This window comes from Euwallacea fornicatus, chromosome 14 (genome assembly GCF_040115645.1).
Source record: "Euwallacea fornicatus isolate EFF26 chromosome 14, ASM4011564v1, whole genome shotgun sequence".
Taxonomy (NCBI): Eukaryota; Metazoa; Arthropoda; class Insecta; order Coleoptera; family Curculionidae; genus Euwallacea; species Euwallacea fornicatus.
Genome location: NC_089554.1, coordinates 205,310 through 348,330, shown reverse-complemented (window position 1 = coordinate 348,330; position 143,021 = coordinate 205,310). Strand labels below are relative to the sequence as shown.

The window sequence follows — 143,021 nt, the reverse complement described above, 5'->3', positions numbered from 1 at the left end:
GCCCGCAAAAAAATTTTATTTGTACTTGGAACTTCAGCATACCAAGTTTCAAGTTCAATCGGGAAATTTGTTCTACGCAAATACTAAATTTTACGATTTGTCAATTTTTTACGGATCTAGAATGTAAAGCCAAACAAAGATAATGCGATAAAAAATCAAATATGTATAAGGTAAAAAAGTTAAAACAGATATCTCTGTGTCTTCAATAATTAGCACATGCTTACGGAAGACCATTTATATTGATACTGTTGCGAACCCGACTTGCGGTTATATATATGATTACTTTTAGATTTTTAGGTGTTTTAGATTGTAAGATGATGCAGAACTTGAAATTTAAGTAAATTCACTTACCAAATACCGAAACTCAAGTATTTACCAAAGATTAGGCAATATCAGTTGTACTTCTTCAAAAATTATGTGACAGCGACATGAACAAAATAAACGACTATGTTATCTGAATAGAATTTGACATGCTTTCCTATTAATTATTTACGCGGATAATACTTGTTATTATGTTTATTTTTTTAATAGGGCTTCTTGCATTGACAGGTTTATAAAGGTTGGCAGTTGGTTTAAAGCAATAACAATTGCACTGGAGCCACACGAACAGCTACATCTTTGACAGTGACCCTGGATATTATCAAAATTGAATTAAAAAAGTTAAGTTGGCAATAGGTTCAAGCGCAAGCGCATTTGCATATTTTCCGGGCTGACAATTTTCCACGTATATTTGACCGTGCCACCACTATTTGAAATCTATTTGCTATATGTTTATACGAGGTCTCTCCTTAAAAGAAAATAAGGCTTATAACTAATGCGTCAGGGACGCGTTCACTAATGACACCCTCGGTGTCATAGCGATTTTAGGAGGTGAGCTTATTCATCGTTCGAACATGTGCCAAATAAAATGTCAATAAACCATTTTATATTTACAAACAATAAATGAAATTTTATGTTTCTCTGCGTTATCTCGGAAACCAAACGTTCGATTACATTTTCCATCACTGCTGGTGCAAAACTTGCACTGGCGCCTCTCCCATATACTCATACGTGGCCTCTTACCTCTTACTGGTGTCGGAGATTTATTGTTTGCATATTTCTAGGGTGCACCATATAATTAACGCTTTTAAGTGACACGAACATAGACAAATAGCCAAACACGTAACCGCGAAACAATGAATTGCTGGGAATTGCATCCGTCTATTGAGAATTTAAGACACTGTTATTTATGGTCTCCGGTTGTCTTTGCCATAATAAATAATTATCGTTGAGATTCGTGCCATAACTAACATTTATGTTTGATTTAGTAGGTACTGGTGACATAGTGCTGCCATTCGGGTTATTGACGGTTTAGTAATGACCTTTCTTTGAGGGAACCTACATCGTGATAGATCGGTAATTTTGAAGTTGCCATTACAAAATTAGCGCAGGATTAACGAATTAAATTTTCTATGACGGGATCCATCCGATCCTCACTCATCCTAATCAGTCATTTGCATAAGGGAGGAAAGCGTTCTTTTCGTTCCATGAATAATTTGATGTCCGGCGTGAGGCAGCACACATCAAAATTTGAAGGAGTATAAGACACTTTCCTCCTTCCGCCTTTCTTCCGTAACTAAAGTGATATTAGCGTTTTCCTCCCTTTTTCAGAAAATAACTGCTGTGTATTTATGATGCGTGCTGGGGGAAAATACTTTTCCTCTCTAGGCGACAAAAGTGTTGTTTTTTCTTTCAAACGAGGGAGGAAAGTGCTATTTTTCTACATCTAACTGAAGTGCTAATCCACTCAAAGAAAATACAGTGATTTTTAAATCCAAAATAAAAATACTGTTCTTTTTCGTTTTTCGCTATGCGAGCGACGGATATAAAGCTCTATAAAATCTGTGAAAGCTTGATTGGGATCAACATTGCCCAATGAAAATCTCCCAGAAGCACTGAAATCAAATCAGCAATCCACAAAATATTTTATATTGAAGTCATCCTAAAATTTTACCAGTTCTGTTTCCAGTAGTGGAATCTGTAGTCACGAGATCACAAAAATCTTGAGCTTTTACTCAATTTCGGCTGAAATCTGACAGAAACCCGAAAGGGGAGCTCATTAGGCTTACATGAAACAAAGCAATAAACATAAAGTGATGCGGTGGCACTGGTACCACAACACGAAAAAAAGCAAAAACCCTTAAATGTTTTAGTACCACTCGACTTTTTAAAGTGTTTAAGGATATTTATTGCCTCATCAAACAAGGCTGTTTAACCGTTTTATGGGCCCTTCAAAAAGGTGTGAAAATGACGAATGGTCCGACGTCGACCGGTCTCCAACATGGGGCTGGCCATAAAAGTTTTTTTATTATTAAGCACCCATGTAAAAGTAGGCGACTTTAAAGGGACCGGTACCATATAATATACAGGGTTGCTGGCGAGGTGTTGAGTTGCAGGCAAATAATTGCCTCGATGGTGGTAAAGGTTTGATAGACGTTTACCCTTGGTGGGCCGAGAAATAGAACCCTTTGATATATGTAAAAAAAATATATCTCAAAATCACTCAAAATGAGACGAAAGATGTCTATTACACATGCTGATTCACAAATAGTGTCCAAAAATTAAGCCTTATATTTTTTGTTGCGTTTTAGGCGGGGTGTTCCATATTAATAGTTCCTAGGATGCCTTGTTAAAAAGATAGAAGGTGATGAAATATAACGACATAATATGATGAATTTAGTTAACCATTTTCTGAGTATTAACTTGTGGAGTTAAAATCATGCATTTTTTTGGTCGTACAGCAGTATTTGATCTTGTACACTGAAGAGAATTTCCAAAGAAGTCAATTGAAATTTAGTAGATTTAAAATCGGATTTTAATTAAGGATTTAAATCTATGTGTAACTCATCTTTATAAACTTAAAATATTCAGTTATTATATATGGGAATTTAATGTGGATTATGGTGTATTTCCCCCATTCAGAGCATCTTTCTTTTATGTAAGTCTCAGAATATCGTCAACATTCGAACATTAAAAATTATTCGAGTTAAATTGGATTTATAGCTATAAGATTATTTTCGCCAGGAGACAGGCTATTCTCTGTATTATCGGCGATAGAGAGATAATTTTAATATTTTTTCTCTAGCCAAACTCGTCCATTTATCCGGCTTCTATTTTAGCCTTCAGAATAGTGTTCAGAAAACTCTAAAATCCTCAAACCATTTGGAGTCATTTAAATATCCCTCTAGTCAAATTCGTCCATTTATACAGCTTGCATTTGAGCCTCTCGGATAGCCTCCGGAAAGCTCTAAACTCCTAAAATTTTGCACAATTCAATATTTTCAATATCCACTTGGAAATCTGATAATCGCCAATCATTCAGGAAATGCTAAGTTATTGAAGATATTTTCCTCAAATAAAATGTTAAATGTATTAACCTCTATGGCAAAGACTGACCCATAAACATTGTCCAGATTATATCTTTCCAGTTTATATTTAGGCTCATTTCAATCAAGACAGTAATAAAACCCGAATAAATTTAACGACCCAGGCGATTTATTGACCTTATTCTAAAAATAATTTTAAAATGACAATTCGATGCATTATAACAATGGTGGCGTCTATTTGCTTTATTACCACCCGAGAGAAAGTTAAACTAAGTACGTTGTGATTAGATTAGTGTAATATTACACATGAACTAATTAGATAAGTGTAATTTGGGTAATTACTGAGCAAATATGTACATATATTGTGTAAGTTACCTAACGTTTATGTAAAGTTAAAAAAGAGGATTGTTGATAAGTTTAATGTCGAGGACACCGCATATTTTTCTTGAATCAAGTTGAGAGAAAATACAATTTTAGCACCGTCATCCTTCCTTAGAGTCTTATAAGAATATGCATGTAGCAGAAACAAAATAATTTCATTAAAAAATTATAAGTTAAAAGAGAGACATTGAATTCTAAACTCATATTTTGATAAATTTTTAAGTATTTATCGCTTCTTCAACATTCACATTCTTCAAATATAGCTCTACTGAGAATATTTCTTAGTTCTTCTACCGATAAGAAAACCACTACTGTGGGTCTATTCTATAATATTACACCGATCAAGTCATTGCGAAACGGATATACTTTCTTTAGTTGCAACCAGAAATATTTTATAGGGGGGTGTTAGGAAGTATAAAAGAAAAATAACCGACTTTAACAAGAAATTTTAAATTGCCCTTTGCATGCGAAGCCAAATTTAGCAAAAATTAATTATCGCCTTGGATCAACTGGTGGTTATCATTACAATTCCCTCTGGTTATAATTAAAAAAAATGTTTTTGTATTGAGAAAAATAAAAATCATGCCTTAACAAGTAGATGCTTTATTTCTCCGCCACAGTACTACTACTACTCTCGTATCGATATTTTCCGCTTCCCAGCGCGTGAGTTACGTCTCACCGCTCCTTTTTATAAATATCAACATGAACGTAACATTCTTCAAAACTATTAAAACTCTAATCTTAAATTAATAATCCATTAATATACAGTGACCGACAGAAGGTACGCGCCGAATGTAATTTTTTCAAATTTGAATTTATCAGAAAATCTTATTGTTGGTAAAAGTTTGGGCACTGCTGCAAATTCAAAACGCAGTTTAAAAAAATTATTATTAAAAATAATGATTTTTTTAATTGCACATTTTTAAATTAAAAAGCGATTGTTATTCAATGTTATTTGAATTAGTAATATATTAATTTGGCACAAAAATGAATTTTTATCCATTCTCTCCTCTACTCTACAACATATACTGCCATGACATATACAATCATAACCTTCAGGACAAAGACCACATAGACAAAGCGGCATACATTTTACAATACGCGGATGACATGGCGCTTATAGTACATGACAGAAACACCAAGAAGGCTGTAGAAAGACTCCAAACACTTACTAACCAAACAATGAAGTGGTTTTACGTATGGAGGCTGATGCCAAATGCTGGCAAGAACCAGCTTCTATTGTTAAATCACCGAATTAAATCAAACTCCCCAACAATAACAGCGGACGGACAAGTAACAGAACCAAAGAATGACGTAAAATACCTAAGAATGATACTCGACTCCAAACTGAAGTTCACTAAACATGTAAAGACCATGAGAACAGAAACAATCAAAAGGGCAAAGCATTTCAGGTCACTAACATACAAAGACAAAGGGATCAGCACAAAGACTGCAACAAAAATATACCAATCCATATGCAGACCACTCCTGGACTACGGACACATCCTAAGAGCAAACGCACCGGAAAAGACCATAAAACACATACAAACAACAGAACATATCGCCCTACGAACTATCACAAAAATAAGAAACCCCAAAAACCCATTACACAACCCATCTAACTAACTATTATACGAACGCACGCACATGACAAGATTAACGGAACGACTACAACACATCCAAACAAAATGGAAAAACAATCCTCACAATCTAGCACTACTGACCCCACTGTGCCTAACAAGACAAAATAGACAATCACGCTTCCATTCTCCCACAAACACCCTCTTAGAACACTTCCAAACATAAACCCTATCCTAACATCTTATTCCCTTACCCTCTGCATTAGTCCCGCTTACACAACACCTAGTATAAGAAAAATTCCAAATAGTGAGACCCTAAAATGAAATGTATACACTCAAAGGCAGAAAGACCAAAAGGTCGATAGCCTATTTCGGAAGAATTAAAAATTTTGTATATATGTATATATATAAATTAAATGAAAGATCGTTTTGAGTTTTAGTTTTAGAATGAATTTTTAATAATAAGTATGAATTTCTTTTGCTGCTAAAAAGGCTTGGCATTGTGATGACATTGATTCAACCAAGTTACCAAAGATGTTTTGGGAAATTCCATTCCATTCTTCAACTAGGACATTTCGAAGATCTGAAATTTTTTGAGGTGGTGAATTTCTATATGCAACACGTTTTTCCAAAGTATCCCAAGCATGTTCAATTGGATTTCCATCTGGAGAATTGGCAGGCCATACTATTGTCTCAATATTCATTTCATCCAACCAGTTGTTCACGATAGGAGCGCGATGTGAACCAGCATTGTTGTCCATAAATATGAATTAATTACCTATTGCTCTAGCATACAACATTATAATAGGTTGAAAAATTTCATTAAGATACCTGTTGGCGTTTAAGAGACTATTGTCAATGACATAGAGATCTGCATGTCTGCCAAGACTAATACCAGCCTATGCCATGATACTGCCACCTTCAAAGTGAGATTTTTTTCTGATAAACTGATAATTGTTTCGTGTTTCGCGTTCACACCAAATCAGAACACATCGATTATCAGGTTCTAAAACGAACCTAGACTCGTCACTGAAAAGTACCCGACCCCAGTCATTAGGGGTCCAATTTCGATGAGGTTCAGCCCATGCTCTTTTGTGTTCCACGGCCAGTGGAATACACATTAATGGTTTTCGGGTATATGATCTGACATTGTGGAGTCTATTTCTTATGGTTTGAGTGGACACAAAGCCTTCCGATACCACGGGCAAATTCACTTCTTAGAAGTGCTGCAGTGATTTCGCGATTTCTTCTCACGAGCAATTGGAGAAATCGGTCTTCCCTGGGTATTTTTTGATGATGGCCGACCTTGTCCTTGTCTTTTTCTAACATTTCTTGTTTCAAGAAATCGATTTCACAATCTCGAAACTACACTTTGGTAGATATTAAATGCTTGGGCACCATACAACTGTGTTCGTTCAGGTTCATGTAGCCCTATGGCTCACCATTCTTTAATTTCCATCAAATCATGTTGCTCATTCATCGTAGGAATAATAAAATAAAAAAACTGCACACCACTTATTCCTGAGTACAAAAATTGGACTAATACTGAAATAGCATTTAAATGCGGTTTTATACTCTTTATGCGAATTTAAGTTAAAACCTGTAAAATTGACAAAGACTTACCGTATCCATTATTTTCCTGTTTAGTCCTGTAAAATTATTATTATCCTAAAGGAAATAGGCGAAGAAAATTAAATAAAATAATAATATTCATAAATAACATAATATCCCCTATTTGCTTTGAGTAGTGTATTTTCTATACTGGTAGATCATAAAGAAGTCCAAAAGAGTGATTTGTCGAATGAAATTTTCATTGTTGAGCTTATCTTTTAATTTCAAATAAATTTTCGTAATACATGTTTCCTCTAAAATTAAAAACAAATATATTTTACTTGTAAGTCATTCTCATAATCTTTTAATCTCCCCTATATGGAACGAGACATACAAATTTTGTAAACTGCGTTTTGAGTTTGCAGGAATGCACTAATTTTCAGTAAGAATAAAATTTTCTGACAATAAAAAAAAATAAAAAACCCATATGGCGCGTACTTTATCCTGGAAACTGTGAATCAAATAATATCTCCTCACAACCAACAACCATATTGAGAATAATTTTAAACAATATTAATAACAATTGATATAATGCCTAGCTACTATGTTAACTGAGAATTTATTAGAAATTTTTTTATGAATTATATTAAAAAAATGTGCCCTTTCACATAAAATTATCAAAAACAGAGATTACCATTAGAAAGTTAAACAGTGACGTTATATGCTAAACAATGATTACATCGCCGTTAATATTACCCAACTAAAATAAGAATGTAGAACGTAGTGCAGCCTTTTACACGAGATTGCCAAAAACACCGGTTACCATTAAGAAATTTTAACGGTGACGTCATGGTTAGTACAACGGTGACGTCATGGTTAGTACAACGGTGACGTCATATCCAGTATTCTTCAACCAATGTGCAATTTTAAACTAAAGTCGACTTGTCCAAGTAGTTTTATTATATAAATTCCAGACCGAGACAATTCATTTATTTCACACTTTAAATACAGAGTGATCCAAACTTGGCGACTTGGGTCTGTTATGGGCAAACGAAAGCTGGAATCAAAAATTTAAACAAGGGTTTTTAAATGAGGTCCCTCATGATCATTTTCAGTTGGAAACTAGATTCTTCTAAAATGACGTCCGTGACGTCATCAACATTTTTTTCTCAGAAACATGCTTTTTTTCTATGCCAAGAAACTTTGTTATTCTAAACAATTTTTTTATATTACTTTCTTTTTCAAATTTACACTGTACCATTTTATAAATTTAATTTGTGAGTAAATATAATTTTTTTTATTTTATTTAAAAAATGATGTTTTAATCAAAGCTGGTAAATATTACATTTATCATATAATTTAATTTTAAGTTAAATACAAATAAGTAACTAGTAAAATTTCTATTTTAACTATAAACTTGTTTAATAATACGTTTTAAGAACGAACAAAAAACAAAATCAATATCACCACATATTGGGTGTATGATAATTCAAAGGTTTGGGTGTTATATTCCGTATTTTCTTCTTCACAACGTAGTTCGATTTATTTGCTATTAACGTAGTATACAGGGTGAGTCGGGAGGATCGTGCCAAACTTCAGGAGCGTGTTGTACATGAAAAATAAATGTAAAAAAACTCAAATGTTGTTTTCCGATTTTCGTTTGTTTACAAGTTATGGCGTAAATAAAATTAAAACATAAAATTTAAAAAAATTATAAATTTCATAAGAAATTCCATAAATTAACGTTTGGATATCATAGTAAATGTTCAAAAATATTGCCATTAACTTCTAAACATTTTCGGCTTCGTCTATGAAGAGCATTCGTTGCGCTCCTGATTGTTTCATGTCTTTCTTTAATGGCAGCTGCAGCATTTCTAATGAGTTGAATTAGTGCATCTTGAGTGTCCACTTTTACTCTGTACACTTCAGTTTTAAACCAACCCCACAAACAATAGTCTAGTGGTGTGAGGTCTGGAGACCTTGGAGGCCAACTAATAGGGCCACCACGACCAATCCAACGTATTAATTTATGGAATTTCTTATGAAACTTATAAATTTTTTAAATTTTATGTTTTAATGTTATTTACGCTATAACTTGTAAACAAACGAAAACCGGATAACAACATTTGAGTTTTTTTACATTTATTTTTCATGTACAACACGCTCCTGAAGTTTGGCACGATCCTCCCGACTCACCCTGTATAAAACGAAATTTTCAACTTAGTTTACGTTCAAATGCTAGATTTAAAAGTTCTGATTTTGGTATCATGGTTTTGATTATAAACAGAAAAAGGAAATAATGCTGATAATACAGTGTCCCAGAAGATATTTTAAATATTATTTCAAATCTAGATTTTACTAATCAAATTAACATTGTTTGGTTTTTGTTTAAACTTCTTTTGTTGAAGCTGTTTAGCAATTTCTGAATTAATTTTTAATGAAGTTGAAATTGACAAGTTAAAAGAAATCAACAGGTAGCGCCGAGATATAGAAATATATTGGAAGTGAACGTATATACACATGTGATGTCTCGTATCATAGAAATGACTTCTAAATTTATTTTATAAGAAATAACAAAATGGCAGTCTTAAAGTGGCATGTAAAGGAGACATTTAAAAAGTGTAATGAAACGATTGTTAGTGCAATCAGCATTGATGACAGTAATATATCTTGCAACCTATAATTATTTAAGAAATCGAGTGAGATAGAAAGCCCTGTTGTTCCAACTCGCTATGAAATCACACTTATTATTGTTCAGTTAATTACTTGAATGCAAAATTAAACACGACAAACTGATATGCCAGCATGTATTGTCATTCATAAATCTCATTTTAACAAAAGATTTGCGTTACGAACATAAATTATCATTTCACTAGTACGAGCATACCTACCTACATCTTTCATCGAGCTTTAGATAATAAATTGCCTAACAAAAGTATTTATAAATAATGTTTAATTACATGGTAATTTCGCGCTAAATTATATTTATCTCATCGATCAGACGATCATTGTTATTAGCTGCTTTAACCCATAGCTTTAACTGCATCTCAATGCATAAAATCCCACTTAATGGGGCAATAATCAGTAACACAGTAAATTACTTTAGATTTATTGTAAGTGATCTGGATGACATCACGGATTTTACTATTTCTGCCAACGGCTAAGAGTGTTCAACGATAAGATCTGTTTAAAGGCGAATGTATTTAGTCCTGCATGACTGATGATGATAGCAAACATAATTAATATTTCTTTATTTAAATCAGTAATACGAGCTGCCAATAAATGATTATTATAATGCCATTTAATGATAAGTTTATAGGACTAAGAGCTCTTTATATGTTTTTTTTTACTATATCCTGGTGGACAGCCAAAACAATAACAGGGAATAACAGGCTTTATTTATATTGTTATTATTCAATTAAATGCAAATTAAACCTTTTTGTGACGTCAAAACAGAATTTGTAAGAAAGCAGAATTTGCTACAAAAGACTTCGGACGTTTTCCTTTCGCATATGGTTCTGCTTATAGTTGACAGATGTCTAGTACGGGTACCCGAAACAGTACCGTTATATGGTCGGCGACAGTTACCTACTTCTAACATGTTACCAAATGCCACAGTAGAACAAGGACAGTACAAAATGTTGCAATATTGCCTTTTTGAGTTTGTACCATTGCGGCTGCCTGAATTAGTGTATTGCCAACTATAGCCAAACAGCTCTATCAGGTTTATAGGGGCGCAAATTAGAGGATTTCCAATGCAAGATCTGACAAAATGTGGATGCCCTCCCTAGTACAAAACAAATTTTATCATATTTGTTTCATGTAAATCTGATGATCAGATCATCAGGCCGAAACGGTAGATTACGCATTTAGATCTATTCTGTTCATAATTATAGAAACTTTCTATAATTATCTTTCTTTTCGCTATTTTTGATATACATGCATTTATCTTTTTCTCCGCAGTAACTTTGACGATTTTTTTTATAGTTCAGGTTAGTTCGGGTTATCGTCATATCAAAGTTGTTTCATAATTTTTCGTTATTTACATCCGAATTTGACGCAGAAGAGGATCATGCGAAGAGGTCATTTTAGAGGGAATGAAAAAACCAAAAAATTTCGTTGCGATTATGAATCATCTTTACATATCTCTGTGATCCCTTTACACGTCCATGATCTGGACAAAAACGTGTAATTCAATGTTTTTTATATTCTCATTTTGATTAATTCTAGAAAATCGTTTTTTAAGGGTGATTGCAAAGGGAAAAAACAAGAAAAATTGAAATTTTCTCAAGAGTTTCGACGAATTTTTGCGAAAAGTGTTAATGTATTAGGTACGTGAATAAGTTATCGCTGTTTTTTCGTGAACATGACTACTTTATGGAGAAAAATTGGAAAGGAACTCATCATTCAAAGTATTGTCCATCATGAGCCACCACTTTTTTCCATTTTTCTGGCAGCATACTAATTCCACGTTGGAAAAACGAAACGTTTTTTGAAGCTATCCAAGAATCAAGCCATTTTTTGGTATCTTCATAAGAATGAAAATGCTATTCAGCTAGGCCATGTGCCATGGATCGGCATAAGTGGTAGTCGGACGGAGTAATATCTGGTGAATACGTTGGGTGGGGTAGGATGTCCCATTTGAGCGTTTCCAAGCATGTTTCGACAGATTTTGCAACGTGTAGCCGAGCATTATCATGCTGTACAATCACTTTATCGTGTCTTTCCTCATATTGCGGCCGATTTTCCTTTAGTGCTTGGCTTAAATGCATCAATTGTAACCTCTAACGATCTTCCGTGATGGTTGATGTCGAAGCATGGTCGGGCTTACCCCACGATTTTTTAAATTCGGGATTATCGTAGTGTATCCACTTTTCATTGCTAGTCACGATACGATATAAGAAATCTTTTCTTTTCTGGCTTTTAAGCAGTTGTTCACATGCAAACCAACGTCGCTCGACGTTTTGCGGCTTCAATTCGTACGGTACCCAATTTCCTTCTTTTTGGATTATTCCTAATGCCTTTAAACGTTTGGAAATTGTTGTGTTATCAACTCCTAATGATTCTGCAAGTACAGCTTGTCTTTGACATGAATCTTCATCAAGTGAGACCTCCAATTCTTGGTCTTCAAACCGTTTCGGTGCGTCAGAGCGTGCTTTATCTTCAATATTAAAATCATTGTTTTTGAAGCGTCTAAATCAATCTCTGCATATCGTTTCTGACAAAGCATGGTCGCCGTAGGTCTCCACAAGAATTCTATGAGCTTCAACAGTAGTTTTTTTTTGCAAAAAGTAGTGCAATAAAATTCCTTGCAAATACACTTTTTTTGGTACAAAATTCGGCATTTTTGGAATTAAGAAAAAAGCATTGTTTACACTATGGCGAAGTAACAGACGCTGAAGTTCAACCTTACTGACAGTACTTCCTTGTAGATGCGTTATCATCTAAAAATAAAAACACCCAGTTTTGATAATGGCATCTGAGACGAAACAGCGAGAACTTATTGAAGTACCATATAATAGCCCTTCGGACTCTTATGAATTTATTTGTGATGTAATAAAAATCAATTATGGATATATGAGACTAATCAAGGTAAATTTTAAAATTAGTGACAACTCTACAGGGTGTTTCAAAGACAACGAGGCGTTATGAAGTGTACTTTTGAAAATAGGACCACCTGCTTCTTTTTAGCGTGATAGAATCCTCATTTAATCCTGTGGTAGTTTCTAGATTTTTTTTACTTTGGGAGGCAATGACTTTTTATAACAAATTTTAGATATTTGTAGTGCTTCATAAAAAAATTTATATTGAAGTTAGCTTAAGTCAGAGTTTAGCAATTTTAGGATGGATTCTCATGTAGGATCACCTTAGCGGGCACAAATACTCATTTAGTCAAAAATATATACAGAGTATTCATAATAACAACTTTAACTTTCATCTTTTCAACTTCAATTTTCATGATTTGTTTCAAATAAGATGGTATGTTTTTTATGATGTAAAATTAAAGAAAATTTTATTTTCTTCATTTTGGTACAAAATAATATTATAGTTATTTTAAATCATAATGAAATTTTTAATTTTTATTTTGGAAAAACCTGCATTCATGGCTAAGTGTTTCAGCATTTAGCATGCGTTGCCATGGTTTCGACATTTTGTTGTTTTAACTTTTGACCATTCTTTTACGGATTTCTGTTCCTTCGAAATCTGTTTATTTTAAAAGTGACCATCAAAATGACGTATACTTAACAAGGATTTATTAGTATAATTTATGTAATCCCATGTCATAAAAAACACACCATTCTATTTGCAAAAATCAACAAATCTGAAGTTCAACAAGGGAAAATTAAAGTTGCTATTGGCAACATCCTGTTAGTATTTTTGGCAAAATAAGTATTTGTTTCCTCTAAAGGGATTTTACATGGGCATCCATCCTAAAATTTTCAATATGTAAATTAAGCTAAATGCGATATTAATTTTTTTGTGAGTCACTGCACTGCATGGTAAAAAAAATCTAATAACTAACCCAGGATCAAAAGGAGAATCTATTACGTGAAAAAATGCAGATGGTCTTATTAAAAAAAAAATGACACTTCATGAAACTCCACTTTTTTGGGACTAATTTTAAAATTTACCTTCATTAGCCTCCTATATGTACATACAGGGTTCGCCATTACTCCGGCCTTGGTTCCTGGTGTCTTTGTATAAATATCAATATGAAATGTTTAGTACAGTACTAATTTATATCGGAAAGCTGCATGATTTAATAATATTTTTTTTAATACAGAGTGTTCCGTTTTCGCTGGGCAGCATAAAGTTATAATTTTTTAAATAGCAACCCATAATTTTTTTTGTGCCATTTGATGAAACCTTAATTTAGAAGGAAAATACTTTAAACATTTTTTAAATTGGTTGCGGCGTTGCCATATTAGAGAATTTTTTTTTTTAATGCGGCATCAAAAAAAAATTATCACAAAACTTGTGTTTTTTGAAATTTGTTGTTGTAAAGTAGTAAATGAAAGTTAGAGGTACTTAAAAACTTTAAAACATTTTTTTAATGCACAACTTTTTTTATATAAGAGCGCTAATTTGCAAATTTTACAAATTGCTGAAACTCGTTTTTTTTTAAATGGTACCGATGATTTTTTTCAAGTCTTTCTAATGTAGTTTTTAATTCTCTGTTAATTTCCAATAACATCTTTTCATCTAACATTTACAGTTTTGTAGATATTTACAAAATTTCAATCAAATTGCAACAGGCATTATTATAATCTAACAGATTTATTCTAGTAGGCTTTGTTTCTATTTAACAAAAGCATAAATTACTTATTTCATTTAGTTGTCATATTATCTGTCACTACCTTCTAATATGGCAACGCCGCAACCAATTTAAAAAATGTTTAATGTATTTTCCTTCTAAATTAAGATTTCATCAAATGACATTAAAAAAATTATGGGTGGTTATTTAAAAAATTATAACTTTATGCTGCCCAGCGAAAACGGAACACTCTGTATAAACTAAAATATTATTAAATTATGCAGCTTTCCGATATAAATTAGTACTGTACTAAATATTTCATGTTGATATTTATACATACAAAGACACCAGGAATCAAGGTCGGAGTAATGGCGAACCCTGTATATGTATATACAGGTTGTGCGGCAAGTCGGTACAATAATTTTAGGGGGTGATAAAAATAATTGTTTTACCTGAATACTTGATAATGTCATCAAATACAAATTCTTCCAAAATGATAGCTATCCAGCACATTTGCGTTTTTAGCAAATATCTTCATTTTTAATATCATTTTTAGTAGATAACGTTTTGGTGAATGCGCTGCTCGGGTACATAAAAAGTTAATTTCTCTCATTTTTAAAATGTTTCTTAAGAATCTTTTCAGCATGACTGAAAGATTATTGCCTCAGGAAGTTTTTAAGAAATTTAAATAAATCTTCACCTAAGCGTTTAAATTAAATCCATGTTTGAAATTGACTCTTCGCTTTATTACAAGCTCGGAAGATCATGTTTATTAGTTCTAAGTAGGTAACAAAGCCATTTTAGATTTTACCCTTTAAATAATTTAAACAATTATCTTTAGGCAATAAAAAAGTATAGTACATTTTTGTGATTAAAAGGCTTAGTGTTCTTCTACCCTCCAACAATTGTGAAAGAGCACGGTTAAATTAAAAAATATTAAAACTGAATTATCAGGAAAACTGTAGCACTTGATATATAGGTATATTTGGTTAAATCGATTCAGAATCACGTAATCTATCACCCCCTAAAATTATTGTATCGATTTGCCGAACACCCTGTATATACAGGGTAATTCATTGGGAATGGGACATAGCGAAACCTGAGATAGGGGACACCAAAATATGACGATTGGACGCAACATGCCTTATATCAATGTTCCGCGTTTCAGAATTACAGGGTGTTAAAAGTTAAAATTTTATTTTAATATTCCTTAATAACTTTTTGTGTTTTCATAGCATCAATACCAAAATCGGTGTACTTAGGTTTTGTAAGATGCCAAATACGGATTTTGATCTAATTTTTACGAAATTTCTAGAGGACGCTAGTTACAACCCACCGCTTCGATATATTTGGTCATATTTTTTTATGAGTGCAATTAAGGTCAAATTTTATTCAATTTATTTAAAACGCGTCTATTTTTACGCAAAAAAGGTATTCTTGTTCAATCCCGATATCTCTCTTTGTTTATGAGATTTTTACCTATAAACTAATTCGTGTCCTTCTATTTCAACTCGGTTTTATTAATGTTCAAATAAATATTTTGCCGCATTAATGCATTTTAGGATAAAAAGATCTTTGAGAAAAAGGTTAGTAAAGTGCATTGAGGTGGAAGGTGGTCATTTTTGAACATCTGCTTAAATAAAAATTATTTTTCAATTGCCAATGACTTTTCATTTCTTTAATGCGGCAAAATATTTATTTGAAAATTAATAAAACCGAGTTGAAATGGAAGGACACGAATTAGCTTATAGATAAAAATCTCGTAAACGAAGAGAGATATCAGGATCGACGCTTTTTCAATACATTCAATAAAATTTGACCTTAATTGCACTCATAAAAAATATGACCAAATATATCGAAGCGGTGGGTTGTAACTAGCGCCCTCTAGAAATTTCGTAAAAATTAGATCAAAATCCGTATTTGGCATCTTACGAAACCTAAATACACCAATTTTGATGATGATGCTATGAAAACACAAAAACTTATTAAGGAATTTTAACTTTTAACACCCTGTAACTCTGAAACGCGCAACATTGATATAAAGTATGTTGCGTCCAATCGTCATATTTTGGTGTCTCCTATCTCGGGTTTCGCCACCTCCCATTCCCAATGAATCACCCTGTATATATACATTGAATTTTTTTAAATGAAATTACAAATTAAATCATAGGAGTCAGAGGGTCTGTTAAATGTATACCCTGTATGTTTCCGTAATGAACCTATCTGCATGATTTGAGCGCAGAGGTGTAGCCTAAAGTGAGTTTTTGATTACGTTTACATATTAATTTATCATCGAACAGCGTCGTGCGATGGGATATTGGAAAAGGAAATAAGCTGGGAATATAAAAATCTCGCAATAATTCTAACGAATTTCTAGAAGCTTCTATATCTACCTAAGCCCCTAATTTTAACTCAGATTTATCCAGAACTGTCCTCTTAACGTATCGATACAAAATTTTATAATATTTTCTGTATTTAATAGAAGAACTTCTCCACACTTGAAAATAATTCAAGAATCTCTACATGGCTGTGAATTTAACGAGAATCGTGCTGAAGGCAATCAACAAAAGGCTTTTAAGAAGTGTGGGGCACTAGCATTATTTAAACCCAAGTTATGAATAGGTGACATAATTTTCAGGGAGCACGTTTCCGTGTCTAGATGCCAACTAACCCAGATTTAGTGTCGGTTTAATATTGCAGCACACCTGAGTGTATTAATCTTTTCAAGTGCAGAATTATCATATTTTACGAGTTAATTTTATGCGTTTGATATATTATCGCAAAGACTGAGCTACTGAAACACGTCGCGTTTGCCATCAATGTAGACGTTGTCGTGTTAATTAGCAACAATTAAAGAAAAAAATTACAAGCGAAATGCACATTCTCGCAATGATGTCATTCTTATTTATTGATAATTCATTTCAATATTCAGTAGGTATAATTGTATGCAATTGCATACGGTATATAGAGCAGTTAATATTAATTTAAGCCATCAATTTTTCACTGGGTGCATGATTGCTTTGCATTCGCTGTTCATAAATCAAACATTGACGCTTACCTGTAACCACACATTCATGAATAAAAATATCCTAATCTCAATCAAGTCAATTATGAATACTCTCATTGATGTGGCAGCTATAAATAATACTTTTAAATAATAAATTAATTTAATATTGTGAACCAATTCCAGCTGTTACACTTAAATCAAGGGTACAATAGAAGACATCCGGGAGTTCCATATTACTGATTAAGTGAATATTACAATGACAATGGACGAAATGGAAAACACCTGAGTCTATCGATTAATATGCGCATTATTGCGAAGATTCCTGTTTGTCGCAGATCTCATCCGGCTTGACATATCATTGGAATAAGATAACACGTAAAGTAATTCCGTATCTATCAAGATCTTAGTTAGGTACACTTTCTTCAAAAACTCATCATTCGCATGGCAGTTAGCCAAATGATTAAATTATTTTTATAATGAAATTAGGTTGAAATTATCAATGTGTATTGTACCATCATCGGCAAGTTAATTTCCATAGAGATGTTGAAACTAAGGCTACATGATTCAATCATTTCTGGGATACACGTAATCTACATTCTCGCTAAATTGATCATTTGGGAATATAAAGGGAATATCATCATTCCCTATTTGCAAATGCTAAGCAACGCAATTTGATTGAGTCGTGACGATAATTGATTAATAAATTCTAGGACTATCGAAGATTACAATTTCAAAATAACAAAATGTAAGTAATCCCTCCATAAATTTTAGAAAATTCTGCAAATATTTTAGGAACAATTTGAGAGTATTTGCAGATCAAAAAATGCCGCTTCTCTGGTATTTATTCTGAAACAACTTAAAAATCAATGAAAATTATTGCTTCGCGTACGAACCTATTATGAAAACTAAATAAGATGTTAGAAGAACTACATAACGAGCTCTATAAACCCGCTGTGTGGTTTATATCTATTTTTTAAAATGCTTTTGATGAAATTGCTTTCGAAGATTCGAGGCCCACAATGTAGTTATTCCAGGGTCAATATACAATCCGTATAATTGGCAATATCCCGAAAACGATAAGAGTTGCGGATTGGAGCTCGCCACCAATCGAATGAGGAGTGAAATCCGTTTAGTTTGTTTGATAATAAACTTGTGAAATAAATAGTCGAAACCAAAAAACAAAAAAGATTAATGAAAAATTACACTTTTCAAAACCACTCTCGTTTTATTGTCGCTTGGTGGCTTTTATTGGTATCTCTGAGCTTTTTTGATGAATTATCGTTTTTCCAACAATTAAAGTAATTGCAACAGGACTATTTAGTTTTTTTTATATTTGATGTATAAGAAAACTTAAAAGTTTCCACTTTTTGATGAAAGCTTGGCAAAAATAACATGTACGTCTATTAACCGACCCTATACAATAGTATGAGTTTTGGAAAGGTGATTTATAATATAGAATACCTTCTCAGTGTTGTATGAGACCTAGTATATGAACAGGTAAAAAATTCATCAATGCTTTGTTTATGTTAAGGGAATGATGATCTAGGGATCGATAGCCACACGAGAATAGAGAAGTTCGGGTCGAATTAAAAAGTGGTGCGAGATAGTTAGTGGTTTAATTATTTCTGTGTTAAGAGGGAAATAGATATAACATGAAGTAAGGGAAATGTTCTCTACTTGGCACTTCTGGCTAAGTACTAATCGTTATTCTTAAAGAAGAATAGTAATCCAAACCAAATAGGGCTTTTTTGTTTAAATATGTGTATTCAGCTTAATCCTTCATTTCACCTGTGCTGACTGCCGCTAAATCTACTTGAAAACTCAAATGTTTGTGAAATAAATGCACACATTGTTTTTTTTAGTCCTCACTTCCATCTCACCTTAAGCATCACCTCCAGTCGAGGATACTAGACGTCCGCAATCCTCTTCCTTAAAGATCTCAAAAATCAGAACTATCACGTAATAAGGACAAAACTCTGTATGTATATTTTTTTATTCTATTATAATGAACGCAGTAGCAAATTATATTTTCTTGATAATCACGAGGTAGCATTTCATAGAAAAGAGAATTAATTTGGAAGAAGTTTGACGAAAATTGATTGTTAATGACTTTTTTGAGGTACATTTACTTACGCGATTTCTCGATATTTTTATCACAATATATGTATTTTTCATTTTTTCAAAATGTTGAAAACCACTAATTGTGTATAAACGTCCTATGTCCATAGCATATTAATATTTTCTGTATGGAGTTTACAGGGTGAGTCTGCATCGCGTTTGTTGCTCTAGAGCTGAAGCACAATATTACCATACATGTTGTGTAAGAAGATTTGACTATAGGGAGTGTGCCAAATAAAATAAGTTATTTGAGAATTATGAAAACGGTAAGAGATACAAACTGACTTTAATTAGAAAAAATATATGCATTTTTGTGTTCGTCCAGAAATTAAAAAAAAAATTAAAGTATTGTTTAAGGGTTGTCAAAAAATGAACAAAAAACTGAAAACTCCGATTTTCTAAAATCATAAATTGCAAATAAACTGTATGAGTTAATTCTACGAAATTTAACAGTTCTCTATTACCGACAACTGCCAATGGAATGGCGGTTGCAGGATTTTTCCAGGACTTTTAGATCTCGAACAATTATATCCAATTTTGTTATTTCTCATGATCGCCAAACAAAGCACTTGTTTTATAATCTAATAAGGTGAAATGATGGTTTTGTTTATTTTTGTAAGTCCAAGGTCGCCTTTGTCATATAGATAGTTAAAAGGCATTATCATTTCCCATTGGATCCAACCAAAATCCAATGTAGCGTTCATAAGAAATAACCAAGACGGATATAATAGTTCGAAATCTAGAAGACCTGGAAAATTTCTGAGAAAGCCATTCGATTGGCAGTTTTCCATCAATCGGTAAATGTTGTATTAAAACGGTTTAGTTATAATTTAAGATTTTGGAAAATCACAGTTTTCAATTTGTTGTTGATATTTTGAAAACACATGTATGTGATTGCAATTTTAGAATATTTTCTCAATTGGCACAAAAGTGCACGTCTGTTTTCTAATTTGAGGCCCTTGTATCTTTTACTGTATGCATAATCCCCATAGAACTAATTTTATCTGGGCTACTCTGCATATACACTGGTGCTCAGAAAAACAGAGAACCTTGCCGCAAAAAAAGGGGAATGGTCACTTTTTAAAATTTTTCAGGAGAATCAAAAAACAAGAAAAAGTGGCATGTATTTTTTATTTTATTCAAAATAATTGAAAAACGGGGTGAGTTGGTTAAAAACTTTCACAGCAACTCAATCTTTAAACTTTCAAAGGGAGAATATCGTAATACATAACATCATAATATAATATGTAATTATTTAGAGCAGTTTTCTTCTTTATCCGTATTTAAACCATCTGAAATTTACAAAACAACAGCATCACTTTTTAAAGTGCCATAAAGTAACATGCCAGCTTTTGGTACATAATCTGCAGCCAGTTTCATCACATTTTGAATTTGGCATCCTTAAGAGGCGACGGCGCATTATAACACTTTTCCTCTTCGTTAAAGTTAACAGACATTTTTATATTTAATAAATATTACAAAAATAATAAAGAAATTTAATACTTCGGGAGAAGTCATCATAACTAACTCGTCAGTCATGACGACTCGTCCCGTTCTTGCGTCAAATTTGGGAAAGGAATGAGTCACATTTGCTTATAATTTCGTTGCCTATTGAGTATTAGTCTTGTTTTTTCATCCTCAACACTAAGATAAAGAAAAATCCTTCGTATCTTTTTTTAAACCAGAAGGACGTCGAATTTGTTAGGACACAGTGTGCTGGTGTCTAGTCCAATTTAAACTTTTACAAGCGTCATCCACACACGCCATTTTTATTTATAACGGCGAAACAAGTGTTCTCTTTACAATGATCTATCTTTTCTCAATAAATTGATGAATTAGGCCCAGCTTAATTAAAAGCACCCATCGAATGACTCACGTTTTCGTCCATCATAAACAATCCTTGTGTCTAGTTTCCCAGATGTTCAGTTTGGAGACTTGAAACAAACGAATTTTTTGCATCAAGTTGCATCATCACCATGTATAGAAAGTGTCTTAATTATTGCGACGTTGAGTGACAATTTTTAGAATCAAGTTTTCGATAGCAACACGGGACCAAAATATATGTTATCACATTCTAGAAAATGCTGGCAAAGCGGCGCCTACAATTACATAAACACCTCTATGAATAAATAAACAGATAATAGAGTGCAAAAAAATCGTTTAGGTTTCAGGCATTTCTATACCAAAATGAATTTGTTTGTGTTTGTCGGGTAAACGCCAGAGATCTCTTTGTTTATTATAATGTTGGGTTCTAGACAGAAGAGAAACAGTGTTCCCTTTTATTTTGTTTACGTCTTGATTGATGTGAAAAACTGGGTTATTGAGCCAATTTCTTCTTGTGAAACGGGGTTTATTGCATTTACTTTAAAGGCTTCCAGGTAGGCTGTAATATGTGGAGTCTGGGAGATAAAGACGAATAATGTCCAGCTTATTTTATCGCCAGATGATAAAAACACACATTTATGGCGTAGACAGACAGTAAATTGACAAATGTATCAGTAAACAATAATTGGTTGGAAAGCGTTACTTTTGCTATCTAGACTGTGAAAACCTTTTTTTTAACTTGTACAAATGCCTCACGCATCGCTAGCTAATAGGCAAGAATCCCAATAACGTGTGTTATTATCACAACGTTTTCATTTTGCAGGAACTCAGTCCTATTAAATAAAAATAATAAGACATATTTAACAAACTATTTAATAAGTTCTAATATAACCTCTGGTGACTTAAACATTGCCTGAATATACACATCGGAAAAGTCTAACTATATTTTTAAAAAATCATAAAACTGATAAAAAGTACAGCGGACTCGCTATAACGTGAATTATACGTAAAGGAAAATCTGCGTAACGTGAACAATGTAAAAATTTGTACACACCGCCGTCTAACATGAACAACTGCACTTTCAGTTGCGGAAACAACCACCCTTACCTTAGTAAAGCAATATTTTGCCATCGAGTATATTTCCAATACAATTTCGGGGAAATACCCAACAGAAGAAGATAGATTTTTTTATATAAAAAGAAACGTCTTGTCTTTATATCGTGCATTGAGTCTCCGAGGGCCATTCGTCATTAGTGAAGGGTATGTGTACATAAAAATATCGTTTAGAAAACCAAAGCGATTCAATAATTGAATTACGGACAAACGGTTACACATTTGGAAAAAAATATGGTTTTACTAAATCTACAATTTCTAAAATTAAACAGAAAAAAGATTATTCCTATGACAGTGAGGAATAGCTATGCATATCAGACCAGGTAAAAGGAAGACATTAAAAAGTTATGATTTCTCAAGAATGGGAAAGACATTGTAGAAGTAGTTTCATGGTTAGTGAAAGAAAAATTTTGTTATGAGTGATGAAATGACTAAGCGAAAAGCAAAGCTAATTCATTCCCAATCAGGGAGAATAATAAACTATTTACAGCCACTGATGGATGGTCACATTGCTGTAAAAAGCGTTTTGAAATTCGTTTTTTAAACATTTCGGGAGAAAAATTATCCTCTCGACTAGAACTTGTAGATCCATTTAAAAGCCAATTACAGAGCAAAATAAAAGAGGTTGACATTACATTAGAGCAGAGTTAGAATGTTCGTGAAACAAGCTTTATTGGAAGTCGTTACTAAACAAAACAGTTTTCTTGGGGGCAGGGAAAACTGGTGCTGGAAGAAAAACGGAAAAGCAACGAATAATATTTTTGGAATACACTAATGCTATTGGGACTCATAAAATAAAACCATCGGTTATTCGTAAAGCTGCCAAACATAAATCATTAAAAAATTTTAATTGTGCTCTCGACTATGAACGTTCAAAATTGACTTAGATAATTGCCACCATTTTCAAACCTTAATTTCACCATTCATTTGTACCTCAGATATGGTTAAATTTTTTCCATTTTAGATATCATTTCCAATTCCTCTTAAATTGCATAAAATTAGTCAGATATGTCCCTGAAAGATAAAGGTCTCTTTTTAAATGCTCTATTTTTACTGGATAACACGCCATCTCATCCACCTGAAGACGGACTAAAACGTGATGATGGGTTCATTCAAGCATTGTTCCCCCAAATATTACATCTCTAATACAACTAATAGACAAAAACGTTATACGATCAATTAAATTATACTGCAGGAATAGTTTTCTATCTACTGTAATAGAACGAAACATGAATGTTTCCGTCGTCTTAAAAAAATGACCATTAGAAACAGAGTTCTCGACTTCGTGGCAGTTTGGAATCACGTTAATCCAGAAACTATTAAAAAGTGTTAGAAGATTATTTTAGATAGAGTTCTTTCAAAGTGCTCTGATTACTAAGACGAAAATGTACCATTTGCAATTTTGAAATGCTAATGGGGTCACGAGAACTCTGTATCCAAATTACTTTCAATTTTGCGGTGAGTAGCATCACAGGTTGCTCTTTCTGGTTCTAAAATTGATCTTAATTCATGTTTTTTATTTAAAGGGAGTATTTGAAGAATTTTATGTATTAGAATGAGATTAATGTGTTAATAAATTTAGATATGACGATATTGAGGAATGTCCAAGTAATCAAGAGGCAGAACAAACTCCTGCTCTGTGCAATAAAATTTCATTGGATAGTGCTATAAACGCTTTAAATATAGTCACTCAGTGGGCAGAAGAGAGTGATGTTGACTTTACCAATCTACTTATTATAAAAATATTTAGCCATAACTCCATCATCTAAAAAATAAACCTCAGAAACAAACAAAAATATAGGATTTTTTGACATTATCGCGAATCTATTATATTTTCAATCATCTGTCCCACACTATATTAGTGGAAGTACTTACTTTGTATATGTATTTCTATTGATTGGAAAAATCTAAAAGTAAATAAACAATTTTCTTGCGAATATGAAAAAGTTAGGATTTTGTACTTTGCTAAATTATCAGGTTGATTCAATTTCATTTCTTCGATACTGGCTGGTTTTTAGCAGGGGCTTTGAAAACAACGTGTTTTACCATGAAACAACAGTATTTAATCTAGGATGTGATGAATTCAGCGGTAAACCTTCAATTTGGTTTGAGACAAGTTGACATAGCTGAGCGCGTGGGTGTTCGTCAAAGGGTCAAATCAGTCGATTATGATGGCGCTTTTGGGAAATTGGAACTCCGGTCGAATGACACCCAGAACGTGACCAAATCACAACTGAGGCTCAAGACCAATTTTTAGTTTTAACAGCCAGAAGGCAACCTACAATTACGGTACCTGAATTGGTTACAAATTTACAACGGGTGCACCACGTGACTATAGGCCGAGTTACTGTTAGAAATTGTCTGCACGAAACTATTCTTCATAATCGAAGACTACTGAAACATCCACGTCTTTCCAGAGGTAATCGTGCTGAAAATTAGAGTGGTGCCATGCATATTAAAATTAGAATGTAATTAATTGAACCACAATTTTGTTGACTGACGAATCCAGATTTAGGTATCGCCCAAAATCTCACGGAATAAGAGTGTGGAGATGATCTGGAAATCTTGAAAACTTACAAAATGTCCAGGAAATCCAGTCATATAGAGATGGTACAATAATGGTATGGAAAGGATAATGATTGACGGCAAAACTGATCTCATTTTTCTAAATCCTAACAGCTCGACAGTATATCGAGATCGTTCTTGATCTCATAGTCCAACCATTTGCCGACGCTGTTGACCAAAACTTTCCCATTTTGCACGATAATGCTCGTCCACATGGCTCTGGTGTTGCAGGCTGGTTGAACAACGAAGGAATTGTCGCATCGCCATGGCCAGCACAGTCCCCAGATCTGAATCCAATTGAGCATGTCTGGGACATGCTTCAAAGAAGAGTTTTACCAGATATGACCAGCATGCACAGTGCCTTTTGATTTCGGGAGCTATTGTCACAAGAATGGGGAAGGATACAACAAGCGAAAATCAACAAATATCATTTTGAGTATGGATGCCAAAATTTGTACTATAATTAATAACTGTGAAGGCAGCGCTTTTTATTAAACTTCATCTCTGTTGGTTGCTGAGAATGTATGGTGAAGTTAAGAGAAGGGAGTTTTGAGTTGTATTATATTTTACAACTTTGGGATTAATAAATATAACATAGAAATCTATCAACAAAAGCTTAGTTTTGTTGAATATTAAACAGTTTTTAACACCACAAATTTATAACTTTATTTCCTAATTAAATTCACAAGAAAATAAACAAGAACCAATAAATGTGTTATTTTGAAAAAAAGGTTTCAGCAAAATAACTTTTTTACTTAACTGTGTATAAAAAATATTTTTTCAGGTTGGTAGTTATTTATTAGCACATAGTAAGTTAAATACAAAAAGTTATTTTTCTAATAATTATTTTTGAAAACAAAGCATTTATTGTTTCTTGTTTATTTTTATATGATTTTTCTAGATTATATCACTTATTGATAGCAATGGAGTTTTGTTGATACTATCGCCGTTTGTCTGTTTCCATAGAAAAGTTCATCATATTCACATTATAAATTACAATTAAGGATACACCTCCTATGCATAATCTTATAAAACAAAATTACACAAAAACAATGTAACTTTCGTATAGGCAATTAAATGTGAACATAGGTTTTTTATCGATGTAGTTTCATAACACATCAAATTAATAGTAGGGTCCTATTAGAAATTTCTAATTTTTTACCATTTTTTGGTGTTTAAGGAGATTTATTTTTTAAACACACTATAGAAAGTGTTAAGCGAAGCTTGATGCCATATTAAAATACGGAACTTCTATTGTATTGAAACAAAAAAGACTTCCCAAATACCTTTCTATTTGTTAACAATTTGCAATTTTGCAAATATCTCTAACTGTCACTTTCAACATTCAATCGCGCATATCTTGAAAACTATTAATTCTAAGATTGCGAACGTGTTAATAAACTTGTATTAAAATTGAACGTAGAATCCAAAAATGCAATAATATATAGAGTGTTTCGTTAAAAAAAACAACATTTTTTGTTGTAACGTTTTTATTAGACCCTGTATAAATGAAAATATTTTTTAAATGTACCTTATAAGATTGTACATACAACTATAAAAATAATTTGCGGAAATAAGCTATAAATAAGACCATAGTGGTCTGTCGTGCGGTTAGTGGACAACTCTGTATATATTTTTAAAATATGTTTTGACCTCTACTTACTCTAAATAATGTCTTAAATCAATAATTAAACAGCTTTTATTAAATAAATAACCACATGAATAAAATGACTGCGTAAATGAACTTCAAAGCTTAAATGATACATACAAGTATTAAGCATATCATTCCCTAATAAAATTCATACATACACACAGCTAATTTAGTATTTAGTCGGTAAACCTTCCTTTAATATTACTTTTCATAGACGATTTGGAACCGAATCTACTTATTTTCGGGTTCAATCAAACGGATTTTTTTCTTATATTTCCATTAGCGCATCTTTTAGTTCTTCCTTGTTCGAAATCTTGCATTTTTTAATTTCTGTTTCTGCTTCGGCTCAAAGATTTTCTATCCCATTAACGTGTAGTAAATGGGGCGGGGTGTTAAACATTTGTTAAGTATGAATATTTAATTTTTCCATTTAAGGTTTCAAATTTTGTTTTAATATGTTCTTATACTTGTGTTTGTTCGTCAATTATTCTGCCAACGAATTAGAGCTTTTCTGTGCCAGCACTGGACATACACATCCACACTTTAGCCTTTAAATTTTGTTCTTTAAGCCCTTTCCCTGATTTTCTCCAAATATATCCACGCCCTTTCGGCCCACATAAATTAAATTTATTTTCATCAGTAAATGGAACTGTATTACAAAATATAAAATCTTTATTTAAGTGTTCTTTTGCAAATACTATTCTAATTCTATGATTTTTCCTACTAACGAATAGTTTTTTACTGGAAATTCGATCACGAATATTGTATTTTAGCAAAACTATTCTGATTAATTCCGAATTTACTTTCTTATTTAAATATTTCTTAACTTCCAGAACAAATTTTGGGACACTTTAATTTTGGATTTTCTTTTATTTGCCTTACAATCCATCTTCCTTCATCAGTGAATATATTTCTTGAATTTTTTTTCTTGCTCGCGATTCTGCCATCCTCCTTGTCTTTCTCTCTATATAATGTGTTAAACTGTCGTTGCACTTTTTTCAATTATTTCGGCCCTAACTCTACTTGATTTTCCTTCCTTACGATGGACAATAATTAACTTGTGTTCTTTTAGAGTTGTGTGCTTACCCATCATGGATATGTCGGAGAATTAGTAGCTTATAAGTTTTAGTATTATAATAGTAAAGTTAACAATAAGATAATGATGGACAAACCGAGAAAGGTATCTTGGTACGTCTAGTGGAATGAGGTTATTATTATCGCGGCTAGTAAATCGCCTAGTGTCGGGGAATCCCATATTTTGACTGGATATCTTTCGTGATTGAAGAAAAACGGAATGGGCGGTAGAGATGTAGAAAGGCAGAGGTGCGTTCGAGTGGTGGTAAACTTGTTAGTTTGTGTTCCTATATTTTGATAATATAATACAATTCTCAACTATGGACAATGTCCATAATACACTGAGTTCCAAAAAAAGTAGCTCATATATTTTTTTTGCCAAATTCGATGCTTTATAACTTGTACCCATTATTCCAATTCAATAATTCTTTCGATGCTTTATAGGATACTTTGTTGGCTATTAATGAAATTGGAAAAAACCGATTTTGTTTCTTTTTTCATGTAAGTTATTGAAAAAATTCAGAGTTATGGTCTTTTTTATCACCCTGCGCATAAATACAATACTTGTGTTAAAAACCTTTAAATGTTCTTGAAAAGTGCCTTTTTTAGCAAACATTCGGTTTTTGAATTTATTTTTTTACCTTTAAAATTGTTGAGATTACAGCATTTTCACTGGAACTTTGCGTTTAGCAAAAAATTGAATCCAAATCAATGTATTGTAAATATAAAAGGCACTAGTTCAACATGTTTACTGAAAAATTGTGTTGTGAAGAAGGGAAAATCATCAATTAAATCAACTCAGCAGCGGATATTACTACCTCTAACAAGTCTTAGAAATTCTAATCTTCTTCGAATACTTGAAATTAAATTTAGTACGACTTGTCTGGTTTGATGGTCCACTTTTCAACTAATGTATCACGCATTTCTTCTAGAATTGCTGGAAGCTTATCGCGGGAATGCACCCTGCGCCCTAATTCATCCAAAAGATTATCAATTGGGTTCATATCTGAACTTTGCGCAGGCCATTTGCAATGTGTTGATACCAGCAATTTCTGTGAAGTTTCGAACGATTTGTACTACATGCAGTTTGGCATTATCACGCATTAGTATAAAATTAGGACCAGCTAGCTTGGCATACGGATTCACACACTGCTGTAAGATGTCGTCAATGTAGGTGTGCGGTGACATTGATTGCCTAAAAGGCAAAACGTGAAGCGATGTACGTCTGTTCATCGAAATTCCGATTCCGATCTAGACCTTTGAATTGAATCTCCATTAAAATTCTGGCGCTCCATAAATAACTCTTGGTTGGATTTTTCTTCAAAGCTTCACCACACTCGCTTTCGGTGATCTGCTATATTGAGATAAAACTTTGAGTTATCCGTGAATAACACATGGGACCATTCTTGAATGTTCCATTCTCTACAGGTTGTAACGAAGTTTCTTCGCGCTCTGCGGTGCTCTGGAGATAAGTTAAGACCTTTTACAGACCTTCTTGTTTTAAGATTTATTTCCTGCAGTCGTCTACAAACAGTTTGTTTGATAACTGTGGTGCCTCGAACTTGTTAGAAGTTTTGTTGCGCCTCCACTCCAGTGCTAAATCGATTACGTAAAACCTGTGCCTCACAAAGCGATTGTCTTGGGGGGTTCTTTTTTGGGAGTGACCAGAACTAGCCCTTCGACCTGCGCTTCAAATTTCTTCCCACTTTTGGAGAGTTTTACGTGCTGTGGTAAAAGAAATTTCTACTGCAGAATGTCAAACATCGAGTATGGATGCAAATGTTTTTTTACAGGCTATTTGAATTCAGTACTGTATTAGTAAGAGTAAATTCTCTGTTAAATGCAGGGTTCCAGAAAAAATGGTGCGATTCCAACGATTTTAAAGGTAAAATTATGAGTTGAAAACAAAATTTTTGTCGAAAACGGCACTTTTCAAATACTTCTAAAGATTTTTAACATATGTACTGTATTCGTGCACAGAGTAGTTAAAAACAATGATAAGGAATATTAATCTAAATTTTTCCATTAACTTCCATGAAAGAAGAAACAAAATCCGTTTATTTTCTTTACATTAATAGCTAACGGGCTAGGGCATAAAGCGCCCAAAGAATCATTGAATTCGAATAACTGATATAAAAGTTATGAAGATTTAGAGATAAAGCTACACGCGAACATCTTAGCAGTGCAATTCGCAACATCCCAATTAATTAAACCTTATTTAGTTAAAATAAATAATTTATAATAATTATTCCCATTATAATTTAATTAGGAAATGTAAAGAACAACAATTACTTAGTGTTTCTTATTAATTCATCACTTCATATGTCTTCATAACTTAAGTTCATATTCATTAATTTGCAATAACTGCTAAATAAACTAAATTTTAAATATAAAACACTATAAATAAATCAAAATGACTATTTATACATTATGTACTTTTTTCTGCAGTGGAATAAGCTCTTAAAATCTGTATCATGTAAATTTTGCTGTTCATTTGCTTGCTCAATTTATTCATGTGGTTATTTATTTATTAAAAGCTGTTCAGTCGCTCATTTAACATATTATTCAGAATAAATAGAGGTCGAAGCATATTAAAGGATTATTTATAACTATTTCTTAAGTTGCAGATACAAATTTGTGAATGAAAATCTATCAACCTTTGAGGTGTGCCATTTTCATTTTTGAGCCACTCTAACTCTGATGACTTTATTAATTGCAAAAAACTATAATCTATTATTTGGAAATTCACATTTACAGTTATTTAGCCAGCTGCGTGTAATCGATTTAAGGTTACACATAACGTGTAAATAGCTTAATCAACAACTCACAGACAGACAATAATTACTTGCAATGAGCATTTTTTAATGCATTTAATGCAGTTTCGACTTATTTTAACATATTACGTGTCATAGCTGCTGGCACTTCGTTTTTCTGAAAACATAATTAATGTCAATCCGTTTTCATAAACACAATATTGTTGCACTTTATTGCCGCTAGAGTTGCGTTGCAATTTTTCCCGACATCTCAATTAGTGCCGCAACTGTGTTTTTCATTTCCAACTTTTCCCATTTCCGAAAACCTAAACAATTGCAACAACGAAGGCACTTTAACCCATTTGTTACGAAACGTTGTTTGCATTAATATTTAACCGTTGTGGTAAGAATTCGAAAAATTTTAATGGGAAGATATGTCTTGAGTCGGCAACAAATCAACAACGAAATCGCAATGTTTGGATAACAAACAAGAGATGTTTGAATTACTCATCAATCCGAGGTATTAAGTGCTTGCTGATGATTTGACTAATTATTTGTTCAATGGCCGCACTGTTTGATAAAATTGCTGGGGCTAAGCCATGGAAGTGGTCGGCGTTGGTAAATTTACATTGTGGAATCATAGAGAATTGTTAACATGTGAGCAAAAGATCGAAATTGAAAATGGTTTGACGTCAGTAAATGTGAGAAATGGTTTTTCCGCGTTCTTACATCCGGTATTAGCATTTGATGAATCAGGCCGGAATTTGAGGAGATAGATAAGTTTTAGACGACTCCTCGGTAGAGATGGATCTCAAAAGAAATTCACGTTTAGAAAAATGTTTTTTTATTTTTTATTTTATTACCTTGAATAGTTTTTAAAGCGTTGTGCCGGCATTGAGATTGAATGAAGGAAGAAAGGTAAATTACTTAAAAGACGCCATCATTGGATGTCTTGAATAATTGTAAAGTTCTTTTTCAATGCGGTTCATAATGAAACGTACAGGGTGGCCCTACGACGGCAATCTCAGAGGCGTAAATATTTCTATAGGTTGGAGGACTGATTTCCGTTATTTTTTAAACGCATGTCGGTTAAAAAAAATTATAAGTGAAGATAAATATCGTTGTATCTCACTGTTATGCTGTTTTCACCTTTACGTTAGATACACTAAGGTAATAGGTACCTGGTTTACAATTTTCAACATTTTATTTATGTATGTAAGTGTTGCTACCCCAGAAAGCATATTTTAGCAAGAAAATTATGGTATTCCACAGGGACATTTGACCCTAGAACCTTCGAAAATAACCATCAAGCAGAGCACCCTGCTAGGAACCACCGGAACCAATTTAGACAAGTCCTTCCTTGAATTTCTCTGAATTTCATACACTAAATCCCTCCTAGATTATCTGCGGTTCAAGATACCCAAAAACAGAGTTTCTTTCAAAACTTACACAGGATGATCCATCTGCTGATGAAAAGTTCTTGGAATTTCAGCATTTGAAATCAAAATGTGTAAAAATGCTCCCACCCGTCGAATTTTAATTCGAAAAAATAATATTTTGTTGTATCTTCAACCCTTCAAATTCAATTCCTAAATAGAAGTGCCAGTTACCTAGAAAATTTTTAACGGGAAGGTGTATCGAGTGGTACCTCATTTTGTAGGTAGTGGTGCCCTGATTATAACCTCCAAGTTTGAAGTCACTGCAATTATTGCCGCTGAAATAACAGCTTTTCAAAGTCTGTGGGGAAAAAGCTTTTAGTTAATAATTTATCACAATAGGAGCTGCGTATGTCAAAATGAGGGTAGGTGGACCTTTAAAAGTCGGATGTCACCGAATCGTTTTGTTGGAAATGAGTTTTACCTTTCAAATTTAAAAAGATACATTTCTTCATTTGTAATTTTTCTCTTAGGAAAAGTGTGTAAATGGACAACAGTGTTCAAATTACTTGTTTGATCAATTTATTAAAGGCGAAAAATTCCCTCTATTTACCCTCGTACAATAAAATAAGTTTTATTCAAGAGGTTGTCTTACGTTGCGTAATATTTCGGGTGCAATTTGGTGATTCAGGCTGAGGCCCATAAATTTTAGAGTTCAGATGACCCCATATAAAAAAAGTCTAATGAGGTCGAATCAGGAGAAGAAGTTATATTGAGTTGTCACCAAGGTCACCTCGTAGTGACATTAAACTACTAACTACTAATCTATCTATCATTACCTCTTTCCTAATAGGAGTCGAAGGTAAAAGGTGCAAATAAAATAAAAAATGTCGCCCTTAAATGAAATATCGACGGGCCCGAGAGTTTCTACACATTTTCATTTTAAATACTGAAAATCTAGGTGCAACGTTTTCGTTGGGCCACCCTGCACATGGCTCATTATTTACCTGGCGAACTAACAAAGATGATTATCAGTGAAATGTATGATGTCAAATAAAATGTCATTGATTTTGTGATTCAACACGCGTTGTAATTTTAATAACTGATACTTAACTGGGGTAAGTTTAGGGTAATTTTATGCAGTCCAGCAGCCGAAAATACCATATTATATCCCCCCATTGTGGTTAAGTACAGTGTTCGAACCCGAAAGTCAATTAAATGAATCCTGAAGTGTGTAGTGCTGAGTCACCCAACACATAAATACATTTCGTACTACTCGATTTTATAAAACTACACTAAACCTAGCTGATCTGTTCATAAATTAAATATGAAGCACGAAAAGACAATGCATCTTGAATTATAACATCAAAGATGACTATAAGTAAAACCACAATGGAGATGATGACGACACGATGACCGGCGTCTTAATTACCTCGCTAAGTAAATAATAAGTTAGAAACATGTCATTATTAACCTGTTATTCAAGTGACGGAGAAAAAATATGAGAAAATTTATTTCACAGTCATTCAACATACCCAATAATGGCGTCTCTTAAACCTGCTAATGAAAATAAATGGTTTAAAAATAATGGTCGAAAATTTCCTTACCATCTCCAGATTATCACTAGCATCGACGCTGCCTGTCTCGATAAACAAATTATAAAATCTCCCGACAGCGATGAAACACTTTTCACCTAGATATGTTTTATAATGGGCTATTTTTGAATTTTATTTATGAAACAAGATCGTGAAATTAACATAAAGTCCTAACAATTACTAGCGGATTTGAAAACTAGAGAAACTTATCCCATAAGCAAATTTAAACAAAACTCTAATCTTGTTCAAATAGAAATATCTCTAATTCGCAACCAACCTGGTGCTAAAACTTGTGGAACTTTAGCCATTACCGAAGTTCCCGGAGGTGGGTTCCCTATGGGGAAATCGGTTACGGCAATTTGTAAGTTCATTACAAAGTTTAAGCCATGATTGACATGTAATTGATTAACATGTTGGATGCCTAGTGGTCGGAAAATTGGAAATTGGACTGTCTGCCGTAAAAGCGTTTGAAGGGTAATAGGCACTTGAAAAAATAAAAATGATGGAAATTAGAGGAAATCTTCTAGAAAATTAATAGTCAATTTTCTTGAATTCGATACCTACTTAAATCTATATCAACACTGAACGTTTACACCATAAGGTGAATAATTAATTACTGCCACTTTACTGATAAATATTCCACGATATACACGCGATACATCAATTCACAATCGGAAATATGTCCAATAAATTTTGGCACAGAGCTCTGGCGCCTGCTAAAGTATCCACAATCCATAAAGTGATTGAGGTTGTTTAACTTATAAACTTTTCGATTAGACAATAAGTTTGATGCGCGATTGCGATCAGCAGATGCAACTCATATGGGGTTTCTCGTTGATTTTATGCGCATTTTATACTTGCCAAAATTTTAAAATTACATTCAATTTACGATGTTTAAAAATTTTTCCAGTCGGTCAGTTCGTTAATTGAAATATTTGTGAAATATTCTCCTTTGCCGCTTTTTGCCTTGTAGGTTGATTTATTATCTACTGTTTCTATAGATACATAAGTAAAATCGACCCGGTAGTACATGACTTTTCGCCAACTTGTCGGATTGCCCTTCAAAGAAGGGACTTGACAATTTTTTCTTTAGAAGACTTGTTCTATGGTCAAAACGTGACTATCCCTAAGAAATATTTTATAACGGCTTTAAATTATCGCATTATTTTATGGGTGGGTTTCAACCTTGCTCTGTAGTTTACAATCCTTTAGATCCTCAGAACTGTGATTGGATTCTTAATTCAGAGACATTTTAAATACCATTTTTTACATACAAATGCGTCACTTTTTTGGTAGTTCTGTTAATGTCATTTCCAGGGAAATCGGAATTACAGTCGTGGCAACTAATCTTGGAGTTTTAATTAGGGGAGTTAAGAGGATTAAAATTGTTCAATAAAAAGTTATTTTAAAGTCGACAAAACTCACCGGGGCCGTATTTAGGAAAAAAGTTCACAGATAAAATACCTTAAAACTAAAACTGTTATTTTGTAACTTGTAAAAACTGCAATTGAAAAGTGGTTTTAGGTACCGTAACTCGGCAAAAAAATTAATAAAGAATTTTCAAAATTTATAGTTTTTGAAAGTTACAGAAAAACTAAAAATAATTTTATAAACTGAGTTGTGGTGTGAAACTACTCCTTTGAATGCGCAAGTTTTCTCCCATTTAATTAAGTCTGGTTCTATTACCGTTTACGAGATCTCTATGCCAGATATCTTGGATACACTGTATTTGGTCGTTTCAAATTCATTCAACGTCGAACTCAAAGCCTGCTAAACTGCATGTGAAGGAACTTACAGTCGAGGGTAACGATATTTCAAAATATCTGTTTTCATTACTGAAGTGTTTCAGATAGCTCTACTAGTTCGGTTGGTTAAAACTTAACTTCAGTTTGAAAAATATTTTAGTAGTTAGTTGGTAACTGTCAACTATCTCTCCCTAACTGGACATTGAAGAAACCGGTTCTAAGTGACCAGAAAATAATGAGCCTTTATAGAGCAAGCAGTTTAACGATCCATAAAATTGTATCACAGTTATCCGTTATCGGTTTTCTTATGTAGTTTTACTTTTTATTTCTCACTTTCATAATTTATTACGACAAAAATTTTTTTTGACCACTTTTAAAACTCAAATTATTATTAAGCGTCTGTTTCCAAATCGATGATAGGTATTTTCCAGCAGAAAGTAATTGAAGGGAACTATAAAAAATGTGTTATAGACATTGTCACCAGTTTCTAATTAACTTTCTCTAATCATTTATAATATTCATATTCGAGAACTGCAATAAATGGGGTCAAAAAGGGCATAATGCTAATGCACCGGCTTAGCAGTTCCATTGCTGAAATTTGCTGTCTGTTTAACATTATTTTATGTTGCCTTGAAAATCAAGAAAATCTTGGTTAAGGTGTGAAACTAACTAATAAATCTTGTACTCTCATAATGATACTTCAATGCCATACCAAAATCACAGTAAATATGAAGGCTAAAGATTGCTTAAGAAGGTCTTGGAGATTGTTTCTAATTTAAGTTTTACTACTTTTTATAAACTCTTCTTTTAAAACAACGATGCAAAATTTGTTTAATTTTCACGAAGTTTTTAAGTCTGATTTGAACCTAATTTTAAAATTTCTTTTAAGTTAAAGAGATGTTTACAGCATTGTTTGAAAACAGCACGTAGCAAATTTGAAGTTAGCCTTGCGATCTCAGAAACTAAGAGATGTATAGTAGATTAATTTGGACAAAGTTGCATATTTACTCCCTCAATAAAATGCAGATTAGACATGAAAGTTTTCAGTGATTTTTGAGTTATGGAAAAAACTCACAATTTTGCAAAATAATGAAAAAAAATTAAATTTTGACCACCTTCGAGTAGACATGCAAAATCCATGTCAATGAATTGGTGAAATTAGATTCATATCTGACACTTCGACATATTAAGTAGCTTGCTCATATAGTAACTCCCGGGATCATCCAAGAAAAAGTCACTAACTTCGTTTCAGTAGGATGGAAAACCAATTTCAGACCTTCACAAATATGCGCGAAAAGTCTCTTTTGGTATATGACGCATATTTCTGGCAGTCTAGCGATATTTTACAGCTTTGTTGGAACAGTTCCAATGTTCAATTCACAGAGGAGAGACTCCAACTTAAAGTTTCATATAGACTTGAACATACGGTCGCACAGTGAATAATGCATCGAACCGAACGCCGAACAAAATACTCATTTAGAGGGTGCATGATGATCGTTTGCAAACATACAGGGTATGTAGCCCCGTTCAAATTTTTGTTTTGGATTGGTGTTCGGTTGGTTACATTATCCATTACGCGGGCAAATGCCCCACTCTCATTTAGGTTCGAATTTTTAAGCTTGTTCACGGGTAACTCAGTCTCCATGGAAATTATCTTGCACAAGACGTCTGAAAAATCGGACCTCAAATTAAATTTTTTTTTAATTATTTAGGGCGCTTCCGTATTAAAATAAAGCGAACAGTGCGTTAGTCGTCCTCCATCGCAACGAAATATTGAATGAGTTAGAGCAGCATTACTGTTAAGCAACCCATTGCCGTTACTCAATCTCGGAAAAATGTTTAAGTTTTCGGCAAGCGGCCAAATAAGCGTATAAATCAATTAAAACATAAATAAAGCTGCTAACAGTAATGTGCATCAATTAGAATTAATTAATTTATTTTGACATCAAATAGTGACCCAATTATGTTCCAGTATTGTCTAATCCAAATGCAAACAATCTAAACTCTGATTGTTGACATTTCCTTAATTATTTTTACACATATTTAAAAGTGCTAAATCAATTTAGATTGGCGCCTCTATTTACAACGCTGACGGCCGTGATAACTGCGAAAATCGAGGCTTATCGCATTCAAGCTCGTCTATTGGCCAGTCATTGGCTCTTATAATACATTAATGACCGTCTTAACGAGAGATAGTAACAGAAATTTTAATAATCCTAGAAGACCGAATCTTGTTACAGTTTTTTCCTCATTAGAAAATCGACCGATTTTCATGGCATCATAGCCTAGCGGAAAAAATGTGTTAAAAAATTCTACTTTTTCAAATTAACCGATTTTAATGCATTTTGATCAGACAGTACTCAAATATTTCAAAACTTCTGACATATTGAAATCCCCGAAGATATGAATTATCTGTTCGGAGTCCTCAGACCGTATCTCGATATTAAAATTGCAGAGATATGATGTGACGATCACAAACACTTCATTCTTCAGGGCACATGTCTCTTCAATATAATGGATTAGTTTCAAATGCATAGGAAATTTAGAAAATTCAAATTAATTATGAGTTTATGACATTTCAAGTGTTTGCCGGTTCCCGTTGGTTGCGGCGCCACAGGCATAGATTCAATTCTATGCAGATAAGATAGAAGCAAATATCACAAGGGACTTAATAAATTAAAAAAAAACCTCGCTACACAATTACTGTCAAGAGATTACCTAATTTTGATGCAAAATCTAATTGTTTCGAATTTATCAGCAATAAATCTTGAATATTCCTAGAAGTGGTGGCAGAAATGCGATTGTATTGTTACCTTTGCGGAATTAAATAATAAATACCTAAACGACGACGAACGCAAAATCGCTGGTATATTTTACGGCTACTGACGTTTTTCTGGGAATTAAAATTACCATTTAATATGACAACTAGCGTGATTGATTTCACACTTATCCCAACAATAATAAGCCCCATTTTAGCCCTAAATATCTTTAAAGGAAAATTCCGAAATGTTCATTTTGTTTTACATTTGCAACGCACATCAAATTTATGTGTTTGTTTATTAAACACCAAGAAGCAATCGTCGTAGTAAATATTATAGTAAGCTTATATTGGATTTTAATCATTGACCCCTAATTATCGTTGTCTCAAAAAGAATTATCTGGAATATGCCTTAGTAATAACCGTCATAGGATTAAATCCCAACTACGGCGAACACTAATGCAAATTGTGCAGGGTAGTCCAACTACGACTTTGTGTTGTCAAATGTTGTCAAAAGTTATACAGGGTAACCCAGAATGAGGGGGGTCAACGCTTAACCACATATTCCTTGGTCAAAAATATATCGATTGATGGTGATAAACTTATACCGGGTGTCCCACAAGTGTTTCATTATATTTCAGTGGGTAATAGTACATTGAAAAATAATATGACTCCCTATATAAACTATATTCCAATAATGCTTCATTAAGAAGATACAGGGTGTTAAACTTTACTCAAAAAATCTAACTTTTATTGATATATTCAAAACCGTTTGAGATATGTAAGTGAAATTTGGCATGTTTTGAGAGTTAATGTAGACGCATTTATTTATGCAAAAGGGCTATTTTTCGTTTCACCAGTGACGTGCGTACGGACACCTCTCAGCACATTTTTAAAGAAAAACATGGTGCGCCACTGCTTTTTATCAAAACAAAAATTATTTTTAGAAGTTTAATTTCATTTAGAAGAAAAATGCTCACTTGACTTTTTTTCGTCCGACGTATCGTTTGCCAGTAAAAAATTGAATACCGTCTATATGCACGATATTCTCTAAATGGTTTTAATAATATTAAGTTTGTTTTAAATATTATTTATTTGCTATAACATTATAGAAATTGTTCAAATTGGTGGCCATTTTGTTCAATACATAATTGAGCTCGCCTGTTCATTGATACTCTGATACGTTGAAATATTTCAGGTGTGTTTTTTTTTTAAGTAAAGTTTAACACCCTGTATCTTCTTAATGAAGCATTATTGGAATATGGTTTATATAGGGAGTCATATTATTTTTCAATGTACTATTACCCACTGAAATATAATGAAACACTTGTGGGACACCCTGTATACGAAATTGTCTCCTTCTGGAGATACAAGCTCTTAAAGAATCTTTTTTTTTTAAGTTTTGCAAATAAGTAGAAAATAACTAGATGGATTGCTTCGAAATTTGGTATATAATTTTTCTGCTTCTCAGAGCACATTCGACGGGACTTATTATGATAAAATCACCAGGGGTAGTGGTCAATAGCTACAAAGTCGAATGTTAAATACACCATAACTTTTTTATTCGTTCGTGCAGACGGTTGGTTTTTTTTATGACATTCCCGGTCAGTTACGCAACTTTTTTTATCTCTTATTAAATTTTGATTTGGAGCCTCTATTAGACAAAAAAAAAATAATGGAGGAAATAATGTCCCTCTTCAATGGCCACCTAGATTTCCAGATCTAACTCCGTGCGACTTTTCCATTTGAGGTACGCTAAAATCTCGTGTATATGCTGCTCCTATTCAAAATGAAAACCGTCTAAGAAATAAAATTTTGCAAGCAGATGATGGAATGCGCAATGACCTAATGATGGTGGGAAGATGAAAATTTAATTTTCTTCGACGCGTGAATCTCTGTATTTGAGAACGGGGTGGTCACGATGAGCAGTTATTAAATTAATTGCTTGTTGAAATGTATGCTTTTATTTCCTTCTGAAGGGTATGTATTGACTGACATAATCAGCAATTTTAATTTTTTTTCGTCTAATGGAGGCTCCAAATAAAAATTCTTTAAGAGATAAAAAAGTTGCGTAACTGACTGGGAATGTCATAAAAAAAACCAACCGTCTGCATGAACGAATAAAAAAGTTCTGGTGTATTTAACATTCGACCTTGTAGCAATTGACCACTACCCCTGGTGATTTTATCATAAGTCCCGTCGAATGTGCTCCGAGAAGCAGAAAGATTATACACCAAATTTCGAAGCAATCCATCTAGCTGTTTTCTACTTATTTTACAAAACTTAAAAAAAACAAATTGAGACTTTAAGAGCTTGTATCTCCAGAAGGAGACAATTTCATATATAAGTATTTCACCATGAATCGATATATTTTTGACCAAGGAATATGTGGTTAAGCGTTGACCCCCTCATTCTGGGACACCCTGTATAGAACAAAAAAAAAATAGCTACGATGTAAAATCTATATTTTTGTAACGAAACATTCGGTATTTTATTATTTTATTAGATGGATTTCCTTTTTCTATTTTAAAAAATTTACCGTTTTGTGATTTTACCTTAGTTATCTTTAGTCTATCGAATTAGTCGAGTTTCAAAAAGTATCGCGTGTCGAAGAAAGTAAAAACTTTGGTTTTTTGGTCTTACAGACGGTTCTTGTGGAATACAAATAATTTAATTACGTGAAAACAATTAGATATGAGGTCAGATCAACTTTTATTTGCAAAATCAGTAAAAGAAGCACATTTAATATAATAATAATATTCATAGGGCAAAATTATTTTTTTGAAAACATTCTTGAAGTCTACAGGTACATAAAATAGCTATTTTAATTATTTTTTTTTAAAATAAGAGAGTACCTAAATGAAAGGGGTGTTCAGTCTAAGTTGGAAGATTTTGTACTTAGGAGGGTTTTAACTGTGAGTCACAGGTATATTAATTCAAAGAATTTCCGTGCTGTTTGTCAATTCAAAATCATGCTTTATAAAAAAAACCAAATATTCACAATTTTTTTATAGGAATTTACCTTGAGACTTTGGAGGTCATCACATTTCTACCATAAAAAATCTACACGTTTTACAGTTGATGAGAATTCTTTTGTATGTCTCCTGACACAATTTAACAATTAGGATTCTTTTCGTTCGCTTTTTACCATTTTTGAAAAATTCAATCAGAAAGGTCTATCTATATCTTTTTCCGGGAAGTCTTTTGTACTCTTAATTATTTTTGTAGCAAGTGAATTACTGCTTTATAATGAACAAATGTATAGAGATTTATTTTAAATGAAGCGATTTTTCTGAATTTTTCTTAAAGTTCTTCGCTTAATACATTCGGAACACCTGGTTGTTCCAGGAACGAATAGTTGTACGCGATATTTTCAATTCATACCATTTCTATCATATGGTATCATGTAAAAGATGTTGCTACAGTGGCATGAACTGGAGACATGACCTATTGATTTTATGCCAATTATTGCCGTGGAATATAGTAGTATGATAAATAAGTGAATCAATTTTTTGCGCTAAAGAGATTTATTTTAAATAACAGTATTTATATAATAAGTAAATAATGCAAAGTTTTATGACACAAATTACTTTATGACCCAGCGAGCTTATGAGCGAGTCCATAAATGGACGTGTCGAATAAAACCTCATTAGGTACGCATTACATAAATACCTATTACTATAATATATGCAACGTTTTATGTCTGATTTCATGTTAATTTGCTAACAATTTAATTTAAAGTTAAAGCACATCTAAAATGTTTTCATCAGCTGTTAAAAAGTTTATGTTCGTCAATGTCACATCCACAGTAAATATGCTTATTACCTGTTTTATTCTACTAGGACTATAATGAATTAGCTTAAGGCCGCAAAAAAGAATCACAAAATCTCTTTTATGACAAAAATACGATTGGAAGTAGAAAAAGCATTCGACTACGATTCTTTCGTTAAGAAAATCTTAGAGTCGACGTAAACGCAAAGTTGATTGACTCAATTACCTAAAAGAACTGAAAGTAGCATTGTTTATATGCAGTTTTCAGCTATCAGGTAAATGAGACACTAATCTATGGGGGTGAAATTAAAAGTGGTGCCTTTACAAGACCCCTTTTCGGAGTCATATGCGCTGATTTCGTCGACACATGACGCATCTGTGCTCATGACATCACGTCATAGAGACATGAATGACCGCAGTTTTCGGGCAAAAAGTACTTTAAAGTTAATGTTAAAGAACTGTTATTTTCTCAATGGGAAAGTGAGAAAATTTAAGAAAAGTTTAAGGGTCAAAATTCCAGAGTGTATTCGATATCGTGGGATCTGGGCGGTTTTCGTTTCGTAACAGCAGCAACACCGTTCAAAAAGTTAAAATTCTCTGCTGTGTCATTACCTGAACCACCTCAACAATCAAGGATATTAAATACACCTCAAGAAATGCAATAACGACAAGAGAACTTATGTTTGGTTGCGATAGGAGGATCGAAAATGTGAGATAGTGCCGATACTGGGACACAAACTAATCTGACTGGTCTTATACGAGCCCGTAGCTTATTGTAGTCGCAATCATACTAATAATTATTTCAACACTGTGATAAACGTAGTACAAATATATCTTAATATTATTTGAAATTTGCTAAATTTCATCATTTCATTATTTAGATCCATCGCTAGCGAGTGTGATGCGTCAATCTAAACATTTGAAACGAATTTCGGTAATTTTTTTTTTTGAGGGGGCGCAACCTTGGGGAAAATAAATCTTCTCGGTAAGATATAGTGGAGCTCGTACTTCAACCTGTGTAAGATTTTTATCCACTAACAAACCCCGGATGCCTATGATTTTTTTTTTTCTTTAAGGAGCCACTATGGCGCTAAACCACTACATCTTATACTTCTAAGTGGTAGTTACTACAAGCGGCGCCATCTGCACGTATGTTATACGGATCAGAAACTGTGTTTAATACAAGTAGCGGAGATGCCTGGTGTAGAAACACGTTGACAAAGTATTGAATGTAAATAATTACATTTCCAGCTCTATTAATGGTTTAAAAACTAAAAAAATCCTTCGCTTATTCTACTGGAAACTGAAACTCATTTCTTTACTTTACTTTTACCTTTTTGGGATAATCAGCAGAACTTTGGCTACTATTGTCTATAGAACAACAGGAAAAGAAAAGGCTAGTCAAACTTAGAGGTATTACTTCAGCAAGTGGTTGCTAAAAGTGTCGCTATTCGTGATTGTAAGTATGTGTCCAACGTAATCCTTGGTGGCCGGCAGAGGTTCACAATAAGGAGTTTCAGCAACCAAGGGTGTCGAGGTTTTGACGTATTTAACAGCACTATTCTTCGAAAAGTCAGAGTCGTTGTTTAGGCATTCGCAAAATTTACATTGCTTCATCAGTGACATGATTCACACAAAATTCCAGATTCCTAATGTTCGAAATGACTTAACATGTCCTAGGTAATTACTTACATTTGGTGGCACCATCTGTATTTATAATGCACCTTGTATTAGACGGAGTCGCTGATCGGCACCACATACAGACGACGCCACCGATACCAACTACCTCGTAGGGCAATAACTCTGTCTTTGCCTTCATTTCCTTGTTTGTTTCGATGGGAATAATTGGAAATTTTGAGCAATTGCTAAGATTTCGCTTTGGAGGATGCAGTAAAACTGCGAAAACTAATATTTGAAATTGTAAACTTATGCTGATACAGTTGAAATTAAAACGAGACAAGAAAAAATAAGATTACTTTAAAGGAACCAAAGAAAAAAGGAAGGTGAAATAGACATCTGGAAAGCGGCACAAAAATGAAATGATAAAAATGAACTTAAAGAAAATCGGCAAGATTATTTCAGAGAATAAGAAACTTGGTTTGAAGGGAGAATATTGACATTGAGTGGTCGAAATCTAAAGAAAACGAATTTAGAGAAACTGAGGAAAATCTTACAAACTCAATGGAGACAATTTTTAAACTCATTTTACTTAAACTGAAGAAATTGAGAGAAGATTCCGAATTTTCCTCTAATTTTCCACGATTCCTCTCTCAATTCAATTTCTAAAAATAACGCAAAACAACTCATTCAGAAAGCCAGCATGGGATTAAAATAGGTTTTAATGCCATGGTGCAAGTACTAAGGAAGCTGATGAAGATATCAGGACACGACGTAATTCAAAATTGCAAAAATCTTTAAATGTATATTTTAATGAGTCAGTGTTCGTTGATGAATTATGATAGAACTAGAACCATTGCCACATTGACGATTTGTTTCCGTAAATTTCCATATATTTTCTACATACATATAACAATTTTAACTCTCTTGCACAACAGGTGCACTTGTTCCACTAGTGATCATGGGGATTATTTTATCAGTAAGTTTATAAATGTGATTCGGAGAAATACTAATGCAATCTCGTAATCTAGTAAATTCTGTAGCATAATTTATACTGGCCTTGCAAGGTCGTATCGAAGGACGGGATTCCCTGTAGACACACTGATTATTTATTTTCCTTGGTATAGTATTAGAAATAGTTATTTCCTTAGAGTTTCCCTTGTTTCGAATAATTGGTTTTAATTGTCGAGCAAGGCAAATTTCCCAAGAGGAATCCATTGAAGCCAATGTGATGATACACGAAATTAGATACTTAGACATAATAGTTCCACTTGAACCGAATAAACAGGCAATGAAGTCTTAGGTGAGTGTCTCCAGAGATAACGCATTTCAAATATTTTAGCAAATTATTACTGTCTCATAAGCTTTATCTGGCACTTTCTTGGAGATTCGCCTTATTTGTACCTGCTACAATAACATTATTGACCTAAAAATCAGTAATTTTTTTAAAATTTAGATTATTTTGGTTATTACTACTTGGAATCTTCCCAACACTGAATAACAAGTCTCTAAAAAAAACTTGAGACAATTATTATAGGTGACATTGTCTTATCAGTTATAAAGTAGCCTATAATGTAGTAATCTTCGATAAGATAAGGGCCTAGACTTAAAAACACTTTTGATATCAAGACTACTCTCTTTAACGTATCGTAGTTCGGTAGTCTTTTTTGGTGACGCTCATCCAAGGTGAAACCGAAGGTCCCTGATTATGGTGATCTTAAGTAGTGGTAATGGAAAGAGAACGGTTCGGTTCGGTAATCCACGGGCAAGCGTTTTCGGATTAGCTGGAAGATACGAATTGGCGGACTATCTTTTCGAGCAGAAGTGATCATTTAACTGGATAGTTTGCTCTACTAACCGAAAGTGCGTTTGACGACATTTTCCGCGGTGTTAGAGATAAACTGGATATCGCAGCTTAAGTTCGAGATACCAATTATAACCGGAAAAATGTGCCTGCTCAAATACTTTAAAGTAGTTTGCCTTTTGGTCATGTATTTGGCTGGGCAGGCTGCATTGGCTAAGAGTAAAGTATTGCCTCTTGTCGATGAGGATTTAGGCAGGAGTAAAACTGGAATTGCAGGTAGGGCATTCGGGGAATTGCTTCCAATTCTCTCCTGCAGATTTTGATCAACTTAAGGCGTGAAAAGAACTACATATGTAAAAGAATGCCTACAGATTTCGTGAAAGCAATGCGAACATTACTTTTGAATAAAACTCATCAGCTAACATTTTTATAATCATTAATAAATTGCTTGTTAAAGCCTCCAAATTTATTTTGCAAATAGAGAGATGTTCGAGTTTCTCGTGTCAGTGAGAATTTTTTTTAAGAATAGACAGAAAGTATGCGATCTCTGTTAAATTTTTCAACCTAAATGTAACGTTTTCCCATTCAAAACTTAAAAGGTGACCAAATAAAGGAAATAGTTTTCTTGATCCGTGTTATTTTGGTTTTCCGTTTTCCTAGTCTGTGCAATAATAATTTAGAGCTATAAAATATGTCAATATTTTTGGAAATATAGTTATGTCATTGCTTTGTAAAACTAAATTGAAAATAATTATGAAGTAAAATTGTTCGACCCAAAATGTGGTCAGCAAAGCCCGGCAAAACATATTTTCGGTCGCGCTTCCAAGCTTCGTCTACAACTCGTCCTGAAATCTATTTGGTTCGCTCTAATGCCGTACACTACTTTCCGGTCTTGTATCTAAATAATTATGTATTTTGTAGCATCTAGAAAATGCCTTTGATTATTCCATTGCTTAATTGCTTGCTTCGGCGCTTACGTGAATAAACTGTATCTAAGGTCTTCCTGATAATTATGTTCTAGTTACTTCTAGATTACCCCTCTTTTTTTGGAGTTTCCAATGTAAAAGTTCTAGCTAGTGACAGGTGTGAGTTGACGGAAACACACTAATCATAAATATGGCAAGCAAAATATTGCAAATGATCAAATATGGACTCCGAATCTTTAATTTGTTGGTTTTGGGAGTTTGCACTATTTCCTTCTCGATATTAATTTTACCATACATGCGGATATATCATTACAACAATCGATTTCACTTTAACCTTCCCTTCAAGTAATAAGGTTTTTAATCGTTGAGGTAGTTATTGAAGATAAATTTGGCTACGATTGATATTTTGTTAAATAGGGCACATTGAAACAAATATATTCCAGCAAGGTCCTAATTCTTAAATTCTTATGATCGCCTGTGAAATAAATGAATATGGGACAGTGATGCGACAGCTGAGCTTAGGCAGTAAAATGCGTGTGATAAAGTTTCTAAATATCCCAATGTAATACAGGGTGTTTCCTACGTACGGTACATAACTTCAGGAGCGTATTCTACAGGTAAAATAAAGGTAATTTTGTTATATAAACTATATCCTAAAAATACTTCGTTGCGGAAATACAGGGTGTGAAAATTTCTTTAACAAATTACAATTTTTACAATATTTCCGAAACTACTTAAGACATTTTAATGAAATTTTGCAGAGTTTAAGAGTTAGCAACGGTGCATATTTTACGCTAAAAATAGTGGCTGTTGTGCAACCAGTGGCGTGCGAGCAGGATAATTGCTGAATATTTTAAAGGAAAAATGTGGTACGCCACTATTCTTTTCCAATATTTTGTTCTTTTTTTTAATTATGTGTTCGATTTAGAAGAAAAAAAGGTCTCTTGACATTTTTTCGTAGGGCGCACCGTTTTCAAGTAAATAAATAAAAAATATTTGAGCTAAATTTTTTCATTCTTTTTTATTATTCTTAAGAGATGAAATACTAGTGTGAAGATATGAATTTTTTTGTTCCGTACTTGCCTATTTTATTAAAATTTCATTAAAATGTCTCAAGTAGTTTCGGAAATATTTAAAAAATTGTAATTTTTTAAATAAATTTTCACACCCTGTATTTCCGCAACGAAGCATTTTTGGGATATAGTTTATATGACAAAATTACCTTTATTTTAGCTGTAGAACACACTCCCGAAGTTATGTATCGTAGTTAGGAAACACCCTGTATAATGTATCTAAAACTCCTACTGCAATTTATCAAAAGAAATCAATAAGTATTGACGATTTAGTAGGTGATGTATTATATATATCGTGATGATTTACTATAGGTATATGAGTGGCTGCTATAATCTTACCTTACTCGTGTTAAGTTGATGAAAAACAGAAATCGAACATTCACAAAAGCACAAAAATATGGGTAAAAAAATGAAATAATAATAAAAGTGTTAGTTGCACGCATATAGCTGAAAATCGAATAATATACACTTCGTCATACTCAACATAGAAATTTGAACTCGAAAATAGAGCATTTAAGTTTCGTAAATTTGAGTAATTTAGGTATCGATATATTTAAGTTTGGCTTTCAAACTCCTGGTAATTTAGCTAATAAAATAACTTTCATGGAAACGTAGAAATTAATCAAAGCGCTTTACTGTTTCTATAGATATGAATTTGTTGGCCAAGTCCCTGAAGTTCGACAGTCTATACAGGGTTCATTTTTATGATTTGACATATTACTATGAATTTATTAGTGAAATTAGGAAAAAATTGTTTATATAAAAATTTTATATGTTGACGAATGTTTTTATAATGTGATGTTAGATAAAACAAATTAATATCAGAACTCGAAGAAATCAATCGAAGCTAAGTTTTTTTAAACGGAATCTCCAATATATTAATGCACATTTAGATTTCGCAAATTTTTTTCTATTCAAAAATATATAAAATGTCAAGATATCCTCTAATAATTTTCGATATATTTAAATTGTGAAGACGGGGGGAGGGGGCACCATTACAGTCCATTCACAGAGAGATCCGAGACAGCCACAAACGATGAGTTAAGATGGCCTAATCCTTAAAACAAAATAAAAGCTTCTCAACATTAATACCATATTGACCTATGATGAAAAATACTTTCTCAAACCAAAAAATTAATTAAAAGAAAAGAAATAACAATAATCATAAATATTCAACGTTAACACCATCATTGACTAGACATTTCATATAATCTGTGTTAAGTTTCAAAATCGTATTTGCAATAAAATTAGAATTCACATCATTTAGATTTTGTTTGCACTGTTCAATTTTATCTTTTATTTCATTTAAGCCTGCATTAGGATCGTTATCAACTTCACTATTCAAGTAGCCCCATAAACAACTATCCATCGGCTTAAGATCTGGACTCTTTGGAGGCCACAGAATACTTCTTCTTTCGCCTATCCACGCTTCATACCTATTGGTTAGATAATTTCTTACTTCTCCTATATATTGTGGAGGTGTTTCGTTGAGAGGACAGAGAAAGCTTAAGATGAAAACGAGCGTATTCGGCCCGCGCTACATTAAAATTTTTATTATTTTTGTAAATTAAGCGAAAAACTTCGAACTTTTGCTCTTCGGTAAATGCTACTTAAATAAGTTAATGTTACGTAAAAGTACCAAATAATACTTTGATTCCTTAGTTTTTTTTGTTTTTTTTTTCTAAATATTCACGGGTGCCTGTGATATGTTTGGTTTACCAGTGCGCCCTGTTTTCTCAATAATTTATTTAAATTTAATATTGAACGTTCTTTTTTGAAAAGATAAAAGTTGGCGGAATCCAAATATACAATAATATACAGAGTCTCTGGAAATTAGTTAGCATAAAAAAAAATTGGTGGATTATTTGGTCGAAAATAAGAAAACAATGTTCATAAAGATATGTCCCAAAACACCTTCCAAAGCAGTTACAGTTTTTTAAAGAAGCTAAAATCATCAAGTTTGAAATACGAAGGTAATTTAACACCTTGAAGAAGTGAATATATCTTGTATTGCAAAATGTCGATTAGGTGGCGTGCATTCGGGAGAATCGGAGGTGTTGGGAAAGATTTTGCTGTAACTTTTTTGGAGATAATTTTTTCAGTACCATAAAGACAAATCAAGTTTCACTCTACATTTCATGAAAAAGGTACTCTTGATTGTCATATCGCGAGTCAACGCAAGGAGTTAACGCGATTTGAAAATTTCGTATCCAATTTGATACCTAATAATTATGGTTTAAAACATTAATACATGAAATATTTACGATATTGAACAAACACTGAATATAAACGTTTAATAAAATCATTTATTTAAAAAAAATCGAATTTTACTCTCGACTATAATAGAGACTATAGAAGTTGTTGCTATTTCATTTGTTTTAATAAACTATTAAACGCCGAAAAATTCTATTTATTGTAGGTTAATTTGTTATAAGAAGTTGTTCGAAGAGTGTTTAGTCTTAATTAATTATAGATGGATTTTGAAATCGAAAATTAGCAGAAATTAATTTTATTTATGGTTTTTATAGCGGAAATGTTCGAAATGAGATGCGGGAATATCGATGAAGATATCAATAGAGAAGAGTGCCTAGAAAATTTTTGAACGATTTTATAGATGTTTGGTGGACAACGGATCTTTTCAACCATTTCGTAGACAGTGGCGTCCAATGAGAGAAGAAAATTGAGAACCTATTTTGACCCGAACTGAAAAATGTCCTCAAAGTAGCATTAACGCTAGCTAGAGAAACCAATATTCCTAAATCAACAGTAATATTTAATATGGCTAACATTACTATTATTAAATTGAGATAATAATTAATTTAATAATTTTACAATATTGTTTAAAAAATAGTTTTTACTACAGGGTGAAATTAAAATATTTTTTTTTTGCCTTTCAGATACTTGACATAGTAAAAATAAAAGATTTACATTCTTATCACTACCAAAAAGTGCAAGATTTCAGATTAACGAATTGTCCACTTTGACTACAATTTTCTTGCCGACTTCTACAAAATCAAAATTTGATTTCGAATATTTTATGGTCCAATAAGGCGATATTTAGAAAAAAACATTTAATATGTAAGATAGGCATCTTTGCGCTAATCAATATTCTCTAGTTGCCAGAAGAAGTAATTATAAACTTAATTTTTCTCTAAATCTATGAGCTGAACTAATTAACAATCGTCTTTTGGAACCACTAGAAATTCCTGTACACCTTAATTTTTTTTTTTTTTTTTTTTTTTTTTAAATCTATTTACAATCTGTACAAAAACAATAAGTAAATGCGCTGAAAGACGTTGGCAATGGTTGGATATAGTGTCTTGATTGGAACTTAACAATATAAGTTCCTCCCTGTACACCTTAATGCAGAACAATATTTGAATTTCTTGCAAAATCAATTAGAGCAACTTTTAAATGACATTTTCTTGGGATTGAGACATGGAATATATAGTTAGGTGCAGAACTGAGTCAATACTTAGAAAATTCGTATTAATGATAGCATAAACAAAATATCTAACAAGTATTCAAAGGAAGGCTTTTATTTTCAAAAAGTACATTAACATTAACATTAAAACCATACAAAACATTTGCCGAAAATGAATGGGGTTCATCAAATAATCCTAAATAACATTGATTCAGTTTTGCTTCACTAATATTAACATTGAACACTTTGGTCGACATTGACACTAATATTTGGTCCAGAGACCTTTAGCTTTTTTAACAGCTAGTAGACGTCTTGGTATGCTTTTTGTTAGTGTTTCACAGAAATCAAGTGAAATTTGGTCCCATACTTCTTCTATTCTCTCCCATAAAACTTTAAGTGAAGATGGTGGCGAATCGTAGTCGTTGACCAGATGATATTTCACGTAAGCCCATAGATTCTCAATGGGATTTAGGTCGGGACTTTGTGCCGGCCACTGCAAAACCTGAAATTTTTGGGTACCCAACCATTTCTTCACAGATTTTGCGGTATGCTTGGGGTCGTTGTCTTGTTGGAAAATTACTTTGCTAGTGGGATAAGGCATATTATTAACAGTATCTATTAGGTGATCATTTAAAATGGCTTTATAGATGTATTGGTTCATTATCCCATCTATTTTCTTCAATGGTCCAACCCCATATCTCGACATACAGCCCCAAGCTTTAATATTTCCTCCTCCATGTTTCACCGTCAGAATGAAATCTTTTAGTTTCATGGATTCTCCCTCTCGTTTCCAGCTCCAATGTCGACCATCTGTTGCATATCTGTTAACTTTAGTTTCATCAGACCAAATAACCTTCATCCAATCCTTCTCGGTCCATGCCTCATATCTTTTTACAAAATCTAGTCGTGCCCTAATATTCTTCTTAGAAAGTAGGGGTTCCTTCTTCTTCTCCACAGCAACAAATTTGGACTGATGTAAAGCTCGTTGGACTGTCCATTTGCTCACCGATTTCCCAGTATCCCCTCGCAGCAACACGACTGCTTTGGAGGCCGAAGAGGCTTCACCACTGCCCAAATATCTAATTACTCTTCTAGTATCTTGCGCAGACATCTTTTTTGGTTGGCCACTTTTATTTATTTTTAAGGAAATTTTGCACTTATTTTTTACCCTTTGTACTGTGGATTGACTTATATTTAATTGAAATGCGATTTCTCGTGTGGATCTTCCATCAATCAGTGATTTTTCAATTAATTTTCTTTGAAACTTTGAAATCGGCTTCATCGTTTAAAGATTTTGAATTATGATGTTTATTAACGGAGGATATGCTATTAAATTCCACCTGATTTCTGTGAAACACTAACAAAAAGCATGCCAAGACGTCTACTAGCTGTTAAAAAAGCTAAAGGTCTCTGAACCAAATATTAGTGTCAATGTCGACCAAAGTGTTCAATGTTAATATTAGTGGAGCAAAACTGAACCAATGTTATTTAGAATTATTTGATGTACCCCATTTATTTTCGGCAAATGTTTTGTATGGTTTTAATGTTAATGTACTTTTTGAAAATAAAAGCCTTCCTTTGAATACTTGTTAGATATTTTGTTTATGCTATCATTAATACGAATTTTCTAAGTATTGACTCAGTTCTGCACCTAACTGTATTATCAGTTTGATGAAGCTCCAACGTATTTAGCTCGAAATGTAAGAGACTATTTAAATAGACGTTTTGGAAATAGGTGGATTGGTAGGGGAGGATCTGTACTTTGGTTAGCCGGGTCCCCTGATTTGAATCCATTCGACAATGACTTTTGTGGCCACATAACCTGTATACTTTATTCAATAGAAATAAATTCGAAAGGGGAATTGTTACATAGAATATATTTAGCTGAAGAACAACTTAAGCAACATCGTTTCCAAGTTTAACAAGCAATACAAAATATCCGACGCAGTGCTCAACTATATATTTAAGAAAATTGAAATATTTTTGAAAATTTATTGAATTAACATGTAATATAGGTGATAATATAATAATGTCCAAAAGATTTAGAGCAAAACTAGACACATCACTTTCTTCATCATGTCAACTTACCTTAATGCTCCAAATTCGATGATTTTAATTGCTATCATTTTGCCCTTTTTGCAAAAAAATCTTTTTCACAGCTGCTTCTTTGACGAATTGTAGCTTTTATAGAAGGTATTTCTGGGAAAACGTTCATGACCATTATTTTCTTATTTTAGATCATATAATACATAATTCCTTATTGATCCAGTGATTTTCGGACACTCTGTATAGGAGACCTTATTTAGAAAAACATTCTTTAACTATTTTTTTTGGGTTTTTATGTTTATTTGTTTTTTTTTAACATCATATTATAAAAATATACGTTAATATATAAAAGTTTTATACAGGGTGTCTCTAAAAGGTCTGTACGAAATTCTACCACAGATTTCTGAGGTCAAAACATGACGATTTAACCCAATTTACCTTAGTCCAAAAGTGGACGGTTTTCGAAATACAGAGCGTCACAGTGAAAACAAAAAAAAAACAACAAAATTAATTTCTTGGTTGGTAATGCTGCTATCTACACAAAATGTCGTATCGGGCGGTTTTTGGGGATAAGAAATCAGAATCCGTTTACATTTTCGATGCACAATGTAGAGGGCGTTGTCAGCGCTCGATGAACCCTTTTTAAAAGGGTTTAATTTTTTCACCACCCGGTATAAAATTTATTTATGAATAAACTTGTGTTTTCCTACATTTTTTAAGGAAAAAATGTCTCTTGTTAAAAATCTCTACGAGGCTTCCTTCTTGAGATATTTGAAGCTTAAAGTTCGTTGCATGTCTTGAACAATAATTTTAATGTTCTACATATCTATTCTTACAGTTGGATGGAACTGAATTTCTTGCGTCGGATTAATCTTTGTATGCAAGTCAATGGTGGTCATTTCGAACATCTACTAAAAGTATAATTTTTTCGTGTTTATGTTTGGTATTTATATTTTCCAGTAATTTGTAACCTATTTTTAAGTTTTGATTTTTTTCCATCCAACTGTAAGAATAGATATGTAGTACATTAAAATTATCGTTCAAGACATGCAACGAACTTTAAGCTTCAAATATCTCAAGAAAGAAGCCTCGTAGAGATTTTTAACAAGAGACATTTTTTCCTTAAAAAATGTAGGAAAACACAAGTTTATTCATAAATAAATTTTATACCGGGTGATGAAAAAATTAAACCCTTTTAAAAAGGGTTCATCGAGCGCTGACAACGCCCTCTACATTGTGCATCGAAAATGTAAACGGATTCTGATTTCTTATCCCCAAAAACCGCCCGATACGACATTTTGTGTAGATAGCAGCATTACCAACCAAGAAATTAATTTTTTTGCCTTTTTTTGTTTTCACTTTGACGCCCTGTATTTCGAAAACCGTCCACTTTTCGACTAAGGTAAATTGGGTTAAATCGTCATGTTTTGACCTCAGAAATCTGTGGTAGAATTTTGTACAGACCTTTTAGAGACACCCAGTATAAGCATCTTTTTCCTTATTGTGACAGTACACTCGGAGTAACTTGTTAAATTATAAAAATTAACCCTGTCCATTAACGAAACAAAATAAGTAAATTTTATCATGAAATTGGAAATTTTCACTAGAGAAGATTAAAATTAGAAAATACATAAGCACGACAGAAAATGTGTGACAAATTAAAACAGAAAATGATACAAAATAAGAGGGAATCATATATTACAATTCATCTTATTGCATTTGCTCCAAAATAAACGACAAATTAAATATGTCGCGATTAGATAAATATGATTGTCAGTTAATGTCTGATTTGTCATTTCAACTGGATTGTATCTGCAATTCTATGCATATGGTTCAAATGTCCACTTTAGCTCAATTTATTAGTTTTGCATACGGTATAATGCCACTTTCGGGTTATAAATGCAAATGATTGAAAATAATTACAATCACGTTCATTTATTAAATACACCATCTAGTAATAATAGTTAGGCCTTGTAATTTTGGTAAAACAATGCTTGATGAAAAAATTTCATTATAACAGAATATCGAATGCTCAGAGTTTCAGTAAAAGGAACAACATTTATTAATTAAAAGATTAACAATGATTGACATCGCCTCGTACAGCAATACAAGCATGCAGTCTTCGCCGCATGCTTTGTAACAAATGATCAATATCCTCCTGGGGTATTTCATTCCATGCTACCTCAAAGTAGTGTAGTAGGTCATTCAAATTATTTGGAGGCCTCGGTAAAACTCGAAGACGGCAATTCATCATGCCCCAAAGATGTTCGATAGGTGATAGGTCCGGTGACCGTGCAAGCTAAGGCAAAATTTCTAATTGTACTTGATCCGAGTATAGTGTCCACGCGAAAAGTCTCACCCCGACTCTAACTCTTTAATATATTGAAACTGTATTTTATTACGAATTCAATTATATATATATATATATATATATATGTCACACTTCAAATCCTATAATTTTCAAAATATTTACATAAATTTACTCCCATGCAACATAGTTGCATGGCAATATTCTACAAATATCTCTTAGTCATCTTTGCAAACAATATGGCTGATGTGGTCAATAGTAGTCATTTGTGTTGTCATTATTATGGATTCTTTTAAAATTAAATTTAATAGCTTATTACGTTTATAATCACTATTTTCCATGAAAAATGATATATACTGAAGAAAAAATATGCTAATTTTGACACTTTACTTAAAATATGAGAAAAATGTTTCGAAAGGTATTTTTTTATATTTTTAATTTTCTAAACCCTATATGTATTTACTTTTCAGCCCAACAGGAGTACAAGTGCCGTTAAAAATTTAAATTGAAATTAAATTCAATCGAATACAATTACAATAAGAAGATTAAACTTATTTCTTTGTTTTTGTTATTATTTTACAGGTATTGGTCAAAGTTCATTCCACCATGTTTAACATAATCGATTTTGTTTTCCAAATTTTGTAGGCATTTCGTTATCATATTACTTCGATTGATGTGATTTTATTATACTTCACTGATTCTTCTTTTCATTATAATTATAGTAATAAGTATAATAATTATAAGATTTTAGGTATGATCTATATACATATATCGTTGAATTTCTAATAAAACGCAGAATTTAAATATGTAAAAAAAGTTATGCTTGGCTGTTCAAAAGACGCAATATTGGGATGGCCTACATTTATTAAACACTCTGTATAAAACTGCCGACCATCTTGGAAAATTATATGAACTTTCAAGCACTTTTTGGTTGAAAAAAATTCAATTTAAATATATTAAAAAGTTAGAGGGGAGGTGGGACTTTTGACGTGGACACCCTCTACCTTCTAGTAATAATTTCATATAAGACTATGCATTATCCTGTTGGAAAGTGCCATTTAGTAAAGTCTTTGAAGTCGTTGATTGTGAATTGAGGGGAGTTATTGTTTAAAAATCTTAGAAGGTCAGTAACAAAAAAGAACCATTGGCGTTCTTTCTTTTTTACTGAAACTCTGATCATTTGGTATTCTATTATAAAATATTATTTTACCAAAATTACAAGGCTTAATTATTTTTACTACTACGTGGTATATTTCTTATGAAACTAAGTATATTTTTGGCGAAAGTAAATTTTATTAAATTATAAACTGCATTTGTAATTCTAGGGACCAGAACCTACCTACCGACACTTTGATACCTACCCGGAGACATTAGTAACTAATTTCAGGTTGCAAATTTTAGTATACAATATTGCGGTTTCGTCTAGGTAAGATTTTCTATTGAAGTGTGTATTCTTGAGATCAGAGAGGTCATCTTATAAACATCATAGCCAAAAAGCGTCTAGTGGTTATTTATCATAAACAAACCGTCCAGATATTATGTAAAGCCCAAAAGATACAAAAGCGAAGCTAAGGTTTAAGCTTGTAAAAAATTTAGTGATGAACAATATTACTTGTAAGAGAACCTTTGGGTTTAACGAGCAAAATTGAGATGGATGGCAAATGGATGTCAGTAATCAAAATAAACTTCACTCAAAATTTTCTTACATTCTTAGAGTTATGTTAAAAAAAATTAATTAATTAAAAAGAACTTCAAAGTTCTTATGTTTAAGATGCAATCGGGATTTATTTCAACCTTATTCTTCATTGATATTCATATAGGCAAACTAAAGAAGTTAACAAGCACTAGAAATTTTTTAAATATTTACGCCATATACAGGGTGAGTCGGGAGGATCGTGCCAAACTTCAGGAGCGTGTTGTACATGAAAAATAAATGTAAAAAAACTCAAATGTTGTTATCTGAATTTCGTTTGTTTACAAGTTATAGCGTAAATAATTTTTTTTAACTAGGATTCTATTTACCATAAACGTACCTTTCCTGGACGTTGGATTGGTCGTGGTGGCCTTATTAGTTGGCCTCCAAGGTCTCCAGACCTCACACCACTAGACTATTGTTTGTGGGGTTGGTTTAAAACTGAAGTGTACAGAGTAAAAGTGGACACTCAAGATGCACTAATTCAACGTATTAGAAATGCTGCAGCTGCTATTAAAGAAAGACATGAAACAATCAGGAGCGCAACGAATGCTCTTCATAGACGAAGCCGAAAATGTTTAGAAGTTAATGGCAATATTTTTAAACATTTACTATGATATCCAAACGTTAATTTATGGAATTTCTTATGAAATTTATAAATTTTTAAAATTTTATGTTTTAATTTTATTTACGCTATAACTTGTAAACAAACGAAATTCAGATAACAACATTTGAGTTTTTTTACATTTATTTTTCATGTACAACACGCTCCTGAAGTTTGGTACGATCCTCCCGACTCACCCTCTATTTGGTATCGTTTCATAAATTCTATTCTAATGGTAAATATTTCAAGAGGCGTTAAATGTACTTTGTTTTTACCTTCCAAAAATGCTGAATAGAGAACTTGTTTAAAATTGTTCAAAATTGATATCCGTTTACTGTTTATTCTAATAGAGGAATAGTTCCAATTGGTTATGAACGTAAAATTTACTTTGCTCCACTTAATCGACTGTTCATATTGAGATAAGTAAAATTATAGAGTAAAAGGTTAATTAAATAAATTGCATTGATTTAGTTCGTCGTAATAAACTATTGGTTTCAACTATTCTGACAGCCATGTATGAAAGAATTATAACCTCTCATGACTCGAATGCAAGGAAGTTCAATCTTAATATGGACACAGCCACACCTGTTTCGACAGTACCTAAAGACCTAACCAACGCCTAAACCACCTCATAAGGTATATGTACATGACACTTATAATCTTCTGTAGTAAAAACCGTACAAAAATATTCTCCTTTATAGCGGTCCTGCCGGTGATCATGTAGATGTTGATGAATATTGATTGATGAAATTTACGTCAATGTCAATGCCATTCGGAATGTCACTGTGTAACCCAAGCTTGGTAATTGGATCCTAAGTACTTTGAGCTTCAATACATCTCATTCCAACTGGTTATGAATGATGGTAAAAAATGAATCAAAAGTGTGCACAGACTTCTCCGTGCTATAAGGTTTACATTTACCCGTGGAAATTTTAAAGTCAAATAATGGAGTTGCATATTAAATATTCTTTTTTACTTCGAAAGTGCGAGAAAGTGGCTTTACTACTCGAATTTGTGAGTTGAAAATAGCACGTTATCGCACATGTGCAGTTTCTTTAGACACTTAGGTTCATGACAGCTATAATGAAATACCAATGGGGACGGTGATGGTATTATGATTAGCTCTCTAGGAAAGCTATGAGCCGTATACAGGGCGTTTCAAAACTACAAGATCAAACTTCTAGGGATTGTTTAGTACAACAAGAAACATATGATGATAAATACAAGAACCCGTGTCCGCAAATGGCTCCCTAAGGCGCTACAGCCTTATGATCCTGTAAAACACTTGTGTGCAACAATGTTTTTAACAAATTTTAGGGCGTTTCATTTTAATTCATTTACACAAAATAACACCACAGTAATTGTTTAAAATGTCGTCCTTATACTTCATTACAGCTATTTAAACGATGTGTGCTGCGGTGATTCGAGTAGCCCTGTTCCTATTGGGGTTTCACAAACCAGTAACTTTACATGTCCCCACAGCAAGAAATATAAAAATATTAGATCGACTGACCTAAGAGGTCACGGAACTAGATCACCTCTGCCAATTCAATGTTGTCCGAACTGACGATCTAAATACTCACGGGCTTCAACAGAAAAGTGTGCAGATGCACCATCATGTTGCAACCACATTTGCTCTCCAACGTTTGGTGAGACGTTCAAGAAGTTCCGACTTCAAAACAAATAAAATAACTCAATAATATATATTTTTGCATATAATTGTCTCAAAGCATTATACGGCCGTAGTGCCTTAAGAAGACATTTACACACGCGGGTTCTCATACTCAAATGTCGTATATTGTTGCACCGAACTATCCCTAGAAGTATGATTCCACAATTCTAAATCACTCTGTACATACACGTCTCATTATGAACCTGTTATTCAACAGTGTTCGAAAAATCGGCGAGAAAACGTATTTCCCAGTTATTCAGTGCAGAGATGTCGCTTAGAAACTAGATGTGTAAAAAAATTGTGTCTATTACGCTTCTACGACGTTAACTGACCAGTTTTGGACGTCCAAGATATACCATCCGGCTATCCAAATGCTTCCTGATCGGTGAGAAGACTAAACGCTTATGAGTATAGATACGTGTAAATCTGCATAAAATAATACACATTATACCTAATCAAGGATTAAAGTTTAATATGAATTCTCTTAATTAAATATGAATAATTCAAACGCACAAAAATTTCAGTATAGGTCAATGAATTATAGCTAATAAAAACTACTAATTTTCAAAAATAAACATTTTAAAATGATTAAGTATAGGTAATTTCAAGCAAAAATCAAGATATTTCTAATTATCGACCCAATGATGCCTAAAAACAGAAATCAATGAAATAATTAGTTACCTAGGGAGTGTGGAGAGTGATAATTTACCACACGTTGATTGCGGTTCCACTTCGCATCGTTAAGTCAAGAATCGAGTGCGGTAAGGTACCGACTACTTTCACGTCGTTGAATACGCACACGTGCGTTAAAAAAATTCATAGCAGGCACTTCAATGATCATGGTTCGACATTACCCATAGAAAATTTTGATACCTTTTCATTATTTTACTCTTTACGCGGTCAACATTTTTAGTATACATTTGCTATTTTCAGCTAGGAACCGTGATTTATAAAGCAACTTCACCACATCCTCCTGAGCAATAGTTATTTTTCTAACGAGTGCGGAAAGTGACTCCCGATGCATGAACGACACGATGCGGAATTGAGGCAAACAGTTAAGTGCAAGAAAAACACTTTTCGCAAGAGTTAAGGAATTCTTTTCTACTAAATAGAATAGTGTGACCTTAGGTATTTTGATTGATGAGCAGATGTCACAGTCACTTTCAGGTAATCACTGCGAGGATGTAACTGTCAATGTCGCTTTTGAGGGAGAGTACAGCTGTTTGGGCATGCGCAAAAGTACGCTTTCCCGCTAGCGAAACGAGTGAATAAACTAAGTTATGCAATGAATGAGTAATTATTTGAAGAAAACTAATAATTGCTATAATCTAAGTAGTGATAGTTAACAAATGCACGTTCACCCCTGCAGGTCTGTTTTGACCAAGCATTGTAGGTAACCAAGTGGAGACTAGAGAAAGTGCACGTTGCATGTTCAAGTCGGCCGAAAATGAACACAATAAAAAACTAATCCCTCTTCGCTCAATGAAACCAATGAGAGCCGTACCTCTCCCGAGACGTGACCGTTGATTGGTCAAAAAGAGGAGCTGGTAAAGAATTATCCTTCGTCCTGTCCTAAGGATTAAATAAGCGGCGAAACCGTCCGGAAAAGCAGAGTAGGGGACCCCTACATAGCACCACGTTCGACTTTCTTCGCGAGCAGTTTCGCTAGCGCTTGCTTGGCGTTTATAACAAACGTCAGAGTTGTCATCACACCTTACATAAATAGTTTTTGACCGGCACATACGAGGCGATGTTTCGCGCATAAATTCAAATCCGCAACTATACCGAGAAAAAGTGACGAAGTGGTGAATTTTAATTTTTTTTTGGTGACGAGAAGAGAAATGGCTCTGTTCAAGTACTTTCTGGGATTCTTGGTGGTGGCTCAATTTTCCGGGATTGCCCTGGCCAGGAATAAAGCCCCGCTCATTGAAGATGACGTCAAAACCAGAGTCAAATCCGCCGGTATGTCGTTATTCTACTATAATAAACAAATGCATTTCATCTATAGTGTATTTTTAAATGGGAGGTGTGTCCGCATCGTAAGCACTACTTGCCGCCGCTCCAAAAACTGCATCACATTGTCACCAACCATTGCGATCAACCGATCTTACATAAGTCTACGAATATCGGATTAAAAACGATGATTTTGGAGTTTTTAACCAAAAAGTTCACTTCCTCGTTTAAAGCACTTTAATGCTTGCGTATGTGGGTTGATCGGTAAACACCAATTTCAAACATTAATTAAGCCATTAAGCCCGACTTAAATCGACTTTAAATATTTAATTATCCAAACAAGGGGCGTCAAACAAAATTTATTTTCATTAAGAATATGTTAATTACTGGCCGATGATATTGTTATACAGCACATGGGTTAAAACGACCACAGGCAAATAAGCTGAAAATTTCAATGATTATTTAGTCTTTGGTGACAGGGTCCTGAATTTATTTCGCATTTTTAGATATCCGAATAATTTGGAATGAGAATATTTGTTGATGCCAAAAGCATTTTTTTACATAAGTCGAAGTGCAAGCTAAAATTATTTTTATGTTCAAACATGGTGGTTTATTTTGTTGTTTTTGCTTTTACTCCTAGGCAGACCCGAAAGAAAACTTTAAACCACAGAATTATCTTTGATTTTATCTATTTTCGTTAATATCAAAGTCTCAGTTCTTTTCGCTTAGGTGTATTACCCGAATTTCGGCCCAAAAGACATCGTCATCAGACGCAAAATCCAAAATATTTTCCAACTCTGCTAAGATACTCCATAAAAGAAATATCAATTTTGAATTTAACTAGATTTATTATTGCTCATACCATTCATCTCAAAAATTCAAGAGAAAATGAAAATTTGCTAGATAAAAATGAGGTCTTCTTGAAGTCTTTTTGGGACCTTGAGGTTTAATTTACATAATTTTCTCTCTTCTAGGTATAATTCCCAAGATTTCCTTGAATCAAATTAGATTGACATGTTTCGTATAATTTTCATTGGTTTTTATGGCGGTTTTTACTATTGCATCAGATCTCAGGTATTTATTATGAGTCGCATGCTACGTGCAGAATCAGGAAAATTAATTGTTTTAGTGCGGTTCTCTGGTAGAATTCAAAGTTTCAATTCAGGCAAAATTCCAAATATTTTTCATTTGTCCCAATTTGCATTTTTGACGATAGTTTATGGAATTGCGGACTTCTATTTAAGTACTGTCACATGATTTCTAGGAAATGAGTTTCAATTAAAAAATTATAGAACTATAAAAACTATTTGGTTCTCGATCTCGATATTAAATGAGCATTCGTCCAGGGCACAGTGCAAGGTAATGTTTGTCCAACATAAAAATTATTTTTTCTAATTAAATGGCTTTTAATAAGAGTTAACTATGGGTTAAAAAATCTCAATCATTAAAAGGTAGGTACCTACTTGCCACTACTGTAGTTTCAATAGGACGTAGTGTAATCTCAGGTGCAATTATCCCATCATCGGTCACCGAGATCTTGACCGTCAGCATCGACTTTATGCGGTCCTGTACAGAAAATTATTCCTTAACTATGGTTAAAAAATTACAAAACTTCGTACATCATAGCTATATTTGGTTTCAACACGATCATATGAACATATCATTTACAGTCTATTGTCCTTTAATATCTTGATTAATTAGAGGTCTTTTGTTCCCAAGCTTTTAGCTAGAAAACATGCGAATGAAGCGTTACAATGTATTTAACCAATTTTTGGTAGCTGCATTGATTGAATTTTTAGTAAAATCTTCTCTTGTTCGATAACGAGAGAATGGATCTTTCTCGAAGAAAACGTCTTTATTATGGTTTTGTGTATAATTTAAAGTGCTCAAGTAGTAAACCACAAGGGACGAATATTTTTCTAAAGATAGTTCGTCCTATCAATTTTCACCACAACGATCATTATTCGATTAGTAAAAATAGATGCCGTTAGTCCACTGTTAATTAAGTATGCCAAACCATGCTTAATTAGCAGGTAGCTATTTTAAATACTGTGTAAAATCATAATAAACAAATGCGTCTTTCTCGAGAACACTCCATTTAATCATCATCGACTTAGAGTGTCTGTTTTCAGCTTAAGATTCAGTAATTAAAAAAAAATTGTGATTCGTTTATCATATACAGATAAAAAAAAATAGACGTTAGTCTGTTAAAGCAAGTTTGTCTTTGGCGAATTAAACGACTAAAATCTATTTGAAATTCACCATTTTAGAAAGTGTAAATTATTAATTTAGATAATAATTAATTAATGTCTCCGTACAATGGGTTTGTCAGATAAACGTTTATAGGAAAATCTCTATAATAGAGTTGTTATCCTCGTTTAGAACGTACAGATTTCAAAAATTCTGGTTGAAATTAATTTCAAAATTTAAAAATAAATATTTCGACGTTTTTGGTACTAAGACCCGAATCGAGAAACGTTACCCGAGTACACATAATACTTCAGCGGACACTGATGTCTGCTACTATCTTGTTCGGCCAGCATGGACTCGAATTGTAAAAGATTATTCTTGTCATCGGTTAGGTGACGATGTGATCGCAGCCAGGTCAGAAAATATAACCTTCATTTTGTAATGTTGAGCGATAATATAAATGGTCCTTAGGTCTAAAATTTGTTATGGCGTCTCATGTGGCTTTGCTAGTATTAAATCTTAAACCTGAGTTGGGTATAAAATTATCGTATAGCTCTATTCTCGGCTTTTGTAACCGTTACGGCCTTGTAAAGCTTTATTTTTCTTATTTACAACACAGGGACGTAGCAGATACTCCAGCTAAAAATTATAAAAGAAGTAGACACTTTTTTAGGCGGTCCCATTTGATAAAACTCTCAATATTAGGTCTGGCGCTGGATCCATTAAAGCATCAAATTCGACCTAGATTAATCTAAAATAATTTAGCCATATTTTCCGCATATTCCAAAAGATGAACTTTTCTAGTTTCTTTTTCTATCAACTTTCTATGAAGTGATGAGAGAGATATATTAAGCTGTGATGAAAAACCATACTTCTTTTTTCTGCCATCTCTCTATAACGTTCTGGTACTCAAAGGCTGCTAAAATAACGATGAGTTTAATAGTCGATCGTTCCCTCCTCCTTTACGGCACTTTCCACGATCAAACTTTAGCTATACGAAACCTGGTAAATGCACCAACTGGAATCGTTTAAACTGAACTTTTGTTAAAAGCAGCGAACTTTTCACCTGGCTCGGGAGCTATATAGAGCCGGAAAAAAGCCGGAAAGTAAACTACGTTAAGGCAAACTTGAAAAAAGCAATTTGAAAGTTTCCTCTTTTAGTTTAAGATTGATGACTTCTTAAAAAGGACCATAAAAGCCACTCAAAGTAGCAGTTTCGCAAAAGAAGGAAAAAGGACGGCGTTCTTTTTGCCTTTCATGGCTCGAATTCTAATCTTTTAACCTTTAGGAAGTTTTGCGTTGTCACGCCAACATCAGATGAGTTTTCCGTTTGGCAAACTTAGTTTATATCTGTTTTAACTACAATCAAAACCGAACCGGGGATACTTCAATGACATAATATTTCTAAATTTATTGTTAAGCCATAAAATTGTTACTAAATATTGGCAATAGTGCCGAGAGTCTTGGCCAAACTATGAGCGAGGTATTAATAGCTAAATATGCAAAATTGCCTTATAAATGATTGTTGTAATAATATCCTTAATGGGAGTGAGTTACCGCCCTAAGCACAATACTAAATTGTTGTTTATTTGAATATTTTTAGTAGAATGACTATTTGTAAGTTGGGCGAGGTATTACTTATAAAAACGTCAATATCATGCCGCGACTTTGTTTATCCTATGAGACATTTATCAGATAATTTAAAGGAGTAATTTTAGCCTGTAAAGCCGTGAAGAAGTCATAAAATTTACGAGTGAATGTGCAACGCAGTGTACAACCTCCAATGACAATATTTTGCTCTTTAGCGAGGAACTCCCAAATTTCGGTACATGAATAACTCCTTCGAACAAAAGCCGATGAAACGGCCCCTCTATAAAGACCTTAAAGTTACGTTTAATGTACGCATTACACACCATTTAATCAATATCCTTATGATTAGTTTTTACAGCCCAATTGCATATAAACAGCCTCATAAAAATAGATAAAGGTTTTTTTTTAATTTTTACACATACACAGAAATTTTTCCATTTCCGGGAGGAGCTACAAGTGTCGATAACTTTATTTTGTCATCTCAGAATTGTATTAAAATTCTTGTGCGAAATACGATTTAGCTGTTTTAATCCTTTACATAGAGGAAAGTGCAGTTTTAATCTCTGCCAACAAGTTTATCGGACATTTTGATATGATGCGAGCTCTTTCACTCGCTTTAAAATTAATTATCTGCTTACTAATTTGAAATATGCATGTGCATTTCAAGCGTTGATGCCAACGTGCAAATTACCATGTAATTGCAATATTTTTGCAGATTTTCTGATGGTTTGATTAACCGTAACGCTGAGTACAAATAGGCTGATTAGAGAGTTTAAGTACACTGTCTAGTGTTAAAAATGAGTATTTTTATGCCCCTATTATAAATTTCAATTAAGGTCAAATTATTAATACTCTGTTAACATTAGTTGCAAGGTGTTTTCCATAAAAATGTTGAAGCAACCTCGGTATTGGTATCGTCTCTGGATGATAAGTGTAGCAGCGCAATGATAATGTGGCCTATAGAAAGGATATTCGGTACGAGTATTCGGAGTATTGTTAATTTTTCATGATTTTCAAATTGCATTTTTCATGTAGAACAACGAGTATAATCATGCGCATACAAATCAGCTATGAATATTTTTTTTCTTGTTTTCCTTGATTTTTTTTTTCAAATACTTAAAGGTGATTTTCGGTAACAATCCGGCAGAATGCACATGTGACGTCCCGTATATTGTTGTATTTCAAAAACATCTATGGGAGTTTTTAATCTCGGACACCCTGGATATTACCATACCCTATGATACCTATTGCACAATATAGATTACATCATATAAAATACGTCTCATTCCTTCACACTTTTCTTCTTCATACTGGAAGGAAAGGAGCATTTCGCTTATTGAGTTCCTATCAGTGTCGGCAGGTTTTAAATAATTTTCGGGCCGATAAGCTTGTTTCAACGATATCACCCCCACAGTGATAAATTCGCTATAATGACAGCTTTCTCTCTGCATCTCTCCACATGATGGTAATTGACCGTTAATTAATTCTGAGTCATTCCTATATACATCTATGATTATTAACAGGCATATTTTCAAATTGGGGGAGTCAAGTTTGGTTCGACTATAACGTTAAAGACACGCCGTAGAATAGAGCTCCGATCTATATTATCGAGAGGCCTAGATCATGCCGTCGTAATCTTTGCAGTGAACCGACTTGGTTCCCAGGTTCGAGAATTCCATAAGAATAAATTGTGATTTTTATTGAATAACTGTTATCTTCCAGAACAATCTGATTAGTTCGACTTTAACAACTAACATTTGGCAAAAAACATGACCCGCTATTGAAGCTCGCCATATTTTGATTTGCGACCCATTCCCTCTAGCTTATAAATGACCGGCAGGTATTATAAAATTCATTGTCCTACCATAAAATTTGAATAACCATGAAACGTGAACGTGAGCATCACAAGAGTTTCCTACTGATATTTCCGCAATTGGGTCTATTGCCTACCATTACGGTTGGTTCAAAGGGTGTTTATTGCCCTCCTTTTGTCACTTGAAATAAAATCAGACCTGCCTTGTTTTGTGGAGGGGGAAGGGAGGTATAATCGGAACCTTTATAAGGTTCCGAAATTTGCATTTCACATCAGTTGCACGTCTAGTGCTGTTTATAGCCCATGAATTCCGGTTTCTGTGTCTCTTTTCGTGTTTTGTACGTTTTACGTGTTATCTAAAGATCATGCCTGAATTGAAACTGTTTATTGTGATTGGGTTGGTGGTGTTGTGCATTGTTCACCGTGGCAGATCAATTCGATTTATACTTGAGGATGATAATAATGATGAAACTGTGACTATGGCTCCTCCGATACCAAACCTCGGTGGTATGTACATTTTTGTAAAATTACTGAACCAAAAATCTTTAACAACTTACTTTCGATTTTTGATAGGTTGTCTTGAATGCGTGTGATCTGCTTTTAAACTTTTTTACACTTTCGAAATCTCAGGTCTACTGTTTGAAATTAGTTATGAGAACTTTAAATTGCTCATCATCAATGCTCCTGTAAAATGTTCGCACTAAAACCTCTGGAAAACTCATTAGAACCGATGCATTTCCGCCTGGAATTGTGCCTAAAGATTTGATAATCACGTGACTTTTAAAGTTAATCGGTAAAATGGTTTAAACAGACATCAGACATTTCAAAACAATTACGTTCGTTTAATCAAAACAAATATTAAAAGAACATATCGTCCTTGACTGGCGCTAGTTAACCTCTATAACCCAGAATGTGTTTCATCATAGATTTGTTTTTCTACACAGCTTGTCCCATACCTGCTTCATCGCAGGGCAATCACTTCATTCACAATTTTTTCTCGTAAAATGCTCAGTATTAGTGGAAAGCCGATAAAAAGCAAAAAAGGAGAAAAATTGTAAACATGACATTAGGAACTTCTTAATAGAGCGTTGGTTGAACGATAGAAACACTATTAAAACATTTATTTGTTTTTGGTTGGTTTGAATGTGTTCGTAGTGTTTGCTTTCCTACCTAAGTTTTTATTGATTCCTATGATTCAGGATTTATAGATAGAAACAGCGTTTGACTGGTTTTAGAGTCAAGGTGCGTTTATAAATGCACCAGTGAGATTACTCGTATAGCAACCAACATGGATGAAAACGTAACCACTAAAAATACTTTACCTGGCAGGTACTATTCCTAGATGTTTTGATAAAAAAAAAATAGACTTTCAACTCGTGCTTATTCGTCAAAATTGCAAATTTGATCCCAACCACATGACTTAATAACAAGCCTTATATTTCATGCAAATCCTGCTACGTTAAATTGCTCATTCCGTTATCTTTTAGATTAACGCGATTCAAATATTGAGATTCCTGTATGCAATACACTTTATGAATACTACAGATCTCAAATTTCTCAAAGAAACTGGCTATGGTAATCGCATAATTTTTTAACAGACGGAGTAACATACATGGAATCTATGAAAAATAAAGATGTAGATATATTACCTTGATATCAAACGGTGCTTCTCTAATTTGCACTATGGAAATGATTCTACATCTGGAACTTTAAATCCCTTAGAACTGCGCTGGTATTTAGATTTAGGCAAAAATGTGCTATCATGAGGGGCTAGTGTTGAATTTTTGTTTGTTAAAAGTTTCTATGGGTTTCCAGAGAAAATGAAAAATTATGAAAAATTATTATTTCCTTTTTGTCCGGTTGAAATTTCTGGAACTCGCGAAAATTGATTTCTGAAAAATTTCCAGTTTTCTAAAAGTTTCCGAGTATACTACAAGAAATAACACTTAAAATGTGTCTTTGTTGTAGTGCGTTAAAACACGAGTCTTTAAAATTCAACACCGTAAATGCATATGCACAATGCTGTATATTAATTCGTGTTTTAATCTTAAAATTAATTTTAAATATTCCTATATTTTTCTTTAGCGGTTTTTGAGATGGTTCTCTGGAATGTATTCCAAAAGGTAAAAATTATCTTTGGAGTTTTTAGTCTTTTTTCTTAAATTTGCGGGATTGAATTTTACCAGTCAGAATGCATTTTATTGCAGTTTCATGTTTTTTTTCAAGGGAAATTTTTTTTATAATTTTTGTACATATCTCTTGATCTAGATACATTCTTTAGATATGGACTATCAAAATTCAACGTTGCTATTTCATAACGTTGAGAATTTAAAATTCATTTCGAATCAGGAATACTTGTGGATTTGTAAAATCTACATTGGCATCTAAATTACTCTTCTTATAAGAAAATATCCCATATTTTTACTACTGGTACGACCAGATAAGATCTGATTTCATCTATAACAAACCTGAGGTATTTCGGATTTATGGACCATCTTCATCAATTGATTACATTTTTCTCTACATGAAGAGCTTTGTTTTTATTCAATTTTCAAATCTTAAAAGATAATTCACTTATTTAGTTTTAAGTATAGATAAAACTTTAATAGAATTCGAGCAATTTCCATATCAAACGGCCACAATTTTAATAGCTATTTACATAGACTTCATAAAAGTAGCCACATAATATTTGGAATCCTCAACACATACTCGACAGAAAAACCCTTGATTACTCGAAATATATTTATTGAATTGTAAGATAAAATGATTATTCTTAGACACACTCATTCACTACAATGTTTTTATCAAATAATGACTGATTTCAAACGAAATGAATTAGCGAGTTTTACGTGCTTCAAGCCAGGTATGCCTAGGAAATGCCTGTGTTGCAATGTTGTAAAGAAAAATTAAAACCTTTTTGTTCTCTTCTGATAAGGCATAATGCAAATTTTTGCCTTCAGTCAACGATAGGAATGTCGTGGTCATTAATCAAGGCATAAGTTGTAAACAAGTGTGTAAACATTCATTTGCGTAGTAATTTTTCTCTTATCAAAAAAAATCACATATATTTGTTCCTGTAGCTGTTGAAGTATACGAAGCAATAAATTAACTTTAGGTAAATTAATAACCCGAACTAACCTGCAATAACCTAAGCATTATTGCATTCTTACAGTTTTCTCGTTATTCCAGCAATTTTACTGATTATTACTATTCCAGTCAACAATAGAGCCTCTCTTTTACACCCCAATATACTCCCGAATAATTCCCGAACTTCTCGAGAGGTTGTTTTGATATTTGAGTCGAGCCAAGCCTTTTCGGAGAGTTTCTCGTCTTGGGGATTTGCCCTGTTTCTAACAATACCTTACTTTATTTCAACTTTTTCACTTATAAATATGAATTAAAATGACTCAATTTCGGTCTAAATTTTGAAGCCATTCCCGTATTGTTCCCTAGGAAACACCTTTCATTAAGGAGCTATTTTGGTAATTTTTCAACCGACGTATGTTTTCGGATCTACTATCACTTGTAGTAAACTACACTTTTTTTGGCATCGAAGCAAAAATTAGCCGGACGTCAAGTTTCGTCGGTGTTCAAAAAAAAAAAATTATTTATCGCCATATTTTGACCAAATTGTACATGTGATACAGCTAAAATTTCTTTATTTCGGGTGAGTTCTGGAGGATTTAATAAAACATTCCTAACTGGGCCATAAATTTGAAAAGTGCTTTTGTAAGAGAAGTTAGATATATCTACTTAATAACAGTGGAGTTAGTCCGACTCGATATAAATCATCACGTTGGACATCCCGATTTTTAATTTAAAAATATCCCGTCTGGTCAGGCGGCTAAATTTATTTATTATTTTGCTTTGGCGGTCACATTTTTCTTATTTTTAATCCCCGAAATGTCCCCGTGTCAAAAATTTTCTCAACCTCGATTTTATCAATTTTTTGCGTCTGCGACCTCAATTTTCCGCAATTTTCGCAAATTTCGATCTAAATTTGCGGTATCCATACGATGACTAAATGTTGATTTTAAGTATCGCGCTAATCAAGCCTATAGATTTATGTAAAATAGACAAGCTAAAAATATATTTTGGTTAGTACTATGCCTATACGTCACTATTGATGTGTGTTTTTGTAATTATGATGAGTCTTTCGTTTGGGATGCAGCAAGTATCGGAACTTAAAAATACTCGCTATATTTTTTTTTATCGGTATATAATTTCTAACAGACAACCAGGTGTTGATGTGAGTCACATTTTAAAGCACAAGACTTTAACATTTTGCCAAAGGCTAATAAATAGATTCGTGGAAGTCTGATGGTTTGTATCACAATACAGGTGATTCGAAGCAGCGCTCTTATGCAATTTGCATCGAAAATTATCCGAAACTTTGTCCTATTTTATTTAGACTTTGTAAACAAGGTTATTACAGCTGACTCCTTAGTATTGGCAACGCATTTCTCATAGATATCGAAAAATCGTATTACGGAAAATAATTTACGTCACCTATATTTTTATATTTAAGCTGAAATAGATTCGTTTTCGTTTTGACAAAAATTTTGAGATGTTTAAAAAACTAAATGATTATGCGACATGTTTTTAGCGGGAGGTGAATAATTTAAACGTAAATTGACCTTTATTTTCATAAAAGTAGTAAAAATCCAAATTAAAGGCCGATGAGTAATGAGGAGCATCTATCAGGGAGATTAAATCGACTTAACTTTAAATCTGCTTAGAATTTGAAACTCTCATCCATACGTGGTTCTTTAGTTAAATAAAATTATGAAAAGAGCTTATATTTAGATAGACGAGAAAGTACGAAATCCTTAATCACATTGCATTGAATTGCTTGATGATTTTTGACAAGATTTCAGTAAGTTCAGTAAAACACTAGTGTTCTGGGAAATGATAACATGCACACGTGGTGCAAACAGTGTTACCGCAGTCACGTCAATGTCAACTACCCAAAAAAATGTTTGAAATTGATATATACTACTTTAATTTGAGCACGGTAAAACTGCTCACCACCGTAAAATGCTACTTTTTGTTCGCAAATGGGAACAGTAAACCCACTTTGCTCACGTGCTGATTGGTTTAAAAATTCATTAATTCATTGAAACACCCATTTAGAAAAACGACAAGGCATACATAAACATGTAAAGAGTTTTCCTATTGACACACTACTTTTGGTCGTCTGGGGAAAGGGACCTCAAGCCGGTTACTCCCTTCCCCGCCCGCGCCTTCGGCTTCGATCAAAATTTTAAAAAGTTGTCAAATAGCACATTACAAGGTGTAAAAAACAGGGGTGAAAAAATCAGGGGAACGGAAGGTGGTGATAATTTTGTGCTTGTTGTTTTCTGATATATAAGATGATTAATTATTATATAATGTGATAAGTATGTTATATAATGGATGCGGTAAGTAGGTTATTAGCACATACGAGTGAAATTTGCAAACCGAGCCGGTGAAACAAGGTTTGGAATCACTCGAGGGCGGGAATAACCAAGTACCATACGCATTTTATACAAGATTTTATCTACAACCACATCAATTTTTGGAAGTTCTTGATTCATTGAAATTGATGGGGTCATCGCGTGAATTCCAAAAATAAAATGGCGTACGGTGATTAAATGTTATTCAGTACGGTGAAAGCTACTTACCGCACGGTTGTAGGTAAATTTTTTTTGAAAAACTATCCATGAGTAGATACGAACGAAATTCTCCCCCTGGTAAAGTTAGTGGGAGTCCCATATATCGGATTTAGGAGGATTAACTCACGTTAGGGGTCATTTGTGGTTTAGCAATAACATGGTGCCCAATGCGAATTCCTATTTTTCTTGTATCCAGACAGATCCTTATTAATATTTCTAATATCAAATTCATCAACGATAGCAAGCCGGAGAGTAGAAATAGAAATGTAGAAGATAAGTTGGATTATTAAGATGGGAATTTCCTATAAGCCTTTTATCTTCTTTGTTGTCCTATAGAGCGTTTGCCTCCCCTCTTTTAAGATTTTGTATGTGCTATCCCGTTCAATAATTATATTTTCAAATTTTAATCGGTTTTTTAAAAAGTCACTGTTTACAAGAATCATACTTGCCAAGCGCTGAATGAAGAGAAAGAATTTGTGGTTAATAATTTCCTCAGCGTTGTCACAAGCTGGTGTCTGAGTGGACAGCCCGACATCCAGATCTAACTCCTACAAACCGCGGAACAAGCGTCCACTTAAAATACTACAAAACCGTCCAGACAGGCGAGTAATGCGTAAGTACAGCGATTGTTGCAGAACATGGCACCTTGGCGGCTATTTTGGGCAGATGAGGGCTATAAAATAATCGGGTTAAATCATGATGCAGACACGGCCAGGTTGAGAAGCATAGGACATTTACGCACTGCAAATTTAGTTAATGTGTTATGTCGCTGCGGCGTGTGGATGACCTCAATTGAGTACAGCCTCAAATAGAACCCGTTCTCGGTCAGATGCGTTTGTGAAACGAAGTTTCTGCATCTATAGTAGACCAAAAGCATATTTCCAACCAAAACAAAATACGCTAAAGCACATCAGATTATCAGTCTTGACATGTAATCTGCAAAATGTCTTCTCGGCATAGTAAAATTTAAACTTAAACGAATTTTCGTGTTTATAGTTGTACCTGGCAGGAATGCAGACTTAATTTTAACTTTTAGTATTAGTTGCGGGGTATGACTTTAAAAAAAGACATAAGAAGGGGCAATAGATTTAGCTCCTGTACCTTGAGATTAACTGAACTTCATGGATTACCTTCCATATTGGAATAATAAGGGTGGTACCTGGCGCCCTGTAAAGCCCAGAAATCAGATGTATTAAAAAAATGGTGAAAATGATTGCTTTTAACTTCCAAACTTTTATCAACTTAAGAAGAGAATATTTCTATTGATTTTAGAGAAGGTACGAACACTTAAAGGATAAAACGTAGTAGGAAACTTCTGTAAATTAAGGATGGAGAAAGAAACATTTTAGGTTCCTTGAAAATAAGGAAATTGCAGCTTTTCAAAATTTTGAATTTATCCGAATTGAGAGAGAAGTACGTTAGGACTAAGAGTGGCAATCCCTTTTCTGGAAAAAGTTAGCCGAAAATGGTTACCGTATTATGGAGTCTATATTTAAAAACAAAGATGGTAGAATTTTTAGAAATTTCGAATTTTTCGAAGTGATTAATAGCAAATTAGGAATTAACAGTAGTAGCCAGGAAAATTATCTGTAAATAAGTATCACATTGAAAGGTCTTAAAAACTAAGGAAGTTCGAATTTTTCTAAACTGAATAAAACTGATAGTGAAGTTTTTCTTTGAAAAATTATTTTCAAAACATCTTCTGTATACGGTCAAAATTACATGCAAAATTATATAAAATTATATACAAAAATGAAATTTTATTGTGGCCTGATATCGTTGCAACTCTTGATATCACTCTTAATAATATGCAAGATCAAAAAGTATCAATATTGGAATCGATATCAAGGTTTCCTCATGCAGGAGCCTTGACTCGTGAACATCCATCCATACTCATGAATTTCAAGCCATTAAATTCTAAATGGAACAATTTGTAATTCCCTATCAATGTCAGCGAGTTGTTTAATGTATTTTAATTACGTTCTATCAACGATTAAAATTGTGTTTGATGATATTTCTAAAAGTCCATGTTTATGCAGCTCATGTTACAAGTACGGGTTTCAAAGAGCAATTATTTCGAGAGTTTGTTGTAAAATAATAATTTTCATGAATTAATTTCGCTTTCGCACTCGTTTAATCCGTGATAATGTCGGTTTTAAAAATTTTGTATTTTACTCACTTTTTTTTTGTTTACTAAGTTTCTATTTGAAAGGCGTATCATAAATCTAGAACGGTTAGTTTATAGCTTTGCAACACTAAAAATAAAATTTAGACATTATTATTTATCTTGTGCGTAGCGGCAAAAATGTTGGTCACAATATTGAGATCTAATGTACTGCTCTTAAATCATTGTGTGTATAAACAGATATTTGACGTAAATAATTGAAATGTCTCATGCTATTACTGTATATGGAGGCGATTTCTCTTTGAATTTTTCGGGCTTAAAATGCCAAGACTGGATTTAATTCGAATTAGTTGAATTTGTTTTAAAGCTCTAAAGTTAGTGCATCAGGCTCTCACTTTCTTTTGCGTCATTTTTGTTCCTAAAACCACGGTTCGCATCACAAAGACAATGCTCTTGCAGGTTTTCTTCCTATGGTCATGTAAACCGGACCGGCTGGACATGATTTCTTGGTGCATTAAATACTACCCAGAAAACTACTTTTAACAAATTATTCCTCAAAGATAAATTTAAATTTAAGACTTATTTTAGTTTGTCATTATCAGTAGCATCATCACTTATCTTTCGGGTGAACTAATTTGAGTATTTGTCCGCCGGCGAAATTTCTAACGCATCTTCTGCAACGGAACTCGTTCCGAAACGTGTCTTAAAGTCGAACACATTGTGACTGCAACCGATAATAATTGAATTCACTAGAGTTGTGACGTTGGTAAACACGTATCTCGATAACATATTAATAAATAAAGAACAAGCGAAAATTATGATAATTTTGATCTTGTCGTCGTCACTGTCGGTTTTCAGCGAAATCACTCAGAGATGTGCAATTTTGAGTGATCAAAGTAGCGAAATTCTTATTGCCTGCCATTCAAGCAAGAAAACGAGCCCACAATTTGTCCTGTCGGATTTTTATAGACCTATAATGCGGTTTATGCAGACACCATATTATTTATTTACATACGCATTAAGAGATAAAGTCAACTGGGAGACCTTGTCCGCTTCTCTTGCATCCTATTCTTCATTTTTATTCTCATAACGTTGTTACATTCTTGGTGCTTTGCGGGGCATTTCTCACATTGTCACAGAGATTCCAAGTTAAACTGGTCGGTAAAGCTCTAAGAAAAACACCATAAAAATGTCGACATTGTTGCTCAAATGTACACTGTCCAGCAAAAAAATTTGGTAGCTGAAGAAAACGGGAATAATTTTAGAAATAGAATTAATCACGGAATGATTGATCTAATAAGCGATGGATAATTTGTTTTCTGAGAAATGTCATGTGTCATGTTTGACAGATGTCACGTATTGTCACCGTAGTTACTACTTTTATGAAATAACGTAAATTCGGTTCAATTAAAAATTCATATTTCATAGTTTAGTGCTGATTTTTCTCTCTAAAACCTATCTGTTTCATAGTGTATTGTTTGAAGTGTTGATTTAGCAAGTCATAATGCTTTTAGACCTGACGTTGTAACAAGAATTGTAGTATTCAAACAAAATGGTCGAGGAAAACGTAAATCCGCAAGAGTTGTTGGTAAGAGCCTATGTACTGTACGAGACGTGTATTATGTACCCTTATGTTACGTTCATGTACATTATTATTTTTCTACACCTGATAAAGGTGCGTTATTCAACAATGAAATAAATTACTTCATAGGTTGTTTTTAAGTTTGCTATTCCATGATCCATTACACATGTGTCAGCGCTATCAGCAGACTAACATGCTAACCAGAAGATCAAGAGATCAGTCGACAAAGGGAAGATCAGTTTTTGGTGTCAACAAGTTAGCGAAATGGCCTCTGCGGTTTTGTTTTTAAATCAACCTCAAGAGGTTAGAAATGTTAATTTTAATGAATAAACAGTTAGAAAAAGACTTCGTGCTGCTGGATTGACTTGTAAATGGCCACAGGGCCACCAATTTACCGTTAGCATCGAATTGCAAAATTAGCTTTTGCCCGAAATCATTTAGTACGGAACGATCATGACTCGAGCAAGGTACTGTTTTTAGATAAGTAGTGTTTTTGTCTAAATGGATCAGAAGAATGCCGGCGAATATGGAGGACACCTGGAGAAAGATCGTGTCCGGCTTGTGTCGACGAGCGACTTCCATTTTGAGGCGGGTCCGTAATGATTTAAGCAGGAATCACTTCACAAGCACGCACAAATGTCCATACAGAATGGCTTCTTGCCAATTCACAGGTACATTACAGAAATTCTGGAATGTCATGTTGTGCTTTTCGTGGTGACTTTGGACGAACATGGGATTTTCAAGCTACGTCATGCTAGACCCCACGCAGCCAGAATTATCAGTGAATATGGGTGGATGGGGTAGGAATTAGACGATTTGATTGGCCAGCATTTAGTTTAGACATGAATCCCATTTTGAGTGAAACGTATTCGTAAGCATATATCTCCAAGAACTGCCCGGAAGCTGACAAGGTTGCTATGGCAGGAATGAAGTAATATTGATCAAAATGTGATTCAAAGTACGCCTCGTCGCCTTCAAGCGGTTATTAACATAAAACGAGGAAATACATGTTATTATTTCTCAATTTTTTTTATGAACGTGAATTTTTACCTACTCCTTTTGTTCCGAATAACTTTAAGTGCAATTCCTTTGGAATGTAATTTTCCCCTGTCTTTCCAGAATAAAATCATAAACATCAAAATTAGGTTTTCGATTCAATATTGGACATTAAGTTTAGCTCGCAAAATACAGTAAGAAAATTTCGAATCAGCAAATTTAAGCCTAAAACAAAGAATTAAAAAAAGTTGCACAATTTCTCAGTGATCTAATTTTTTTGCTCGTTAAGTGTAAAACGTGAAAAAATTCGGGCCAAAAATTCGCTACTTCGTTTCGAAAAATTTGTGTGTATTTAAACAGAATCATAACTATTGCTTTTTATTGGGATTGATGGGACTTTTGCTGCTAAATTGCTTTGCTTATAGCACGTGTTCGAGTTTATAGTCAGTGTATTAACACATATCTATGAATTTTTATTGCAAAATGTTTATATCTAATCACAGTCTGTAAATATGGTAAATTTGTTGTAAAACTGTCTGGTCTATATTACCTCGTAGTAACACGGCACTTCATATACGTATGTAGGTAGGTCCGAAATAATTCAATTTGAATAAATCGATTCAGCTTTAACAACAAGAAGATACATTCTATTTCCAGAACCTTTGATTGAATGCGCTTCGCTCATATCACGCAATAGAACACTGAGAGCAGTTTTGGGAGGTAAAATTTTAATATTATCGGAGAAAATTATGTTTAATAGCTAGGAAGAGCATCTCGACATTTAAACATCTCAACGGGTCGTCAATCTTCTGATAAGATGTTTTCCGCCATGATCACACAACTTATGTAAAGGTTGTACCGGTCATTTGGGGGGTGAGGACGGGCGACGATCCATAGCAACAGATCAGGAAGGGTGGTGGACTTTCCTGATCAGAGTTCTTTTTTGAGCATATTTCGTAACTCGACAAATTTCGATGCGCAATTTTGTAGATTACCAGATTGCGCGACCTTCGCAATTCAACCAATCTCTTGGTTCTAGCACACTCTGTATAGCCGTGCTCTTAGAATTAAAAATTAGGTGCCGATCCGACTCACTTCTAAACATCCAACTCCCATTAACGACCCATTGCTCACTGTTATTTTTAGGGTGTATCACATGGAAATTTTCGTCAAAGATCTGTACGTGAGATATATCGAAATTATTTAATTACGCTGATGGATAAATGATCGTGAAACTATCGATTCGATAGTGGGTCTTAAGGCGGTCGCATTACGCAACATTATTCACAGAATCTTTGTCCATTTTCGTATTTATGTTGGCGGGTCTATATGCCTTTTTATGGTAGCCAATATGGTGATTACCAAATTACACGGACATCTGTCTTTAAGTCATATGTTTATTGATCTCGTTTCGTGAGGCCGTTCATTCTATTAAATTGTTGCACTGCAGAATGCAGAAGACGGTTTTCGATAACCCATTGTAAACATCGATTTTGGCCCAATAATCAAAAGAAAAATTAACGGCAAAACAATGTTTTCTTGTTATGTTGAACGACCTGTTATTCAACAGTTCGATAAGGAATGCTAGAACCCGAGACGGATATTAGGATCGTAAAATTATGAGATTGATAGGTTGTATATGGGTTTGTAACAGTTTTCTTTGGATGTAATAAATGCTGCATATCCTGTGGCGTGATGCTGAAAAACGTGTAAACACTCTTACTATCGCCGATAATCCCATTCAATATCCTTTGAACGTGTACACCGTGGACATAAAAAAACTGGTTTAAAACCGGCTAAACTAGGAGCTTTTGTTCTTTTTGGGGGAACATTACCTACCTATTATAATTTTATCTTCTTGATATTTTTGTCAGCTCAATCACCCAAAATATGTGTAGTTTCGAAACAATTCTGCATTGCATTTTATTTTTGGCATATTTGTGTCCCGAAATAAAACGCAATGCGCTCGTCTGCATTCGCTAAATTTAGATCGATATCCTTGGAGTTTACGAGTGGTTTAAACGAGTAAACGAAAAGTGCAAGTAGTTATTTTGAAAAATTTCGATTCATTTTGGGAGAGGTTCGTAGTCAAAACATGCATACGCTTTATGTACTGACCTAGATTAACATACCACACTTTGATGGTAATTGGCTACCACAATATTATTGAAAATTGTAACCCATAAGTTACTCTCATTCTCAAGGTGATTTAATTTGTTTCAAATTGATTTTTCTTCAAGTTCGGTTTAGATAGAACAGGCCAGTTCAGATTAACAACATATCGGATTGAATATCACAGTATAGGTGCTAAATAAGTTATTAGAATAATTGGACTAAAAGTTGCAAAAATGTTTTATTCTATGTCCAGTTTTTCCCATTTTACGTGATTTCATTGAAGATTTAATGCCACATACAAAAGAGGGTAATATTCCATGACCAGATACACAGACCTATCATTCTTTGACTCGGACTTAATTACATTTTAATTTTACCCATAATTTCATGTTTCTTCCGTTTAATTTTTTCTCATTTTTCACGTAACCGACAGTTAAACGAAAACGCGCAGGTATGTACTTTATTGCAAATTGGACGTCGACACCCTAGTTTACCAATTTAGTGCAAATTACTTCGTACACGCAAACTAGTTTAAATTACACAACATTGAATCCACATAAGAAGTGTGACGTATGATTTAATTACTTAGTATAATTTGCGGTGATTTCCATGGTAAATAACATAGTACTGTTGTTAAATATCGCGATTTTTTTATGGTTGGGTGTAATTTAAACGTCTCAGAATTTTTCAATTTATTTTTCATATAGTTCAAACCAGCCTTAGAGGAGATTTGTGCAGGGTCCGCCATATACAGGGTTAATGGTGATAATTCAACGTTTTTCTTTGAGGAGAGACCAGGGCTTGATAAAAGCAGAAAATTAAACCCATATATACGTATAGCAAAATTCAATAGATTTTGAGTCATTTAAACTTTTTTTAATATGGGGTCTTACTGCTTTTAGAGTGCTTTGTCAAAAATTCCTTTCTGGATTTTTTTACTTTCACTACTTGATAACTGGTCTAAAATTATAATGTTTGGTATGCAGTAAAATATGTCCGGAAACATTTGCATTATGCGAAGATCTAGCTATTATTAAAATTTAAATTAATTGTACATTTAAAGCACTTTGACTTTTCATTTTGGAACCATAAACGATTTTTTGAAAATGTAATACCTCATTAGATAGCTTTTCAAATGGGGAAGTTTCTAGAGCAATTTGTTCTCGTGTTACCTTGAACATTTTTTGAAAACTGCTCAGAGAGAGTTGGCGTACCTGATCTTCAAAAATTGCTTTAATAAAGTTTTTACTAAAATTTTTCACATAATGCAAAGGCGTCCAGACTTATTTCATTTAACATGGAACATCATAATGTAGACAAGTGATCGAGTAGTAAAAGTAAAAAAATCCAAAAAGGATTTCGTGAAAAGTCCCCTTGAAATCGTTAAGATCCCGAATTAAAAAAAAAAGAAAAAAATTGTAATATACTCGTAATCTAGTAAAATTTTGGAATATGCATATATGTGGGTATAATTTACTCCTTGCCTCACGTGCCACCTTCTCCAAAAAAATACATCAAATTATCAGGAACTTTGTATATGGAATAAGGGCAATAATTTTTTAAATAACTTTCCTATTAAAAAAATGTTTCAAGTAAATTACAAGGCTAATCTGTTATCACTTTTTGGTTTTCTTGAACCTCTTTTTTTTACGCCATATCAATTTAATGAAATCCAACTTCACTTTTTCGAATGTCACCCTTCATTTACGGATTGTTCTTTGAAATCTACACTTATTTACGAATACACACATGAAACTTTCTTGGAACTAAATAAGAAAAATTTCAAGAAAAAATTATTTTCCTTATTTTATTCAACAAATTATATTTGATGAAAAAAGTAAAATAACAAATTACTGCTTACAAAAATTAATTGTTATTTAATGTTCAAAGCATTTGCTCAAAATGTCTTCTGTCGTTACCCAAACACAGTGCTATTCGTTGCACGAATGATCTTCTCACGTGAACATTAGTGTCTTGCCTGATTAATTGCATGATACCGACGATACCAGCTTTCAAGTCATCTACGTTATTTGCAAACCAAAAAGTACTTTTTTTTGTTTAAATAAAAAATCGGAATTTCCGAAATGCTATTTACATGTTTTTAAATTTTATTTTGCATTTCTGATTGAATAAAATTTTTTTGAATAAAATAAGGAAATTCATTTTTTTTCTAAAAATATTTCTTATCTAACCCTAATAAAATTTGATATGACTGTATCTGCAAACAAGTGTTGATTTCACAAAATCATTCGGAAATAGAGGGTGATATTTGAAAAACCAAAATTGAACTCCGTTGCTATGTTATGGCCTAAGAAAAATAAGGTTCAAAGTTCTCAAAAAATGACAGAAATTAGTCTTGTAACATTTACTTCAAACATTTTTGATAGAAATGTATTTGCCATTATTCGATACAAATCTATATATATATACAGGGTGTCCCACAAGTGTTTCACTATATTTCAGTGGGTAATAGTACATTGAAAAATAATATGACTCCCTATATAAACCATATTCCAATAATGCTTCATTAAGAAGATACAGGGTGTTAAATTTAAAACACACCTGGAATATTTCAACGTATCAGAGTATCAATGAACAGGCGAGCTCAATTATGCATTGAACAAAATGGCCACCAATTTGAACAATTTCTATAATGTTATAGCAAATTAATAATATTTAAAACAAACTTAATATTATTAAAACCATTTAAAGAATATCGTGCATATAGACGGTATTCAATTTTTTACTGGCAAACGATACGTCGGACGAAAAAGAGTCAAGTGAGCATTTTTCTTCTAAATGAAATTAAACTTCTAAAAATAATTTTTGTTTTGATAAAAAGCAGTGGCGCACCATGTTTTTCTTTAAAAATGTGCTGAGAGGTGTCCGTACGCACGTCACTGGTGAAACGAAAAATAGCCCTTTTGCATAAATAAATGCGTCTACATTAACTCTCAAAACATGCCAAATTTCACTTACATATCTCAAACGGTTTTGAATATATCAATAAAAGTTAGATTTTTTGAGTAAAGTTTAACACCCTGTATCTTCTTAATGAAGCATTATTGGAATATGGTTTATATAGGGAGTCATATTATTTTTCAATGTACTATTACCCACTGAAATATAATGAAACACTTGTGGGACACCCTGTATATATGATTGATCCTGTATATTCACTAGAATTTTATTTTGCGGCTTGTTTCATATACCTACATGCTCCTAAACAAGAGAAAATTTCGCTTTAATCATCACAATTGTTTCAAATTAATTGTTTACCGTATTGTAGTGGTCGTCTGTTTTGCATTATGTCTGCCAACTTTAGTACAAAGTCAAATGGAGGCTTTCCACCCATACAAACTTCTTGGTGGTCATACTCCGACACTAGACGATATTCATAACGAGATTTTTTGCTCTAAATTATGCACACCTCCAGTATAATCATACAGGTGTTTATAATTAAATATGATATCAGGATTTTCTTTCAGTCTACGAGATTTGCTATTATTATTTTATAACAATGGTTTTAGTTTTTACCCATCATGAACTCTTCAACATGGGCTTTCAGACACCCACAGGTACATTGGTGTAGAATCTGTAATTTTCTTAAAGAGAACACATCTTTAAAAAAATAATCTAATTTCGAGGCGATTCATTTCGTGGATTATTGAACTTATTTATTCAAATTCATACTCCAAAGAGTATGCTCTAGATAGCATAACTTTTATAAAAATATTTGCTCCGTCTATGCAAAACTTGTCTGGTCTGGTGTTTAATATTCCATAAACGGAACACCTAGACAGACTATTAACATTCAATAAAATGTATTCCTGCTTTTTTTGGCAAAGTTATGCAAATCTTTAATGGTCCCGAGTATACTTTTAATCATGGATGACTGCGTGCCCGGCTGGAGCTATAAAATTTTTACGATTCATTTTAATTATTGTAGACAACTAAAAACTTAAGTGAATATTTAAAAACTTGAAAAATTGAGTAACGACAAAGTCCATCAAATTTACAATTGATATATTACACACCAACAGCTGATGATGTCATCTGAAATGGTACATTTAAATCAGATAAATCATGATGAAATCATAACGTGAATATCTTTATATTCATGAACACCGCCCTCATTCCTAATAGAATCACATTAGGATCGCATTATGCCATAAATATGATGGATTCGTTTTGAAGATGGCATCAACAAGCCTTTTTTTAACTAGCACATCCATTTTCAAGCTTTTTTTTTTATTTTATTAAAATACTAGAGGTGTTTTGTTGATATTTTTTATTGTAGAATCAATGCGGAAGCGTTCTTTTTTAAGAAAATGATATGGAAGCAAATGCAGAGAATATTTTTGACATTTCCGTAGAGATAAGAATGTTTTTAAATTTTTTTCCAATTAAGAAATCTAAGACCTGTAACTTCAAAATGGGCGTCGGTTCAAACCAGAACTGGACGAGACACTACCTCACATTATCAGTTTTCTTAAAATTGTTTTAAAAAATCATATCTGTCCAATTTTACATTATGGTCTCTACCTTTCTAAAAGGTGGCAATTTAAAAGATAACTGGAATAGACGAATTTTCAAGTAACTAAATGAAATACGATATTTCTTAGCATATAGGCGCAATAATGCTTAAAAAATGTTCTCGATATAAAAATTCTAAATCTTCGAATTGGAATTGAAATAAAGGGGCTCCTCAATAAACTCATGTACAAAAGTCTGTGTGAACAATAATCTTAAAATTTGTCCTGTTTGAAAAAATAATTCAGAACCCTTCATCTTCTGGCTGTAGAATGTATAAGATTTTCCGAAGGTTATGTGAAGATAAGCTTTCTTCTTGCTATGCTTGAAATGATATATGCTTAATAAAATGAAAAAATCTTCTATTTTCAAAGACAATGACTTGATACGGTATATCTGTATGCGTCATATCCATCATCGCATCGTTCACATTTGTTTGTTTGGACAACGAACTTAGCTCAGATGTAGAAGGTGTAAGAGACTCAAATATAAAAATGTGTTCAACTACACTCACTTTCATGAGAAATGCACCACCCATTTGAAACTGAGTACATTATTAAAAGAAAAATGAAGTCTTCAATATTTGCCTTATATTCCTAAGTGTTTCTACAGCGAAATATTGAACTGTAGATAGAACGTAGTGATTTGCCTTACTTTAATAGATTTTTCTTCTTTTGGCTTCCGCTCCTGGGCAAACACTCGAGGACCAGCAATCCTCGGATAAATGAGTGGATTTTTTCTAAAATTCCGCTTGGCGAAGGGAAAGAAATTGGAACTGTTTCAGATATTGTCGTGGTCTACATTTTTAACAAATTTGTTTACCATTATTTTCATATTGAAATTGTATACCTGCAATAAAATTAAAATCAAACACATCACGTGCCAACGTACTTGTTTACTTACAACAAACTCCAAGCGCCATTATACCAATCTAACGCAAACATTAATCAATAAAAATTTTACCGTACCCTTTCTGAAAATTGTGTGGAAAATCTCCTAGATTATAAGTCAAACAGAAAACTGCTGATCGAGTTTGCAGAATATAAACTAGATCCTTTTTATTTTGCCTCGTATTTGCACTTGTAAAACCTATAATTCCGGCCATAAAATTAAGGACCGACGAACGCTCACGACTCCGACGTCTACTTTACTAATTAGCATGTGTATATTTTGTTTATGTGAATTAATTAATTAGTCGTATGCCTGATAACGTCTGATTCGTCTTAATTAATGTTTCCTTGTTAAATTAAAGCAATCCATTCTCGATGGTATCCACAGGAAGCTTTGTGTTTGGTTTTGAACCGACTGGAAAAGTTGTATTATCTCAAAATGTTCATTGAGAGAAATTTCCCTTTCATCTGAGTAACCTTGCAGCCAACATGAATGAGTTGTACCTTGTCAAGTAATTTTTTGAACATCAGTGAAGGAAAAACGTTCAATTGACTTTCCTACAAGCTGAGTGCGTCGTCTGTGGCATTGAAACATCGCCAAGCACCGTGTAACGTGACTAATATATCTCAAGGGGGGCCCATCTGGATTCCGAAGTGGCGATACCTAGCAGCGTCTAGCGTAATTCCCATCCAGACTCGTTCTGGATCAAGTTTAAAGCCGTGTCAAAAGATCAAAGAGGAGGCCGGCGACAATTTGCCAATTTTGAGAGATTACTTTGAATTATTGATGTTTATATCGACCTTGCGGCATTTCCAGAGATGAGCCAGTGGTGTGGTTGTTTTCAGATGTTAAGACCGATTCCTTTCTCATTTACGTTAAAGTTTAGGTTTCTTCGGGTTGCGGTAGCTTTTTTGTGATCCGGTGGTTTTATGCTACGAAGTGCTTCTAATGTAAACCGCATCTCGTATTTTTCGATATTTATAATTAATTCAACTAGAACTCCGATCATGACGCTTTAGTTGGATTTCAAAAGCTTCAAATGGTTGTCCATGTGTAAGTGCCAATTAGCAAAAAATTTGCAATGCTTTGGGACTTAAGACCTAAAGTGTTCTCTAGTTATAGGAATACTCACAGCAGCTCCAAATTATTTTTCACTGAAACTTGGCCCCAAGTCTCAGTATTGCTACTATTTATAGAAATACATGCGTTATTCGCAGCGCAGGTAAATTGTCGCGGAGTTATTGTTGAGACTAGAGTTGTTATAGTTGAGGCGAGGTCTTGTCGAGCGTTTCATGTTAAAGCATATAGAGTTAAATAGCAAAAGGACTCAGATTTAACATGGAAATTTTAGTATTTTCGAATTGTATGTATAATTAAAAGTACCACCAAAAACTAGTTATCTACAAACGCAAAACTTTTCGTCAGTATGAATTTGTTCTCGACCAAGGGGGAGTGTCGACGACTTCATATCCTGTATTATATGTCCTATCTTTAAAGAAACAATAGCAAAATGAACCACTACATATTCTTGCATACCTTGTGATTCTCTGAAGGTGTAAACACATGAAAACAAGCACGAACCCCTTGACGAAACTTATATAGAAATTGAATTGTGCTTTGCCGAGTAAACTTATCCAAATACAGAAGTTGTTTGCCTACTAAAGCCGACGATGCAATTTCAAGAATTCTTGTTATATTCGTTATTTTTTTGTTTTAAAAATCAAAGCCGAGAAAACATTTATCCCCACGAGAGTCTTTGCGTTTGTCACATGAGACGCATGTTGTTTTAGTCAATTTAAACTTATTTCCCAGGAGATGCAAGAACGCTGTTTACGAAATATGGCCTCGATGAAAATCGTACACCTTTATATACCCACACGAAATATTGATTTTTAAAAATCTCATGCCCACTTAGCGTTGTGTGGTTGTCGGTAATTACGAAACAGAGACACAACAAATCCGGCAAAGTCGATTAAAACAACAAATAAGCTAATTTATTGCCTACCAGGTAGACAAATACAAGTTATTAAACGAATAAATAGCAATTTAATGTGACATTTGATCACTGTTTGCTTTTTATTGGATTTACTTTATTAATCAGTCTAACTGATTCGAGCGATTTCTTTAAAAATCCAATATGACAATGAGGAAATAAGAAAAAAATCACAAGTAATTCCTATGTATGGAGTATAAGTCACTGCAATCATCGCTCAAAAGTGTTTTAATTTGGTGCGTATCTGGCATTAGATAATATTCAGTTAGATAAACAATAATCTTAAGTATGTCTCAGTTAATGACACCTACCTAAATCTTTTTATACTTTCAGTTAGATAAGAAGGTCGTTTAAAGGTAAAATTTTTTTTAAAACTCTGCTAGACATTTAATATCTAAAATAAGGTTTATATAACGCAAGAAAATTAGTAAATACGTCCCTGGAATATAAAAAAAAATCCAAAATCCAGCAAAAGCATGAATTCAAAAATGCTTCTGCTTTGACGAACCCATACGTCCAATTCCTTAGGCCGGATCCAACTAGGTCGTTTTCTAGCATTAATTACACACGCGGAAGGAAAACCTTTACCAGATACTGTAATACCAGAACCGGCTTCGGTTTCTAGTAATGGGAGATTGGGAATTACAGGATGAAGTTGGTTAGGCAAAGGCATAGCAAATATATCCAAATTAGTAGTCCGACTTGTTAGGTAAAAAAAAACACTTTGCTTACATAAAAGTTTCCCAGAACTGTAAATCATGGTGACTTAAAGGCTCATATTACACAATAACTGAAAAGTTGTAGGAATGTTATTTGATTTGTAATGCCCCTAACGAGCATCAAAATAAAACAATTTACACATTGTTTTATATTAAAAAACAGGATTTTCGTATTCCCAATACAGAGAAAAAGATTCCCCGAAACTTTACACAATAAAGTTTCAAGTTACTCGAAAACTGATAAAGATAAAACTGTAAAGAAGCATCTTGAGGAACTAATTGTTTTTTCTGGTTCAGAGAGCGTACAGAATAGGTCCGTGGAACGATGACTGTTCCTAGAGTAGATTTGGCACTATTTGCGGTGTATTACTAATTGAATTTTTAGATCATTTTTGTCACTCTTGAGTATTTCTTTCCTCGAGTAAGCAATACAGTCTGAGGGCCTCGCAAAAGATATTTCGCAAACATCTACAAACCATGAAAATTTCCTTTATTTAGAGTGTTTTACGTTTCTTCACATTAAATTATCTTTTCAGTTGGTAAATTACATTCGATATATTTGTTTCATTACTACTCGCACGATGCAAGGCAACTCTCAAAGTCTAAACTTAACTGGTGGTAAGCGCAGATAATTATAAATTTAGCCTGTCATGTGGCCGTGCAAATTTTTTAATTGGTATGTATGTGTATATTATTGTCCTACGACAATAATGCCGCCTTTCAGATGGTAATTTCAGTTTGACCTTACCTAACTGCAACTACACCGCTCTAGACTCGCCGTCTCCATGTGGTCTATAGTAGATTTGATTGTTTATTACTGGAATATTTACGCAAGTGTGGTGTGGAAATTAAGAAAACGTCTTGAAAATATGTAGAAATGTAAATAAATGTATGGATATGTTGGAAAATATGAATAAATGTGCAGAGTAATAGATTTTTATTATATTTGGGTCGGTCAATAACTTTATTTGAAGTATATAGGAAAACGCTAAAATAATAAACTAAAAAAAAAACACACTTAGAGGTGCACGCTGTACGTGTAATACGAAAAGTTTTCTAAATGCGAACAGTACGTCCCTGTTTTCAGTTTTCTCAAATTGCCCAGTTTTTACCAATTTTTGCACCATCAGTCAGATTCTGCACATTAATTTGGGTGAGGAACTCTTCCGGGAGTTGCGGATAGGTAACTCTTCCCGGCATTCGACTTTCCTCCTAACTCCTGTAAAGACTCCGATGGTTTTTGCATCTTAAAATTCAGTTAGTTTTGTTACATCTCTCATTTTCAACACATAGACAAACGAGGGGCAATTTCCTTGCTTCAGCTTTGAGCTGTTTTAAACAAGTCTCAGAGTTTCCCACGGAAATTCCATAACTATCTCGATATTTTTCCTCATCAGATCCAATATTTTATCAATGTAGTTGCCTCAAACTGACTTTCGTACAGCTCTCGCTACGTTTTTCTGTTGATTTTTTACGCTTTAAAATTTTCTGAAATTGAATTCGATTTGTTTCTCTTGCTTTTCAAATGCAAAACTTCGTTAATATTGTTCAGGATTTGGTCGTCTGGTTTTCTAGATTACTTTCATATAATTCCGATTTCTTTTTTCACATTCTAGATTTGGCTGCTCTGAGCCTCTATTTGGTTGTTCTGATTGTCGATTCGATTATCGACGGCGAGTTTTTGGTTGAGTTGTTAAATCACAGCGTGAGCTCCATTCTGCTAAATTCAGGCCTCGTATATACGAATACACGTAAAGAACTTATTTATGTCAGATTGTTGTTATAGTGAGAGCAATACATTGCTTATGCACACCAAATTTTTGGCGAGTTCAAGTCAAGTTAAGGCTCGATTGCAACTACTCTGCTTTAAAGGCACTTGTCTAATCGGATGAAGAGAGTATAGAAATTGTCTTGAAAATAAACAAACGTTTAAATATTGAGGAATTATGTAGATAATTTGAGTACTAAAATAATTCTAAAAATAAAGTAATCAAAAGTACTTTAATTTGTATCGATGCATAACATGTTGATTCTCGGCTTGGAAAACAAAATTCCCGATATCAATGGATTTAAAAAAAGCGCAAGGTAATGACGCAATTATTCATGTAAATGGTGTAATTCTTCTTATACGGAGGACCTGTCCTGCCTCGTCCTTTGAATATCGCCATCTTAGGCGAAATAATAATTTTCTTGTCGCACATACATCCTTGGATGTATCAGCTTCACGGTGGTCAAAGAAACCACTCTCTGGGGCATAAACTGGTTCCACGCTTTTTTCAAGATTGTAGTCTACCTGTAGTAACTAGATCTGCGCAATATTTGTGATATATTTACTGGGTCTTTCAACGAAAACTTGATTTGACCTAATCTTGTAAAGTGCCCTTGTGCGCGTTACAGCATCCCCCTTAAGAGTTTCAAATGTCACGTGATGAATTAAGATTTGGAGAGTGGGCGAGTGTTCGCTGAAATACCCTCTATATTTAGTGTATATGGAATATAATTTATTTCTTCTTTGTTTGCAGAATGTGTCTTTGACAAAAGGGTTAGGGAGCTGGGTGCCATCTGGACTCCTGATTTGGGCCCACCAATTGGGGTATTGGCTTGCATGAGATGCAAATGCGTTCCGGTGAGTACCCGCACTTTTCACCAAAGAATTGCAATGCATATGTTTACTGCCGCATTTAACACCATCTTTGTTGGTTTTACGCGAAAATGAATGCTCTTGCATTATTCATTAATTCGTTTTGAAATTCTGCGTCGGTCTCGTCCGAGCTTATAGGAATGCGTCGTATTTAGCTGGTGCGATTGACTTCAGTATCAACTTTTTCCTACTAGTGTTCAATTTGCAAGGCCATTTCTATGAGAATCCCAATGTTCCCCTTTAGAACGCTGAGACAGTCAAACAAATATAAATAATATAAATAAAATAATAATCATTTAATCACGCTTCACTGCAACACTATGACACAAATATTATCGAGTTTCGTCATTTTCGTAAATATTTTTTATATACTTTTTGCAATTATTGGATGTCCCAATTCACGTTATATACACCACTCTATCGATTTTGGTTTTTCCTGCTATTTCTCTGTAAATTGTCTTCAGTGACAAATCCTAGCACTCATTAAGCGTAATTCGCAGTAATTGGTCAATATTATTTTAAACTATCGTTTCTGGCACTTGTTAGGTAAATAGCTCTTACAATTTGCCTAAGTGTTGAAGCGGCATATAAGAAAGTTCCAAAAAAGCTCCATTTTAAACCTAATCTTTATGACATAATGTCTGACCTTACGACACGACACCTAAAAGGACGTAACGGTCCGAAACGAGATTTATCATAATTCGGCACAGTTTAATGAGCGGTTGCGACATCAGAGGAGGCTGCATAAGTCGCGAAATCATTCAGGTGGGCGGCTGCCGCACAACCAAAACAGATGCCGGTAGATCACGGCCCAATCACGGCGCATCTTATAAAACAGTTGCAGGTCGACGACACCACTGACCTCTACCTTTACGCCCCCATCTACACCTAACTTCGTTATAGGTCGCAAGCCGTGACCTTTCGCCTACAGAGGCGACATCTGCGATTTTTGGAAAAAGTAGAACACCATCTGATAGATCGGCAATGGGTTCAATGGAATTTTCAGTGAATTGTCATAATGAACCGTTTATAGTTTGTATCGCGAAGACATTTTATCAATTATGATCGATAAACTATGTGGTGCCATCTCTGCTGGCACATTTAAAGTTATTGGCAGAATTAAAAAGAGGCTCCGTAACGCTAATAAAATATAAAATTGTCAATCTGAAAAGTGAAAACGGAAATTTATTTTTTTATACATTTTTGCTCTAATTTACCTCTGTTGAGTAAGTTTGAAGAAATGAGGACATTTTAAAAATAACAAATATATTATAATATTGTTATAAATAAATAACTGATCTGTAAAAATCTCATTTTAATCACAAACCATAAGCAGGTAACTTATATGTTTCTGATCTCTAAAAACGAATCTCTCCCTAATATGATTTTTATCGACATTGGAGGCAGTTTTTGATTTTCAGAATATTCTCCATTTTGTGAGGTCCAAAATTTCTTTTTCTGGTCAAAAAATTTTTTATAATACTCCTTTCTAGAACTTCTCGTAGGCAAAATTTAAAGGTATCTAAACTATCTGAATATATTCCATGACTTGGAGTATTTTTGTCTTACTCACATTTTCACAGACACAATTCGAACACTAATTAACGCCTTGTTATACACATAGAAAAAATCTACATGTCTATATGGGAAAATTTTACACTTTTCTTTCCCAGCTCGAATCTCGAATCTCGATTCTCACACTCTGCTGATATAATTAAATCATTACTACTAGTTTTCGCTACTTTCGAGCTTCCACAAATTACATCAATTTTAATTCGTTAATTAACTATATTTATTAATGTTTCTACCTAGACACATTTCCATAAGTTTCCATAAATTTAATCATTCATTATCGGCGAAATTGAGACAAAAAATTGGGAATAAGTGGAAGATCTGGTGAATGAATAGCAGTCATGTTGTAATCCGAAAAGAGCCCTTGAGATTTTTTAAGTCAATATGAAGTTGATATTTATTCTTTTAATTTGCAAACAACGCGAATATTGAGATAAGGTTAAAAACACGTTTCCTAATTTCGCTACAGATGAAAATCTGATATATACCGCTGTTATTTTATTAGCCTACTTTAGTAATTAAGCCATTTACAAGTTCTCTACAACAGATAAAAAATGTCTTATTTATCCATTAGCGTTAAAAGGAGAATTTGTGCATTACGGCTTTACATTAAATCCAGACTAACACATTACCCCTTCCCGCAGACTTGTCCTCTAAATCCTTTTTTAATTAGTGAGCTAAGGTTGTAGCTTTTAGACAACTCGAAATCTACTTTAGTGTTTATCTAGGCCAAATTCCTAATAAAATCTCCATTTATAGTTTCAAAAAAAGAAGAGGATTGTCGCTAGAGTGCAGTGCTACAGCATCAAAAACCAGTGCCCGGTACCGTCCTGTGATGAACCAGTGGTACTTCCAGGAAGGTGTTGCAAGACTTGCCCAGGAGATATAAGTGAGTACCGTTCTTCGGCCAATAACAATAATTATGCGGCAACAATTACACCGATAAACAATTTTCTTTAAATGCGGCTAATCTCGGAATTTGCTCTCGAACGATTACGTAACTTGTGGCACGATTTACGATCTTAAGAAGTCCACAGATTCAAACGCGATTCGAATGTGTAAAATTGCAACTATATAATTAGTAGCCAGTACGTTAAGTGCAATTTTACTGCGTTTATAGATCACCCTGTAGTAGGGAATACTTGCCGGACGAAGAAACGATATAAGTCCCTAATCTTGAATATTGCCGATGGCTTTTTATCCGTTAAGCACCAGTCTCTGCCTTCCACAATAAATTTATTTCTGTGTCTTTGATCGAAACCAAAAGAAAACTTTCAGTTTCATTGAGGTTAAAACGAGTAATGGCAAACAAACTTTGAAATTCTTCGCAACAATTTAAAAATAATCACAGTGCAGTTTGTCCATTCCCGCATACCTCAGAGAGTCAAAGGTTCTCGTTCGGGTATTTCCGGGAGCTTTGCCGCCAATCATAGCGCACAATGCTTCAGTTTCTGGAGACGGGCGTGGGACTGCACAGGTGTTACTAAATAAACTTGGAGATATCATATTATTGGCCAGACAAGAGATTGTGAAACCTGAACTTCATGGGCTGTGTTTACTTGATTTAGACCGAGTGTATATACCTAGGAAGTTCAGTTTGTATTGCATTCGGTAATTAACTGAGCAGATCTTTGGTCGGACTTGATCCAACTAAGCATCCTGAAAGCATCTAGAATTTAAATTGTTTCTTTGGAGATAAGATGCATATAAGAATGTGGAACAATCTATTGCTGGTCTTGCTCATTTCTTTTCTTGATTTAGCCTGAAACAGCATGGTAACTTAACGTGTGATTTGTCATTGAAGCTCTCTACTGCTGTAATGTAAGAAAAATGTGCATTTCTCGTAGGAATTGCCCATAAGTATGACATAGTAGAAATAGTTCCCGGGTTTTGTGGACAGTTCTGCCACCAGGCTAATAAATCATGCGACTTTTACAGAGTGGAAACGCAATTTATGTATCTCACGAATGGAATTCTTCATAATGTAAAAGTTTATGTGCGCTTTTATTATCTCCGGCTAATGGATTGTTTATAGGCGTCACGGCTGGTATACGGAGAGACTTTAGAATATTATCAATGAAAAAGAACTAAAATCAAATTTACAGCCTGAATCTAGGAATAACCATTTAGTACAAACTTTCGAAAAATTGCAGTTAGAAGAACTTTCAACACATTGAGAGAATAATAATTATGATGGCCTCGAAGTGTGATGAGAAAGTACTAGCGGTATTCCCGAATTCCCGTATTGTCATCATTAATCTCAGCAACATTTGAAATCAAAGCTTTTAAACACCTACATATATTGATATAAAGCTATAGAAGTGTCATTAAATTTTAATTGAGGCTAAAATTTCCTAATGATAATAATTTTACGAAGAAATCCTATTTACTAAAATCATATTGGTCTACCATTTTCTGTGACGAAATTGGAATTTTAACATCATTAGAGACCTGCACTTTTAACATCAGATAGAACTAACCTGGAATTCATACTCGCACTGTAAAATTCTTCTCTAAAAAAGATCTCTAGGTTGCTTAGTCATCGTTTTCAATTTTGCGTGCTTCAATTCATAGAAAAAAATGTAAGTTTCAACTGAGACTAGCGAATTTAGTGTGTTGTAAGGTTTGGAGCTGGAATATTTTAAATATAGTTGTCAATTTGATGTGCGTGAGCTTTTCACTGTAAAATTCTGCTCTACGAGGGATCTTTTAGTGACTCCATCATCATGAGACCTTCGTACTTCATAAAGAAAACTATAGGCGTTCGAGGGAGGGTTGAGTGGGAATTAGTAAATTATGGGATTGGAACCTAGCATTTTTTATATGAAGTTTTTGATTTAACTTATGTTTAAAACTCAAAGTTACGCTGTTCTATGAAGGCAGCTTAATCATTATCAGTTTCAGAATTGTAAACCTTATAGAGGAAATTATAGGTTTTCGAGTGAGGGATAAGAAGTATTAGTAAGTTGTAAGTTTTAAAAACATTTTTTTAAGTGTAATTGTCGACTTATCTAGGGTTTTACAGTGAAATCTTGCTCCGCGAAGGGCCTCCAACTCGCTCATTTTACCTTACAATGCAATCTTTGACTACGACTTAAAATAGGAAAGAGATATATTTTTTTATTTAATAATTTCTGTAAATATAATTAAAAACGCTTATTGGGAAATCTGATTGACTATTCTGTTCTCTGTGGTATACATGGAGCCAGCTTTGCAAATTGCTACATCAAAGGAGAGCCGATGAGTTAGTCGGGTGGTAATTCTGCCTCCTCTTAAAAGGAACTAGTTATACTTTGAGATCGCAAACTCTGTCTAGATATTTTGTTCCATTCGTCAGCTAATATGTTGGCTTAAAGTATCTTATCATTGTGTAAATTGTTCTGGTTTCTATGAGAAGCCAGGCCAGGAGGTCCTATAACTAGCATGCTACGTTGGTTTTTAGATCTCCTACTTCGGCAACACGATTGCTACTAATTACATGATCACGATTCACGCATCCGTGTATACAGAGTGTCCGGTTTTTTTATAGCTGGATTTTAACGATGTATTCTACGCATGGTAGCAGTATTAGTTTACTATATGGACTATATTCGAGAAATGCTGTGTTAAGGAAATATAGGGTCTTGAATTTTATATTTTTTTCAATATATTTTTTATAACTCCCAAAGTTTTTGAGGTAGTTAGCTCGAAATTTGAGGATTTTGAGAGTCTACATGACTGAATGATACTAGATGATCGAAAAAATATCTAAGAGTGATATTCCCTGGGATTATGACCTATTTTCTCGCTCAAAACTTTCTTATAGTGCACAGCAGAGTATTTAATTTTATAAAATTAAATTGGCCGATCAATTTAAAAATTTTTATATGTTTTGACCATTTTAATATCTATCACCGTGTTTCAGTTATTTGCAACATGATGAAATAATGTATGCTACTTTTTTCAGCGAGTAAGTTTGGCTATTTTCTGACGTTTCTAACACACTACTACGATTTAAACGGATTAAACATTTTTAATTTATTGACGATCTAAGAGTTAAGTTGATTTTTAATAGAAGAGAAATAAAAAATAATAGTAGACAAAAGGACAACAGTACCTCTAAATACAGAATAAATTGAGCAGCCATAATTTGTTCGACAACAAAATAATTTAAATCAACATCAACTTCAATCATCAATTTGTTCGAAATGGTCGTTATTACTTTCTATACATAAATTAGAACGTCGCCATAAAGACTTCCGAATATCTGTCAAATTCTGAGCAGTTATTTCAAGAGCATAATATCTTATTCTTACTATCTATATACATATATTATTATCTATTCTCATTTGCCTCATAAGTTCTTCTTGAGAGTTTACAGGAGTAGAATACACATTTTCCTTCATAAACCCTCAAACTTAAAAATCTAAAGGTGTTAGATTGGGCGATCGAGGAGGCCAACTACTTAACCCTCCATGGCCTACCCATCTCTGTGGATAGTTTGCGCTTAACCAGTTCGTCACCACCGCGGAATAATATAAAGGACATCCGTCTCATTATGCTATTATCTTATACTCAATATTTGAGCCAAATATCTTAAAAACTGTAGGAGCTATAAAAGATAAAATGGGAAAAATATAGAACTTTAACATCCTGTATTTGCTTAACAAAGCATTTCTCGATTATAGTTTATACAGTAAACTAATATTATTTTTATGCGTAGAACATGCGGTTAAAATCCTGCCACAAAAAACCCGGACACTCTGTATATCCTGATTCAGTCTCCATAACTCCTCAAGCTGCATAAACAAATGTGTGAGCTTCTCTTGGGTCACTTTAACCAAGTTAACGACATACTTATCTATCGGGTATTGGTATTAAGCGTCGGTAGTTAAAGCCACCGGAATTCGATATTTATTTAATCCTCTCAAATCTGGGCTTTAACACCTCACAAATAACCCTTCTTTGAACTAGGCAGACGTTTATTACTAAAGCGGAGATTTCGAAGCCGCCGTTATTACTGAATAAAAAACAATGCAGGTTAAAAATAGTTTTGCTGGCGCCACATGTAATTCAAAACAAACCTATAAATATTTGGCTCGCAAATGAATTCATTTTATAACCAAAAAGAATTTTGTTTGCTAGTAATGCTAAATTGGGGAAATCACAATTTTGAGAGATCCCAATTACTTACTCCGTACTCGGTTTGATGAATACCTGATCAAGTGGTTAGGAATTGTCACATAACCATATTTGTTGATAAATTTTCAACAGATTAACCTGCAGTCGTAAATCCTGTAAATAGAATAGGAAATCAAGCTTCCTGACCGACCACCTGATTTAGAACCCAATTAATTTACCGCCGACGAGAGCGGTGGCGCCTACTATTACATTCATTAACTCTCTCCGGTAAAAACCTCAGGTACGCAGCTGTTTATTAATGGAAAATCAAAGGCGTGCACTTAGACCGATCAATCGAGGAGATGCACCGGTGGGTGGAAAAAAAGAAAACCTGCCACCCACCGGCCAGATGGCGCCACTTGTTTTCTTTGTCTATAAGCCTCTTCCGCAACGATCCACCCACGAAATTCGATAGCACGGGTCAAATTGGACAGGATGGAGGTATCGGGCCATCAAAATCTATTCTTAAAATTCGATTCCTAAAAAGTGGAAATATTCCAATTGAAGGCGAACTATGACCTTTGACGTTAGTTCATAAACAAGCGAGTGCAATTAAGGACTTCTAAAAATATGCATTAACAAATATACGATTCGCGGTTGAACAGTTTGATTAATCTAACGGAGCGGAATGTGCACGTTAGGTAATTGTCGAATTAAATTGATTGCGGCGGAAAGTTCGGTCGAGTTATAGGAATTTGTGCACAGTTCTAAATTGAACCGCAGTATTAACTTTACAACCGAAATTTAGGGCTAACTAGGTTTCCGTAAAAAGGGCTAAACTGATTTATACAGCAAGGTATACTCAGCGGCAGAAAGCTCTCAACATCTCTTACACCTACACGGTGTTATCGTATAAGTGTCTGATATTTCACAGGGTGATGTTTCAAGTAATTTTAAGACGGAAAGTTCTTATAAACATGCGTCTTTACCCGTTTAGTTTTCAAGATACAGAATATCAACGTTGAAAAAATAAGTCACCTATTTTTTGATATTTCTCGATCAGTTTCATTTAATTTTAGCAAATTTCGTATCCGGAGTTTTTTTGAGGTGAGAAATTCAAATTTAACGACTTCGTAGTATCTTCTAGAGAGTACCACAAGCAACCAGTAGAACTAGTTTTAGCATTTTTGGATAATTAACATTCATGATAAGCTTTAGATGCGTTCTTCGCGGAAACCGTTGCTTCTTCTAGTGGCGGCAATAAGATATGGTTTTTTTAACAAGGTAGGAAAAAAGATTTTTCCACTCGAAGTGACTCGAAAGTGACATACAGTGTGACACAAAACAATGGGAACTGTTTAAAGGTATTTTAATGGTCGCTTGTGACGTCCTCTAGAAAATACAACTAAATAATTGATAACTTTGAATTTATCATTTCAAAGAACTGCCGAACACCAAATTTCGTGGAATTTATCGGAGGAGATCGAAAAATATCAAAGAATATGTTATTTATGTTTTTAACTTTTATACCCCGTATCTTGAAAACTAAAGCATGTAGGACACTTGTTTATAAGAACTTTCCATGTTAAAACTACCTTAAAAATCACCCTGTAAAATATTGGACGCTTATTTGATAACATCCTGTGTATGCATCGACTTCATCTTGAGTGCTTAATGGTTACTTACTTAACAAGTGCGGCAAATGATGCTTTACCGATTACTGTGATCCTGTGATCGCTACGTGATATTTTACTCTGATTGCAGCTGGCTAAAGGATATAAAGTGGGGTTCAATCATAAATCGAGTGCGGTAGACACTTTCGCACGTGTTAAGTGTTAATGTTAAGACATAGTTCAAGTTCGTTGAAGCGTAATTGGGAACTCTGCCTGGCCGTGCGTTTCTGCATTTCTGAAGGAGCTTTGAGCTTATTTTGATTCTACAGGCAGTTCCTAGGGATACTCGACAGTCGGAGAAGATGTAAATCGCTTCGCCCCTTGTCTGGCTTCCTTTCGAGTGGTCATCTCAAGTGTATAAAACCTGATTGTTGTCCGATAGCGACTGAAGAAGTTTCATTTTAACATACTCTATCTTTGAAATTCTCCCTCTAAATGACTATTTCAACTTTAACCGATCATCGCGACCCTCTTCCTCTGCCGGTATGGTTGGAATGTCCGGTCGAAGGAGCCCAGCAGTTCTCTAATGACCGGTTTCGCCTAGTGTTTCCTCCACCGTTTTCAACCTCAATATTTCTGTAAGAGATCATAGCCTCCTTCTTGATTTGGATAAGAAACTCTAGTAAATTTTACAACTGATGTGCCTGTGTGGTCTTTAATGCACCAGTATGCAGGGTCCGGCAGTAGTGCGTTAAACTTCCTTAGCTTTATATCAGTAAAGCTAACAATTCCTTTCTTCTGAAGAATTACACAGCACACAGAGGTGTATTTCCAGAAATTAATTTCTGATGTACAGGGTGACCTCAAAAACTATGATGAGCGATAACTTAGTTATTTTAAGTGGAAATTCCCAATTTTTATGTTACTTTAGAATTTCTCGTAAAATATTAAGGTTAGTTTATATAAGGTCTGTTATTTTTAAAATGAATGGCTTTCGAGTTAATCGGAAAAATTTCGATAATTTCACAGCTGCAAGGTATCACGGAATTCGGTCTTGCGCGTTAACCGGTGTGAATTTCGCAAACAGTTTTCTGGGGCTCAAAGAGAACCTGATAACCAACATTTTGCCATGTTTCAATTTAAAAAGAGTCCTCCACAACTATCAAAATAGTCCTCCGAAGGTGAATGAGCTCAAACCTCAATAACTGGCTTATTTCAAATGGAATGCCTCAATTTTTTAAACGTCACCGTATTCAGAATTTATAAATCAACAACTAAAGTTAACATTATCCTATTCCTAGACCCAACTAACTAAAGTTTCGGAAAATTGCGCCCTTTTTGCTTTCTAAACGTTTCGATAATCATGAAAAATAACAATGGTATGAAAAATTTGGAAAAAATTAAAAAATAATAACAGCTATTTTCATACAGAGGAATAACATCTTATAAATAGCTGAATTTAGGGATGGGGTAACGTTGACAAAAGTTGCAGATTTTGAATTCTAAACACAGTCGAGAAAATTGACGCTTTTTATTTGAAATAAAAAAGTTATTAAGGTTTGAAGTCATGCAACTCCGGAAGACTATTTCGGCCGTCATGGAGGACTTTTTGACACGTGAAATTGTAGCTTATTGAGTACTATTTAAACCAAAAAAGACTGACTTCGAAATTCACAGCGGTTAGCGCACAATACCAATTTCCGTGGAACCTTGCAGCTGTCAAATTTTTTAATTTTTTCCGAATAATACTGAAACGGTAAATTTTAAAGATACGACACGTCACAAAAATGTATTTTAAATTTTAAAGAGAAATCTGAAAATAACAAAAAAAAATTGGTAGGTCACATTTAAAATTACGAAATGGTATATCGTCGCTGTTTTTCGGGCCACCCTGTACATTAGAAGATAATTTTTGGAAATACGCCTTTAGGTGCTGGTAATCCTGCAAAAGAAAAAAATTGTTAGCTTTTTTGACATAGAAGCTAATGAAGCTTGACGCACTATTTCAGGGGTGCATAAATTAATATAAAAATCTCACCTGTTTCGTATAGCAAAGCCGAGTTGTAGCGTGAAAAACTACTTGATTTTTGGTTGTAGCTGCGTATTTGTTAAAGAACCTGTTGTTTGAATTTGGCGTTGGCTTCATAATATTATGGGTATTTCGAAAATTGCGTCATAAAAATTTGGTTGCACAAGAAAAAAAATGATATTTAGCCATGTCGTGGAACGTCATCAAAAATCGGCAACAAAATTTCACATTACCAATTGTTTTAATTTAAAAAACAACTGTAGACTTGGAGAACATCGCAATATTCAATTTTCTCTGGAAAGCTTGAATGCTTGGAAGGCAATTGCTCAATACATCGACCATCTACTGGCATCAATGCCACAAAATATGACAGAGTGTAGAAATCAATTAGGAGCATAATTGATTAAAAATTGTTCTTTGGACGTTTTTCTCTAAAACTTTAAAAACAAAAAGTGGTTAAATGGCTGAAGGTGTTTACCAACTGTGGGTAAAGAAATTAGGTCATAATGCATATCACACAGAAATGTTGAAAAATATTTTCGATAAAGCGATCATCGTCTGGGTCGTTTTGGACTTCAAATTTTGCCCACAATATTTCAATTATTGCGTAGTTTAATTTGTAAGCGAGTCTGAACTTTTTGTGGCTAATAAATCAATTTCGCACACGTCCCAGTCACCTTCATTCATCAAAGAAACGAAAACGCGAAATTAGGCTGAAATTATTAATAAACACACGTTTACTTTTCAGGCTCAATAAAATAGTATTGTTAATATTTAATTTAGCAGATAAAACCCTCACGAGGCATTAGGCGAGACTTAATGAGGATTAACCGTGGCGCTGAAAATATATACCATATAAGTCTTATCAAAAGTCGTGAGGTGATTAAACTTATGACTGTGGTTCGATATTGGGTATCGAGGGAAGCGGAATTTCCCCATCGTTTGCCTGATTAAATCGTGCAAGAAGGTGTAAGGAACAAATGCGACATATTACGCAAAACAAGCGCTGTGTGTTATTAAGTGGGATTTTTCTAATAATTATCGCTTAACTAACCAGAATGCTTTAATTATTACTTTCCATGCGCACATAACTCAGTTTACAATCACAATGCCAGAGTACGAGCGTAACATAAATTCACCGCTATTTCTTTGCGTCTTTGGTCACACGCAAAGCCAAGCCCCCCATGTAGCCACTGGACAACATTTCATTTCATTGTTCAGTTCCGTTGCAAAATTCTTATTTGTTGCTAATAATGTGTAATCCGGTATGGATAATACCCATTTCGATGAAGGAAATCTCAGAGTTCCTTGCATTCCACGTACCCCCTTGGCCGTTTCCCTCGAAAGTTTATTCTCCTGTAATGTCGACCTCGGTGAAGTTTGGATTTTGATCCTGAGCTAGTAGATAGATCACAGCTATAATAATATAAACAACTGCAATGAAGATTTCGATTCGGTGCCTGCACCTTCTTTAAGATTTTTAAGTCTGCGGCCGTATGTGAGGTTCCCAGGAGTTCCATCTTAACTAATGTTTACGATAACGATGCTGGAAGATTCTCGTGGTGTATTCGGATACTATTGATGGTTTAGTGAAACCAAGTTGGTAACATTTTTTGCCATTTATATATGCGAAATATTTTCATTCCAATATTTGTAATTCTAACTTTCTGTTCAGGACAGAGGTTGGTGTAGATGAAATCCGACTAATCGATGGAAATCTCTGCCAGTCTCGTCTGCAACCCATTATTATTAAAGGCCGTATGGGAGACCTGAATGGAACCGTGAAAGAGCGACATCGAAAAATTTTATGGCAGATACTTGACCCGATAAAAACGCGATTAAACGCGATAGAATAACGCTCCGGTGCCTGAGGATGGAGTTATCTGAAATCAGAAGACGTATAGAATTCTGACCGGTGAAATTAGTTACTTTTTGTTTCCGAGAAAGCCGGGCTTTGGGAGACATTTTGAACGGATTCCGATCTCCGATATCACTTTACGGCTCATATATTTCCATGGTGTCAACGGGCTGTCTTCGGCCTTTATTTTTTCCCCTTCACTTCTGGCAGGTAATTTGAATTTTTATTTCCTTTATCAGATCTTAAGTATTTTTAAAACACCTACCCACAAAGGCGCGATCTTGCGCGATTATAAATGGCCGAGTCTAATTGAGAAGTTGCAGTCGGTTTGAAAGCATCCAAGCCTGATTGAAAATACTACTTGAAAACAGGGATATATGCATGCAGCTCCTCGTAAAAAAGTGCATTTATTACCTGGAGAAATATTATTTTTATTTGTGGGTAGATTCTCCTAAGCTGTATCGCCATCATCGATTTAACAACAAATCCCCTCCCCCTACCCCCTTCTTTCAAAGTTCAAGTTTGTATATCCCCTTCTTTGGTTTTTGGAGAAGTTGCGGGGAGAGGGGCACGAAATAGTTTTCAGACTACGTACATTTATACATCGAGGACCAATAGTCTCGCATAAATTCGTGAAAAATTTAAGGAAATATTTTTTATAAAAATACCGGTACACGTCAAATATTGTTTTTAGTTGTGCATGTTTTAACGTAATAACGACATATACAGAGATACTCATTATGTTTATAAATGTGCTCTTTGATTTTTTTTTATTATCAAAAATATCATAATATACATGGGACCTCATAAGAAAATAAATAAAAAATATATTTATCTACTACATAGGTAACCCTGTATACATGTCTGTTACATCAAAAAGTGCACAATTAAAAACATTGTTTGACGTGCTACAGCATTTTCATGAAAAATATTTTCTTCGGGTTTTAACGAATTTATGCGGGACTTTTAGTCTTCTAAATTTAATGCTCTCCACTAACTCTCTAATGAAAACACATTTTTCGTTCGTTTATAAATTTCCAAAATACATGCAGTTTAGGTTATTTTAGTGTTGCGATCGTAGCAACAGTTTCAATTTTTTCTAAAACAATACTAGCTCATAATAGCGTAGAGCTTATTGAAGCAATTCATTTAATGTGTGTTTTAATGAAATTGCTGTTTGGATTCTCAATAGAGTGGCACTTAAAATTTGAAAAGTGAATATAATTGGTTAACTCCTGCCCCTTTAGAAAATTTCAGGAAAAATTCAAAAGTCTCAAGATTATTATTATTGCTTTAATCGACAAATGTGGACTCTAGACTGACCCTAGATGGTTCCATTGAGGATCTGGAACGTTAAAAAAAATTAAAGAACCTTAATTTTGAGGAATAAAAGAAATGCCGCAACCCGTCCTGGGCGTTCTGAAACTTATTGAGATTTTGAGAAACTGAGAAAATTTAAAAAGTGGATAAAATATACTACTTCCAGCCCTTTCGGAAAATTTCTGGAAAACTTAAAACTTTTGAAATGATTTTTATTGCTCTAATCGTTAAATGTGTGACTCTGGATACTTTTATTAAGTGTAGATCCTTAAAAGTTCAGTTTTTAGAATCTTAATTTCGAGGTACTTTCAAAATTGAGAGAATTAATGTAAGTTCATGTCACGAGAACCGAAAGAGCACCCGTCCAGCAGGCTAATAGAGCTGATCCAGGTCATTAATATGACTGCTACTTTATATAGCTACGAATATTGCTATCGGAATCCGGCTCTGACCGCCTAAACCTCGCAATATTAAATTGAATTACATGCACACAATAGGCCATCACAAATTGCAAAATTGGCGTAATAAGTTATTAATAATTGTGTTGACGGGTTCATTTAACTGACGTCGGTTAAAGTGATTCTATAAAAGTCGTGTTGTGGTTATTGTTTTGTTGGTTATGCAATAATTTAGGCGCCACGACAGTTTACTACATGACATTCTCGATTTTTAGTAGCTGGTGAGTGGTGCAGAATAGTTTGGTTCTAGTTCAAGCTTAGGTTAGTACTATGCTAACTGTAGACAGATCGAGGAACTAAATTAAGCTTCAGCCTTGTCCCACCGTACGCTAATAATATGCCCTAAAAATTACATCGACGGCGTCTAGACATCAAGTTATGTATGTTTGGAAAATGCTTATATGCTGGCGCCACGGCTATTAAATTAACAAACTATTACGAACGTGCTCAATGATGACATCCATTTGCTTGGGATTTCTTTGTTTGTGCACTTAAGTAACCACCTCATCGGAAAAAGTACCTTCGTTTCGGAAACTACCATAAACGTCGAATAATAAGTTTGAAGTACCACCCATTGAGAGAAGTACACAGGACTCTTCATCCATTCGCCTGTGTGGGTAAGCGACTATTGAATCAGAAAAGTGTGAAATTTGTATTAAAAATAATTTCGTGATTTTTTCATCTTAACATTACATAAATAAACCTCAAACCACAGGTAATGGATTTTTCCATTCTATTTCCAAGTAAGATGGGGCAAACGGTACCACTGCATTATGCCAACGATCACAATATATGTATTACTTAAACTGTTTCAGATAATTCAGATAAGGCAAAGCACTTGTTGATTGTACCGGCATGTTTACCGGAACTTTGTTACATGTATTTTCCATTTATTGTGTCTCTTGAGGACTTTGCTTGTTGTACCTTGAAGGAATTTACTGTTGGTGATGGTTCGTGAATCAGTGACAACGATAATCTACAGGGTGAAAATGAAATAGGGGGACATATATATTTTAAGGACTGATTTTACAATTGAAAATATGAAGAAAAGTTGGTACAGACATGGACCATAAAAACCTGCTAAGGGAGCTACGGCCCTTCAAACGTGACTCTCAAGAAATATGGAATGGCGTGCGGAACCAGCGGGAAGCCACGTTTACTTAACATATTCCCGTATCCTTTAACTTTTATGAAAATTTCACGTCGGAATGTTATTTCATGTCTAATATCATGTAGAAAAAGTATTCTTGATCAATTGTCGCAAGACAAACGGTTTAAGAGGTAAGTCGTTTTAAAGGAAACTTTGCAAGGCGAGAAGTCGAAGTTAAATTGTAAATTTTTTTCGTTGATTCTGAACTCGATTTTTTAAGTTTTGTTATTATTTCATACCTCCTATCAAAATGATAAATTTTGTTTTATTATACAAATTCACTACCCAATTTTAATTTCTCACTTTGCAATGTTCATTTTAAAGGGGCATGTCTTTTAAACGGTTTTTGCTATGGCAATTCATCAAAAGCACTTCTTCTATGTGATTTCAGACAAGAAATAACAGTCCGATGTAAAATGGTCACATATTAATTAAATGCAGTGCTTCCCCCGGTTCCGCACGCCATTCCATATTTCTTCGGAGCCACCTTTGAAGGGCTGTAGCTCCTTTGGCAGGCTTTTACGGACCCCCGCCTGTATCAAATTTTCGACTATAAGACCAGTCCTTAAAATATGTCCCCTTATTTCATTAATTCAAGTAACCATAGACCTAAGTCTAAACAAGTAATTTTTACAAATTTTACAGTACAAAGTCTAAGAATTAAATTGTGTGAGCGGAGTTGGAATCTAAGAAACCGCAGGGTCTTTGAAAATCACGTTTGGGATGTTATTAGATGGAGCAAAGGGCACTCAATCGAATACGACCTCGAGCTTTCCAACTGAAAATCTCAGGGAAAATTAATATGTAATATGAAGGTATAAAAAGAAAGGTATAAATTAAATTTAAAACGTAATACTCTGTATCATGGTAATTAAATATTTTCAGACCTATGTTAGGTTGAATTTTTTGTCGTGTTGGAAGATACACGCTGTTAATATACTTGATCACTAATTTTAGGCCACCCTGTACAAAATGATTTTATTATTCCAGTCATTTAACATGTTATTCTGGGGAGGATCTGATGAGATTTCAACAGAGACAATTTTATAAAGATGTCATTGTTAATATTATCGAAGTTAATGAATTCAAACTAGCTCTTCTGGCACCACTAATCCCCATAAAGACTGGTTCGAATGCACAATGGTTCATGTATGTCATTGTTGCTGGCCTTAGTAGTTATTCCCAGTACCTGTACTAGACAAATATTTCTTAATAATAGCCGTACCTACTCAATCGAGAAACTTCATTAAAATACAATGCGTTTATTTAGAGCACAATGGCGGAATAATTCTCCTGGAGACTTCGTAGTTAGATACTTAAAAACCTCACCCTACGCAAAGACCTTTCTTCCACTATCGGAATGCTCGCATTGATTACTAATAAATTCTCGGTAATATTTGAACTTCTTTGGTCGGTCTCCATTGAGAGCCTCCTCAATACTCACCAAATTGCGAGACGAAATCTCCCAAAAAGTTATTTAAAATTACATACTTCCATCCCTCGAAAACACTATACAGCAGCTGCATCTGAAGTTATCCTGGTCTAAGTCTTCATGCATAATTTCCAACCTCTCTTGGTAGTTTACTATTACGCCCTGTTTACGAGATTAGAATAGCGGTAGTAAACATTGGAAGGATTAGAATGGAGATGTGGCTCCATCAGCTAATCCTAAGTGGTTTCTAGTCTAATAAAAAAATTAGTTTGCCCCTCTTTTGGAAAAATAAAATACCAACACCGGCGAAATGTGCACGTGGGACACTTGAAACAAAGTCGTTTCTTGAAACAACTCTGCCAATCGTGACTTGCATGAAAATGTGCTTTAATTTTATCGATTTGCGAACGTTTTCAAGGAAAAAATGCAGAAACATCGTTCCTTTTTTAAGCACATTGTAATGCAGCATCCATATTTAGGTCGAGAGGCGCCACAGTCATGCATCTAGTAGTAATCTGTGCGACCTTGTCTCTTTTTGGAGAAAAACAGGTCTAAAGTGGAGACTACTAAAGGATTCATGTTTTCATTAACGTGATGGATGCTGCTAAGTTAACGAGAGATAATCGATGTGTTGACCGGGTTTTGTTTAGGCAATCTGACCTAGCAAAAACCACTTTAGAAAAGTGCGATGGAGATGTGGAGAGTAATCTGGGAATTTTTCGTGAAGCGTTGCTAATCGTGTTCAAACGTAACAAGTGGGCAAATTCCACATGAGATAATCAAGTTCGTTGATGATTTAAATATGGGCAATTTGAATCGATCTCAGTAGGTACCCTAGCAATCTCAAATTTTTTTAACCATTCTAGAGTTATTTGAGAATTTTCAAAAATAACGAAGTTCCTTCGTAATTTCCAAAATTTGGCTTAAAATTCCTTAATATTTATAATCGCTACATTACGCCAAGAACGTTTTTGCTACCATCTAGACAGATACGTAACTTCTAGCGAGCAATTCTGAGAGTGCGTTTTATCGGTGAAAATGAAGATTAAGCCTTTTTAGTCAACAATGGCATGCTGCGAGTTACGAAAAAATTATAACTATTATATTTAAATTCAGGTATACGAGGTGTGTCTCGGAAGTAATAAATCATTTCTTTTAAAGTTTTTATTGAAGAAATCTACTGTTTGACATTGTTCTCTCCAAGGCGCGAGGATAATCCCAGAAGTACCCGACTTGACATATACAGGATTGGCCATCATTATTACAGCTTTTAAAATTGATTTATATTTTTGCTTAAATCGAAGGGCCAAATGCATTCCTCTGTACATACATCCTTTATTGAACTACTTTTATTTATCATAGAAAAAAGGAATATATTATCTCGCTTTATAGTCACCGGTATAAACAAATTGTGTTTCTAGATAAACTATTGCAAATGTTTTTTTTTTGTGTTTTCTTTTTGAGGAAATTTTGCTTTTCTGTTCTTGTATTCAATTCAACTATTATTTAGGGAATTTTCTGCCATTGCTCGGTGTGAAACATATAGTGATAACATTAGAACCAGAGTGATATATTTTTTTAAGAATGGTCTGAACAAGTCGAAAGAGCTAGAAATTTACAACTTTATAAATCGACAGTGTCGATAAACATCAAACAATTTGTTAGTCCTGATGATAAAATATTAGTAAAAAAAAAACATTGGTAGACTAAGAAAGTTTCCAAGCGATTGGATCGCAAAATTTTAATTATTGCGAAAAAAGTCCTTTCCTATCGTTAACGAAAATCCTGGGTGAAATCGGCCAAGCAGGACCATCTGACCTTTCAAGTTGAATAATAAGACGAAGACTTTGTGAAAATTACTTAAATAGTTATAAACCTGCCCAAAAACGCTTTTTCCTCGAAGAAGAACATTAAAGCCAGGCTCGAGTTCGCTCAAAACCACATTCATTGGACACCAAATGATTCGAAAAGGGTCATATTTAATGACGAGTCTGAGACTAATTTATTTAGAAGTGATGATGTATTTCACGTAAGGCGACCTAAAGGTCAGAGATTGGATCCAAAATACACTTGTCCCACTATGAAACATGGTGAAGGATCTGTAATGGTGCTCGGTGCTTTTCGTCATTGGTATGGGTCCTGTACACAAAATTGAGGGAAGGACGAACAAGTTTACATACAGACGTTTCGAGGAACGTTTTGGAACCTCATACAAGTGCGATCATGCCGCTTAAATTCCGCTTTCAATACAATAACGATGCAAAGCATGCTTCAAAATTGGCCAAAGAATGGTTAGAACAGCAAAAAATACCTGTTACGAAGTGGCCGTTCCATAGTTCTGATCTCAATCCAATTGAAAACTTGTGGGAGATCTTGGACCAGAAAATTCCGGACCGAAGAGTTAAATATGCAACGGAACTATTTGAATTACTATTCAAAGCTTGGTTAGAAATGGATCCAGCTATAATTGAGAAATGAATTAATTCTATGCTAGAATAAATAAATAGAATGGCAGATGTAGTGAGGCATAAAGGATAATACATTGAATATTAAAAATGTGTTTTATTTTTCACTGTTATAGTTAATTATTTGAGCAAAACAATTTAGTTCCAATAATTTTGGCCAGCATAGAAACATAATTTGTTTATACCAATGAAGATAAGAAGAGATAATACATTACTTTTCTCTGATAAGTAAAGGTAGTTCAATAAAATATGTATGTACAGAGTGACGCATTTTGTTCCTTCAATTTGAACAAAAATATAAAAAAATTTTAAAAGTTGCAATCATTATAGCCAATACTGTAGATTAATTTTTTTTTTAATTTTCCTTTATTACAACACCTTATGTCTAAACCTAGAGGATGTTACGTTGAATTGTGTTTGTTTAAGAGCCGGTTTTAGTGAAAGGTTTATAAATTTTGTGAACATGGGAAAATTGCTCATCGATACGTGATTTATTACTTTTATTCAAAAAGTCATAGTCCAACTTCGATTCTACTTTGAAAGAATCTGGTCGTTCGTTATCAATTGTAAAATACTAAGTGACGTAATTTAATTTCAGTCGCACAAACTGTCAAGACGGACTTCGTAGTAGTTGACCCAATAACAGTTCAGATGTTGTAATGAAAATTCACAAAACTGTATTGAAACTCAGAAATTTCAAAAAGTACTGTACATCGCAGTTGGATCCAACAATTGGATATAAGAAAGTTGGGCGCAAGATGGGTGTTGTGATTACTCACAATTGATCAAAAACTGTGCCTTGAGGATGTTTCAAAAGAGTGTTCGACAAAGTTCAACAGCAATAAAACCGAGTTTTTGCATCAGTTTGTAAGCATGGATGAAACGTGGTCAAGTATTTCACACCTGAGACGAAAAACCAGTTAAAACAATCAACTCAAAGAGAATCGTCTACAAAAAAGGCGAAAACCTTTTTATCTGTAGGAAAGATGATGGCGTCAGTTGTTTGGGGATGCACGTGGAATAATTTTTATTAACTCTCTCCCTATAAGTAAAACAACAAACGTAGAATATTAAACAAATTTTTTGGAGCGTTTGATTAAAAAAATGATAAACATTTGGCAAAAAAGAAACCCTTGTTTCATCAAGACAACGCATCAATTCACACTTTCGCCATCGCGATAACCAAAATCAATCAACTAGGTTTTGAATTTTATACTCGTCCTCCCTAATTTCCAGATTTAGTCCTATCAGATTATTTTCTATTTCCATACTTGAAAAAATAGCTTGGTGGAGATTTACTGATAATGAAGAGGTGAAATCCGGTGCCTGTCTTGAAACATTTGAAGTTTCTTACCGTAAAGGGAGTATAGAAGTCATAGAACATCGCTGGGAGAAGTGTGTCAATCTCAAAGGAGAGTGTCGAAAAATAATGTAATAATTTCCCTTTTTTTTAAGTATTAAGTCGGGTACTTCTGAAACTATCCTCGTATATTCCTTTGGAATGTACACATTTCTAGCAATTCTGCCATTACTAATAACAATTCTGGTAGTCTTGTTTCGTTAAGCTATTAACACCTACATTGTGCCTCTTTGGATGTTTTCCATTGTTCTGTAATGGCGACCTGTCAATTTTCGGCTAAGACTTAAAACAAAAATCACATGGTCTCATGTTCACATATCTGGATTGCGGGGTGGGTGTGGGAATACACGAATATTTTTGTCATTCCTTTCACTCACATGTAGTCATATCCAGCATAATGCGGTGTTGTCGCATCGGTTGTAAAACATTTATTCTCATTACTTTTGGGACGTACATAGTAGAATTATAAGATTTGGCGCTCTCTATCAGTAACAAAAAACTCAGTAAATATTCGAGTGTTCCACCACGAACTTTGCCGGTATGCCAAGTTTTGTCGGAAGAAAATAAATTATCATTTTAATTTGTACGCTCTGTATTTCAAGAACTAGTCGTTGTGACATGTTAACGCTGAAATTTTACTAAATATTCTTCGAAGATTCGCCCTTTAAACTTCGTCTTCGTACTTAATTAAGATCTATATAATGCAGGGTGTCTAGGTAATAGGAGTTTTAAGTGCTTTATTAAGACATAAAAGTAAAATACTATGATAAACTATAGAGATTTTGGCCTATTTTCTCGAGATTTCTACCTCGAAGCTGAACCAAGCGTCTCATGCATATTCTGCGTCTGAGCGCAAAAAGTGTCCCCTGGTTCCGAACTGAACTAAGCGATTTCTGATTGATTTTCCACGTAAATTAATAAGATTTTCTCGTAATATGCGCATACATTAATCTGATCTAGCATAGTCAATGAGTTTGCCGACAGGTTGGCCGTTTGATAAATGTATTTAAGAACGGCTGACTGGCGCCCGCAAGGTGAGACTGTGCACTCAGTCGTCTTCGTTTACACTGGTTTTATATGCCATATAAAGACGAACACGAAAACCTGTACTTGTTATAATTTGACCGAAACGCGCGTATGGGACCACATGTTATTTCCCGCCAATAAATCAGCCTAGTTTAGATTTGCAGCCTAGCTATACGGTCGCTAAGGCACATTCTCGCTAAAATGTAAATTATTCTGCATGAGTCTCATTGGTTTTTTTTGTGCTGAGATATTTGCAGACAGGCGTGTCTGTCGCAAAAAGACAACGGCTGAAATTTCGTCTATAAATACCGGCGCTAGGCCAGACCACACAAGCTAATTCTACTCAAGAGAATGACCTTTTACTATGTCTGGCTGCGGAAAATGCTTCGAATGCATTAAATGCTTAAGCTGACGGAAGATAATTGGCATTTAACAAAGATATGTATCGCAAAACCGATTGATAAATCATTTGTTGGTGGTTACTGCTACTTCTTGCAGGCACGTTTACACGAGACCATTCGGTTTAGTTATGGACCGATTTCAAGTCTAATTGCATTCAAAATCGCTAACAGTCCCGTAATTGTTCAATCGATTACACAGTATTCTCCAGTATGTGATTAACCCTAGGCTCAATTAATCTAGTTTCAATCGAATTTATTGGCAATGGATCTAGAAAATTTAAGTCAATTAGTCTTGACTTTCAACACGACTGTATACCTTATGAATCGCAAGCTTACAGTATCAGTTCTTAGTCTTTCTGAAATTCCCCAATAAGGAGACTGTGGGAACCAAATGATGACGCAGATCCTTCTCTCTATTCACATTCTCACTTCACTCCGAGTCTCATCTTAGACGTAGCAATCGAAGTGAAGATGAATTTCCATATTAATCTCTACTCGCCATTGCAATCTCATATTTTTAGACGTAAACTTATGCAGGGTGCGGCATGAGAATCGAGTGTTTTTGAAATAATTACATAATCATTAGTTTTGAATATATAATTTGTTTTTTTTTCATTAAAACAGCATAGTCGAAAAAATAAGATTTTATAATCGTGAACAGAAAAATACGTCTGACATGTCCTGTTCATTCTCATTAGCGCAATGTTGATAGCGTTGCAGCAGGTCTTTGTTGATTTCGGTGATTTGATGTCGTACTGCTTCTTCTAATTTTTCTAATGTACGAGACATAGCCTCTTATATATGTATCTTCAGATATCCCATAAAAATAAATCACACAAGGAGAGGTCAGGCGACCGAGGAGGACATAAAATTTCGCCAAATCTAAAGTGCAGTCACAGACGCCTCACCACTCCTAACAAAACAATCATAAGTGAACATTCAGTGTTCTAATATCTATGACGGCTCCCTAGTGGCAACTGAAAGATAATAACAAAATGCTATGAGCCAAATAATGAAATGCCTATCAGAGCACAACATTTCCATTGTGAACGGTAGAATATTACTCATTCAAAATACACCTGGTTCCCGCGCCGTATCCTGTATAATTTCAGTCTTCGTATCGTAGAATAAATAACTGTTTCTGGAACTCCATCATGAGGACCTCGGCTCCACTTTTCCAATTCCTCATAAATAATAATGTAATGGGGGAGAGATCTGGTGAACGTGCCGGCCAACCTATGTGTCCATTGTTTGAAATGACTCTCCTGGGAAATTTTTCACATATGATTTATATTAATTTTGAATAGATGATATTTATGTTTTTTTCAAAACTCTCCGCATTGCCTGAAGAGATATGTTAATACTATTTCCGATTTCTACCAAAAATTTTTGAAGAATTGTCAGACGAGGATTAATTGTGAATTGAAGTCTCACGACAAGAAACAAGAGTAAATGGCACAGAAGTTAAAACTATTTGTGAATTAGTAACTTTGTCTTGCAATTAAATGGTTCAAAAATTTATGAACTACCTGATCTTCAAATTATCCATTTAGCAACTCATGCAGAGATTGTATGTGACTAATTATAAGTAGAAAACTAGCCAAACAAGAATCTCATCGAAATGCATTCAATATCGTCGCCACATGGATTGAAAGTGGGTTTGCAGTACCAGGACTTATTTACTTCTAGATTCGGCACTGAAATACCGTGCGAGTCTCAATAACCCCCCTTGCCGTTAGCTTTTTAACTAATTATTACATTTTCAAACTTCAAATATATGAATTGGATAAAAACACATTTTTTTTTGTTTTTGTTTACTTTTTAAAATATTTCTTACGTAATCGGTAACGCAAAGTGGGCTATTTTTTTTTAAATTGAAATATGGGCCAAAGGACACTTTAAATTAAAGGTTTTTCCAAATTACATTTAATAATGTATTGCGGTTTAAAATACATATATCGATTAATTTTTGAGAAAAACAACTATAAATTTATTCTAAAATGCAGTACAAACTCACTTAAATAGTTAAATAATACAAAAACAGTCAAATAACGGAAATACTTGTTTCTTGAAAGGAAATAATTTTGTTATTGATTTTGCGTTCACAAATAGTCCTTGGTTACTTTTATTTAGTTATTTATCACTATTTTCAACCAAAGACTGCTTGCGAACACAAAATCGAAAGTAACCAATTTCCTATCAATAATTTTTTTAAATTATTATTTACGTACTATTTAACGGAGTTTGTATTGCAAATTTTTATTTGCAAAGCCGTTTTCCTCAAAGACTAATCGATATATTTTGAATCACAATACATCACTGAATGCAATTTTGAATGACCATATCTTGAGATGTCACTTGATCTATGTTCCAATTTAAGCAACATTTAAAAAAATAAACAAAGTCAATATATAGCATTTTTTGTTCTATTTAATGCTACTTTTGAATTCTTTGAAAAATAATAATTTGTTATGAAGTTAACAGGAAGGGTAATGTCGACTGCACGATATGATTTAGTTCAACCTAACTGCGTTCGGTTAGTACAGATTTTTTCTCTCCGATTTAAAAAATTTATGCCTTCCGAAAAGAAAATTTGTCTTTCCGCCTGCTATTGAAGATACATTTTTTCCCGATCAGATTTTTAATAACTGTAATTATTATTGAGTGCGACAAAGTACGTCTCTGTGTGCTGGCCCCTCACTTTGCCTTATAAGTGATGTTGTATCAGATCTGTCGACGCATGTTTCTTTTCAAAACTTTCTATTTGTTCCTAAACGGGCTTAAAGTTAATTCATTCTTTCCGCCTACGATGTATCTTCCTTATTATTGCTTTAATATCAATTTTATTATCTATTGATAATCGAACGTTTAAACTGGCAAACAGAGCCATTCTCCAAGTTCTGTATTATCCCGGCTATAAATTCGTGGGCCGTAATTTTTAAGGAATGTTCGGAATATCATTTGCATTACCAATCAACGTCTACGTTGCCATTATCGATCGGATCTATTGAACGATTAATTACTATTATCCGCCCATGTTCATTAAGAACTCCCACTAAGGTTTTTATTTCAAATTTCAGGTCCTGACGAGAATCAAGATATCATCCCACCGCCTGTTGTGGAACCTGAGGAGAAGAACAATAAACGTAAGTAACAATCATATTTCCCACACATTTTCTCCTCACATAACATAAACTTTATTAATTCCTGAGAACTGCTCAAAGGAAGTATACTTTAAAATGCAGTTTATTTCTTTTGACATAATTCTGGTTTCTTCTGGTTCTGAATCAATTGCATCATCTACCTCTTCCACTAAACTAACAATTCTCCTTCAGATTTCGTGGCTCTTCTCACTGGGCGCTCATCTCTCTCCGCTAAGAATGAATACGGGAAGCCAATTAGCGACCTTAACAAGAACAACGTGGTGGCAACAGGAAGATTCAATGTCCACAAGCGCAACCTCTACTACTCCTTCTACATCTCCGAAAATGCAGCTCGCCCCCAATCCCTTCAATTTCTGGACGATAAAGGAAATATCTTGGAGGAGTTTACGCTCTCCCATAGCGGAGGTTTCGTTAACAGCCTCTATCAAAATGCATCCAGGAAAGTTTGTGGGGTCTGGAAGCGCTTAGCAAAGGATTATCGAAAGCTGTTGAAGCAGCAGAAGATGTATGCTATGTTAGTGTGGGGAGTTAAAGATCAGGCTGAGTTTACTTTAAGTGGACAGATATTGAGGAACAGTGCTTTACAAACTGAACTTTTGAGCGCTCTTTTGGAGCCTGCTCCTGGGACAGACACTCTTTCTATGACCGGAGCTGGGGGTACTGCGATAGTTTCAATATCAACCTCAGTGACACCTTCCATTAATGTGGCAATCATTTTTAATGGACTTTTCCTGCATTCCGAAGTATCGAGTGCCCCCATTAACATCACTTTATCCATGGATGAAAAGAAGCAGCTGGTCCTCCAAGAAATTATCACAGTCTCGAAGCCCGCCACAGATATTAATGTGGTCAATGTGAGTGCTACAATCACGCAAGCGCATCTACGCTACTTGACTAGAGGTCGCATTCTCTTAAGTGTGACTTCTGTATCAAAGCCCGAAGCTCTGAAACTGAGCGGCAATATCATGACTAAGGCCTCATGTGAAATATTCCAGTCAACTTTATCATCCTCCAATGCAGCAAATCCTGACGGAGTCTCTGGAATGGCTTGGTTGTACTTGAATAATGCTGGTTCCTTGATCTACAATATCCAAATAGACAAATTACCCCCCAAAGAAAATCCTCCAATCATCACTCTCATAGATTTGAGCACCAAAAAGAAGACCGAATTGGAAGATTTAACTCCATATTTCCACGGAGATGGCTGGGCTAATGGAACCTTAGAGAAACTTACTCCTAGAGTGCTCGAGCCGCTTTATGCGGGAGATCTAGCTATCAATGTGGCCACCACCAGCGATAATAGTCTGATCAAAGGCAAACTGATCGCTAAACCTGTAGATGAAGCTCGGGATGCACCCGCCCCCTATTTGCTGAAGAGGGAGTACATGAATCTGTCCACAGCCACGGTGGGACTTGCCTGGATTTCCGTGGATAATGATTGTCATCTACATTATGATGTCTCGATCACAGGACTTAGTCCAGAGCGGAAAATGGAACTTTGGATGGAATTGTACCCAATTATCGCTCCAGGGGCACCATTTATTATCAAAGATCTCGACACATTTAACGGAAATTCTGTGGAGGGGTCTCCAGTGGAAGTGTTGAGCAGAGAGGAACTGACCAGACTTCAGAACGGGGTCAATTTTCTGAAGGTGAAAGATTCTCATTCTAAGGTGGTCCTGCTTTTGGCGACAATTACCAAGGTGAGCAAAACACACACAATCCTCAATTGTTGATTGAGGTATTGGGGAATGTGTACTAAAAAAATCAGACACTCCCGTTCGAATTTATTTAAAAGTTGAGGTACGTTGTCTTAGGTCTCCATTCCACCGCCCTGTAGGCCTTACGTGCCAACAGAAAACAGTATCCTAAGCCTTTACGACAACCTTCCGCAAATCATTACTACCGGCGAGTGTTTTTTCGAGGAAAAATTTTACAAGCATGAGGAGGTGTGGGTGTCTTCTAAGAACCCATGTCAAATGTGCTATTGTCAAAACGGGAGCCCCAAATGCGACATGATGCCCTGCGCTCCAAGCAGCTGTCCTGCTGGGAAGAAGATCACAATTGAAGGGGAGTGCTGTCCCGTTTGCGTCAACAACTCCATCCCCGCCAGAGAATATAATGGCCAAAAGTGTACTTTGAGTGGAAAGTAAGTTACTCTTCAATCTCCGTAGGTAATATTAACAGCATTATTTATTTGCTCATAGATCGTATCTCCCAGGAACGAAATTCCATCCCTTCATGATCCCCTATGGCTTCGACTTGTGTACAGAATGTTACTGTGATCCCAAAGATTACGAGATCCGATGCACTCGCTTGAACGAAAACGAAAAGATTTGTTGCAAGAATTGCAAGAAACCTGACGCCAACGATCCCATGTCGGACGATGTTGCACCAGAGGACCGGAATAACGGAAGATCGGTCAAGGATCATGGCAGTGAGTACTCTAAGAAGGAAACTATCGCAGCCAAGATTTTGGAGGAGGGCGGATGCAAAAATCCCAACAATGCAAAGAAGCCGTTCCCCAATGGCAGCGAATATCATCCGTACATTGATTCGTTGGGGGAGTACAAGTGTGTTACCTGTAAATGCGAGGTGAGTATCTTAATTACTCGTATCTCAATGTTTAATTAATAATTAAAGATAAATTATAATTAGTGACCCATTTTCGTGTGTGAATTAATTAAAATTAAATCGCAATTCATAAAAGTGAAGTAATGACCAAACACCACTTTGTGGGAGAAGCGGTGTTGAGTCGTTGCGAAGGGAAGTTTAGTAAGTTAAGGCTACGTCTACTTGTGCCTTCTTTTTTAATAATACGAAATAGGAATTTTGGCGTTTGAAGTTTATAAAGTAGACCACTTTGCCAGACACTATTAAATGTTTTATGAACGTCCATAAAAAAGTTTCTACCGATTAGCTGCGTTATTTATTAAAACGTGAATAGTCGAGTTTTGCTTTTCCTGTACTGGAAATTTATTAATACTTTTGAATTGGATATTTGGAATTGAATTCTTCACCTTTTCTTCTCGTCTCTTACAGAATGGTACGCCCCAATGCAGCCGCCAACACTGCGACATGCCCACCTGCAAGAAGCTTCAGGACTTCAAGAAGAAGAAGGAGAAGATCAACTCTTCGGACTTTTGTTGCTCGCTCAAGGACTGCAGAAAGCTGCGGCACAAAAAGAAGCATAGTATGACGAGTTAATTCTTCGGAAACCGGTGGAACCAGGGAAGGGGAAAACGGAAACTACGGGCTCTCGCCCAGGTTACCTAATTTACCAAAGAAGACTGAGGCAGTTGTAGTGGCGTATCGGAGAGCTGTCATAATTTATTTTAATTTTATTTTAACCTTAAGCCTAATAATAACTTTCGGGTCAGAAACTCGTTTCGAGTTTTTGTTGGAGTTCTGCACAGTTTTGTTCTACTATAACTAACGGTAAAAGGAAGATGTGCCAATGTTGGCGCAGTCGTTAGGATACAAATGACGTTGTTTTGCACAAGACTGTGATCTGTTCAGTTACTTAAAACGTAATTTTGTTGTGTACATTACGGATTGTGTTAGTTCTAAATGATCGGTTGGAGACTGGAGGCTGTTGCACTGTTGTAGGGTTTATTTATTAATTTGACATATATTGTAAATTATTCCATGAGTTTCTACTGGCTTAGATACTCAACTGCGAGATGTTGCTTACCACGGAAACTCACTCCCTTTTGGTGGTAAATAGCAGCTCTCAAATACTCATTAGAGAAGAAGGCTGATAGAAACGAGGGGGAGGCATCGAAAACCGTCCGGTCTACTAATGTATAATATTTATACTTTTATTTATTGTATTTGTTTGGTTAACAAAATTTTACTGTTGCTTTCGCTGTCTCCCTCTTTATTTTTTTCTTTTGATTTTGTGTTTACTTGATTGTTTAAGTAAGACATATCAAATTATGGTGCCATCGTGTCGTGGTAAGTAGAGTATTAAGGAGGAACTTCGTTGATAGGTACTTAAAGGCTTCTTGCAGGGTTATCCAAAGTGCGAGTTTGAGAACGCAATGGGAAATCTAGTCTTTGTCATATTTGTTTTTTAATGTATTAAAGAATTTGCGCCATTTTGTTAAGGGAGTAGGGCATGGTCAGTGAAATTTTCTTTTCCGGGATTGTTCGAACAACTCTGTTGGACTCTATTTCGAGTATTAGGACGGTCGTTCAGATAAACCAATAGGAAGCTAGTTAAAATAGGAGCATTTATAAGTTTTACATACCTACTTGTATAATTAGCATAATACTTAACATATACGTTTCGGAATCTCCTTTGCAATAATTCAGTATTTTGCTAAATTATTTTCGGTTTGACGCGCGAATGTGATCTTTCTTGTGTGCATGAATGTGACTAGTTATTAGTGGTTAATGTGTAGTTTGTTGTAAATAGATAACTATTTTAAGTGTTTAATAAGCATGTGTATTAATTTGTAGGTTTGTATAATATAGCAATTATGATATTGGGTCACCACATTGCATTTTGGAAGTATTTCGTTAACGACATCCGTATAATAATATTTTGTGAATATTTTATTTAAAGGCGTATGTGTTAGCAAGTATAACAGTACAGCTATATGTTTAAAACTTGTACCTGCTTTAGGTCATAAATATATGCTTTATTACTACCTCCAATTTGTTTCATTTGGACTTCTTTTAGTAACCGGAAAAATTATCATTATCCTGGGAAAGCTTCGTTTTCTGTACTGGCTAAACATGCATTCACCACCTCTTGAACGATCTTGCAAATTTAACTATATCCGGACGGTTCCCTATGTTTACTTACCACTATATGTTCTCCCATTTCCCACAGGGAATAATATGAACCACAGAATAGTTTATGAGTAGTACTCGCAAAAGAGTCCAAAAGTCTCCTTCATAGACAGATATAGACAACAGGCACTCGAGCTCAGTCACTAATTCAGTTCAGGTTTGGGATCTACTTTCAGGCTGAGTTTGCCTTAAGAAGCTTTGTGGGGCTCAGTAGACAGATTTATCATTTTCAGTATAAAAAAAAGAGTTTTTGTAAAAATCGCGTCCGCCTCTCTGTCGGACATAGTTGGTAGCAAAAAACTGGTTAGAAAAATAATTTGACTTAATTCACTTAAATCGTTATTATCGCTTTTTGAGTTCATGTTAATGTTATTTGCTAGTACCTGGATTTGAACGATAACCGACACGAGGAGAATTATCTACTTATTCTTGGAAACGTATTTGATATGAGGATAAAAATTGGAAGAACTACAGATATTTTTAGGAGTACTTTACTTGCATCACGAGTACATGTTCAAAAATTTTCTGACCGAAATGATCCACAATTTGACTTTCAAACTACTGTTACATCAATTAACAGAAACAGGAAGTGTGAATTGTAAAAAACCCGTATACACAGTGTGCATTAGAATTTTTCTGCCAACTGCTTACTGTAGGTTCTTAATAAAATCAGAAATTATGTTTATATAAACAAATGTCAAATTAAACTAAAAAATCCTAATTGCCTTTGAGTTTCAAGATTCCAGGCACTAAAGTTTAAGAAAAAAAATTACTTCCAAATGACTTACACTTTTTTTTATCAAATTCCATACACGAGTTTACCATATTGGCAGGTATAATTAAAAAATTATCAACTTTAATCATTAACCAGTGGCGGAGATATGGGTATCATGGTTCCTTTTTTATTACAAAAAATTTGTAATACTCAGCATAATATTTCGGTTAAAGTGGTCTATCATATACGCCAATGTGTTCAGCAAATTTTATATCTCTTTTTAATTGGTTGTATTTTAAATAATTTAGTCATTAAAAAACGTCATTTTATAACTTAATGTAATCATCCCGACGATCTCAATAAAATACCGCAAACTGCTTGTAGATATCTTATAAAGTTTATGAGATGCAGCATTATTGATGTTTTCAATTTTTTCGATTTCTTAGCGCCGAAAGCAATTATTTGAGAAAAGTGCCTTTCCAGGGCATCGTGTCCCAACTCAAGGATCTACTGTTCACGTAGGACTCATATGATTCCATTGGAGCGATAAAGGGCAAAAATGCAATCAATTTGCTACCTCGTCCATCTCGATCTCCAAACTACTCATCGATTGAACATGTAATGGATATTGTAGGTAGAAAGTTGCATAATTTATCTCATCCCCCACAAATCCTAGCGGCGCTGTCATGCTGTCCATTTAACCTGGAATAAGATGTCCCAAGAGGACATCAGTTACTTCATTACATCCATGCCTAAACGTGTATAGGAATGTATAAGACCGCGGTGGACGACAAATTATTAATTTTTTTTTTGTTTTTATTTATAATTAAATTTGTTAAATTTTTTAATGAAGTAATTGTTTCAGCGTAAGAAACAAACGTACCCAAAATTATTTAAATGAAATAATTTTTACGGGGTGTTCTCTTTTTTATGTCACGCAGTATAGATTATTAAAATTGATATAATAAAATATGCAAATAAAACAAATAACAATTACATATGTACAGCATAATGACAAATTATATTTAGATTTAAAAGTCCAAATTGAAATAATAATAAATTTCTATTTCCAGAGAAATTTGAAAATTATAAGCCAGCTGTCTGAAGAACCACATTAAAGTTTTTAACTATTTGGCAGAAAAAATGCATAACTAGAAGATAAGTAAAGGTGAGAATAATGTCCGTGTCTACTTCTGCAATTAAATTATTGTTGGAAAATAACATATGTACCAGATAAAGGACACTTTTTCAGTAGATATTGAACCTAGCTAACTTTAACGCAAAAAACTAAACTACTTGACTCATATTATCTGGAATTTTGGTGGTTCTTGTGGTACTGAAGCTACCAGGAGCAGCTATTTTAAGATTGGCATTGAAATTCTATACATAAATAAGTAAAACTTTCCATATTGAAAGGAAAGTAACCCATGTGATGTAATTAATGTTAAAAGCTAATATTTAAAAAATATGATTGTTTGGTGAGCCGGGTCATATAAACAGGTCCATGGATTATTAGCACTTTTTTTCATTGAAGAATACTTAAATTAGCATACTTATTTACAAATTTTCCAAAGGTTTATTGATGAACTTAGTTTTAATATTCTTTGAAAATAAAAGTTGTCTTACCCATTCTACACAAATGATTATTGATCAGTTAAATAATCAATTTAATGAAAGATTGTTTGGGGGAGTGAACCAGACATGTTGGCTGCCCCGATCCCCAGACCTTAAGATTATAGATTTTTGAGTTTGGGCAAGAATGAAACAAATAAGTTATGAAGAAAATATTTCAAATGATACAGATATATTTAAAAACTGGATAATACAGACAGTTTAATTAATTCCGAGAGAACATGTAGAAGCAGCTTTTAAAGAATTCTGATGCCATATTGAAAAATGTACCAATTTTGGAGGAGATTTGATGGTGCTTTAAGCCTATATGAGAATTTAAAATTTTTATTTGTCATTTTAAAATTTATCTGCTGATAATAGTTTATCATTTTAATAAAACAAAAATTGATAAATATATTTTAAAATTAGGTTGTTGCATCATTACTGTTGTACTTTTGAAGAAAATTGAAATTTCCACAACTTTGAAAAGATACTTAATTAAGTGTTAACATTATGTCAATGATTATCAATAATTTATCTCCACTTAAAGGGCAGCGTATTGATCTCGGTCGTAAGAAAAAAATTAATTTTTTTTTGGCTGAAGAGTTCTATCAATGCATTATTGACATCATTTTCAGTATAACATTTTTTCCTATCTAAAAAATTTTGTAGTGACAAAGACCAGTGGTAGTCTAATGCTGCCAGATATGGAAAATAAGGTGAGAGAGAAAAAACTTTAGAGTCTAATTGGTCTAGTTTTTGTCTTAAGAGTAATATGTCGTCGGGTGTTGTCATGATGAAACACAACACCTCTGTGCTTGGCAAATGCTGGTTTTATTTCCTTAATTTTATTCCAATCATGATAATTGATCACACCAAATATCAACAGCAATGTTTTGATTATGTGGCAAAAGCTCATTATGTATAGGTGCTTTTTTGTCTCACCAAATAGAGAGCATTCATTTTTGTTGATATATATGGGATTTAGGGACCACTGGATTTTTCTGATATAGAAAACATTTGGCCTTTTTTCTAACAGGATTATCATATGTAATCCATTTTTCCTATTCACTAACTAATCAGAATAAAAAAAGTTGCGAGCAATGCAGATTATATGGAGATATGGGTTACCAAGTTAGCTTTGCTTAATTCTTACAGTACCCCAAGCTCAAATTTTTTAACATACCATTATGTCTTTATATGCTGATATACTATGGTATGATTAGAGCCCACCTTTTTCTCTATTTCTCTACTGATTACAATGGGTCTTCCATTATTATAGCCTTTAGAGTATTGTTATAAAAGTTAGAGCATCTGTCAGCATGAGCAAAATTTTCTGCTCGAAGTTTTGCAAACTCTCCTTAAAGTCCTAATATCTATAATGTTCTTCCTTAAGATGCTACACCAATTTTTTTCGTAGTCACAATTGTATTTTTATCCTTTTGAATCTCATGAACTATGCAGTGCTTCAGATGAGTTCCATCAAAGACCATGTTTAAGGCCTTAAATCCCAAAAACTCCTAAGAGCAGTTTGAAGGTTACATGGTCTTAAAGACAACTAAAGACATTATACAACCAAATTAGAAGTGTTGTCCTAAAAATAACCCAATGAAGTTTATTGCACATCAAAAATTACTATATGAAAAATGACAGAAATTATGCAATAATCTAATAAAGTTTTTTGATTTGGGAAATACAATAAATGTGAGAAATCAATCTTGGACGAGGACTTTCAAATTTGGTGTATGGGCTTAGGTCTCTATTTTAAATAACTTTTTTTATTAGCATTATGTCCTACTTGATACAGAAAAGACACTTTGCAAGAAAATATGTAGGTTTTTTTGAAAATTTTCAAAACATTCTTGATATAATATTATGTTAGAAATTAGTCTTTAACCAAATAAGGCTGAACCCTAAAAAATTAAAATTTAAATAAACATTTTTTTACCCTTTACATGGATCGGTTCACCTATCCAGGGACACACGGTAGTTACGTAGAGTAGTATACAGGATGTTCGATTTATCATGCACATACGATTTTCTCGAAAACTATATATTTAATAAAAAAATGTTTCAAATAATGTTTGTTTGGGATAAAGGAGCGCTTTTTTTGACGTTTTTTTTTCAAAAAAACTGTCATTTAGAAGGCCTTTTCAAGGTCATTCGCATTTTTTCTAATGGAAACCCTAGATTTTTTTGACAAAAATGGATACATCACTAAAAACTGAAAAACATTTGTTTGAAAAAAATTTCGATTCAACGCTTTTTTAGATAGTTTATTCAAAGAAATAATCGAAAATTAAGTAAAGCGTGGAACAACATAAAAGTTTTCTAATCCAATAAATTTTCAAAATTTTATTTATTAACGTTCACAGGTTTACAAATTGCCTTACAAGTTTTTTTAAACAAATTGTTTCAATAAAATACAACCGATAATATAAAATTTCATTGATAAGTTTAGTAAATAAATAAAATGTTCAAATCATAGTAGCAGTTGAGTGGTGTTGTTCGAATTGTTTCTTTGTGATTAAGAAGTACTTGAAGAATAATGGCGTGTTTTTCATTAAAAGAAAAAATTTAAATGATCCTTATTTATGGAGAAACTGGTCGCGATATTTCAAGGACGATAACAATGTATGCTGAACGATTTCCAGAAAAAGTTGTGCCGTCAAGGTTTACATTCAAAAGACTTGTGAGGCAGTTTGAAGAGACTGGGAATGTTGATAAACAAAAAAAGAAACGTAAAAACACCGTAACTAATGAAGACAATGAAATCAATGTCCTGGCTGCTATTGCTTACAATCCAGAAATTAGTATTCGACAAATTGCATCAAATTCAAGAGTAACGCAGAACAGTGTTTTTCGTATTTTGCATCGTCATAAATTAAAACCTTATTGTATTTCCATATATCAGGAACTTCACAGCGAAGATTTTCGGAATCGTATGTTATTTTGTCAATGGGCTCAAAGACAAATAATTGATAACTCAAACTTTTTTATGTTAGTTTTGTTCTCTGACGAATCAACTTTTACAAATCATGGTCAAATTAACCGCCACAATATGTATTATTGGTCTGTAGACAATCCTAAATGGATAAGGCAGGTTGAGCATCAGCATCCATGGTCTGTAAACGTGTGGTGTGGAATCATAGGAACAAATTTAATTGGACCATATTTTATTGATGGGATCTTAAATGGGGAAAAATACCAACGAATTTTAAGGCGAAAATTGCCCGTTTTACTTGAAGAGCTGAATTTAGAATTGCGACATTCCATGAGGTTTCAACACGACGGTTGCCCAGCGCATTTTTTTAGGCGTGCTCGACAAATCCTTGATAGTGATTATTTAGAACACTGGATTGGACGGAATGGTCTTGTTAACTGGCCGGCAAGATCGCCAGATTTGACGTCTCCAGATTTTTTTTTATGGGGATATTTGAAGGATAAAGTTTACAAGCCTATTCCGACAACCCCAGAAAATATGAAACAACGGATTAGGCAAGCTTCTTGGGAAATTAGTACTCAAACATTATTATGTGTTCATGAATCGTTTAAAAAACGTGTTGTAAAGTGTATTGAAGTTGGTAGAAGAAATTTTGAATATTTATTGGATTAGAAAACTTTTATGTTGTTGTTCCACGCTTTACTTAATTTTCGATTATTTCTTTGAATAAAATATCTAAAAAAAATATCTGCGTCGGATTAATCTTTGTATGCAAGTCAATGGTGGTCATTTCGAAAATCTACTAAAAGTATAATTTTTTCGTGTTTATGTTTGGTATTTATATTTTCCAGTAATTTTTAACCTATTTTTAAGTTTTGATTTTTTCCATCCAACTGTAAGAATAGATATGTAGTACATTAAAATTATTGTTCAAGACATGCAGCGAACTTTAAGCTTCAAATATCTCAAGAAGGAAGCCTCGTAGAGATTTTTAACTAGAGACCTTTTTTCCTTAAAAAATGTAGGAAAACACAAGTTTAGTCATAAATAAATTTTATACCGGGTGATGAAAAAGTTATGCCCTTTTCAAGAGGGGTCATCGAGCGCTGACAACGCCCTCTACATTGTGCATCGAAAATGTAAACGGATTCTGATTTCTTATCCCCAAAAACCGCCCAATACGACATTTTGTGTAGATAGCAGCATTACCAACCAAGAAATTAATTTTTTTGCCTTTTTTTGTTTTCACTTTGACGCCCTGTATTTCGAAAACCGTCCACTTTTGGACTACGGTAAATTGGGTTAAATCGTCATGTTTTGACCTCAGAAATCTGTGGTAGAATTTTGTACAGACGTTTTAGAGACACCCTGTATATTATTTAAAAGAGCATTCAATTTCACCTTATTTTTTTTATTTAGATGATCAATTCTAAAGGAATTAAGGTTTAAAACCGAGGATATCGATTTCATTTACCAATTATTTCAAAATTATTAGTTGATGATAATGACCAGCACTGCCCTCCATACGGTAGAAGAGACATTGATCAAAGTGTTTACTACGATTATTGAGCATTTGTGGAGTTATAGGTTTACATTCGTGTAAAATACGTTGCCGCCAGTCTTCAAGTGATTAAAATTGTGTCACGTTAATTTTTTATTTTAACTAGCCCTATAAAAATTTTTAGCAGAAACAAATCAAGGACGTACAGGCTATTTGGTAGATCCTTTTCTCTCAATTCATTATTGACAAAATATTTCGTTTAAAAACTGTCTTAGACGAGTCCCCTAGTGCGGAGGAACTCTATCTCGTCGAAAAATGATGTCTTCGGCTCGGTGACTATTATTTTACCCAATAATTTGTGTTAATGCTGGATCAATGGCATTTTTAAATAAATCTAAATTGATTTTTTTGTTCAGATATCCAAGTAAAAAGAATGACCCAACCATATAATTTCCAAAAATTCCTAGATACGAATAAGTCTTGCAATGTTGAACAACCAATAAGAGTAGTTATGGTGGTTAATTTCGCCATTTAGGAAAAATGAGAAGAAATGATATTCTTGATTGTTAATAATTTGTTGACTATTGATTTCACCAAATTCCAGACGTCGATCGTTATCGTCTTCGTTTAGTTCCTGGACTAACTTAATTTTATAAGAGTGAAATTTAGGTGACTTTAATACTCTCTAGATTGTTGTACGCCGAATATTTGATACCTCTGATCATTTTTTAGCGTTTAAAGTAAGTTCCATCATGATGTGTATCAACACCGTTATTGCAACTCTTGTTCTTATGAAATTTTGAACGAGCTTTTTTTTTCACAGATGAAGTTTCTCGAAATTTTGTAGCCAAAATTCGCACGAAGGTATGGAACACGCGTTTTCTTAAATAGTGCAATAATTATAAAATGAAACAATAGTGCTTATAGAGGTAATAAAGCATTGGATCAGTTAAAATTGTTAATTTTGATAAAAATACTGGTTGACATAATTCGTATTTTTCAACTTATTTAACAAAAATATCCGTATCATTTTTATTACAATTTTAAGGTATTATAACATCGTATTTCAAGCATTATTTCTTACGAACAAAGCTGACATTGAAAAGGTAATTGAGTGCCTGTATATAAATCCTTATACAAATCGACTCAAATTTCCAAAATAACCTTTATACGAACCAAAACGGCAAATTTTTCCTTAAATGTACCTAAGTTACCAGATGTTGGAGATGTTCCACAGATCATGAAAATAATGCGAAATTTTACTAAATTTATCAATCTCATAAATATGGGCATCTGATAATTTCAATACTGGAATAACCTAATAATATGACATAAAGGAATAGAAAATAATTATATTTTTCAGTACCAGTAACATCATCAGCAAATTTATATAAATCGACTCAGATTACCAACATAAATTTTAAATGTGCCAAAGTGGTAAATTTTCTCCTTATGTGCTCTTCAGTTACTTCATGACTGCTAGATATTGGAGATTTGCCACGAATCATGAATATAATGCGATATTTTGCTAATTCAGCCAACTTCATCAATTTGTGTTTCTGATAACGTAATAATATGACGTAAAAAGGCAGAAAATTATGATATTGCTGGTATGCGGTTTGCGGCACCTTAAAGAGCTCATTGAGATTATCAATTTGAGTAATTTTTTAAGGCAATTGGATTACATCTACCTAAATTATTTCGGTCCAAAGGTTAAAAAATGACAAAAAATAGGTACTTCTCCCCCTTTGTGATTTTTCCAAAAAATTTCGAAATTTTCAATGTTTTGCTTATCGGTTTTATAAAGTCATGTGGATCCTGTATTGCTGTGGATATCTCAGTTGGGATCGCGGTGCCTTGGAAAAAACGTTTTTTTTTAAACAGTTATTTTTGGAACCAAAAAATCGCAAAAACTGAGGATCTTAATAGGCCGTATTTCGGAAACTTTACAAGATTACCGTAGATAGGTCACCCGAATCATTACCCGCACTGGAACCTGTTAACAGGTCACTTGAACAACCATCTAAGAGGTCAACCGAACAACTACCAGGACAACAATCCGGAAAAAGGTCCCCTGATTGGTCGCCTGGAAAAAGGTCACACGAAAGGATAATAAATGCGTTTAACAAAAGAATTTGAATTTAGATATCTACCAAGTTTAGAAATAGAAAACAATATTATTGCCAGTACGGAATGCGATACGAATGAAAATGGATTAAAATTAGCAAATTGTTTATTTGCAAATAAGTTAAAACACGATTATTATACTTAAATGCTTGTAAGTGTCCAAATTTACTTGGAATCTTAAAAATAATGCGTTTTTTTTTTTAATTTGGCCAATTCTATCAATCTAAGTTTCTGACAACTTCAAGCCGGGTCAAGAGTGGTAAAATGACTTGAAGACAGAAAAAACTGATATTGTTCCGAATACATAAAAGGATTACGAGGTATATGGCATTCAACCAATTGTTTTAAACCAAGCGTTAAAAAATCTTTAAAAAAAAACAAAAATAATATTTAAATGCTCATAAATTATCAGATTTCTTAGATTTGCCATGAATCTTCAAAGTAATGTGAACTTGTGTTATTTTGGCTAATTCCATCAACATTGATTCCTGACAACTTTTAGCCCGGAATAAAGTGGTAAACTGACTCAAAGTAATGAAAAAGAATAATATTGTTCCGAATATAAAATACGAATACGAGATATACGAAAATCGACCTAAATTATCAAACTAAGTCTTAAATAAGATAAAAAAGCTTATATTCTGCTAAAGTGCTTTTAAGCCTACAAATGTAGGATATTTCCCACAAATCAAGAAACTAATACGAAATTTTGCTAATTTGGTCTATTCTGTCAATATGGGCTTCGGATAATTTCAAACCCGGAATAACTTGGTTCAACGACTCAAAGATGCAAAAAGGAATGATACTGCTCGGGGACATTCATTAAATGCGAAATAATGGAAAATCGACTTAATTTATCAAATTTAGCTTTAAATAAAGCTAAAACGGTAGATATTGTGCTTAATTGTTCTGAAGCTGCTATTGGATGTTGGAAATTTGCCGCGTTATGAAAATAACGCGAAAATTTTATACATATTTATATATGAAATTTATATACAGGGTGTCCCAGATCAAAGTGCAAATAGTTTAACAGTGGTTTCTACTAATGAAATTAACAAACACGTATTTTTTCTTTTTGTCCAAAAGTCTTTCGTTTAAGTTCTAGGGCTCTTTGAATATAGGGCCTCATTTGGATAAAATAATTTATGCTGGAAGAGCCCTTTGACGAATTGTCATGAAATGTGGTGCACAAACATTTTTCGATCGCAGCAATTCACAAACAAAAAAATGAAATATACAGCTTTGCCATAACATAGATATAAGGGCCGGACTATGTATATAACGGTCCATATTTATTTAACTGTTAAATATTTCGATCAAGTGGTTACATTACTCGATTGTACCTTTCATGTAGAAAAATTTTTGGCCCATGGAGATTTTTCGCAGAATGCGTCGTGTTCTCGTAGTAGCGATTCCAAATTTTACGCCTTTTTATTGCAGGAATTTGTTGTTATTAAATAGACCATGGCTCGAATAGCCACATCATTCTCCCTGTTAAAAAAATCATTCTGATTGTCATTTTCTGGCATATTGTGTTCAACTAGCAGTATGTTTTAGGTGTTGTTAAACCTATTATTGTCATATTTAATTATAAAATAACATAAAAATGCATTTTTATTTGTTTTATGATGGTTCTTCCGTTTAGTAATCCCAAATATGTTGATATTCACTTGATTTATGGTGAGTGCAGACAAAATGCTCATAGAGCTAGAGTTCTCTACCATTAGCCATTTCCTAATCGACAACTTCCAAATGCAAGAACGTTTACAGATGTTCATATCAGGTTGAGGGAGTTTGGCAGTTTCGCTCCTCAACGAGGAGAAAATTATAATATTAAGCATCATGGGGTAGATGAAAAGCAAGAAATAATCAATTACTTTGAGGATAATAAAATTAGTAGTTTAAGAAATGCCGAGCATGACTTAATGATCCAAAAGAATAGTATTCAAAGAGTGTTACCTCAAGAAAAGTATCATCCTTATCATTTAAAAAAAGTCCAGGAACTCGTGATCACTTTGAACAATTTTTAGTGTGCAATTTCATTCTTCGTTATTTTGTTTCAAATAATTCAATAAATAATTTTAGACAGACAAGGTTTAATCCGAGGAAGATAAGAATTGCTTTAAAATAACTACTATGAGAAAACGACGCATTCTGTGAAAAATCTCCAAGAGACAAAAAAGGTTTTCAATGAAAGGTATAATCAAGTAAAGTACTTACTCCTTTGAAGGGTTCTTCCAACACAGATTATTTTATCCAAATGGAGCCTCATATTCAAAGATCTCTAGAACTTAAACGACCAACTTTTGGAGAAAAAGAAAAAATGCGTTTTTGTTAATTTCATTAGTAGAAACCATGGTTAAAATATTTGCACTTTGATCTTGGATACCCTGTGTATACAGGGTGTCCCAGAATAAGGGAGTCAACGCTTAACCACATATTCCTTGGTCAAAAATATATCGATTCATGGTAATCTACTTATATATGAAATTGTCTCCTTCTGGAGATACAAGCTCTTAAAGTCTCAATTTGTTTTTTTTTAAGTTTTGTAAAATAAGTAGAAAACAGCTAGATGGATTGCTTCGAAATTTGGTGTATAATTTTTTTGCTTCTCGGAGTACATTCAAAGGGACATATTATCATAAAACCACCAGGGGTAGTGGTCAATTGCTACAAGGTCGAATGTTAAATACACCAGAACTTTTTTATTCGTTCATGCAGACGGTTGGTTTTTTTTATTACATTCCCAGTCAATTACGCAACTTTTTTATCTCTTAAAGAATTTTTATGTGGAGCCTCCATTAGACGAAAAAAAATTAAAATTGTTGATAATGTCAGTCAATACATACCTTTCAGAAGGAAATAAAAGCATACATTTCAACAAAAAAATAATTTAATAAGTGCTCAACGTGACCACCCCGTTCTCGAATACAGAGATTTACTGACATTATCAACAATTTCCGGCGTTCTAGTCAATTACACAACATAGAGGTAGCATTCATTGTAACTTGTTTTCCAGAAATGTATGTATTGACTGACATTATCAACAATTAAATTTTTTTTTCGTCTAATGGAGGCTCCAAATCAAAATTCCATAAGAGATAAAAAAGTTGCGTAATTGACCGGGAATGTCATAAAAAAAACCAACTGTCTGCATGAACGAATAAAAAAGTTCTGGTGTATTTAAAATTCGACCTTGTAGCAATTGATCACTACCACTGGTGGTTTTACTATAATAAGCTCTGTCGAATGTGCCCCGAGAAGCAGAAAGGTTATACACCAAATTTCGTAGCAATTCATCTTGCCGTTTTCGACTTATCTGCAAAACTTAAAAAAAAAGCGAGACTTTAAGAGCTTGTATCTCCAGGAGACAATTTCATATATAAGTACACTCACTTTCACATGAAATGCACCACCCAGTAATACTAATAATTAAGTCTTGTAACTTTGGCAAAATAATGCTTCATGATAAAGTATCAAATGATCAGACCTTCAGTAAAAAGATACAAAACTTGTTAATGTAAAAATTAATCATGAGTGACATCGCCTCGTACGGCAATGCAAGCACGTACTCTTCGCTGCATGCTTTGCAACAAATGATCAATATCCTCCTGGGGTATTTCATTCCATGCTACCTTAAGATGATGTCATAGTTTATCCACATTGTTTGGAGGCCTCGGTAAATTTCGAAGACGGCGACTCATCATGTCTCAAAGATGTTCGATAGGCGATAGATCTGGTGACCGTGCAGGCCAAGTCAATATTTTCAATTGTGCTTCTTCCAGGTATTGTCGAGTAATGTTCGCACTATGTGGTCTTGCATTATCCTGTTGGAAAATGTCATTTGGTAAAGTTTGCATGAAGGGTACTAATACTGGCCTCAGAACATTGTTAATGTAGCGACGTGCGTTTAGGGTGTTTGGAATGAACACAAGAGAAGATTTTCGACCAAAACATATCGCACTGCAGACCATAACACCAGGTGTTAAAGCTGTGTGGCGCCTTTCACAAAATTGCAAATTTCTTCTTTCACCTCGGCATCGTCTGACTCTTCTACGACCATCATTGATCCATAAACAAAATCGCGACTCGTCACTGAAGACGATATTGTTCCACTCATGACTCCAATCAACTCGTTCTTGACACCAAGCCGATCTGGAAGTTTGGTGATGGGCGGTTAGTGGCAGTCGTAGATTTAGGCGGTATGAATGCAGGCCAAAAGACGAAATTCTTCATTAAACTGTTGCCATCGACACCCGACGATTTAGAACTCCCATCCAATCTACTGCAACAGACATTTTTGTTTGAAATCGATCACCAATAGCCATCCGTTTAAGAAGTCAATCTTCACGTGCATTGCTGCTACGGGGAGGATGTCCAGCTGGACGATATTGCTGAACCCTTTCTTCAGATCATGAAGACCATATTCTCGCAATCGTAGTGTGGTTCCGATTCATTATTCGGGCAATCTCACCAAAGAAATTACGCCCTCCTTCATGACGATAATTCGCCCTCTATCAAAATCCGAAGTCTCACTGGGGGCATTTTGAGAGGTTTTGTTCACAGTTCAACAACAAATTAAACTGATATTTCCATGTAAATATTATTTTATTTATTTACAATTGAATAAAAAATCTAAAATCTCAATGACAAAAAAACCACTAGCATTCTTTCTTTTTTACTGAAAGTCTGATCATTTGATACTCCATTACGAAGCATTATTTTGCCAAAGTTACAAGACTTAATTATTAGTATTACTGGGTGGTTCATTTCATGTGAAAGTGAGTGTATAGCACCATGAACCGATATATTTTTGACCAAGGAATATGTGGTTAAGCATTGACCCCCTCATTCTGGAACACCCTGTATGTTGAGTGATATGCAGGGGTTCCTTCTTTGTAGGTTGGAGATACCACTCGCGATTATTGTACGAGAGCGCATACACCAAATACTACTTGTAATACTTGTCGGTTCGAAGTACCGATGTTGTATTTCTGTTTATGAGAGCCTAGGGCAGACCAGATACTTGCTTAGCAAGGTAAACACGTGGGATCTCCCGAAAGTCGTGGAATTAGGACAACCCTTTAAACATTAACACGGTTTATTAACTGACTTGTAGCACATAAATATGATAAAAACTTAGTCGAAGAAATCCAGAATTGGGTGATCGCGATTTCGATGAAGAGTATGAGCTATGATTGAAGATTGGCGATGTATCGATTCATCTTCGAGAGATGAAAGTGACAATAGTGATAATAATGATGCTTCCTAGTTTCTTCCATCCCTTAAGTACTAGAAGTTGATGGCCATCAGACATAGGCGTACTCTTAGTCGGAACGCATTTCAGCCGAGGAATGCCCATTTCGCCAGGCCTGATGGCTAATGAGTAGATTATCCCGTGACCCGAATATTGCCTTCAGCCCGAACGGGACGTGATAGCACCCCCAATTACGACCGCCGCCAAAGGTAATGGTAGGGAATTCCGATACCCAAGAATCACCTCCGATGCACATTTATGACTTAAGTGCCTCGCAATTTAGCTCTTAGCAAAAGTATAAAGGACGAGGAATTTGAACCATAAACCATTTCTAGTGAATCTAACGGATCGTGACATCTGGGAGACAACAATATAAGATGTACAGGGGCGCAACTTGTGATTTTAACTTGATCGATGAAGATATCAAGACTTGGTTCACTAAGTCTTAACACTGTATATACACAAAATAAACTTTAATTATGTGAAAACTGTAAATATTCTTAAGTGCTCTTAAGGTATCGGAAGTCGAAGATATGTCACCAATCATAAAAATATTACGAAGTATTGTTAATTTAACCAACTATATTAAGTAAGACTTCGTATAACTGCACACCTGGAGTGAGCTAATAAAATGTGGCATGCTTGTAGAAAAGAACATTGACGACTCGGTTGACATTTCAAGTGACCTTTCTTCGAGTGACCCTTTCTCGAGTTATACTATGGATGTCCTGCTTCCGGGTGACATTTCCCAGGGTTACTGCTCGAATGATTGTTCGAGTGAACTTTCTCTATTCACCATTCGGGTCAGGTTTTCCTCGGAATTTGACTGGACAGCTGCTGGATAGACTTTCTTGCGAATGATCATTTTGCTAACCTTTCCCTTGGTGGCTGTTTGAATAATGTTTCTCCGGGTAATTTTTGGTGTGATTTTTCAAGTCACCGATCGAATGATCTTTCTTTTAGTGACTGTTCAGGTGATCGCTAGGGTGACCGTTCAAAGTGAATTTTTACCAGGTTACCATCCGGCTAACTATTAGGGTGATCTTTCTATGGATTTTTAATTTATCTTCTACCATTTTCTGGGTTATCGGTTGGAAGATCGCTCAAGTGATCTTTCAGCGTATGACGATTAGGATCACCGTTTAGAGACCTTTTTACCGGGTGGTTGTTCAGAAAACGTATTCTTGGGTTATTGGTTAGCGGAGTGTTCTGGTGATCTTTTCTGGGGTTCGAGATTTAAATTCTAGAGTTCATTCGGATTATGATATCAAGCTTAAATTTCAGGTTTGTGCTTCGATTATGAGTTCGCAATCTGGCCTGGGACCCAACATAGGGGTTAGAATTCGAGATACGGTTTGGGAAATGAGTTCGCTTCTTGAGTTCGGTTTTTGAGGTCAGGGTCAGTTTGGGCTATCAAGTTCTTGGTCCAGTTTGGGGTCCGAGTTGGCTTCCCAAGTTCGAGTTTTGGGATTAGGGTCTGGCTCGAGTTACATATTGGGAATCTGGGCTGATTCTGTTCTGGCTCCATTTTAAGTTGCGACATCGGCTCTCGGGTTTGAATTTTAACTTCAGAGTTTGAAATTGGGGCCGAAGTTCGGATTTCGGCTTCGGGGTTCCTTCCAGGTTTTGAGTTCGACGTCAGTTTTGGATTCCTAGTTAGGATTTAGGATGTGGGTTCATACTTAAGATTCCGGTCCATGTTCCAAGTTCAGGTGCAAAGTTCGACTGCCGATTTGGGGTTCCTATACGAGAGAATAGTTCTGGGTTGGGTTCGGTATTCGACTTTTGGATCTCGTTCGTGTTCCGAGTTCGGCTTCCAAGTTCGGGTCCTAAATTTGTGTTCCGCAAATACAAACGTTACTCGAAGGCATTATTAATATACTAATAATGTAAAACAATTGAAAAACAGAAGGTATTGGTTAATAAACTATCATGTCATCTAGGCCATCAGCGGGCGCTGGTTTTTCGAGACATATCTGAAATCAATCGGGAAATTCAAGGACAAACTGTGCCAGTTTTGTGGACAAATGGACAATCCTGAGTCAGAAATATTCAAATGTAAAGAATTGGAAAAATAAAAAGAAAGGGCATAACAAGTATGCGGTAATAGGATAAACCCAAAACATGTGGTAGAGATCGTGATCAGAGATAAAAATTGGTAGACGGGAACTACAGAAATTATGGATTTGATGGTGAACAGACGGGAAGAGGATGAAAAAGAGACATAGTGAAAAGCAATGGGACGGAAGGATGGAACTGATTGCGCGGGGAAAGTAAAGGCGGAATTGACTAACGCCGTTCTGAAATATTGAAGGCAAGAGTGATATGAGGGTGAGATTTGACGAGAGTAAATCAACTACTGAAGTTTTATCATAGCAAATAGAAATAAACAGAATCTGTTTACTTGAGAATCCCTTACATTAAATGAAGGAAATGCACGGAACAAAAAGGAAAAAGAATAATAATAAATAAAAACTTTAAAAAAGTTGCAATGATGGAAATAATCATGACTTTGGATTAAGAAGAGAACAGTCCTGTCTAATGAATTCTCCACTCTTCCTTCATCTTTAGATCTACTCCTATCGTTGCTCACAGATTTTTATGTTGCATCGTGCCACAATAGGCCGATCATTTCCATTGAACAAATAGAATATGTCCTTTCCACTAAAGTCTCCCTTATACGGTTCAAGTCTATTAGACTTCAGAATTCTTGGGACCTGCATTAGCAATTGGAATTTTCACCCAATCGAAGATAATGGCAGAACTATAACCCGCGTGGGTTACTGCGTTCCTAGTACCATTCATTTCATATTGTATGTATTGTTTGTGTCATTTTAGTTCGTCTTTTCTTCTTCAGCCCTTCTGGCAAGTTTGAACCTGACTAAGGCTACACTACCACCGGGTTAGCCTTCCAGATCATAAGAAACGTACAAGCCCTCTCACTACGATAAAGTGGAGGTACCTTGGGAGATAACCCAAGTTGGACTCCTCATACAGAACCCGAAATAAAAACGCTAACATCTAAGCCAAACCAGACCCAGAACTCAAAATTCGAATTTGACTTAACACGGAAAACTTAACCCGAAATCGGAAACCGAACGAGAATGAACCGGACTCCGGCTTCTCACGTCAATTTTAAAATCCAAACTCGGAGCTCGAAATCAAAACTTGAACTGGAAATCTCAACGGGACCCCAAAATTGGAATCCAAACCCGAGAAACAAACTTGGATCTGGAACCATAATCAGAACCGGAACCCATACTTCAAACTTGAATTTGAAACGCAAATTAGGAAACCGAACGCGGATTTCAAATCGGATTATGAACCGAACCTTTGGTACCGAATTTGGAACGTAAAAACCAAAATCTAAACTCGAATGAAGAAACCGAACTCGAAATCTTAACACAGAACCTGGACACCCGAAACAAACTGAGAATCTGAAACGGATCCCGACCAGGACTCTGTACTTAGAGCTAGAACTTCGAACCCGAACACGAAACGCCATCTAGAAACCCAAACACAGAACGCGAAATAGGAGCCTAAACCATAACCAACGTTCGAAATTCGAGCGTAGGATGTGTCTGGTCTATGTAATGCGGTCCCATGGGGCGGATAGGAGAATGCTACCCACTGATAAGTAGTACCGGTGAAAACACCGTCACGGACCAAAATCAGAAGAGGAGAAGAAAACTACTGTGAGTACATGATCAAAAAAGGGAGCACGATTCCAGTTACAGGGGAATTGGGGATCTTCAGTGCCTAATGGATGGTTGCTGTCGAATAGGGACACTTTTGGTCGAGGTACTACTGAAATAAACGGATCTTCCTTGGTAGACTTTCAAGACTGGAATAATATTCAAATTACTGGGAACAAAGCGAGGATGCATAAAGAAAACTTTGTTTTTCTTGGACTAAACGTCATAAGTGTTGCAAAAGGAGTATTCACGAAGTTAGGGACATCAGAAATAGATAGAATAAGGATAGCTTTGGAAGGCAACGCGCCATGAGTATTCAAGAAACTAAAAAGAGGAATATTAGCGGTTTATACTTAAACGTAGCAACAGTGGATGACTCTGATAATGAGTTACTAATCCATAAAAAGAAGGAAAATGTAGATGCATACATTTAATAGAAGCTTTGGACTCAACAAAAAAGCTACTAAAAGAACTGGAAAAATATAATAAAAAAACACCAAAAGAAAAGTAAAGAAAATAACTTGTAAACTAAAAATGCAAATGATAGCCATAAATAGTAAAAATGTAACGGAATGACTGAAAAAAAAAGATGAATATGAGAAATTAGTTTTTGAGGCAGCCATTATGACACGGAATCCAAATATAGTCCAGAAGAAATGCAAACCATAACGGAAAAAGAATAATAAGAAATTCACAATATGAAGAAATACGAGGATTTTTTGGCAGTGGCGAATAAAATATGGACAAGAAAAAAAAAATTAAAACACAATATTTAAAACCAGAAACCTAATGGAATCTAAATTTAGAGGTCGTGATGACAAAGGAAACTGATAACGAATAGACTAAACAGGAGTGTTAAATTAATACATAAATAAATATCTAGAAATAAAAGACATTGAGAAAGATATAAGCATAGTTAAATAAAAATGTATGAATATGAAGGAAGAAAAAAACAAATAGTAAATAAATTTATAAAGGTTTTCTACAAAAATACCAAGGACGATCTGTTCAAGAAAATATGGAATGTAAAAGCAAATAGTCGGGAAGATTGTTTCGTATTTCAAGAAATATCAAACATGGACAGAGAAGATTTGTGGCAAATGACTGAAATAATACTACATGAAACCAAAATAATAGCTTTGATATATAGAAGAGAAAAAAAGAAAATAAAAAGAAAAGACGGGAAAGGAAAACTTGTGCATTAATAGTTAAAAGCAAGGGAAAAGGTTATACGAGAACAATGAATATCGTTAAAGATAAAATATAAAATACTGAAAACAAGTTCATTATAGGAAGAAGAAAAACCAAAGCCGGGAGAGTATTGAAAACAATGGATAAAAATGTAAGCAAAATGAAAAAAATCGGGAAGTCTTAGACGAAATTGAAGATGAAAAAGTGAGGATAGCAGAAAATAGGAAAACAACGCAAGCACTACACATTAAAGGACTGGACATGCTTACAGATCAGGAAACCGTAAAAAATATAACATACAACGAAATACATCACATTCAAGACGAAGATATTAAACTCAGTGCACATCGATTAATGGCAAATGGAACCCAGGCAGTGACAGCTTATGCAATTAAAGAAATAGTCGAATACCTGGAATCACTTAAAATTGAATTTGTCAGAGCAAAAATTCACAAAAGAGTAAAAATAATAAAATGCAACATGTGTTGGAAATACGATCATCTACAAATGAACTATGAAAATAGAGAGTTTGTATATTGTACAAAGAAGGCGGCATAGAGCAGGAACTGGAAAACGTTGATTTTTTAAATAAAAACTGGTAGCTGCAACGAAGCAGTAATGAGAAAACAAAAAATATCATACATACTGGAAAAGGAGACGCGTGAACAGCATCATATAGTATAGAAGTCGCCGTAAATTTTGAAGGATAACATGTTAAGAATATTACAAATAATTTTCAATCGGAATAAACCTGACCAAGATTTGGCAGAAAACACTGCAATCGAACATAGTATGGACATCAGACTAATGTCAGAACAAAACATGAAAACGACGAAAGAAAATGCAACTTACTATGTAAGAAATGACATTAAGACTGGAATAAAATTCAACCTAGAATAAAATAGAAACTTGATAATTAAGGAAAAGATTGAGTGAAACGGAAACGTTTGCATCAGAATAGATTTAGCATGCATAGTTGACTGCTATCTAAAACACTAAATTACTCACTTAAATACTATGAAACATACTTGACGAAGCTACAGACGTAAATTGAAAACTGAATAGGTTACGAAATTGTGGGAAGAAATTTTAATGCAAAAAGTAGTATACAGGGTGAGTCGGGAGGATCGTGCCAAACTTCAGGAGCGTGTTGTACATGAAAAATAAATGTAAAAAAACTCAAATGTTGTTGTCCGATTTTCGTTTGTTTACAAGTTATAGCGTAAATAAATTTTTTTAACTAGAATTCTATTTACCATAAACGTACCTTTCCTGGACGTTGGATTGGTCGTGGTGGCCCTATTAGTTGGCCTCCAAGGTGTCCAGACCTCACACCACTAGACTATTGTTTGTGGGGTTGGTTTAAAACTGAAGTGTACAGAGTAAAAGTGGACACTCAAGATGCACTAATTCAACGCATTAGAAATGCTGCAGCTGCTATTAAAGAAAGACATGAAACAATCAGGAGCGCAACGAATGCTCTTCATAGACGAAGCCGAAAATGTTTAGAAGTTAATGGCAATATTTTTGAACATTTACTATGATATCCAAACGTTAATTTATGAAATTTCTTATGAAATTTATAATTTTTTTAAATTATATGTTTTAATTTTATTTACGCTACAACTTGTAAACAAACGAAAATCGGATAACAACATTTGAGTTTTTTTACATTTATTTTTCATGTACAACACGCTCCTGAAGTTTGGCACGATCTTCCCGACTCACCCTGTATAGGGACTGGTACGCACGGATCATAGAGGAAAGCTATGAATAGAGTGGGTAACGGCGGCAGACCTTATGCCATTTACTAAAGGAAATGTGCCAACTTGGGTAAGGGATGACTTGGAATCGGTAATTGACGTTATTTTGGAAATAACAAGATGCTACCTTATGTAGAATGAGGATTGTTAGACAAAGAATCCTTGAGTGACCACAAGTATATATTATGCGAATATAAAAAAGGGTAAAATGCTATATATTCATTAACCGAATCACCTATAAAATACAGCTCTATAAATAAAACAAAATTTGTAAATGAAGTAAAGAAGGTTGAAGAAAAATATGTATGAACACCTAAAGATCTAATTAAGAAACTACAAAACACAAGTTCTGAATGTCCACCGAAATTTAAAACTTAAACATGGTAGCAAGTAAAGTACTTGCGGAATGAATATATTAACAAAAAAAAATTTGTCTCGCAGCCAGAATAAAAACTAATAAAAGCACGAAGACCTCAAGAGGGTAACCCGGAAATAAAAGAAATACTGAAAGAAGATTATAAAACAAAAAAAAGACTACTTAATAAGAAAATTTAAAAAAAGTCAAAGAAAAGAAAATGAAAAGAAACTTGCGAAGAACTAAATAAGGACTTATGGGGCATGGGAAATTAAATAGTAATAAAAAGCTCACCAAAAAAAAAACAAGATTAGATGCGATTTTGATAGAATTGGTAATTGATAATTTACTTCTTATACTCTCAGAGTGCTGCTTTAAGAAAGAAAACATAAAATCCTTCAGCATAGAAAAGATCGAATGCGCATTGATGCAAGTAAAATATAAAAAGCTCCTGGGGTAAACAGCATTTCTTATGAAATTTTAAGAATATTTGGAAAAGAAAGAATCGATCTAATCAAAAAAATGATGAATAATCAAATGAGAAAGGGCGACATGTGCGACGAATGGATAACAACAAAACTGGCACTTACCAGGATTCCTAAGTCGGGGAAACTAATAGATCAACCTAGAAGCTACAGACCACTCTGTATTATAAATGTACTAGGAAACCTTTACGAAAAATTAATTGCTGGAAGGCTAATAAAAGAGACAGAAGAAAAGTAAGTTATATGAGATTACCAGTATGGATTTTGTAAAACGAAAATAACCAAAATAACATTCAGAAATGTAATCGACATAATGTAAAATTAATAATCGAAGAGAGAGAAATATCTACAGGTCGTTTTATTTACAACTCTTGACACAAAGAACACTTTTTACTTAATCTTCATGGCAATAATTGTTAAACGTCTAGACGAAAGTGAGATATCTAAATATTTGATTAATTGATCAAATTATATTTAATGGATAGAAGAATGGTATACGGACATGGAAATAACAAGAGAAGAATTGTCATCTGTGAGGTCCCTTAATATTCGGTACTGGGCCCATACATATAAAATGTCATATATGATGGAGTGGTGAAACTTATTCTGCCATATGGTATATAAACTGTTGCTTACGCTGACTACCTAGCGATAGTAAAAAGTGTACTGAAGCTAATAGAAAATACAGAAAGAGCAGTACGTCATATTAAAAGATGGATGGATGATAACAAACTTGAAATGGTACCTACAAAATCATAAACGATACTACTAATAGGAAGGAAAAAAGAACACAAATTTAATATAACTCTTGATGGATAGTTGTGAATACGCCTTGTCCCGACAACTATTATGGTTAAAAAGAAAAAAACCTGTTAGCTGAAGAACTTGTGGCATACTTTGTTTAGGTTAATGATTGAATTCGTTTACCTAATCCTTCCGTACTAGTAATGGGTTCACCTATAATAATGTTGACAGGTACTTTGTTTATAGGTATTTTATCGCTAAGGTGGTTTGATCTCAAGCTTCAGCAAACCACCATTCATTATTGTATTTTTTATATATTCAGAATAGTTAGTGTGTGTCATAGATTTAGATACATTCAGTTTTGTAAATAAACAAAGACTAGTTATCAATAAACTCTCTCGTCTTCAACATCTTTCAATATAAAAGATTTTCTCGTTCGTACGTATTACGACAATTGGTGACCTCGACGTGATTTTTTACCAAGTTCATCATTTACTTTATCAAATTGTTTTTCATTAATTAAATATGTCTCGTTCTGGCCGTAATATGGATCGTGCGGAAGCTAACAGTGAACCCCATAATGAAGTCAAGAACCGAATTTTCATAAGGACACCACCTTTTAGCCGATCAGACCCCGAATTATGGTTCACTCAATTAGAATCCCAGTTCATCGTCAACAGAGTGCTCTTAGATGAAATGAGATTTCATACTACAATCGGAGTGATGGATACAGACAGTTTAATTTGTATTAAAGACTTAGTAATTAATCCACCAACAATCAACAAATTTGAAACTCTTCGTCAGAGGATTTTGGACGTTCTTTCGGAATCTCAAGAAACAAAATTCAAGAAACTCTTCTCTCAACTTCGACTCGATGACAAAAAACCTTCGGTTTTCTTATTAGAAATGAAAATTTTAGGAGGTGCATTGTTACCCGAGGAGATTCTTAAATTCCTTTGGATACAGAGATTATCTCGTGATATGCATGTAGCTCTTTCGTCATGTTCTTTACCTTTAAAAGAAGTGGCAGATTTAGCTGATAAAATTTCAGAAGTGGAACTACAACAGAGTTGTCAAATCAATCAAGAAGCATGCTCTTGTAAATTAAAAGGTAATAGCACGAAATTACCTTCAGAAAACTACCAACACCTAGTTAGACGCCTCAAAAATTTGGAAAGACTAAGCAGATCACAGTCCCCTTTGAGAAAAGATAAATACCGACTCAATTCTCCAAAAAGGAACATTCCTAAAAATTCCTTGTGCTGGTATCATCTAAATTTCCATGAGAAGGCTCGCAAATGTACTTCAGTTCAATCGTTCTTTGTTAAACTTAAGGAAAAATTTAAAGGGGAAGCTCCTTGTTATCGAAATAATCATGATTCTTCTTGGACGATTAACAGGTTATCGCACCAACGAGGAAGTCCCTTTTCTTGGATAAAGT

General features: G+C 34.0%; 3 protein-coding genes and 1 long non-coding RNA gene across 6 annotated transcripts in view; 3 read left to right on the top strand and 1 right to left on the bottom strand.

Moving 5' to 3' along the window:
• Positions 1–25,257: 25,257 nt before the first annotated feature.
• LOC136343239 (uncharacterized) lies at positions 25,258–27,357 on the bottom strand. Its single transcript, XM_066289827.1, has 4 exons — positions 27,293–27,357; positions 26,928–27,151; positions 26,528–26,548; positions 25,258–25,361 (listed from the first exon to the last, which is right to left on the bottom strand). The coding sequence occupies exons 1-4, from the start codon at positions 27,355–27,357 to the stop codon at positions 25,258–25,260; spliced, it is 414 nt and encodes a 137-aa protein (XP_066145924.1).
• A 17,391-nt stretch (positions 27,358–44,748) lies between these two features.
• On the top strand, positions 44,749–119,049 carry sog (short gastrulation). 3 transcript variants are annotated; one of them, XM_066289943.1, is made up of 8 exons: positions 44,749–45,179; positions 89,326–89,429; positions 91,776–91,905; positions 114,309–114,374; positions 114,564–116,095; positions 116,210–116,541; positions 116,600–116,987; positions 117,435–119,049. In XM_066289943.1, the coding sequence occupies exons 1-8, from the start codon at positions 45,047–45,049 to the stop codon at positions 117,597–117,599; spliced, it is 2,850 nt and encodes a 949-aa protein (XP_066146040.1). In that variant the 5' UTR covers positions 44,749–45,046; the 3' UTR covers positions 117,600–119,049. The 3 variants fall into 3 exon arrangements, with proteins under 3 accessions (XP_066146040.1, XP_066146041.1, XP_066146039.1); XM_066289944.1 differs by lacking the exon at positions 44,749–45,179 and adding an exon at positions 60,252–60,611; XM_066289942.1 differs by lacking the exon at positions 44,749–45,179 and adding an exon at positions 66,484–66,702.
• On the top strand, positions 58,928–59,939 carry LOC136343391 (uncharacterized). Its single transcript, XR_010732777.1, has 2 exons — positions 58,928–59,034; positions 59,583–59,939. It is a non-coding gene; the product is annotated as an uncharacterized lncRNA (long non-coding RNA).
• Positions 119,050–141,998: 22,949 nt separating the features above from the next.
• LOC136343284 (uncharacterized) overlaps positions 141,999–143,021 on the top strand; it is a 1,823-nt gene continuing 800 nt past the window's right edge. Inside the window, exon 1 of the mRNA XM_066289902.1 lies at positions 141,999–143,021. This exon is cut by the window's right edge and continues 150 nt beyond it. Within this exon, the coding sequence (XP_066145999.1) occupies positions 142,106–143,021 (916 nt within the window). The 5' untranslated portion in view covers positions 141,999–142,105.

Excerpts from the sequence above, each read along its gene's own strand:
- LOC136343239 (XM_066289827.1), bottom strand. The coding sequence starts at position 27,357 with ATGGCAGAATCGCGAGCAAGAAAAAAAATTCAAGAAATATATTCACTG. Across the intron at positions 26,549-26,927 it reads GATGTGTATGTCCAGTGCTG|GGAATGATATGCTTAATACT; the intron begins GCACAGAAAAGC and ends GAATTTTATTAG. Across the intron at positions 25,362-26,527 it reads GAATGATATGCTTAATACTT|ATTTCTATGTTATATTTATT; the intron begins GTATGTATCATT and ends TTTTGTTGATAG.
- sog (XM_066289942.1), top strand. The coding sequence starts at position 66,561 with ATGCCTGAATTGAAACTGTTTATTGTGATTGGGTTGGTGGTGTTGTGC. Across the intron at positions 89,430-91,775 it reads TGAGATGCAAATGCGTTCCG|TTTCAAAAAAAGAAGAGGAT; the intron begins GTGAGTACCCGC and ends CTCCATTTATAG. Across the intron at positions 91,906-114,308 it reads GACTTGCCCAGGAGATATAA|GTCCTGACGAGAATCAAGAT; the intron begins GTGAGTACCGTT and ends TTCAAATTTCAG.